Consider the following 112,054-nt stretch of genomic DNA (forward strand, 5'->3'; position numbering starts at 1 on the left):
TAACAGAAACTGTGTTTATGGTTCCTCCTGAAGGCTATTATGATGCTTCTCAAAGGAAGAGTTCACAGCAAGTTTTTCGGTTGAATAAGGCTCTATATGGGCTCAAGCAAGCTCCTCGAGCTTGGTTTGATAAGCTAAAGTCTGCATTGCTTGAATAGGGTTTTGAAAATTTTGTATTCGATGTGAGCTTATTCTATTATAAAAATGACTCTAAGGTGATGTATTTTCTGGTTTATGTAAATGATATTCTTGTCACAGGTAATGATAATTTGCTTATATCTGAGTTAGTAGCTGATTTAAACAACAGATTTTCGCTTAAGAATCTTGGCGAAGTACAATACTTTCTTGGCTTTGAAGTTCAACGCAATGATATTGGTTTACTACTTACATAGAACAAGTATGCTCAAGATTTACTTATCAAAGCAGGTATGGCAAAGTCAAAACTGTGTACCACTCCTATGGCTACTGGTTTAAAGCTTGGAAAAGAAGAGAGTAAAGTCTTTGATCAACCTACTCTGTACATAGAAGTGTTATAGGTGGTTTACAATATTTAACCTTGTCCAGACCTGATTTGGCTTTTGCAGTTAACAAACTTAGCCAATTCTTGTAGCAGCCTACTGAAGCACACTGGACAGCTTGTAAACGAATTCTCTGATATGTGAATGGCACTCTTCATCATGGCTTGGTCTTTAACAAGCAAAGATCTTTCACCTTAAAAGCCTTTGCGGATGCCGATTGGGCTAGAGATGTAACAGACAGGAAGTCTACTAGCAGCTATGCTGTGTTTCTTGGTGGTAATCTGGTGCAATGGTCTTCTCGAAAATAGAAGGTTGTATCTTTATCATCCATTGAAGCTGAGTATAGATCTCTCAGCCAAACTACTACTGAGTTAGTATGGATTCAGAATTTGTTTAAGGAGCTAGGAATTCACATCAGTAATGTTCCAATTATTTGGTGTGATAATATGAGCGCATGAGCTCTCTCTTCCAATCCTGTCTTTCATGCCAAGAAAAAGCACATCGAAATTGATGTGCATTTTGTCAGAGAATTGGTTACTAAAAAGGTCTTACATGTACAATATATAGCCTCTGAATATCAAATAACAGACTTGCTCACCAACGCTTTGCCTGCTGCTAGATTCGATATGTTGAAGGAAAAACTGAATGTTGCGTCAAAACTGCCAACCAGTAATCATGTCAAAGTAAATGATGTTAGCACATGATGTTAGTGGTCAATGTGTTACTTGGCAATATGCAGTAGTGTAGTTGTGAATTATGTCAAATTTTATACTGCAGATTTTTACACTGTGTGGAAGTGTTACCTGGTCTTATATACAGTGGTGCAATAGTGGATTATGCAGAATTTTAGAATTTTATACTACAGATTTTTACATTGTCTAGAAGTGTTACCTGGTCTTATATATAGTATTGCAGTAGTGGATCATGCAGAATTTTATACTGCAAATTTTTTACACTGTTTGGAAATGTTACCTGGTCTTATATACAGTAGTGCAGCAGTGGATTAAGCAGAATTTTATATTAGTAGATTTTTACATTGTCTGGAAGTGTTACCTGGTCTTATATACAGTAGTGCAACAGTGGATTATGCAAAATTTTACACTGCAGATTTTTTACACTATCTGGAAGTGTTACCTGGTCTTATATATAGTAGTGTAGTAGTTGATTAAGCATAATTTTTTTATGCAGAATTTTTACATTATCTGGAAGTGTTATCTGGTCTTGTATGCAGTAGTGCAGCAATGGAGTATGCAAATTTTTACACAGTCTGGAAGTGTTATCTGGTCTTGTATGCAGTAGTGTAGCAATGGAGTATGTGTTATCTGGTCTTGTATGTAGTAGTGTAGCAATGGAGTATGCATATTTTTACACTATCTGGAAGTGTTATCTGGTCTTGTATATAGTAGTGCAGCAGTGGAGTATGCAGAATTTAGTAATTGGAAATTGTGCAAAAGTAGTTGGTATCAACTTTGGTAATGTTAGGATGTAGTAGTGTCTCTGCAAAAAATGTAACTGATGATTGGTGTGAAATCATGTAGATGTAAAAGTTTAAAGGTGTTGTGGCTTGGTAAGGGTGTCACAATAAAGATGGTGTGGTACTGTAGTACTATGGAAAGTTAGTGATGAAGCAATGTTATGGTATGATGAAAAGTAACTTGAATGAACAATGTTATGGTATGATGAAAAGCAACTTGAATGAACAGTGGTTAATGTAAACTTCAAAGTATGTTCTGCTTAAGGAAGCATATTAGCATAGAGAAGTTGATAGAAAGTACTAAAGTACTGAGAGACTTTAGCTTAAAAGGGAAAATTGAGTACAATAGAGTAAGGGTATATTTGTAAGAATTGGACATGTTTTCCAAGTACTGAGAGACTTTAGCTTAAGGGGGAATATTAAGTATAATAGAGTAAAGGTGTATTTGTAAGAATTGGAAATGTTTTCCAATAGAGTGCGTTTTGAACTATTATATAATAACAATTGTACCGGCTCTTTGTAACTAACTTTTCATTAAAATAAACAGATTCCATTTTCAGTTTTGAGAGCTTTAGCTACTCTCTCGTGTTTTCTATGTTCTTTTCTTGCTTTTCTTTTCTGTTTTTTCTTTAAGAATCTTTACCCCCAGGCGTCTTTGATCGGCTCGGCCTCCAAACCTCTTCCGGTGTTATCAAGAAAAGCTTGACTCCTCACATGGCTCAGCGATACTGTAACAACAAACCCAAACCTCAAATTTCTAATCTCCTACTCGGATCGGCTAACCCAACACCAGGAAAATCCCCTAAATTACAAATGTGACCCTCTTCTTCTCGCTTCAGATCGAAACCAGAAACCACCCTTCTCCTCAAAAACCACCAAAAACCACTTTTCCTTTGAAATCTCAACTCTCAGACTCAACGCAGACCAAAACACTTCTAAAACAACATCTAAGTGTCCAAAACTCGTCGGAGAACACAAATGGAGCAAGAAACAAGTAAAATCGAAGAAGTGAGTATTTACCATGAAGAATGGCTGAAAAAACCCTAAAGCTCTCTGAAGACAAAAAGGTTTTCTGCCTTCTCTTTCTTAAATGCAACAAAAATTGAAATGGGTTCAAAAATGAAAAAATGCCGCATTAAATGGGTTAAGATCCAGAATCACATTCATAATTGTCAATTTACTCTAATAAAGAGGCAGTTGGAGAGGATGATAAGGAGAAAGCTTGTGGTGGTGGGGAAGTTGAAGAGGAAGTTGGTGGAAGTGGTGAAGAAGGGAAGGAGTTAAAGGTCAATTTATTCAAGCCAATAGTCGAGAAAAAAAAAAATCATTTTATGCTTATTATAATGAGGAAGTAATTCACGTATGGATCAAGTGCACGACTAGGGATTATCCTCGAAAATGGTTTGATGAGATGCTAAGAATGAGTTGCTAGGTTCACGACTCAGTAAGTTATTTTTCCCATAATGTATTATGTTATCACTTAAGCGATCTATTTTTTCTAAATAGATCGCTTGTAGAGAACAAGACACTTATCGTCTTGTTTTTATTTGATGCAGCATATTGACGAGGTTTTGACACTTATGATGATGGGACAAACTATTTATGCTGATATTTATGATCAGCAATGTGCCATAACCGACGTGTCTTTCGGCTAGAGCCTAGTAAGCCAATATCGGGCCTTAATAAAAAAGGGAAATGATGGAGTAGCAAAAAGAGAAGCGAAGTAGTAAAGAATTCCCACAAAGGATTTTGAAGGTGTCCTCGCATATTTTCATATTGACGGCAGGATGTTTCAGTATGTGAGGGAAAAGAGGCCCAAATATGACAATAGTTGGGCAAGGGTGAAAAGGGTATTCTGCATCCTGAACGTGAAGCAAATGCATTGGATAACCGTTGTATGGCTACTCAACGAGGGTTTGGTATAGATTCTTGATTACAATTGGAGTTGTTGTAGGGAGAAAGAGTTAGAGACTTCAATGGAGCCACTCTATGTATTGTTCCCATAGCTTTTGAGAGAGAGCGGGATGTTTGACCATTTGGGTGATGATATACTTACCAGAAAGTTTTCGAATAATAAGGCAAGGTAAATTGTGTATAAAACTTGCATACTGCAATTGTTTTATAATTTGATTCTAATATTAACGTGTTCCTCATATTGTAATGCTGATTGTTGGGTATATGCACTCAAACTTCTTGAGTTCTATATGACTAACACCCCAATGGACAACCTGAACGACCATACAATGATCAACTTCCGGGAGCGTTTAGCTATTGAGTGCTATCATGGTGAGATGGATCCCCTAGTTGCTATGGACGCTGCTTAGATATTTTATCCATATTTGTGATTTAATATTTTGTAATTAAATATATAGGCAGGTGGATTGTTTGAGCTATAAATATATGTTATGTTAAGCACATCGTTTAAGAGATTAACTCCTACCGCTTAAACGATCTTGTCTCAGTATCAAAGATTAAAAACGCTCATTTTTTTTATGATAAAAGTCATAATATCAGTGCTAAAATGGGGGTGTGTGTGTGTATATATATATATATGTTATGTTAAGCACATCGTTTAAGAGATTAACTCCTTCCGCTTAAGCGATCTTGTCACAGTATCAAAGATTAAAAATGATAAAAGTCATAATATCAGTGCTAAAATGGGTGTGTGTGTGTGTGTGTGTGTGTGTGTGTGTCTCTCTCTCTCTCTCTCTCTCTCTCTCTATATATATATATATATATATATATCGGCACTAGTAACTCAAATTTACGTGATGGATGAGTACTAGTTGAGCCTAACTCAAGCAGAAACCTTAAATTATAAGGAGGAAGAGAGAAATGTAGAGAAAAACATAAAACTTTTTGTATTAAGTATCTTTACAAGATATGTGGTGAATGATTTATGAGCAAGGTGAATGGCCTTATTTATAGGCTAACTCCCTTTAGTTGGCATGCAAGTTGGCATATTAGTTGGCATGGAAGCTTTATTGCAACTTTCATGGCAAGTTGCATGAGGAGCCTTCGAGTCATACACATACAAGACAAATTAAGAACATAATTCGTGAGAGGGGTATTTTTGTCATTTATAATGAAAGGGTATTTTGGTAATCTCATAGTGTAATTAAATTTACTGAGGTTGTTGCCTAAATTTAATTTCATATGGAAATTAAATTAGTGAGATTATGTATATTTTAAAATATATATATTTGAATTCAAATATAATGGATATTATCTAATATTAATATTTATCATTAATATTGATAATATAAAGTTCAAATTTGGTTTTTAAATTGAATTGAATTGAATTTAAATATAATTGATATTATCTAATGTTAATATTTATTATTAATATTGTTAATATGAAATTCAAATTTTGGTTTTTAAATTTGAATTGAAATCCATGTTTGGGTTGCAAGGGGAGTCTATTCCTTTGTGGAATAAGTTGTTTGCTATTCCAATTAGAATTGATGGCTATTCCCAGTCAGAATAGGATTTTGGTGTGCACTATTTAAGTGTAACTAAAAATTAAATCATTAAGTGATTTTTGAGTTACAAAATTGAAACCCTAGCCACCTCTCTCTCTCCCTCTCTCTCTCTCTCTCAAAAACTCCATTGCCCTTTTGTGAGAAAAGAATTTTTCTCTCAAAGAAAAATTCTGCAAAAAATTGTTCTTAGAGTTGAGCAATCTACCTAGTCTAGAAATCTCTCAACGATGGTTGTCCTTTCTTTGTGTGGTTATCGGGAGTGCACTTCTACTTTGAAGTGATCGCGAATCCAACATCAAATCGAAGGAGCCTCCAACGCTGGTATGATATATTATATTTGGTTTGATGTTTTTATATTAAATAATGTAATCAACGTAAAGATCATGGGTTAGTGTTAGTGGATCTTAACAAATGTTTAATTTTCGCTACCTTTAAGAGATCTGTTAACCTACAGTGGTATAAGAGCCATTTACATTTGATTACATTATTTTTATTATCGATTGATGTATGTCGATGATGTGTATTTGAGATTTTGATTTGCCGATTAAAATCTGAAAATTGCCTAACGTGTTTGGTTGAGATGTTGCATCTGTTTTGATTTGTTTCAGGTTAAAAGAAATCAAATAAAACTTTATTTCAATGCTGGACGGATCTGCCCTTAAAGGGTTGTGGGTGGTTGCCCTTTTAAAAGGGTAGCAGCTACCGTGGAGGAGCAGCAACGCGCAAATGCATGCAAAGCGCGTGACATTTGGGTGTCTTGCAGCGCACATCAATGCTATTGCTGTGTGCTGCTTGGTACGAGGGAGGTGGCTGCATGCCTTGGCTGGTGCTGCAGCTAGCAGCACGATAGTAGCCTTTCAAGGCTACTGTCTCGACCCTTTTTGCCCCACTTGCGGTGGCCCCGTGGTGGCCAATTGCCCACCAGCACTTGGCCTTGACTAGCACTTGGTTTTTCAGCCAAGTGCCTGATCTGATGTGCATGCGAATGCACGCCAAATCTGGAAAAATGGGACAACCCAGGCAAAGATGCAATGGGCCGAATTTGGGGCTTTTTCGCATTTTTTTGCGATGAAGAAAAATCCATAAATTTTTGGATATATGTTGCTGCATGTTGGGAATGTTCTAGAGGCCCATTTGAGTGAGGCCTGAATCAAATGGGTTAAATTACAAATTTTTTTAAAAAATTGTTGGACCTAAAAAATATTGCTAAACATTAAGGGATAATCCGTAATTTACAAAACCAAATCAGAATTTAATTTTGATTGTTTGATGTGTGATTCTTGTATGTGAATATGCATGGTTTATGGTGCATAAGCCTTTGGACCTAGTTTAATTTTTGGATTATGTAATTTTAAATTGGGCTTGTGTGCCCTACCTTTCTCTATTATCTCCGTTGTACTTCTCTCTCTTATCTCACTCCCTTCAAATGTAATTGAGTTTTCTTTTCAAATATGTAAAATTAGATTTGTAATTTTAGTTTGAAAGTTGTGTAATGTTCGAGAAGAAGAAGCGAAGGAAGAGGAAGGCGAATTACTTAAAGAATCCAAAGTTGTAATTAAACCTAGGTTGACCTACCGATTCCTCTAGGCTCAAGGAATCAGTTTTAGTTAAGGTTGTGCATCAACATGTTTATTTTTTTGCGTAGTATGCATGCTAAGCATGTATGTTATGACTATAACATGCTAAACAAGATAAAATTGGTGAGACACACAAAATAAAAACCCTCGATAAAGTATACTAAGTCAAATTAATAAAAGCCTTCCATCAGCATGGGTTTAATCAAATCATTGTTCGTAGGAACCTTGTTCGCCAAAGCGAAGGATATACTTCTACCAGTGGGAGGTTACATTTCATTGGAGTTTTCCTTAATGGTGATAGGTCGACTTAAATGGTGTGTTTTGCTTGTTCGCTAAAACAAAGGTTGATAAACACATCATAGGCATAGTAGAGAAGTACACTTGTTGTGTGTGCATGGTGACATGTAGTGTCCACTCTAATACTGAGAATCACACTTAAGGCTTTGGCCATTGAATTGTGTGATTGGTTTGTTGGCTTATTTCGCATTTGAGGTTGGTAATTGGAGCTATCAACTGGTGCAAATTAAGTTTGTTGGCTTGCCTAATCAACCCATTTTGGCTTGTTTGCCAAAGCGAAGATTAGAAATGGGCTAGATGGGATCTTAGTCCACTAGGAAAGCCAACGGGCTTTCTTAGGTTAATAATGAGGGCTATTAGCTAGAGAAAAATAGTGAAAACAATTATTTAATAAAAGACCTTGTTAAATAATAATAAATATGATAATAATTTTTTTTTTTTTTTTTGCATTTGTAGATTCATTAAAATGAGCAATACCAACTTGCGATCGATAATCGAGAAAGAAAAGAGGCTGGATGGATCCAATTTCTTGAACTGGTATCAAAATCTTTAGATTGTACTAAAGTCCAAAAAGAAATTGTATATCCTTGATAAGCCTTATCTGGCTAAGCCTGAACCTGATGCCACTCAGGAAACTAAGATACTTATCAAAAGTTCCTTAATGGTGCTAATAATGTTCAATGCATTATGCTAGCATCAATGACATCTGAGCTACAAAAGCAGCATGAGAATATGGATGCACAAGCCATAATTCTACAACTCAAGGAGCTTTTTCAAAGTAATGCTCGACATGAGAGGTATGAGGTGTCAAAAGCGTTGTTTAGGAGCCAAATGACTAAGGGAGCCCAAGCTGGTCCCCATGTGCTTAAGATGATTTGGTATATAGAGAGGCTTGAGACTTTGGGTTTTGGTATGGATGCAGACTTGCAAGTGGATATAATTCTACAGTCACTACCCGATTCTTATTCATCATTCATAATGAACTTCAATATGAACACAATGGTGAAGTCCTTGTTAGAGCTATTAAATATGTTGAAGATTATGGAGCAGGACTTGAAGAAGTCCAAACCTGTTTTACTGGTTCTTGCTGCTAAAGCCAAGGGTAAGGGTAAGGGTAAGGCCAAGGCCAAGGTCTATCCCAAGTCCAAACCCAAAGCACATGATGCTTTTAAGCCTATTAGTGGCATTGGAAAAGGTGGAAACATAGTTTGCTTCTACTGTGGCAAGCCTGGCCACTAGAGGAAGCATTGCAAGGCTTTCCTCTCAAGCAAGAAGAAGTCAGATGCTTTGACTTTAGGTATATACATGATTGAGATTAACTTCTCCCCTTCAACATCTTGGGTCATTGACATAGGATGTGGTACTCACATTTGTATTAATGTGTAGGGACTAAGGTAGAGTAGATTGAACACCAAGGGAGAGTTGGACCTACGAGCTGGAAATGGAGCACACGTGGCTGCATTGGCTGTAGGATCTTATTGTTTGTCATTGTCTACAGGCTTACTGTTAAAACTTAATAATTGTTATTTTGTTCCTTCCATTTCAAGAAACATTATATCAGTATTCGCTTTGGATGATATGGGATATCATTTTGAAATTTCTAATGGATTGATGTCCTTTAGTTTGAAGGGTATTCTATATGAAAATGCAAGGTTATATAACGGATTATATGTTCTAGATTTAAATAATAAGGATATTCTCAATGTGGAAACAAAGAAAGCTAAACATAGCGATCAAACCCAAACATACCTCTGGCATTGTAGATTGGGTCATGTTAATCAGACCTATATTCCAAAACTTCAAAGGGATGGAGTTTTGGACCCTTTTGACTTTCATTCATTTGAGGTATTCGAGTCATGCCTTTTAGGCAAGATGACCAAGTCGCCTTTCACAAGACAAAGTCAAAGGGCTATTGAATTATTTGGCATCATCCATAGTGGTGTATGTGGTCTACTAACAATTGAAGCTAGAGGTGGATATTTGTATTTCATCATATTTACTAATAACCTCAGTAGATATGGTTAGGGGTGAGCAAGAAAATAGGTTCGCAAGAAAATAGGTTCTAACCGGAACCAGTGGGTATCCGAGATCCCGATTTCGGGTAAGAACTAAAACCGACCCTCACAGGGTAGGTTCCGATTCTTAAAAATAAGAACTAGGACTTCACAATTCCAGTTTTGGTTCCTTCATTTCTGGAACCAGGAACCGGAATCGAAACCAAAACCTTGAATAGGGTACCCTGCTAGGAATTGGGAATAAGGTACCCTGCTAGGAACCAGGAATGGGGTACTTTGTTAGGACCCTGGAATAAGGTACCCAACTAGGAACCGGGAAAAGAATCGGGTTTTAAAAAGTAGTATACAACATTGGGGGGTTTTAAGTAATTTTACAGTAACTAATTAAAATTATTTGAAATATTTAAATTAATTAATAAGAGAAAAGTTAAAGAATATGTAAGCAAATGTGGGTGTATTTGTAAATTTAAAAGGTGTTTTTGTAATTTTATAAACTAATAGGGACCAATATAATTATTTAGGGTACTTGGAACTGAAACTAAAACCAGAAACTATTTCAAAGGTTCTAGTTCTAGCTATTGAGGAATCGAAACAAGTCGGTTCTAGTTTCGATTCCCAATTTCAGGAATCGACCAGTTTCGGTGCTAGTTCTTCCAAAAATTCCAGGGTACCCGGACCCGATCACCCCCAAATATGGTTATATCTATCTTATGAGACATAAATCTAAAACCTTTGATAAATTCAAAGAATTTAGAAGTGAAGTACAGAATATGTTGGGCAAGAATATTAAAGCTCTTTGGTCAGATCGAGGAGGTGAATACTTGAGCTCCAGGTTTTCTGAATACCTAAAGGAGTGTGGGATAGTTTTACAACTCACCCCTCCGTATACACCTCAACATAATGGTGTGTCTGAAAGGAGGAATATGACCTTACTTGATATGGTTAGGTCCATGATGAGTTTTAGTGATCTACTCGTACATTCTAGGATTATGCCTTAGAGACTGAGAGTCACATACTTAACCGTGTGTCATCAAAGTCTGTGGATAAGACTCCATATGAACTATGGAGTAGGCAAATGCCAAATTTGTCTTATCTGAAGATTTGGGGTTGCGAAGCTTATGTCAAGATATTTACTTCGAACAAGTTGGGCTCGAAATCTAATAAACGTATATTTGTGGGGTATCCTAAGGAGACCAAAGGATATTATTTCTACCACCCAGAAGAGTGCAAAGTTTTTGTTGCTCGTACTAGTGTCTTCTTATAGAATGAATTTCTTCTAAGAGGTACTAGTGAGAGAAAAGTATAACTCAATGAAGTTCTAGTTCCGTAAGATACATTAGACAAAGGACGAGATGATATGCCATAAGAAGTGGTTGAACATCATGAGGAGGTTACTCTACAATCTATGGATCAAAATGAACCACCTCAAGTAGCACAGGAGCTACATAGGTTTGGAAGAGTATTCCATGAGCCCTAGAGATATGGTATTCTTATGACTTAGCATGGCGACATATTGGTCTACTAAGACAATGAACCCAGGACCTATGATGATGATATATTTGATCCAGATTCTGTTAAATAGCTTGAAGCCATGAAATTTGAGATGGACTTCATGTACCAAAACCAAGTATGGTCTTTAGTAAATCAACTTGAAGGGGTAAAACTCATAGAGTGTAAATGAGTCTTCAAGAAGAAGACTGATATAGATGGTAAGGTGCATACCTATAAGGCACGATTGGTTGCCAAAGATTTCAAACAAATTCATGGCATTTACTAGGGAGAAACCTTTTCACTGGTTGCCATGATTAAGTCTATCTGGATTATGCTTGTGATTGTTGCATATCACGACTATAAGATTTAGTAGATGGATGTCAAAACAACTTTCCTGAATGGAAACCTTGAGGAGGATGTGTATATGACACAACCTCATGGTTTCATTCTTGATGGACAAGCTGATAAGACATGCAAGTTACAAAGGTCTATTTATGGACTCGAGCAAGCTTCAAGGAGTTGGAACATTCATTCTGATGAAGCCGTAAAAGAATTTGGTTTCATCAAGAACAAAGATGAGCCTTGTGTTTACAAGAAAGTAAGTGGGAGCGCAATGACATTCTTGGTGTTGTATGCTGATGACATACTTCTTATCAATAATGATATACCGAACTTGTAGTCGGTAAAAACTTGGTTATTCAAGTGCTTCTCCATGAAGGACTTAGGAGAAACAGCCTATATCCTTGGAATAAAGATCTACCATGATAGATCGTGTAGGTTGTTTGGCCTAAGTCAGAGTACATATATACAAGGTCCTAGAGAGATTTAGTATGGAAGAATCCAAGAAGAGATTTCTTCCGATGTCACATAGTGTCTATCTCTCTAAGGACATATGTCCTTAAACACACGATGAGAAAGATAGAATGAAAAGGATCCATATGCATCAACAATTGGATCCATCATGTATGTCATATTGTGTACTCGGATTGATGTCTCATGTTCATTAAGTGTTAGAGTAGGTGCCCTAGAGCCAATCAATTATTGTAGAATTGACTCTTTGTAATAATGTTCATTGATCAATAGAAGGCATTTTATTCTATATCGTGTAAATCATCATTGTATTTATTGATATATGTCTTTAGAATGGTAGAACCATGATGAGGGTATCAAGTGTTTCAAATCTTGATAGTGAGAACCCTAAAAGCACATATGGTGGCCATTCTAGAAATGTTCGTAGCCCTAGTATTATTCTGAAGTAGGGGGACATATAATACGGTAAGGCTATCATAGTGTTGAACGACCCTGTCGAAAGGCAGTGTCTGATCTCACTTGTCAAGGTTGTTTGGTGACAACCTGGTGCAACACATGGGTGCTTGCTGTAGGCAAGTTCACTGGACTGACCCACCAGAGGATTCCATATGGATGGCAACCCCAGTGTCTATGGAACAAATCCTCTAACGAATGGTAGTGCATGTGATCCTTAAACTTGAGATCATTGGAGCACCTTATGCACCGATTGGTGTAGTTTGACACTAGCCTAACGCAGTTCTATTCAGAGCTGTCAATACGGTGGTGATTGGCTGCATCAAGGAGTGTATTAAGACTATGGTGGATAGACAGTGGATTCATCACTCCCGGGTACGAGAGAAGTTATCTCATGACGCAATTCAGTAAATGGCAATGACACTAAAACTATGGCCACAGTGGGATTGAGTTGTTGCTCTATCCAGTTTATAATACAGGTCATTGGTCTAGTAACTAAATACATAATATCGAGAGTAACCGAGGTTGACACTATTTCTATGCCCCGGTCTCGTCGAGATAACGGATGATGAAAGGATTGGATTGTACGGTAACCATATCGTTGACAAGTAGCTGCTTCGCTGAATCTGAATCTATCGGGTGGCCATAATGCCTTGCTAGGGGCCAATCTTGGTCTATGTGTAGCGAGACGATTAATTGGTGTTAATCGCGATACTACACACTACCGGTATGATGAGGAGCCTACGGGTCAGACACATAGAAGATAATTTAAGAGCCAGTTTACAAGAAGGGTGTTTTCATCTTTTTAGGCGAAAGGGTATTTTGGTAATTTTACAGTGCAATTAAATTTGCTGAGGTCGTAGCCTTTATTTAATTTGTTAATAAAATTAAATAAGTGAAATTATATTTAAATATGTGTTTGCATATATTTAAATGAATTATTGTTATTATTAAATGTTAATATATATGAAATATATATATTAATTTAATTTAATTGAAATAACAATAATAATTGTTAAAATATCTAAATGGGGATGTTTGGGTTGGTGCCCAAACCTATTCTATGAGGGAATAGGGCATTATGTGCACTATATAAGTGCAGTTTTTTTTGTGAAATAAAAGATTGAAAATTCATTTCATTCACAAGTAAAATTCTAGCCCCTTTTCTCTTTTCTTCCACGCTAGATTTATTTTTGCTTGAAACAAAATTTCATTGATTTTGTTCTTGGTTCTTGCTAAAGAGGATCTAGCAAATCTCTCTTTAGTTCCTTGGGGTTATCTTCGTGTAGACTACATTGGTTCGATCCTACTCTTGGGTCAGTAGCGAAATACGTTCAGAGACAAGTTGGAGGAGCCTCCAAACGTGCGTATGATTTCTTAAACTCTAAACTGAAATTCTGCAGGTTCTAAAATTATGTATAAACTGTAAATTTGTGCCTTGATCTTGGTTCTAAGGAACGATCTATGATGTAAATAAATTTTTGTTTTCCGCTGCAATGTATGATCGTTTCCTAACAGTGGTATCAGAGCCTAAGGTACCAGATTTTGCAGTTTTTGTGAATGGTTGATTACATGTATTTGATTGATAACATGTTGCCTTAATGAATCTGCACAAAATCTGCCATGAAAGCATGTTTTAAGAAATCAATTGATTGATTAATTTAATTTGTTGATGATCTGCAATTTTAGAATATACAGAGTTATGGATTTTTGTTGAAATCAGTAGTTTAGATTGATTGCAAAATTCGTTTGGCGTATTTTGGTTGTTGGTTGAACTGTTCTGTTACTATAGATCAATGTACGCTCACCGCAGCGATATAAACCATCGCCGCGACATGCGTTGTTGGCGTACACGCTGATTGCAAAATCAGCGCTCGCCGCAGCGATATAACCCATCACCGCGGCGAACACACGTGGAGACTTTAATTAGTGCACACTGTGGCGATCTAACCCATCGCCGCAGAGAGCGCACTTCCGATTGCGTAGGGGCCAGATTAAAAAGTTTCAAATCTTTTGGACCAAATGTAGGTTTGCAAATTGGCAGGGGGTAATTAATAATTCACCCACCCAATTCAAAAATTGATTGTTTTTGAAATGTATGCCATGTACTTGCTTGTATATTGCATGGTGCCCGGTACATGAGCCTTAGACCTATGGTGAATGTTTTAAAATTTTTGGGTATGTATGGTTGTAATTTATAAAATAGGGCATGCGTGTCCTGCCTTTCTCCTCTTCTCGATGTACATTCTCTTCTCATCTCATTCGCCTCGAATGTAAATCAAGGTTTCTAAATTTGTTGATGTAAAATTAGTTCAAAATTAATTTTATTGTAAATTTAGTATGATGTTTTTGTAATGGACTTGAGACGAAGCAAAGGACAAGGCAATCATACTTAAAGACTCAAGATATTTATTACAGGACCCCTAGGTAACCTACCGATTCCTCTAGGCTCGAGGAAATCAGTTTTAGTTGGGCCTGTACCAGCATATTTTAATATTTTGTTTAAAATGCATGCTAAGGTTGAATGTTCAATAAAATGCCAAACAATATTATTCTAACAAAAATAATAATCTGGTGAGACATTAAATAACAAACCCTCAATTAAAGGATATTAAGTCACGTAAGCCTTCCATCACCATGGTTTTAATCAAACCACTGTTCGTCGAAACCTTGTTCGCCAAAGCGAATGGTACACTTCTACCAGTGGGAGGTTAAAATGCATTGGAGTTTTTCTTAATGGTGATGGGTCAACTTAAAAATGACGGTTTTGCTTGTTCGTCAAAGCGAAGGTTGATAAACACATCATAGGCATAGTAAAGAAGTACACATATTGTGTGTACGTGGTGGCATGTAGTGTCCACTTTGCTGATACTAAGAATCACACTTAAGGACGATGGCATGTAGTGTCCATTGGATTGTGTGATTGGCTTATTGGCTTCTTCACATTTGAGGTTGATAGTAGGAGCTATCAATTGGTGTGGATTAAGTTTGTTGGCCTACCTAATCAACTCATTTTGGCTTGTTTGCCAAAGCAAAGGTTTGAAATGGGCAGGATGGGATCTCGGTCTACTAGGAAAGCCAATGGGCTTTCCCGAGTTAATAGTAAGGGCTATTGACTTGAGTAAAATAGTGGGAGCATCATTTAATAAAAGACCATATTAAATAATAATGAACATGGTAATAACGGTTACTTATTCTGCACTTGTAGATTTACTTAAAATTGAGCAAAATGATCCTAACATCATTGCGACAAATCATCGAACTAGGAGAGAAATGGAATGGTGAAAATTTCATTGACTGGTATAGAAGTATAAACAATATACTTCAGTCAAGCGATATATTATACACCATTGAGCAAGCTCTATCACCAGAGCCTACTGATAGTTCTATCCATGAGACCGGTTATGTATATGTGAAGCATACACATGATGCGAAAGCAAAAATGACAAAATACATTGTGCTTGCATCAATGACACCATTATTGCGACAACAGTGCCAAAAAATGGACTTAACTTCTATTTTTCATTTTCTTCAAAGGAATGAGAAACATATGGTATCTCGGTCTCTATTCAGATGCAAGATGGAAGAGGGTACCAAAATTGGTGATCATATACTCAAATTGACCGAGTATATGAACAAGCTTGAGATTTTGGGATGTGGACTTAATAAGGGTTTAGCGATAGACCTCATATTACTGTGACGGCCCATTCTTCACCCTGGGCTGGGCTGAGACCTCCCCCACTTCTCTTTTCACTTCTAGATATCTCCCCCCCCCCCCCCCCCCCCCCCCTTAAGGGATTTCTTTCGCCTTCCCCACCACTCAAACCCAAGACCAAGGGGCTATAGTCATTTGGAAAGCATGGTAAGTACCATCAAGCTAGCTAGCAATGGGCCGTCACATGGACACAGAAATATAATTTCTAGAAATTGAAGAAAGACCATAATAATCCACAAGTTCCAAGAAACAAGCCCATTGGCTAAATCAGACGATAAGAACCTATAGCAAATGCAGTAGCACGTGCTTCATTTCCAACTGGTATGTCCACCTCTCCCTCGGCTAGCAATCTACTCTGCCGTAGTCCCTACACATTAATCAAATGTAAGAACCACATCTTGTGTTAATAACCCAAGATGTTAAGTTGATCTAAAAAACTTACATGACGAAGAAGTAACATTCTTCTTCCCTCTTGCTAGGAAGGCCTTGCAATGTTTCCTCTAGTGGCTGGGATTCCCACAGTGAGGACAAATGCCTTTCCTTTCTGCAATAGTTCTTCCCAATGACTTTTGAGCCCTTGCCTTCTCACTTGAGCTGACTTCAACCAACGTCAACGTTTCTAACATTTTCATGCCTAACTCAGTAGCCTTCAACATATCCAGAAGCTCAGAAAGGGTGTTCTTCTTATCATCTTCAATGAAGTCATAGACAAATTGAGAATAAAAAGCAAAGACTGTAATTGTAACGCCCCACTTGAGGTACGTAGTTAAGACTTGATGAATGGCTTGAATGTTTATTGATTTACCCTCATTTGAGTTTGTATGTTGTTAATTGTTTGGTTTGGTTAAGTGGTTGCCCTGAAAATTATAAAGCCTTGGCGAAATCTTGATGTTACAGTCTTCGCCGAGGCGAAGAAGAAGCTTCGCTGCAGCGAAGAAGTGCTACAACCCACGGTGTAGCTGCTGTAAGTTTTCGCCGGGGCGAAGAAATAGCTTCGCCACGGCGAAGACTCGGCTAAAAATTTCCTTGAGTTTTTAGAGAATTCTTCATTTGGGGCACAATGACCATTTTACCCCTAATTAGCAGAAAAAGTGGGGATTGAAATGCAAAGAAATTACATGGAGAACAGTTTATTTGGGGGTGCATTTGCAAAGAATTAAAGGACAAAGATGGAATTCCTAAGAAAGAGTAAGGGTAAGATGGGAAAGAGGGAAGAAAATATGAGATATTAAAGGTTTAGTTTTAGAAAACCTTCTCATTTCTTTCTTTCCACCACCTCTTTCATCCTTCAATTCTCTCAAATTTTCATTCAACTTTTCAAGGATTTTTGGAGGGCTTTTGACTAGAAGTTGATACAAGTTGATCCTAAGCACTTAAAGGTAAGAATCCTTACTCTAGATGTGAATTTTATTGGTGTAAGAGTAGGATCCTTATTGAGTTTGTGTTTAAGGTTTAAGAGAAAGTATCAAGCCATCAAGAGTGGAGAGCTTAAGTGGATTCTACTTGAGTTTAAGGTAAGTAAATCCACCTAAGTGTGATTTGCATGATTGAATGATGTGTAGAGATTTCTATATGATTTAATTGATTGAATTTTTATGTTTGTCATGTATTGATGGATTTATGAATGAGTTTATTGTTGTTTATGAAGAGAATTCCACCATGAAAATGGTGGATTGTGTTGATAAAAGTTGGTAGAAGTATGGATAGAATTGAAAGAATTTTGAGAGGAATATTTGAAGTGTATTTTCTTTGCAGGATGTGTGATGAATTAAAGGAGTTGAACTCCAATTTTGGATGGTTAAGAAAGAAGTAGAATTATAGTAAGAGTAGAGTTTATGTATGCACACATATTGTTTGATGAAATGCCTAAAAGAAGCATGAGTAGAAGTAGAGAACCTTACTTTATGCAACATAGCATATTTGCATTTCATGAATGCATATAAGAAAGATTCTATGCATGAGCCATCCATATGCATATGTTTATTTGAATAATCACCTAAGAAAGAAATATAAGAAATGAGAAAGAAACACTCTAAGAATAGAGATAAAGAAAAGAACTAATTCTCTTAGAATAAGAGAAAGAAAGAGTTAGCACTAGAGAAGTGCTAAAGAAGAGAAAAGAGAAAAGGTTGTGTGATGGGGAGCTCGTGAGTGTAGAAATTAACCACATGTAACCGCCATGAGAGGGCGGTATCCGCCATGAGAGAGCGGAATGAGAATGAGAAAAAGAATTCGTATAGCCGTGAGAATACATGTGGGTGAGGGCTATACACGAGAGAGAGTACACTCACATGACTAAGGGTTCCGAATCCATGCATCAACCAAGACTGATCGGCGAAGAATAAGAAAGAATAAGAAAACATGAGAAAAGAATAGAAAGAAAAGAAAAGAGAGAAATGCATTGTTATGATTAGTGCATATGCATCCCATCCATTCATGTTATTATGAGATTCTCCATGGGTGATGAGAATAGAAAGAAAGAAAAGAATAGTGAGAGCTAGAAGTAGAGTAAGAAAAGAATTGAAGAGTAATACACGGGGACTATGGAATAAAAGATTTATTTACTGAGCATCTTTGTGCTCACCCCGTTGTTTTTTATGTTTTTACAGGTCATAGGTGAGGACTTGGTTGGATGGACGTCGGCAAGCGGGGAGACTTGGCTGCACTGTCCACTGTTTTGAGAGTCTTCTTGTACAAATGATATTGTACTTTGTAAAGAATGTATATATTAAGTAAAGAAAAATTTTTGGGCCCAACTATTTTGATAAGTATACTTGTCTTTTCATTAATATATTTAATGATTTTGATAGTAGAAAGAAGTTGTTACAGTCCACTTAGGACAAATGAGAGTATTAGTTTACTAATGGATTATTGTCCTTGAGTGTAAATAATATTCTTTATGGAACTATTTCATAATAATATGTTCTTAAGAAAGACAATAAGGATAATCTCAAAATGACAACTATGCCAACTTTGGCAAGTTGAGCTAAACATACCTGAAGGAATGTGGGATAGTATCACAACTCACCTCTCCGTATACACCCCAACACAATGGAGTGTCTGAAAGGAGGAATAGGACCTTACTTGACATGGTTAGGTCCATGATGAGTTTTAGTGATCTACCTGCATCATTCTGGGGTTATGCCATAGAGATTGCGACTCACGTTATGAACCATGTGTCATCAAAGTCTGTAGATAAGACTCTATATGAACTATGGAGTGGGCGAAAGCCCAACTTGTCTTGTCTAAGGATTTGGGGTTGCGAAGCTTATGTTAAGATATTGACCTCGAACAAGTTGGGCCCAAAATCCTGTAAATGTATATTTGTGGGGTATCCAAAAGAGACCAAAGGATACTATTTCTACCACCTAGAAGAGAGCAAAATTTTTGTTGCTCATTCTGGTGTCTTCCTAGAAAATGAAATTTTTTTAAGAAGTACAAGTGGGAGAAAAGTAGAACTCGATGAAGTTCTAGAACCACAAAATATACTAGATGAAAGACAGGATGATGTGCCACAGAAGGTGGTTGAACATCAAGAGAAGGTTACTCCACAAACTATGGATCAAAGTAAACCACCTCAGGTAGCACAGGAGCTACGTAGATATGGGAGAATACGCCATGAGCTCGAGAAATACAGTTATCTCGTGACTTAACATGGTGACATACTGGTCTACCAAGACGAAGAACCCAAAACCTACGAAGATGCTATATTGGATCCAAATTCCATTAAATGGCTTAAAGCCATGAAACCTGAGATGGACTCCATGTACCAGAATGAAGTATGGTCTTTGGTGGAACCACCTGAAGGGGTAAAACCCATAGGGTGTAAATGAGTCTTCAAGAAGAAGACTGACATGGATGGCAGGGTGCATACTTATAAAGCACGACTGGTTGCCAAAGGTTTCAAACAAATTCATGGTATTGACTATGAAGAAACATTTTCACCGGTTGCCATGATTAAATCCATCCGGATAATGCTTGCGATTGCTACATATCATGACTATGAGATTTGGCAAATGGATGTCAAAACAGCTTTCCTGAACGAAAACCTTGAGGAGGATATGTATATGACATAACATGATGGTTTCCTTCTTGATGGGCAAGCTAATAGGGTATGCAAGTTGCAAAGATCCATTTATGGACTCAAGCAAGCTTCAAGGAGCTGGAACACTCGTTTTGATGAAGCCGTAAAAGAATTCAGTTTTATCAAGAACGAAGATGAGCCCTGTGTTTACAAGAAAGTGAGTGGGAGCGCAGTGGCATTCCTTGTGTTGTATGTCGATGACATATTTCTGATCAGGAATGATATACCGAACTTGCAGTCGGTAAAGACTTGGTTATCCAAAGTGCTTCTCCATGAAGGACTTAAGGGAAGTAGCCTATATCCTTGGAATAAAGATCTATCATGATAGATCACGTAGGTTGCTTGGCCTAAGTCAGAGCGCATATATTGACAAAGTACTGAAAATATTCAGTATGGAAGAATCCAAGAAGGGATTTCTTTCGATGTCACATGATGTTTATCTCTCTAAGGAATTGTGTCCTAGAACACAAGATGAGAGAGATATGATGAAGATGATTGCATATGCATCAATAATTGGATCCATCATGTATGTCATGCTATGTACTCGAATTGATGTCTCATGTGCTTTGAGCACTTGTAGTAGATATCAATCGGATCTAGGTGAGCGTCACTGGATGGCTGTCAAGAATATTCTTAAGCACCTGAAGATGACTAAGGATATGTTCTTGGTTTATGGACGAGAAGATGAGCTCACTGTAAGAGGATACAATGATGCTAGTTTCCAAACAAACAAAGATGATTATCGATCGCAATCAGGGATTGAATATTTTGTCTCAATATAGCTGCAGTGAGCTGTAAGAACTCAAATCGGTGTGCTGCAGCAAATTCTACAATTGATGCTAAGAATATCGCATTGTTTAATGCAGCCGTGTAGGCGGTTTAGATTAAGAAGTTCATTACTGAACTTGATGTGGTTCGAAGCATTGCTGATCCAGTATAGTTCTACTGTGATAATAATGGAGCCATTGTTGTGGCTGAGGAATCACGGTCTCACCAGTAATCCAAACACATACTTAGTTGATTCAATCTGATTTAAGAGATCGATCATAAAGGGAATGTGCAGATTTGCAGAATACCTACTAACCCACTATTGAAGTTTCTATTGTAGTAGAAGCATGATGGGCACTTAGGTCATTCAATGTTGAGTGCATGAATGATTGGCTATGGTACAAGTGGGAGATTGTTAGAGTAGGTGCCCTAGAGCCAATCAATTATTGTAGAATTGACTCTTTGTAATAATGTTCATTAATCAATAAAAGGCATTTTATTCTATATCGCGTAAATCATCATTGTATGTATTGATATATGTCCTTAGAATGGTAGAACCGTGACGAAGGTATCAAGTGTTTCAAATCTTGATAGTGAGAACCCTATGAGCACATATGGTGGTCATTCTAGAAATGTTTGTAGCCCTAGTATTTTCTGAAGTAGGGGCACAAATAATACGATAAGGCTATCATAGTGTTGAACGACCCTGTCGAAAGGCAGTGTCTAATCTCACTTGTCAAGGTTGTTTGGTGACAACCTGGTGCAACACATGGGTACTTGTTGTAGGCAAGTTCACTGGACTAACCCACCAGAGGATTCCATATGGATGGTAACCCCAGTGTCTATGGAACAAATCCTCTAACGAATGGTAATGCATGTGATCCTTAGACTTAAGATCACTAGAGCGCCTTGTGCACCAATTGGTGTTGTTTGACACTAGCCTAACGCAGTTCTATTCAGAGCTGTCAATACGGTGGTGATTGGCTGCATCAAGGAGTGTATCAAGACTATGGTGGATAGACAGTGGATTCATCACTCCCGAGTACGGAAGAAGTTATCTCACGGTGCAATTCAGTAAATGGCAATGACACTAAAACTGTGGCCACAGTGGGATTGACTTGTTGCTCTATCCAGTTTATAGTACAGGTCATTGGTCCAGTAATTGAATACATAATATCGAGAGTAACCGAGGTTGACACTATTTCTATGCCCCGGTCTCATCGAGATAACGGATGATGAAAGGATTGGATTGTCCGGTAACCATATCATTGACAGGTAGCTGCTTTACTGAATCCGAATCTATCGGGTAGCCATGATGCCTTGCTAGGGGCCAATATTGTCTATGTGTAGTGAGATGATTAATTGGTGTTAATCGCGATACTACATACTACTGGTATGATGAGAAGCCTACGGGTCACACACATAGAAGATAATTTAAGAGCCAGTTTACAAGAATGGCGTTTTCATCTTTTTAGGCAAAAGGGTATTTTGGTAATTTCATAGTGCAATTAAATTTGCTGAGGTCGTAGCCTTTATTTAATTTGTTAATAAAATTAAATAAGTGAAATTATATTTAAATATGTGTTCGCATATATTTAAATGAATTATTGTTATTATTAAATGTTAATATATATAAAATATATATATTAATTGAATTTAATTGAAATAACAATAATAATTATTAAAATATCTAAATGGGGCTGTTTGGACATAAGGGGTTGTTTGGGTTGGTGCCCAAGCCTATTTCATGAGGGAATAGGGCATTATGTGCATTATATAAGTGCAGTTTTTTTTTTTTGTGAAATAAAAGGTTGAAAATTCATTTCATTCACAAGTAAAATTCCAGCCCCTTTTCTCTTCTCTCCCACGCCAAATTTATTTTTGCTTGAAACAAAATTTCATTGATTTTGTTCTTGGTTCTTGAAGACTAAAGAGGATCTAGCAAATCCCTCTTTAGTTCCTTGGGGTTATCTTCGTGTGGACTACATTGGTTCGATCTTACTCTTGGGTCAGTAACGAAATACGTTCAGAGACAAGTTGGAGGAGCCTCCAAACGTGCGTATGATTTCTTAAACTCTAAACTGAAATTCTTTAGGTTCTAAAATTATGTATAAACTTTAAATTTGTGCCCTGATCTTGTTTCTAAGGAACGATTATGATGTAAATATTTTTTTGTTTTCCGCTGCCATGTATGATCGTTTCCTAACATTAAGCACTTGTAATAGATATCAATCAGATCCAAGTGAGTGACATTGGATAGTTGTCAAAAACATTCTTAAGTACTTGAAAATGACTAAGGATATGTTCTTGGTTTATAGAGGGGAAGATGAGCTTAATGTAAGAGGATACAATGATGCTAGTTTCCAAATGGATAAAGATTATTATCGCTCGCAATATGGGTTTGTATTTTGTCTCAATAGAGCTGCAGTGAGCTGGAAGAGCTCTAAGCAAAACATTGTGGCAAACTATACAATGGAGGCTGAGTATATCGCATTATCCGATGCGGCTAAAAAGGTAGTTTGGATTAAGAAGTTCATCACCGAACTTGGTATGGTTTCCACAATTGTTGATCGAATAGATGTCTATTGCGATAACAATGGAGCAATAGCTCAAGCAAAGGAACCACGGTCTCACCAAAAGTCCAGACACATACTCAGGCGATTTCATCTCATCAGAGAAATGGTTGAGAGGAAAGATGTGCAGATTAGCAAAGTACATATGATGACAATCTTGTCGATCCACTGACGAAGCCTTTGTCGCAGTAGAAGCATGAAAAGCACTTCAGGTCATTTGGTATTAAATACATGAATGATTGGCTATAGTGCAAGTGGGAGATTGTTAGAGTATGTGCCCTAGAGCCAATCAATTATTGTAGTATTGACTATTTGTAATCATATTTTATTATCAATAAAGGCATTTATCTATATCATGTGATCTGATTATATTCATATAAGAAACTGATATATGTCCCTAGGATGGTTGAACCATGATCAGGGTATCAAGTGTTTTAAATCTTGATAGTGAGAACCCTATGAACACATATGGTGGCCACTTTGGAAATATCTGTAGCCCTAGTATTATTATGACCAAGGACACATATAATACGGTAAGGCTATCATAGTGTTGAACAACTCTGTCATAAGGCCATGAATAATCTCACTTGTCAAGGTTGTTTGCCAACAACCTAGTACAACACATGGGTGATTGCCATAGGCGAGTTCACCAGACAGACCCACCAGAGGATTCCACATAGATGGTAACTCCAGTGTCTATGGAATAAATCCTTTAATGGATCGCAATGCATGCGATCCTTAAACTTGAGGTCATCGGAGCGCCTCATGCACTAATTGGTGTGGTTTGACACTAGTCCAATGTAGTTCTACTGAGAACTATCAGAACGATAGTGATTGGCTACATCGAGAAGTGTATCAAGACTATGGTCGATTGATAGAGGATTCATCACTCCCAGATATTGGAGAAATTATCTCACTGAGTAATTCAGTGGATGGCAATGACATTAAATCTATGGCCACAGTGGGATTGAGTTGTAGCTCAATCCAATCTATTCTAGTCGTTGGTCCAATAACCAAATGCTGAGATATCAAGGATATCTGAAGTTGACACTACTTATGTGCCTCGGCCTTGATGAGATAATAGATGATAAAAGGATTGAATTGCACGGTAACCATATCGTTGATAAGTAGCGGTTTCACTGAATCTGAATCTATCAGGTGGCTATGATGCTTGGCTAGAGGCCAATCTTAGTCTTTGTCAAGTGGGACGATTGATTGATTGATTGTCAATCGTGACACTATTCACTACTGATATGATGAGGAGCCTTGGGGTCGCACACATAGAAGACAAATTAAGAACATAATTCGTGAGAGGGGTATTTTTGTCATTTATGATGAAAGGGCATTTTGGTAATCTCACAGTGCAATTAAATTTGCTGAGGTTGTTGCCTGAATTTAATTTCATATGGAAATTAAATTAGTGAGATTATGTGTGTGTGTGTGTATATATATGTTTCAATTCAAATATAATGGATATTATCAAATATTAATATTGATAATATGAAATTCAAATTTGGTTTTTAAATTTGAATTTAAATATAATGGATATTATCTAATGTTAATATTTATCATTAATATTGATAATATGAAATTCAAATTTTAGTTTTTAAATTTGAATTGAAATGCCATGTTTGGGTTGCAAGGGGAATCTATTCCTTTGTGGAATAAGTTGTTTGCTATTCCAAGTCAGAATAGATGGCCATTCCAAGTCGGAATAGGATTTTAGTGTGCACTATTTAAGTGAAACTAAATATTAAATCATTAAGTGATTTTTGAGTTACAAAATTCAAACCCTAGCCACCTCTCTCTCTCTCTCTCTCTCAAAAACGTCATTTCCCTTTTGTGAGAAAAGAATTTTTCTCTCAAAGAAAATTCTATAGAAAATTGTTCTTAGAGTTGAGTGATCTTCCTAGTCTAGAAATCTCTCAATGACGGTAGTCCTGTCTTCGTGTGGATACCGGGAGTGCACTTTTACTTTGCAGTGGTGCGAATCCAACATCAAATCGAAGGAGCCTCCAACGTTGGTATGATATATTATATTTGGTTTGATGTTTTTATATTAAATAATGTAATCGACGTAAAGATCATGGGTTAGTGTTAGCGGATCTTAACACATTTTTTATTTTCGCTGCCTTCAAGAGATTCGTTAACCTACAGAGGACACAGCACACACATATGATGAAGAATGCTTGCTTTATTGCTTATGTATGAATTAAAGGAATGATTGCTTTAAGTTGTTGAAATTTCATGGGATGAGATACTCCTTATGCTTTTTCTTTCAAAGGTTAAGAAATGAATTGAGTGCTATCTAATTAGATCTGTATGACTTGCTTCCTTAAATCTTGTGAAATCTTGTGAAATTTTGTGATTGATTTCATGATTATTTTTGTCTTATTATTTTTTTTTTTTTTCAAAATTGAATAACTGTTTAAGATATGCTGCCTTTGTGTCAATGTCGCCACCTTGAGAGTCAGTGTTATGACATGCTTGATTCACTATGCTCACATAAGCTCTGACGGTCACCACACACTACTCAATTGGTTCAGATTGTTCAAATGATTCTTGTGTGCTCACTTTGACACTTGTGTCACCACATGATTGCTGAATTTTTTTATTATTTCAAATTTGTGTTCTTTGTGCCCACACCTCAAGTGATGTCTTCACCCTGAACTTGTTTTTGCTGGTGTTCTCACATTGAGTTGCGATGTGCCCATCTTGTCTTTAAGTGACTACTCAAAGTAAAACCCTAATTTTCTCTAGGGTTTTTCTATATAAGGTTGCCACATCATGTTTTTCTTTACCTTGAACCAAAATTGTGCCGCTTAAACACTTTTCTCTCAAATTCCTTTCAATTTTCTTCTTGTTGAATCTAACGAGTGTTGATTTCTTGACCAATGGAACACAATAATCATGCATTGTCGACATACGCCAAACCACAAAATCCAAGAAGAGATCGAGAGAAGGTCAGACCTCTCAAGCAGTTGAAGGTGCGCACTCAATGTCCTCCAGTGAGAACATTCCTACAAACACGCAATCGGTGTCAAGCTCTCCAAGTGGTAGTTCGTCGTCCTCTGATGTGCAACCAACCAAGAGGAAGAGACTCATAAAAAACTCCCCTGCCAAATCCAAAGGGAAAAAGAAGCAATCTGAGGCTTTTAAAGGAAAGAAGAAAATGAAAGCTACTCCTCAATTTGAGGAATGTTGGTAAATGCCAAACTTTTAGCTCTCCTTTATCTGAGTCAACGTTTAAGAAAAAACATTGTTCATAGACCCATTGTGTGTGAATCTAATGTCAAATTGTTTAACTTTCCTGATATTGCGTATATTATGAATGAGAGGCACTGGGGAAGGTCTGTTGAAAATCCCATCTCCCATTGGCAAGCCTTTGTGCAAGAATTTTTGCAAATTTTAGGAAAGATCTTGATCAGGTTAGTTTGCATAAAAATCAAGTCTGTGTTAGAGGTACTTTGATGGAATTCACTCTTGCTATGATTAGGACTCATCTTAGATTACCTGCTATGGAAAACCCTGATGATTTGTCTATTAATCCTAATAGTTTAAATGAGATGGCTAAAGAACTCATTGGTGGGTTTGTGACCACATGGCTATCATGTGGCTACCTTGCTACCAATGTACTTCTCCAAGTGATTGATTTTAGCGTGCTAGCCGCTGCTTCATTTTGTATAGTGATAAAACTTTCTCTTCTCTTTCTTAATGTTCCAACCCCCCTACCATGGATGTCCCATCATCCTCTCATGCTGCTCCTGCCAAATCTAACACTTGGCAATCCAAGATTCTTAATTTTTTATAGGGTATTGAAAATAAGATTTATGATCTTCACCCCACCTTGAATGCTCGGGTGGATTCCTTAGAAGAATTGGTGAAGAATACAAGGGCTGTTGTTCAAGGTGATGGTCATGATGATGTTGCAAATAATGGCCTTACTGATGATCAAAATGCCGATGAGGCTAATAAAGAACAAGAGCAACCATAGATTGATCCTGTTGGTGTCTTTGATGCTACTGCTGTTGATGGTATTGTCCTTGAAAATGAAGAAGAACTTCATCTTAATGCTACTCATATCGTTGATCTTGGGGTTGATCAACATGACATTAAGGAAGAATCTCTAGTTGATGTTCCTGCTACTGACACTCAAATTGAATACATTCCTTCAACAGACATTCATGTTCAAGATGTTCATTCTGGTGAGACAACCCCTGTTGTGCCTGTTCCCTTTATGATCTTGAGCCAACTGAGTCAAATCAATTGCAAGCTTCTGCTTCCTCAAGAAATCGTGGAAAAACAACTGCTGTGAAGAAGCTTCCCACAAGGAGATCAAACAGACATAAGGGTGTTTAAAGGCAAACATTATGAACAAAGTGGGGGAGTAAATTGCTGAGTTTTAGTTGTTCTTGCTCATTCTTGTCTCTGTTGTTGCTGTTTTTGCTTGGATGATGAAATTGATGGTGTGATGACATGCTATTGATGTGATCACCTTGAGAAGAGAACTATTGGAAGGTTTTTTAAATTTCTCTTGCTATTTTCTCCTTTGCTTATTTAGTTGAACTGTGATCTAATCAGTTTATGTTTCTTGCACTTTATTTTTGCTTTTATTAATTGATTTTTTTTATTTTTTTAATTTTTTCATGCATATTTGAATCTTGTTTGGCTCTAATTTTGTGAATTGAACTAACCCATTTACTCCTAATTGTTTATCTCTTGTATGTGATTTAGTGCATTTGTTTAGGGGCAGTTCATATATTGAGAAGGAGTTTTGCAGTCATGATTTTGATTCTTATGAGATTTGATTCTCGTTGGATTTTTAATTTCTTGTCTCCTGTTATTTGATTGAAGTTTTGTTGAGACAGGTATGTTGGTGAAAATATTGTGCTTTGTTCATAAGTTTGATAAAGTGGGAGATTTTAAGTATTTTGTCAACACTAGTATTAGTGTGGGGACTTCATTTTGTTTCATGCATAATCATTTTCAGTTTCATCTCCAGTGTCATGATTCTCTGTTGATGTGACCACGCTCAGTTATTTATGTTTTCATTCATGTTGTGTGGGCACATCAGAGTCTGTGTGATGACACTCATCTGCTAGATATTTTCACAACATTTATTGCGATCTTTTTTCATTGATGTGATTTTATTCTTTACTAAGATATGTGTTTGTGGTCCATGTACACTTGTCATTTATTCATTAGGTGTACTGAAATATTATGTTTGCCTTGACCATGGTCCCCAACAAAGTTTGTGGGAACTTTCCTAAACAGGCAAAACCAAAAAGCAACTTGTTGGCTGCTTTGTCCCCCAGCTTTATATGCCTATTTTCTATATATTCTCTAGGGGTGTACAAAAGAAACACCTGGAACTGGAACTGACGGGTACCCGGGATCTGATTCCGGTTTCGGTTCCTACTCAGAACCGATAGTGACAGGGTAGGTTCTGGTTCCAAAAAACTGGAACCGACACTGTGTGGTTCCGGTTCTGGTTCCACTGGGTAGGAACCGACAGGTACCTAGGAACCGAGACTAAAATGAAATTATATATAAATCTAGGGATTTATGTGATATTTTACACTGAAAATTTAAATTAGGGCAGACTAAAATTCCCAATTCGACTCTTTAACCCTAAACACCAAATTGAAAAAAAAAATCATTCACACTTTTCTTTGGTTTTTCATCACAACAACAACAGAGCCCTAATTGGTTAAGGATTGTTACTTCTCCCTCAGCTAATTGGTTAAGGATTGTTACTTCTCCCTCAGCTCAAGTGGAATTCCTTCAGCTCCAGCACTAGGTATCTTGTTTTCGTTTCTCTTTCTAAGACCCACTTGAACTCTCTTCTTCTAAGACTTTGTTGTGTTGACGCTTGACGATGTGAAGTAAGTTTTTTCACAAACACTTTATAGGCAATCCAATAGGCATCATTCTTGTGTTTAAAAGTTGTGAAATGCAAGACCCATGTGCTCACTGCTTCCCAGTATGTTGACTTACTTCCCCATCCTGTTAAGTGTTAAGTGTTGACGAATCTGTATTATTAAATTAAATTCGAAAAACAAAATAAATAGAGAAGAGAATAATAGAGAAGAGAATAACACAATTGGACCTACAAAATGAGACTTGCAGCCAAATTTGACTTGGTGGTTGCGTAGGAGACAAAAATAGTTGACAGATTCTTGGCTGTGTTGGCCTGTTGAGAGCTTGGGGCACAAAGCCACAAAGTTAAGGCATTACTACATTAGGGCCCCAATGGTCCACCACTTATAATTAAAAAAGATAGCACAGATAGTTTGCAGTGCACCAAGTTTTATGTCATTGATAATGTTCATTGTTGGATAGATTGTATCTGATGGTAATGGTTTAAAAAGTAGAAAATATTTACACAGTAAAAAGGTCAAAAAGCAAATGTAGTGGTGGCAAATGGAAAAGTATAATTAATGAAATTAGGTTGGTGTGATGCTGAATCTGGTACATATATAATGGACTTATGGACACATGCCCACTTGCTTCAGTGATTGTTTTAGGCTTTCAACAGTGACAAATACAATAATGATTTTGCTTGGCCTTGCCTTGGCCTTTAACATGTGGTAACAAGTAAGCTTTCTTTTTAAAAGATGCACCACTTGGCAGCTATGTGTATGTCTACACATATCAAGACAATAGAAAGAGAATGGTTTAGTTAAATTTTTTTGGTGGTCCTTGTCCACTTGTTAATTTAAAGACAAATTTGTCCTATTTATACATGTAATTCCGATTTTGTTATCTCCTTTGGATACTTTATAATTATTTCATTTCTTTCAATATCATATTTTACTTCTTGCATTTATCATTTTATCTCTAGTCCTTCAGTTCAATTTTTCTTTCAAATGTCATCACAGTTCCATAGATGTTGAAGCTTTATTTCAAGGTTTTATTCATTTATTGTATTGCAAATCAAAGAAAAGAAACCATCTTACATTGTGCATTCAGATGTTAATTGTTTAATATGAATTGAATATGTGATTTAATAGTAAAGAATTTGGAATGTACAATAATGTCTTAAAATAAAGTTAATTTTTGGTGCCTTACTATGTACGGCTATGTTGGGAAAGTTCATCCTTTGATGTACACTAAATTAACCATTTGGAATTAGACATAGTGAGTTAATTCATTTGTTGTTATTTATAATATACTGTTGTTAGTTTTAGACATTTCTATGTTGTGAATGTCGCTTTCTTTTTTAAAATAAGATCTTTATAATAAATTTAGCCTTTATAATTTATATCATGATTATTATATTACTTATATGCTGATTGCTTAATTCTTTGTAGGAACAATGTCATCAAAGAATATTGACATTGAAGAGAATATCTCAAATGTGTGTGCGCAGCCCAAGCAATCCAATGTGTGGCAACACTTTGAGAAAATTGTCAATGAGACAACCGGCATAGTAGACCGAACAAAGTGTTTGTATTGTGCAAAGATGTTGGTGTTTAATGTGATGAATGGAACTTCTTCTATGCATAAGCATTTATCCAGTTGTGAGAAACGCCTAAGCAATGTAGATAAAAGCCAAACACTTATCTCAACTTTCAAGACTACAAACAAAGAAAGAGCAGAAAGTAGTACGATTAGCACTTGGAGATTCAATCAAGAAGTGTCTAGGCAGTTGCTTGCTGAAATGATTATTATTATGGAAGAACATTTTCGAATGGTGGAGCAGCCACCATTTAGGAGATTTCTAAGTTCATTGCAACCTTTGTGGTCTGATATTTCTCGCAACACATTGGCTAGGGATGTTGTGAAGCGTTTTGATTCTGAGAAGGTTTTACTGAAAAGTAAGTTGCACTCTCTAAAGTCTAGGATTGCTTTGACTATTGATATATGGACTTCAATTCAGAATATTAGCTACTTATGTCTCACTGGTCACTACATTGATGATAATTGGGTTATACATAAAAGAATTCTCAATTTTGTGCCCATTAGTAGTCACAAGGGAAGGGAGATAGGGAAAGTGGTTGAGAAGTGCATTTTCAATTGGGGTATTGAAGATAAAGTGTCCACTATAACAGTTGATAATGCTATCGCTAATGACGTGGCAATCGCTTACTTAAGGGGCAAATTAGCGCTACTTCTGGATGGCGAGTTCTTCCATATAAGATGTACTGCTCATATTATGAATTTGATTGTAAATGATGGTTTTAGTGAGACAAAGGATTGTATTAGCCGAATTCGTAATTCGATTAAGTATGTGAGGAGTTCCCCTACTAGAGCCGAAACATTTCAAAGATGTGTGAAAGAAGAAAGGATTGCTTATAAAGGTGGTGTGTGTCTTGATGTTGCTACTAGATGGAACTCCACCTATTTGATGTTAGATGTTGCACTAAAATTCAGGAAAGCTTTTTAGAGGTTGGAAGATGATGATCCAAATTATGTTATAGATTTGTCACATGATACACCTTCTGATGAGGATTGGGAAAAAGCAAATGTATTTGCTAAATTCCTCAGAAAATTTTATAAAGCTACAACTAAAATGTCGGGGTCGAACTATGTGACTTCTAACTCTTACTTTCTTGTACTTTGTTTGAATGAATGGGAGAAAGACATAAATCCAGTACTTAACAACATGTCAATGAAAATGAAAGAGAATTTTGATAAGTATTATGGAAGTGTTGATAGATCCAACATGATGGTATTGATTGCAGCAGTTTTAGATCCTCGGTTTAAAATAAAATATGTGGAGTGGGGGTACAAAAAGATTTATGGCAATGATTTTCAAAAGGTTGGGTTGATGTATGGAAAGTTGAGAGATTTGTTACAACGGTTGTATGTTTTTTATGTGGAGGTTGTATCAAGTTTCCAAGAAAGCCAAGTTTCCGCTTCTTCCCAACCTACCGAAATTGGTCAATCTTCAGTTACTGGTGTGAGTTGTGATAATAGTGACTACGACCCCTCCTTAGATGAGTATGAGGAGGAGATGAAGGTAGAGGTTCATGATATGACTAAATCAGAGTTAGAAATGTCTTCCCAGGAAGTCTAACTTGAACATACTAGATTGGTGGAAAGTAAATGCTGTAACGTATAAGGTTCTCTCACATATGGCAAGAGATGCGTTTGCCATTCCAGTATCTACAGTTGCTTCTGAGTCAGCTTTCAGTACATCAGGTCGTGTACTTGATCAATTTCGGAGTTCTTTAAGTACACCTGTTGTGGAAGCATTAGTTTGTACACAAGATTGGTTGAGATATGCATATACCCCAGCTACTTTTGAGGATTACTTGATAAATGCAGAAAGTTACGACTTAGGTAACAATATAATATCAATCTTTTATATTAATATTTAGTTAATTTATTCCCAAATAATTGTATTCAATATTTTGAACTTACTAATTGACTTTCTTGTATTTATTTTGTAGAAATTAATGCTCATGATGCAAGCAATTTGGAGCATGGAGAATGAGATGTTTTCAATTTTTCATATTTGGATTTTGTTAATTGTTATGTTACTTATTTTATATGTTATGTAATTTCATCATTTTAATTTCGGAGTTTGTAATTTGTAATTTCTGATTTTTCTAACGGATTATTGTAATTTGTAATGTGAAATCCTTAGTTTCCGTATAGTTGAATTGGAGGTGGAAGGCTTAAGGCTTTATAATGTATTTGTTATTTTATTTTTTGTTAACAAGTGTCAGGTGGGGGGGTATTTGTAGGTTTTTAAGGTTTTTTGTCATTTTATAAACTTTTGGGGGGTAAAAGTAATTTTATAGGGTACCCGGAACCGGTTTCGGCTCTGGGTACCCAGGAACCAAACACCCCTTATTCTCTATGTCAATGCGCTTTAATTAGAGAGGCTTGAATATACCTTTGTATCATCTCTGAATATATGATGGGGTTTTTTTTGTTTTGAACTAAGTTTCTCTATGCTTTGGTAGGCTTAAATTACCTTCTTAACTCTCTTTTGTTTGAGTTGTTTTCTGGAACATGGTTCCATGATTGCTGCTTAGACGTGTTCAAGCTGCTGAAGCTAAAGTGTTCTTTCGGTGTTGAACATTGAGAGGAGCTCAAGGGTGACCAGGTGATCTTGTGGAGTGAAGCTAGCTATGGTGGCTTAATGTCCAACCCTAAGAGTGAAGATTGAAGTGTTGCCTAAACAGGGGATGTTTTGCAATTGATACTTGTCTTTAGCTTCGTATTTGAACACATAAGTATCTCATAGTGGATTTGCTTCTTCTGGACTTGGTCCTATGGATGTAAGCAAGTTGTGAAACCATGTAAAAATGAGTTGTGTTCTTTATTTTATGTCAGGGATGACTTACTTATATTGATTATCTTTTAAACAACTTAGTAAGCACAAAGTGAACAAGTAAACCCATTCCGCTTAAGTTTTAACAACTTGGTAATATTTTAAAACTTTCAAGGTGCGTTTGGTTTAGGGAATGTTTTATTGCTGAAAATGTAGGATTACCAATAAGATAAATTACCTTGAAGATTATGGGAGAATGTTATATCAATATATTTGGTTAGATTAATGGGTATAAATAATTAAGATGTTTGGTTAGGAAGAATAAAATATTATCGACAGAAGCTTTTACTAAATTGCCCTTTCTTTTTAATATCATTATAATATTATTATTGTATAAATAAATTACTTTTAACCCCTTATATTTGAGAATTAACTAAAACACCCAACAACAAAGTATAAATTTTAACAAAATATCCCAAACCACCCAAGACCATAACCGGCCGCCGGCCACCACTACCGATTGCTGGAGGCAGTCACCGAAACGGCGCACAACCAGTGAGATTTGGCCAATCATGCGCCGTTTTGGCTGTTTCTAGCCAGATCAAAGGCCGAAATCCACACCAATCTAATTGTTTCCAACCAAATTGTTCTAGTCGTTTTTTGCCAGATCCATGGTGATCTAGTCGTTTTTGGCCTTCGATATGGCCAAAAATAGCCAAATTGGCGCACAGTTGGCCACATCCCGCTGATTGTGCATCGATCTGACTACTATTGCCGGTGGCCGACAGTGGTAGCTAACGTCTGGTGGTGATCTTTGGTGGCTGGAGATATTTTGTTAACTTTTATACTTTTTGTGGCTAGGGTGTTTTAGCTAAATTCTCAAATGTTGGGGGTCTAGGTAATTGTTATTTGGTAGACATTTAAGGGCAATTTAGTCCAAAATGGCTTTTATTTAAGGGAAAATTTGGTAAAAAAAATAATAATAAGCCCGGTAAAAAATGATTAACACCCCTGGACTAGGTAATCTGATAACCCCCAAAATGACCAATAGTATTCACTATTGGGAATGAAACATTCCCGTAATTTTATATTACTGTCAAACCAAACAAAGGAATGTCTGGAATCAAAAATAGATAATAGGAGTTATATGCCCACAACCCTCACAAAACACAGCCTTAGGGGTGATGACACCAATGAGGTTGAATTTTTTTTAGCCTTTACGGTTAAATAAGAGGACAGTGATAGTGTGTCCTCAAACAATTCATGTGATGTCTACAAATGGCAACAGAAGGCTTATGACAAGATGTATGAGTCATGGTTTAAAGCTATCAAGAAAATTAAATCTCTTGAATCCGAAAAATCCTCTTTGATAGAAGATAAGATATTTTTTAATGATAAAATGAAAGTCTTATTTTATGATTTGTTCAACAATGAGCTTTTGCTAAGTCAAGCTTTAAATGAACTAATTAAGGCCAATGCCATTTTTGAAAGGTTAAATGCAGGTTCATACAAGCTTGATGAAGTTCTTGGCCAAGGGAAAATTTTTGGTGATAAATTGAGTTTGAGTTTTTCTCCTGGTGCAAGCACATCCAAGCCTGGTGTGACCACATTCGTCAAAGCTTTTAAATCATTTCCAAAATTTGTTGCTACCCCTTGTGATCCATCCTTGAAGGTAAAATAGTTCACTCCATTCTGTCATTTTTGTCAAAAGAAATGTCACATCAGACCTAAATGCTTTAAACTCATTTCCTACTTAAAAAAAAATGTCTTGGAAATTATGATTTTCTTTCTCAATAGTCACCACATCGATCTTTCATGTCACCACACCAAAAGGATGTTTTTAAATCAGAAAAGTGCGGAGACCCAAGTTAAGTGCTAATTGCCTTGTTACTCATAGATGAATGCTTGCATTTTGGGACGACCAATGGTACTTTGACAATGGTTGTTCGAGACACATGATAGGTAACAAAGCATTATTAACTAATCTTGAACTTGTGGAAGTCGGCCATGCTACCTATGGTGATGGCAAAAGAGGTAAGATTTTTAGAAAATGCTCAATAGTCATTCCTAGCTTCCTAATGCTAAATGATGTGTTTTATATATACAATAAAACCTCTTTATAGTGATACTCTATATAGGAATAACCTCTATGTAATCATAAAAAATTATGGTCTCAACTTGAGCCAGTTATAAATAAGAATAAATTTCACATTATAATAAATTATAATTTTTCTAGGTCCCATCTTAAAAAACTTGCATCCACATAGTAATAATTATATGTATATTGCAAAAAATATATGATATGTTACATTAAAAGTTTAAGATGAAATAAAATATTTATCTAAAGTTGTTTGGGACAATGATTTCTGCTTTAAAATTGTTACCATATCTTTTATCTTGTGGGTACGTAATAAGCCGCCAGCATGGACACTTTCTTGTTGAAGCCAAAATAATTCTAGCTCTCAAGCATGTTCAGAGCTTCTTAGCATGAAATTTTTTGTATTTCCATACTATCATCCTCAAGATTATATTCTTCCTCTTCTTGTCTAATTCAAGTAATGATTTCTTCTTCAGTTAAAACATACACGACTTGTTGCTCATTTGGATGATTAAGGAAGACATTGCTACCCATTTGATTAGGGTAGTGAAGTTGTCGAATCTGATCACTCAATTTTACAATGACTCTTTGATATCCATTTCCGTACTATCTTAATACTACTAAAACAATGAATTGAAATCCTAATACTACTAAAACATGAATTATAAAATAAGAAATCAAAACAATAATTCTTGTAACTACACCTCTATTAAATTATAACCTCCTTATAGTAATAAATTTAATTGGTCCCAACATTATGACTATAGAGAGGTTCTACTGTATATTTCACTCATAACTTGAAGCTCCAACTTTAGGCCAAATAAGGATCTGAATCCTCTAACGGTGCCACCGCTTGTCTCCCTTTATTAGAAATCCAATAAACTCTTCATACAAAGGTCTCCTTGTGATATCACATCAATATTAAATTCATTGGACATCTAACACACCTAATGATTAACTTAACTTCATTTTAACAAAACTGTCTCATAATAGAACACTGGTCAATCTCAAATTCTTCATAAAAATTCCACTCACCAAATCAATCTATAATTTTAATAGGGCACTCTAGACATACATATGTTGTTCTAGTAAATTCTTCAAGCGATTCCAAAGTCAAAAACTATTTAAAATGTGATTTTCTTTCAAAATTGTCATTTTCTAGGATTGATGTTGCTAACTTGAAAAATTCATATAAACTTAACCTTTAATTGAAACCTCATGAAGCCTTCAGAATCAAACTAGACACCCAATGGAATCACCTGAATTTAAAATCATTCAATTTGTATAAGTATGGATGCACTAAATCATTTCCTAAAAATACATGTTATGCAGAAAATGTAAATTCCAAAATTTGCAAAGCATATTTCAAAAATCCATAAAAAATACAATACCCAAAATTTTTTAGTGAAATAAAATTTCAAACACTCCTCAAGAAGTCTAAAACAAAATATCCAGATTTTAAGCTTCAATCGAAAACCCAAAGTTTAGGTAAATTTTTCGAAAATCCAAATAGTCAGACTTTCACATTTTAAACTTCTATATCCAAAATCATATCTTTAACAAGTTTTTGTGTAAGAACAACATATATATTCTACCCACATAAAATTATTGAAATCAAACTTCCCATTTCAGTTTGACTTCATGCATTTGGTACTCAAACATAAACAACACAAATCAAAAAGAGTTTTTCAATCAATTGGATCATTAATCACCAAAAAGGGAAATATTAAGCTTTACTCACCGCCCATTTGCTTAATCTTCCTTCACTCTTTTCGATCACTGGAATCTGCTGGCCGACAACCCCTTTTTCAGCCACCACTATCGCTTTCCACTCTTCTCTCTCTCTCTTCTCGGTTTCTTCCTTTCTCTTCTTTTTTTTCTTTTCTTTCCTTCTTCTTCCTTCCTTTCTTCTTCTTTTCTTTTCTCTTCTTCTTTCTTTTCTCTTTTCTTCTTATTTCTTTATTTTCTCCTTCTCTCTCTTCTGCTTCTTCTTGATCTTTCGTCTTTCAATCAATCGCTATCAAACAATTTTTTTTGCTCCCCAAAGTTTTCACACGATCTCATATTAATCCCTATTATCACCTCAACATTTTAATTACAAGATGACCCCTAAATTGTCACCCTTTTCCAGACAATCCAAAAGTTTTAAATCTTTTCAATTAGGACCCAATTTTAATATTCCAAAAACTAACTTTTGCACTCCCGTTCTCAAACGTGGAACGCCTGTTCCTCTCCCCAGACATGTTGTTCTAAGCATGGAACACTCGTTCCTCTCCCCAGACATGTCGTTCCAAGCACGAAGAACACTGTTCCATCAAGTCATTCAATCTTCTAGAATTTTAGAGGTTTCCAGGCAAACTTGGAACGCCTGTTCTACTTCATTAAACGGTCGTTCCTATAACATGTGAACAATATATTGAAATTGTATAAAGCCTTAAAAGCTGGCAAGTGTCTTCTTGGGGCGACATGTCAAGAATTGAGTTTAATAGAAAGAAGTGTACTTGATGAAAACCTTATAAAGTGAAAGAGGTTGTGGGAGTGTTGCAAAACAATATATTGTATTTTAAAGAAGTTTGATGAGATAACTCGAGTATCGGTCCTTCTAGAAAGACATTGGAAGTGAGATTAATGTTAGTTAAATCCATTGGAGGATATTATAGTAAGAACAAAATAAGGTAAGGACAAAGTAATATGGAAATGCAAGACCTATGAGAGGACTCATTATCCACATATTCTTCACGTGAGTAAATTTCGAGGATGAAATTTTCTTTAGGGGGGAGAATTGTAACCCTCGTGTTTTGGCTATGCATGGTATATTGTTCACATGCTATTAGCAAGTCGTTCAATGACAATAAGCATTCCAAGTTTGCCTAGAAATCTCTGAAATTTTAGAAGAGTGAACGATTTGATGGAATGTGTCATTCATGCCTGGATCAGCATGTCTTAGGGGAGGAATGGGTGTTCCATATAAAGGAACAAACGTTCCATATAAAGGAACAAACGTTCCACGTTTGAGAACGAGGGTGCAAATGTCAATTTATCAAATATTAAACCAAAGTCATAATTGAAAATATTCAAAACTTTTGAACTGTCTAGAAACGGACGACAAATTTGGGGGTCGTCTTGTAATGAAAATGTTGAGGTGTCAAGGGGTAATATAAGATCATGTGAAAATTTGGGGGGGGCGGGAGAGCTGTTTGATAGTAGACTAGTAGTTGAGATATTTTTATTAACAGTAATCGACTAAAAGAAGAAGGATTGAGAAGAAGAAGAGAAAGAGGAGGACAAAAGAAAAAAGAAAGAAAGAAGAAGAAGAAAGGGAAAAACAAAAAAGGAAATAAAAGAAAGGAAGGAAGAAACCGAGAAGAGAGAGAGGAGTTGAGAGCGATGGTGGTAGCTGAAAAAGGGGTCGCCGACGAGCAGATTCTAATGATCGGAAAGAGTGAAGGAAGATTAAGCAAACGGGGTGGTGAGTAAAGCTTAATATTTCCCTTTTTGGTGATTAATGATTCAATTGATTGAAAAACTATTTTTGATGTGTTGTTTATGATTGAGTACCAAATGCATAAAATCACACTCAAATTGGAAGATTGATTTCAATAATTTTATGTGAGTAGAACATATATGTTGTTCCTAAACAAAAATTGGTTAAAAGTATGATTTTGGATATGGAAGTTTACATTGTGAAAGTCTGACCATTTGCATTTCCGAAAAATTCACCTAAACTTTGGGTTTTCGATTGAAGCTCCAAAATCTAGATAGTTTTAGAATTCTTGAGGAGTGTTTAAAATTTTATTTCACTTAAAATTCGGGGTATTGGATTTTTGAAATCTGCTCCGTAAATTTTGAAATTTACATTTTTAGCAGAACAGTAATGTTTAGGAAATGATTTAGTGTATCTATATTTATTTAAATTGAATGATTTTAAATTCTGGTGATTCCATTGGGTGTATAGTTTGATTCTGGAAGGTTTCATGAAGTTTCAATTAAAGTATGAATTTTTCAAGTCAGCAACTTCAATCCTAGAAACAGTTTGACAGTTTTGAAGGGGTTAAAAGAAAATCACGTTTTAAATAGTTTCTGACTCTGGAATGGCTTGAACAATTTATTGGAACAACATACGTGTATCTAGAGTGCCCCATTAAAATTATAGATTGATTTGGTGGATGAAATTTTTATGAAAAATTCCAGAGTGACCAGTGTTCTGTTATGAGTCAGTTTTGTTAAAAAGAAGTTAGTCATTTGCTGTGTGAGATGTCCAATGAATTTAATATTGATGTGCTAATCATGTATTTTTGAAGTTGCAAAGCGTATATGTTATGTTTCCAGATTTCAAATGTATGTACATATGTTTTTATTATGAAACTGAAGAGGAAAGTTTTATAAAAGTTTATCCAGAAAAATAGTTTTGCTAGCTTTCCACATGGATGAGACTCGGGGTGATGGGTGCACCGAAACCCTATGGGATAGGGAGGGTCTGGACGGGTCATCTTAGTATTACTCACTAATGTGCTTAGAGAATTTTAACTTCGTTTCTAAACGTTAGTTCCGTTTTATAAGTCAAATTTTCTGACTACTCATTTTTTTAAAGACACTTTCGACCTAATAACTGACAAAATCAGGCCCTTAAATCTTTTCTCTTTCAACTCATTCTCTGACCCATTATCCAAAAATCCATCCTCAATGTTACCTCATTAATTGTGTATAAGCAATAATATAACAACCTTGACGGCTAAGTCGGGTTGAAATATTTACAGAACGTTTTCTACATAACTATGCTTTGTGTATAAACACCGCTGACACAGCCCATCAAATGATTAAAAGATGCCTATGGTTGCCTCTTGTTTCAAATCATAACTTTGTAGGACAGAAAGAAGAAAGCCTTCTTGTCCAGGACTAACTTCTTTATGCATTTCTTATAATACATATATAAATTTATGAGGGGTGACGAAAACCGAGAGTAGAAAAAAAAAAAAAACAATTAGCATTTTCTAGCCCGTTCCTTCAATCTATTTTAGATTGTAAGCATGCAAAGATGCGGTCTATTTTCAACAAGCCAACCAAAATCACTAGAGAACAAGAGCATCAAGGAACCACCGTCATAACGCAAAGTCCCATCATTGTTTGTTTAAAAGAACAAATAAATAGCAAATTCATAAGCAAGAAATAAATCACAAATGAAATAATGATATTAGATGGTTTAAAACACATACCTTAGTTCCCTTTTTCAAATTACAACCTTGTAAATAAACATAATGTAAGTATTTTGTCAACTTATGATTTTAGTGTAGTAACACTAATCGTGGTGTGAGCACTTCATTTTGATTTTTACACAATCATTTTAGTTTCATTTCTGGTGTGACAACTCTCTGTCGATGTGATCACACTCAATTAATTATGTTTTCATTTATGTCATGTGGGCACATCAGAGTCTGTGTGGTCACATGCATCTGACAGATATTTTTCACAACACGTTCTGTATTTTGTTTTCAATTAAACTAATTTTATTCTCTTTTGAGATATTATTTGTGGTCCATTTACACATGTCATTATATAGAAAAATGTGCTGGAAAAGTTGTTTTGCCTTGTCATAGTCTCAAGAATCTTTTCCTAAAAAGGCAAAACAAATTTGCTTTTCATTCGCGTTATTGTCCCCCAACTTTTGGTGCATCAATTCTATATATTCATCTTTATATCTTGTCTCTAAGAGGAAGCCTGAGTATGCCTCTGGAATTCTCTGAATATTTTGTTGAGGTTCTTCTGTTTTAAACTAGGTTTCTCTTATGCTTAGGTAGGCTTAAATTGCCTTGATCCTTTTTCTTTGCTAGAGTTTGTTCTTTGAACGTGGTTCCATTGTTGTTGCTTGGAGGAGTTCAAGCTGCTGAAGTCGGAGTTCATATTTGGCGTTGAACCTTGAGAGGAGCTCAAGGGTGACCAGGTGGTCTTGTGGAGTGAAGTTAACTATGGTGACTTGATGTTCAACCAAAGAAGAGAAGATTGAAGTGTTAACAAAAACAAGGAGTGTTTTGCAACTTGTGCTTATCTTTTGCTTTGTATTTGAACACATAAGTTTTACATAGTGGATTGTTTCTTCTGGACTTGGTCCCATGGATGTAGACAAGTTGTTGAACCATATAAAAATTAGTTGATTTATATACTTTCAATCATGGATGATTTATTTGTTTAGATCATTGTTTAATCAACTCATAAAGCACAAAATGAACAAACGAATCCATTCCGCTTATGTTTTAACAACTTGGCAAGTTTTAAAACTTTCATCTGGTATTAGAGCTTGTTCTAAGAGTTATTTTAGTTAACCCTTGCTTGTTGATTGTGCTTAAATCGCATTTTTGTATCTGTTTCTTCCTGGTTATTTTTGTGTCCTTGAGCAAATCTGCTTGCTACAGACCTTGTGACCACTTTGGTTCTGAGTCGTCACATCAGTGTTGAGCATTTTGACTGTGACCACCTCTATGTGTGTGTCATGACCCCTGCCTTGCGTGCTTGTGTGTGACCACATCAGTTCTTGTGTAACGACACCTACTGTTTTGTTAACCATGAGTTTTTTTAGTGAAGAAAGGTCTACCAATAGACCACCTTTGTTAGAGGGAACTAACTATGCCTTTTGGAGACCTATGATGCATGCCATTTTGAAATCCATTGATGAGAGGGCATGGAGTGCTTGTGTTGTTGGTTGGAAAGAACCTAAAGTTGAAGAAGCAAGTGAGAGTAAAGGAACAACCATTGATCAATGGACCAAAGCTGAGTTAGAAGAGTCTAATTTTAACTTAAAGTATGAACCAAATGAAAAATATTGCTAACTGTGAAACAACAAATGATGCATGGGATAGCCTTCAAGTTAAACAAAAAGGAACATATATTGTGAAAAAGACTAGGCTTAGAAGATTAATAACAGACTATGAAAATCTTGTTATGCATGATGATGAAACTATCATTGATTTTCATGGTCGATTGTGTAATGTTATAATTAATGCTTTGCTTTGGGTAAAATCTTTTCTAACGCTGAACTTGTTAAGAAAGTGTTGTGCTCTTTGCCTAAAAGATTCATGTCCAAGGCAACCTGTATTGAAGAATGTCGCAACCTTAATGAGATGCAGCTGGAGAAACTGATTGGATCTTTACAAACCTTCGAGCTAAACCTAAAAAGATGGGAGAAGAAATCAAGTAAAGGCCTTGCCCTGAAACATGAGGTAATTTTTGAATCTCCAGTTAATGTTGATACTAGTGACATTGAAGATGATGAGTGTGCTTTGCTTACTAAAAACTTTGCAAAATTCTTAAAAAAGAATATGAGAAAGCCAAATGTGGCTAAAAAGGGAAACAACCCTTTGTGAAAACGTTTTCTAACCAATCTAGTCAAGGTGCTTTCTCAAGAAGATTTTTGAAAGAAAGTGCAAAGAAAAGCAAAGGCATCAAATGTTTTAAGTGTGAGGAGTATGGCCATATCCAGTCTGAGTGTGCCAATACTCTAAAGAAAAAGGGTAAAGCCATGGTTGCCACTCTGAGTGAGAATGACGACACTAAAAGCGGGGGTGATGACACTAATGAGGATGAAAAATTTTTTACATGACTCATGTGATGTCTACAAAGAGCAATAAGAGGCTTATGACAAGATGTATGAGTCATGGTTAAAAGTCATCAAGAGGATTAAATCTCTTGAATCTGAAAAATCATCCTTAATAGAATATAAGAAAATTTTGAATGATAAATTGAAAGTCTTATTTTCTGATTTGTCCAACAAGGAACTTTTGTTGAATCAAGCTTTAAATGAACTAATTGAGGCCAAGGCCATTGTTGAAAGATTAAATGCAGGTTCATACAAGCTTGACGAAGTTCTTGGGCAAGGAAAGATTTTCGATGATAAATCAGGTTTAGGTTTCTCTCCTAGTGTGAGCACCTTCAAACCTAGTGTGACCACCTTCGTCAAGGCTTCTAAATCAATTCCAAAAGCTATTGTTGCCACTTGCTTCTTCAACTTTAGTTTTTTTCCAACCAACAATACAAGCACTCCATGCCCTCTCATCAATGGATTTCAAAAAGGCACACATCCTAGGTCTCTAAAAGGCATAGTTGGTTCCTTCCAACAAGGGTGGTCTATTGGTAAAGCCTCCTTCACTAAAAAAACTAATGGTTAACAAAACAGTAAGTGTCATCACATAAGGACTAATGTAGTCACACACAAGCACACAAGACAGGGGTCACGACACACACGCAAAGGTGGTCACAGTTAAAATGCTCAACACAGATGTGGTGACATAGAACCAAAGTGGTCACAAGGTCTATAGTGAGTAGATCTACTCAAGGACGCAAAAATAACTAAGAAGAAGCCAATACAAAAATGCGATTTAAGCACAATCAACAAGCAAGGATCAACTGAAATAACTCTTCAGAACAAGCTCTAATACCAAATGAAAGTTTTAAAACTACCAAGTTGTTAAAACATAAGCGAAATGGAATCACTTGTTCATTTTGTGCTTTATGAGTTGATTAAACAATGATCTAAACCAATAAATCATCCATGATTGAAAGTAAAGAACACAACTCATTTTTACATGGTTCGACAACTTGCCTACATCCATGGGACCAAGTCCAAAAGAAGCAATTCACTATGTAAAACTTATGTGTTCAAATACAACGCAAAAGATAAGCACAAGTTGCAAAACACTCCTTGTTTTTGTCAACACTTCAATCTTCTCTTCTTTGGTTGAACATCAAGTCACCATAGTTAACTTCACTCCACAAGACCACCTGGTCACCCTTGAGCTCCTCTCAAGGTTCAACGCCAAATATGAACTCCAGCTTCAGCAACTTGAACTCCTCCAAGCAGCAACAATGGAACCACGTTCAAGAACAAACTCCAACAAAGAAGAAGGATCAAGGTAATTTAAGCCTACCTAAGCATAAAGGAAACCTAGTCTAAAACAGAAAACCTCAACAAAATATTTAGAGAATTATAGAGGCATACTCAAGCTTCCTCTTAGAGATAAGATAAAAAGATGAATATATAGAATTAATGCACCAAAAGTTAGGGGACAATAAAGTCGATGAAAAGCAAATTTGTTTTGCCTTTTTAGGAAAAGATTCTTGAGACTATGATAAGGCGAAACAACTTTTCCACCATTACTATTTTATATAATGACATATGTACATGGACCACAAATAATATCTCAAAAGAGAATAAAATTAGTTCAATTGAAAACAAAATGCAATACATGTTGAGAAAAATATATGTCAAATGCGTGTGACCACACAGACTCTGATGTGCCCACACGACATAAGTGAAAACAGAATTAACTAAGTGTGATCACATCGACAAAGAGTTGTCACACTAGATATGAAACTAAAATAATTGTGTAAGAATCAAAATGAAGTGCTCACACCACGACTAGTGTTACCACACTAAAATCATAAGTTGACAAAATACTTACAAAAACAATTTTGCTCCATCACATATTTCTGCCCAGAAACAATGTTTGAGATGCTGCTTTGGTTTTCTCAACTTCTTCACATCCTTGAACGTATCAAGTTGAGTAAGAACTCCCATAACCCTTGGCATTCCATGATTTTGCATTAAGTTAAGAAATTCAAAGGTTTCTTGCAACGAAAAGAAATGATATAGAAACTCAAAATTGTTTTCAAGTAAAGATGGACAAAAGAAATGTTGATCAATCCCTACAAGCAGGAAAATAGAAAATGATAGAGAACTACTACATAAAACTTAGTTAAAAAGATCAGGAAAACAAAATAAAAATGATGCAAGCCAAATGAAAGTCTCTATATAAAATAATGAAACCAAACATGCCAATTGACAAATTGATCGGTGTACAACGATTTAATACGCTGATACAAAATCATCAATAATTCAAACTAACAACATTTCCAATTAAATACAAAAAGAATCCTATTATTAAAACTAATTCATACACCGAAAACCAACCAATCAAACCGGTCAGCTCCTAAAGAAAATCAACAGTGAAAACTAAACAACAATAATCTCACCATTTCAAAGTCGTAACTTCCGTCTATGAGAAGCAGTGCAAAGTCAGCATCCTTTGCACAATCAATCATACCATTGATATCATTAGGGCACTCCACAAATAGTAGCCGCCTTTGCTTACCTAACATATTTCATAAATTCCTCATCAGAGATCAAGAATCATGTTGCTTGTATATTGCTTTTTTAAGTTAATAATTCAGTAGGTTAGCGAACATAAACCTGGTACAATAGTAATCGGTCCTCAGACCTCAGGAACATTATGCTTTGTATATTGGTTTATAAGCGACTTGCCACCACCCAAATAAACAATCACATCCAAGGTGAAACATTTCAATTAATCCTACAAAAGAATCATGATGTGAAAAAACCTGGGGCTGCTCCATGGCTCTAGTGGTCGGTCGAGGCTGCTGATCCGTGGTTTAGGGTTTTATTTAAGTATATCTTTACAAACCCTATATTTTTATTCTTTAGATGTTAATATTATTTATGAAGAGGAAATTTAACTGGCCAGACCTCCCAAGTTTGCATTTAAAAAATTAACCCTGAAAATATTTTACAATTTTTTTTAAGTTAGAAAAACTAACATGGCACATTTAGGATTCATTAAACATGTTAAACGGGTTAAACAAAAAAGATTTAAACATATGTGGGTAATATTATAATTAACAAAAGTTTGTTTAAATTTTGAAAAATTAAAAACGACCCCCTCCCTTCAAAATCGCTTAATCCAGCAATATACCCAAAAAAACGATCAACGAAACACCTTCGATTTCTCTGCGATTTTTGGTGATAAAAGTTCCCTATTTCCAGCCAATATTTGATCCTAAAGATTCGTTACACAAAATCATGGCTGATATTCACAAAGAAGAGGAAAACCCAATCCCACTCCAAATCCTAGACTTCGGCTGCAGCGGCTCTTCAAAGGCTGTCAAAGAAGACATTCTGGTGGATCATCCGATGAGTGAAGGTGGTCTAGAGGCAAAGGAGACAACAACGGCACAAGAACAGAGAGAAAAAATCGAAAAATGGTTCTGAACAGGAGAACGCCAGCGAGAATTCAGGCGAGGAGGAGGAGGCCGGTGAAGAAAGGGTACTTTTTTACCAGTGGTTTTGAATTTGATGAAAAATTTGATAGGTTTGTGTGAATTTGGGGAATATGTAATTGGTTTTATTGTTACGGTGGTTGTGGCGTTTTGTCGAGCAGTTGGCGGGCATCAAGGGAGTGGTTTTGTTTGGGTTCCAGAGGATGTGGGAAGGCAAGTGAGGCCGTAGGGATGTTGTTTGTGGGAGGTTGGAGGGCTGGGGATGGTTGGAGATGGCTGGAAGGCTGCCCTGCATATTGTAAGGCTAGCCAAGCTACGTGCGCGCAGCTATCGTCAAAAGGTATAGAAGTTGGATTTAGAATTTTGTAGTTTATGTGAAATGCATTTCTTATTGGGTTGTCTTAAATAATTGGATTTTCTTGAATTGGATCAGCTGGTGTTGTTAGGCGTCAGGCTGTTGATACTTGGATTGTGGTGTTATGTATGTTTTAAGGCCAAGGCCAAGGCTGGATAATGTTGAAAGGGGTGTTGTAGAAGAAGACGAATAGGCTACTGCTCCTGCTGCTGAAGGTGTGCTGAATAATTGTGGAGGATGGGGAAGTGGCTAAAGAGAATGATGAAGAGGGATGATGGAGGCTACCGGTGGTGCTTTTATTTTGGGTATATATATGACATTTATTTGTTGTATATAATGTTGTAATTTAATGTAATTGACATATTGTACAAAAGCAATTCAATATTTCTTTCCCTATTTTGAGTTTGAGTTTATTTAGTATTCTTGTTGAATGGCATGAATGTGTTGATGCAATTAGGTTGTCAAATTCAGGAGAAAATATGGAATTAATATGTGTTGGTGATTTTAGTTTGTCAAAATTCAGGAGAAAAGCTGGAAAAAATAATTGTTGCCCAGGGTTTTCCATACAAAATCACTTAAGCGAGACACTAAATTGCTTAAGCGATCGTGCATCTGGGATGATTTTGATTCTGCCTAGGACTTGATCGCTTGCGCGATCTTTAATCGCTTAAGCGACCAAGGCTAAAAGTAAGGAATTGCTTAAGCGATCATACATCTGGGATGATCTTGAATCTGCCTTAGACTTGATTGCTTAAGCGATACAAAATCGCTTAAGCGACCAAGGCTAAAAATGAAGAATCGCTTAAGCAAGAACATAAATCGCTTAAGCAATCGTCCATCTAAGATGATTTTGATTCTGTCTTGGATGTGATCGCTTAAGCGATCCTAAATCGCTTAAGCAACCAAGTCTAAAAGTGATGAATCGCATAAGCGATACATCAATCACTTAAGCGATCATGCATCTGGGATGATCTTGATTCTGCCTTGGACTTGATCGCTTAAGCGACCAAGGCTAAAAGTGATGAATCACTTAAGTGATCGTCCATCTGGGATGATCTTGATTTTGCCTTGGACTTGATCGCTTAAGCGACCAAGTGTAAAAGCAAAGAATCGCTTAAGCGATAACTTAAATCGCTTATGCAATCGTGCACTTAGGGTAACTTGATTTTGCCTTGGACATGATCGCTTAAGCGATCATGCATCGCTTAGGCGACCAAGGGTAAAAGTGAAGAGTCGCTTAAGAGATCTTGATTCTAACTTGTACGTGATCGCTAAAGTGACTGTGAATCACTTAAGTGACTACGGCTAAATATACTGGCTCGCTTAAGCGATACCTGAAATCGCTTAAGCAATCTTATATATTCGGATGATCTTTATACTGTCTTTGACAAGATCGCTTAAGCGATAACATACATCGCTTAAGCGACCAAGGCTAAATATACAGGATCGCTTAAGTAAAACCATACATCGCTTAAGCGACCAAGGCTAAATATACAGGATCGCTTAAGTGAAACCATACATCGTTTAAGCGATCAAGCCTAATTTACTTTGGTACTTTAAAAACATTAAAATTTGTGTTATATAGAATAATTCTATACTTTAATATTTGTTTTCCATGTTTATCTACACACATAGATAAATTAGTTTAATTAAAATATAATTTAAAAAAAAATTGATTAAATGATATAAATAATCAAATCAATTGACACAAGACAAATAATGGTCCACTGAACTAATCGTACAGTCACAATTCAAGCTTATTTCAATCTATTCCCCCCACATCGTACAAGATTTGACTACATTTTGGTCAGAAAAAAAAGCACAATAATCATTCCGAAATACACCATCCATATTTGTGAAATGAGGTTCGTTTCTACTAACGTGTTACACTAGTGCGCTATGACATTTATCCATATATCATACGGTTGTAACTTTAATATCTGTTGATGGAATTAGGTTACAAATAATCCTTCTTGATTGGTCTTAATATGTGTTAATAACCAATGTCGCTTAAAATTAACGTTATTAATCATGTGATGTTGTGAACGTCCGAAGTTCACATTAACGTCACTTAATATGGGGTTGACAACCTATTCTAGAAAAAAAAAAGATCGCTTAAGCGATTCGTTAATTGCTTAAGTGATACAATGTTTATAAGCCTTCATCGCTTAAGCGATCATACAAATCGCTTAAGCGATCTTGTTAAAGGCATAATAAAAATCATCCGAATATATTGGATTACTTAAGCGATTTTAGATCTCACTTAAGCGATCTAGTATATTTACCCTTGGTCACTTAAGAAATGCACAGTCGTTTAAGCACGTAGAAGCTAAAATCAAGATCACTTGAGCAATTATTCACTTTTATCCTTGGTCGCTTAAGCGATGCATGATCGCTTAAGTGATCAAGTTTAAGGCGAAATCAAGTCACCCCAGGCGCACGATCGCTTAAGTGATTTAAGTTCTCTCTTAAGCGATGTGTAACGCCCACATCGAGGTACGTAACTTTATTTATGCCCTTTTACCCTTAGTTGATTTTTGTTAAAAAAAAGTATGAAGAAAATGCCTTAAAATTTCATTAGGGGTAAAATTATCTTTTCACTCATAATTAGTTGAAAAAGTGGGGAGTGAAAAGAGATAGAATAACATGGAGAAGTTAATAAAAATAAGAGCATTTTGGTAATTGACTAAGGGACATAGATAGAATTTCATAGAAAGTGCAAGGCAAAATGGGAAACTAAAAATGATAATATGTTATATCAAGAATTGAAGAATGAAACCCTAGCCATTCTTCATCCATTTTCATGCCACCTTCACCTTCAAATCCTCTCAATTTCTTCAATTCTTCTTCAAGGGAAATTCATAGATTTTTGGTATTTTTTAGTGGATTTTCAATCCCAAGCATCCTTAGGTAAGATCCTTGCACCAAGAAGTGAGTTTTAATTTTTAAAGTGTTGAATTTTGATGATTTGTGTTCATAGGATTTAAGAGAAAGAGAGTTGGTTTAAAGAAGATTTTTAAAGTGTTGGATTGCTCACATATAAGGTAAGTAAATCATACCCTAAGTATGATTTAAGTAATATTGTGTAGAGAATTCCTTTTATGCATATATATCTATTTATATGAAGAATTGTTGATGGATTTGGTGTTGAATGATGATTAGAACTTATCCATGAGAAGTAGTGTTGGTATATTTGATATTTGATGTGAGTTTGGATGAAATTTGGAAGAATTGGAGTATAAATTTTGGAGTGTACATTTTGGACAGGTTTGGCGTTAAATATGGAGGATGTTATACCAAATTTTTGGTGGCTTAGAAAAAAGATAGAAGTGTAGCCAAATTAGAGTTGCTTTGTGCACATAAGTTGTTTGATGAAATGTCAAAGAGAAGTGCATGTATGAGTATAATTATGTGTTATATTGAGATGAGTTTGTAGATGGTAGAGAATGAAATGTTTGCATTCCATATTGCATAATTGCATTTAAACATGTGAATTTAGGAAGAATTATAAGCATGAAACCATCTACATGCATACATACTCATAAGAGCATGAAAAAACACTAAAGAATGTTAAAGAGTAAATAGAAAGAAATGAGAATATTAAAAAAGTTCAAATCTGAATTTTTATTTAAAGAAGTATAAAAGATAAAAAGAAGAAAAGGTTGTTACGATGGGGAACCCGTGAGTGACAAGAAGAATTTTCCTCGCATGCACGCCGCCTTTTAGTGAGCGGCCTAAGAATAAGAAAGAAGAATTGGTACAGTCCGTAAGAATGCATGTGGATGAGGGCTTGTACCCAAGAAAGAAGAATACACTCAGACAGCCAAGGTCCGAATCCATGCCTCAACCAAGTCCGATCGGCAAAAGAATAAGAAAGAAAAGAAAAGAATAAGAAAGAAAGAAGCATAGAAAAGAAAGAAAGACAGAATAAGAACAGGAAAGAAAATGCATATTTTATGCATTTGTGCATTTGCATCATATATATGCATAATACCATGCTCATTATCTGAATAGTGGGAAATTAGAATAGAGAAAGAATAGAGAAAGAACAGAAGGAAAAACAGAGAAAGAACAGAGAGAGAAACAGAGTAAGAGTAGAGAAAGAATAGAGAAGAATGGGGAAGTGTGAAGTAAGGAAAGAAATTCAAAATTTAAGCAACGGAGAGAGAAGGGTAGTATAGCGGGTTTACTTACTAAGCAATTAGTGCTCACCCCATTGTTTTTAATGTTTTTGCAAGTAACAGGTGAGATGCGGTCACTTGGAACATCACGCAGCGGAAGGGTTGGGCAAAACTGTCGAGTTACTATTTTGAGACTTTATTATATTATGTAAAGATTTGTATATAAAGAAAATTAAATATGGGCCCATAATTTTATACTCGTTTATATGTATATTTTCTTATATATATATTTAGTAAGTTTTACTGTTATTTTACAAGTATACTAGCTATAAAAAGAGTCATTACACGATGCTTCGCTTTTACAAATGGTCGCTTAAGCGATTTAGGATTGCTTAAGTAATCAAGTGCAAGACAAAATCAAAATCATCTCAAAAACACGATTGCTTAAGCGATTTATATTCTTGCTTAACCGATTTTTCACTTTTAGCCTTGGTCGCTTAAGCGATCAAGTGCAAGACAGAATCAAAATCATCTCAGATACACGATCGCTTAAGCGATTTATGTTATCACTTAAGCAATTCTTCACTTTTAGCCTTGATCGATTGTTTAAGCGATCAAGTGCAAGACAAAATCAAAATCATCTCAAATGCACGATTGCTTAAGCGATTCTTCATTTTAGCCTTAGTCGCTTAAGCGATCAAGTTTTTGACAGATTCAAGATCATCCCAGATGCAAGATCGGTTAAGCGATTTATGGTCTCGCTTAAGCGACTCTTGGCTTTTAGCCTTAGTCGCTTATGCGATTAATGATCGCTTAAGCGATCAAGTCCTAGGCAGAATCAAGATCATCCCAGATGCACGATCACTTAAGCGATTTAGTGTCTTACCTGTTTGGAAAACCCTTGATCGCTTAAGCAATATATATAGTCGCCTAAACGATCATGGGCAACACTTATTTTTTCCAGCTATTCTCGTAAATTTTGACAAACTAAAATCACCAACACATATTAATTCAATCTTTTCTCCTGAATTTGACAACCTAATTGCATCAACACATTAATATCATTTAACAAGAATACCAAATAAACTCAAACTCAAAAGAGGGAAAAGAATACTGAATTGGTTTTGTACAAATTTGAAATGTGTTAATTACATTAAATTACAACATTATATACAACAAATAAATGTCCTATATACACCGGGGAACCTCTTGTGGATCTGCATGTCCTACATTAAATTTTCTAGATCTGCATGTGATCGATTCTGGCAACTGCTTCTCTTGTGGTCAGGTTGCTTGCAAATAGAGCACTTATTCATCCTCCGAGGAACCTCACAGGCTGATGAAATACACTTAACTCTTTTTCTCCCATTTTCTGTCTTCTTGAATGGCGGATGGATGATAATGTCAACCAACTCTGGCGGCACCACCTACTACTCTTTTAGATGAACTGGATATATCGTTTCCGAATAAGCCAGCATGTAGTGATTTGCCATATAGAGAGGGAAGCAAAGTTCCATGTAAGTTCTTGAACCAAAATTCGGCTTCCGTTGGTGTTTTAGTGCTGCTAGTGCATGAGGACAAGGTAAACGTTGAATGCCAAGCACTTTATAGCTGCAAGTTTTACTAAGAAGGTTAACTAGGGCATCCGGACCATAGTCATGCACGGTGAACTCTTGAGCATTAAGAGGATAGGCAAACAGTGCATTTGATAGTTCCATACGTTCTCGCAATAATTTTTCAGCTGACGGAACAAGGGTTGTGGTAAAATTATCTGACTCCACACGACACTCATGGAACCACCGTGACAATGTCCTCTGGATTGCATCAAAATGGGCAACTATTGAAAACTCTTTTTCTATTAACAACTTCGAATTTATGGACTCGACTATGTTCATAGTCATGACATCGAACCTTCTTCCAGGAAAGTAAGCCCTACTCCATCGTTCGAAACCAACATCATGCTCAAGATGCTTAGCAATTCTATCATCCTTGATTCAGATTTGTCAAAAGTGCTCCTCAAACTCATCACCTTGATAAGCTTTTGCTGCCATGTAGTATGTTTGAAGAAGGTCATCACACCTGAACTTTTGTTTTATGTTCTCACCAAGGTGCCTCATACAGAATCTGTGATGTGTTTAAGGGTAAATAGTGGCAATCCTCTTCTTTATAGAGTTGTGTCTATCGGATATTATGCACAACTCATCACTGTCAAGCACTATCATTCTTAGAGTCAACCACACGCCATGCAACAGGATATGTGTGATTCTCGTTGTCCTGTGCAGTGGCCACCAACAATGTACCTCCATACTTTCCCGTTAAAAAGCAACCATCAATAGCCAACACCTTTTTCATGTTTACAAAACCCCTTATAGCAGCATCATAAGCAACAACAAAATATTTAAACCTCATATTCTTGTCCCACTTCAAAACCGTCTTGCTACCTTGGTTTGTCAACTCAAGCATATAATAGTACACTTCTAATACTGCGTACCCGTTCTCCGACGTGCCTCTCACAAAATCTTGTGCATGTTGTCTCCCTTTCCAGCATTTCTAGTAACTAACAGCGCATCCTAACTCTGTTTGCACTAGTCTCTAAATGTCCTTAGGAGATGGACATTTCCCTTCAACAAACTGACTTTTGACAAATTGTCCAATAACATTGGCAGAGGCTTGTCAATGCTCACTTGAAATATGTCCCAACCCACATGTGTGCTCATGGGTATATGTGCTAACAATAAATTTTTCGGACTTCGCCAACCTTCTATAATAAACCCGCCACTTGCACTTTTGATCACGACATGCAACCGTAACTATCGATTAATTAGACTTTTTGGTGATAAACTCAAAATTACCTCTCACGGAAACAAATTTTAGCTTCCTCACCACTTCCTCTTTGTTGTCAAATAAATATCCTACGCATAAATCTAATCCATCAGTAAAAACATGAGCTGATTCCCTACTACCTGCAATTGCCGCCTCTGAACTTGCATAAAGGACCATAGTGTTCTCTTCCTCACAAACTACACCTTCTGCATAATCTATATTTAAAGGAATCTCTACATCTACGGGAACATGTACGGGGTCCTCCTCGTCAACATTTTCATTCTGCCGCACATGACTAATCTCCTCTACAGTGTCCTCCTCACCACCCAAATCACTGCATACTCTTGATTTTTCAACTAAGAAATCAATGCCCTTGTAGTTCAAATTAAAACCAGCATTCTCTCTTCCTCGTTATTCCCTTCCTTTGAACCAACTTCCAACGGTTTATCTACAAAAGAAACCCCTGAAATCGGCCTCGAACCATTATCGCCCACATCAATCATATATAACTTCACACCTTCATCCGACTTTAATATAGCAAGAGGTACCTTATAATGTTCAGGAACTCTGCTTAAAAAATATTTCACAACTATATCACTACGTGAGCAACTCAAATCACCTCTTCTAATTATTTCATCAATCAACTCATCAAAACTAACTTTTGTGCGCACATCAATTGGTATAACTTCTTTGCTCTTCCAATCCACTTTCAGCAACTTTCTTCCTCCACCCACTCACCAAAATATTCAACAACCAAAACAACTTATCTCATGTCTAATAATAGCCAAATACCTATAATGCAAGAAAAAAAAATTATTAACTGATGTATTAAGGGTTGAAAGATTTTAACAAGCATCTACAGAGTCGCTTGAGCGATCTGGTGTATCGCTTAAGCAATCTAGTATATCGTTTACTGGATCGCTTAAGCGATCCATTATATCGCTTGAGCGATCTGGTATAAATAAGTCTGATCGCTTAAGCAATCTAGTATAAATAAGCCTGATCGCTTAAACGATCTTCTGTCATTTACCTGATCACTTAAGCGATTTGTTGCCATATAGCAAATCGCTTAAGTAATCTTTTGCCATATACCTGATCGCTTAAGTGATCTGCGATTTTTTGCATTATACCAGACATACCAGATCGCTTAAGTGATCCATCATATCCAGAACACATTTTCAGTCATTTCCACCTACAATTGATGCTACCACCCCCCAGCTACCCACAATGTAAGAAAATATTCAACAAATTTCACTCCTTGCAAACTAAATCAAAATCATAACCCAAACCGAATCCATCATTAAATCTTTGTAAATCGAAACATAAAATGCAAAGAGGAGATACACATACCTAGACAAAATGTCAGAAGGAAGAGGAGGAGGCGGATCTGTGGCGAAGAAGATGTTAATGGCAGAGGAAGAAGAAAATGTTAATGGCGAAGGAAGAAGAAGATGTAAAGGAATGAGGAAGAAGAAGAAGTACAGGAAGAAAAAGATGTAGACGAATAAAAAGATGCAGAATAAGAAGAAGACGTAGACGAAGCTTAGAAGAAACAACAACCAAGGGAGGGATGCGTTAATGGCGGGAGGAAGAAGAAGAATATGTTTGGGTTTGTTTGCAAGAATTTTGGCTCTTTACGGACATATTATAATTTTTAAAAGATTACACAGTACTTCATTAATCCTAATTAACTACTAATCATGTTTAATTAACCTTAATCAATAATAAGGCTATTTACTTAACACTTTTAAACTACATGGCCTTTTAATTAAATTTGAACTTGATTTGGTTGGCCTTTAATAAAATGCCCCTATTTATAAATTTTTTTTATTTTAATTAGTTTTATATTTAATTTTATAATGGAGAATTAGACGGGGATTATTAAACTCATCCCCTCCTTATATTAATATGGAGATTTAATTTGTCCTCTAAATACACATATCCCCAATTCTCCACGTGTATCGAAATCCGTGGTATATTTTCTCCTCCCTAAATTTACAAATAAATGCAATATTCTTTTTTTTCTTCTTTAAACGGGATGTAAAAAAAAAAAATTAAAAAAAATGAAATATTAATATACGCTCGTTCCGTTTATTCTAACACAGCACCGTTAAAAGTAGAGTCGTTGTAGTGGAGGTTGGGGGCATTTTGCCATTTTATAGAAACAACCGAAACGAAACCAAGTCTCCAGTTTCGGCTTGCGGTCGCCGTATCAACAAGAGAAAACAGAACAAACGATTCCGTCGAGTCGAGAGTAAGTAATCTGTATTCTTTGTGGTTTGACTTTTTTCTTTTATGCCAAAATGGGTGAGTCTGATACCCGAAACCTTCGAAACATATGCATATTAGCACATGTAGATCATGGTAAAACAACACTTGCTGACCATCTAATTGCCGCCACTGGTGGTGGTTTACTCCACCCAAAACTAGCCGGTAAGCTTAGGTTTATGGATTATCTTGATGAGGAACAAAGGCGTGCTATTACAATGAAGAGCTCTTCAATTGCTCTTTATTATAAACACTATTCAATTAACTTGATTGACTCCCCTGGTCATATGGACTTCTGTAGTGAAGTCTCGACCGCTGCCCGTTTGAGTGACGGTGCCTTGGTTTTGGTTGATGCTGTTGAGGGTGTTCACATTCAGACTCATGCTGTCTTGCGTCAGTCTTGGATTGAGAAGTTGACGCCATGTTTAGTGCTTAATAAGATTGATAGGTTGATTTGTGAGTTGAGGTTAAGTCCAATGGAAGCTTATAATAGGTTATTGAGAATTGTTCATGAGGTTAATGGGATTATGAGTGCGTATAAGTCAGAAAAATATTTGTCTGATGTGGATTCTATACTCGCGGGGCCTTCCGAGAAGCTGGGTGATGAGAATCTTGAGTTTATAGAGGATGATGAGGAAGATACATTTCAACCCCAGAAGGGGAATGTAGCATTTGTCTGTGCATTGGATGGATGGGGTTTTACAATTAGTGAGTTTGCTGAATTTTATGCTACAAAGCTTGGAGCTAGTGCCGCTGCATTGCAGAAGGCTTTTTGGGGTCCTCGGTATTTCAATCCAAAGACGAAGATGATTGTAGGGAAGAAGGGGATAGGTACAGGGAGTAAAGCACGGCCTATGTTTGTACAGTTTGTGCTTGAGCCATTATGGCAAGTTTACCAGGCTGCTTTAGAGCCAGATGGGGATAAAGCAGTCCTTGAGAAAGTGATTAAATCGTTTAATTTGTCTATACCACCTCGTGAGCTTCAGAACAAGGATCCAAAAGCTGTACTTCAATCGGTTATGAGCCATTGGCTTCCGTTGTCAGATGCAATCTTGTCAATGGTAGTGAAATGTGTGCCAGACCCAGTTTCTGCTCAATCTTTTAGTATTTCACGTTTGCTTCCAAGGAGAGAGATTTTAGATAATAATGTTGATAAAAATGTACTTATGGAGGCAAATCTTGTGAGGAAGTCAGTTGCGGCCTGTGATTCAAGCTCTGAAGCGCCATGTGTTGCTTTTGTTTCCAAGATGTTTGCTGTCCCAATAAAAATGCTGCCTCAACGAGATTCAAATGGGGAGATTTTGGATAATTATTCTGAGAAAGGCGGAAATGGTGGATCAGATGAGTGCTTCCTTGCATTTGCTAGGATCTTTAGTGGAGTTCTTTATTCAGGGCAAAGGGTTTTTGTGCTTTCAGCTTTATATGATCCATTAAAGGGGGAATCAGTGCAGAAGCATATACAAGAAGCGGAGTTGCAGTCCTTATATCTAATGATGGGTCAAGGCTTGAAACCAGTGGCCTCTGCCAAGACAGGGAATGTTGTGGCTATCCGAGGCCTTGGTCAGCATATATTGAAGAGTGCAACTCTTTCGTCTACAAGAAACTGTTGGCCTTTCTCAAGTATGGTATATCAGGTTTCACCCACTTTAAAAGTTGCAATTGAGCCAACTGATCCAGCAGATATGGGTGCTTTGATGAAAGGATTGAGGCTTCTGAATCGTGCAGATCCATTTGTAGAGGTTACTGTTTCATCTAGAGGGGAAAATGTGCTTGCTGCTGCAGGAGAGGTTCATCTAGAAAGATGCATAAAGGATTTGATGGAGAGGTTTGCTAAGGTAAGCTTGGAAGTCTCTCCACCTCTTGTGTCCTATAAAGAGACCATTGAGGGTGAGGGTGAGGGTGAGTCATGTTTTCCATTAGAGAATCTGAAATTATTAAGTGGGAGCTCTGATTATGTTGAGAAGATGACTCCAAATGGCAGATGTGTTGTTAGAGTGCAAGTCATCAAACTTCCTCTTACAGTGACTAAGTTGCTTGATGAATGTGCTGATTTGCTTGGTGGTATTATTGGAGGGCAAAGCATCAAAAGCTTGGAAACCCAGAGATCAAGCATTGATGTGGAAGATAATCCAATTGAAGCTGTCAAACGGCGCATAATGGATGCAGTGGAGAATCATATTTCCTCTGGGAATGAGAATGACAAGGATCGAGTGGAGAAATATAAAGCACAGTGGCAAAAGTTTCTTAGAAGGATTTGGGCACTTGGTCCAAGGCATGTTGGTCCTAACATCCTCTTCACGCCAGATTATAAAAGAAAGAATACTGATTGCTCTGTTCTTATAAGAGGTTCTGCTCATGTGTCTGAGAGATTAGGCTTTCTGGATGATGCTAATGATGGCAATAATGATGCTGATTCATCTGCTGTGACATTGTTGGCAGTTACTCAAGCTTCATCATTGCGCCAAGAAGCAGAGAGTCTTGAGAGCAGCATAGTTTCTGGATTTCAGCTGGCTACTGCAGCTGGCCCCTTATGTGATGAACCAATGTGGGGATTGGCATTTGTTGTTGAGGCTTTCATCTCTCCCTTGGCAGGGCAAGCTGATGAGCCTGAATCTTTACAACAATCTGAGCAGTATGGCATCTTCTCTGGGCAGGTTATGACAGCCGTTAAAGATGCCTGTAGAGCAGCTGTGCTGCAGAAGAAACCCCAGCTTGTTGAGGCCATGTATTTTTGTGAGTTGAACACCCCAACTGAATATTTGGGCCCTATGTATGCTGTGCTTGCTCGAAGGCGAGCCATAGTCTTGAAGGAGGAAATGCAGGAAGGGTCTTCACTTTTTACTGTTCATGCTTATTTGCCGGTCTCCGAAAGTTTTGGTTTCCCTGATGAGCTTAGGAGATGGACTTCGGGAGCTGCAAGTGCCCTTCTTGTCCTTAGTCATTGGGAAGCACTTCCAGAGGATCCTTTCTTTGTCCCCAAAACAGAAGAGGAAATTGAAGAGTTTGGAGATGGTTCTAGTGTGCTTCACAATACAGCAAGAAAGCTCATTGATGCTGTGAGGCGACGGAAGGGCCTCCCTGTGGAAGAAAAAGTAGTGCAGCATGCAACAAAGCAGAGGACCTTAGGTCGTAAAGTTTAGTAATTAAACCCAGTTGAGCTGTATTAGAAATTGTATGACAGAATTAACATCGATTTTGCAGTGAAGAGATTATAGTGTATAAGAAAATTTCTGTTTTGAGTTTGATTGATTTTCAGATTTTTTTTTATTTTTTTTTTTTCCTTTTGCCCTTTTCCAATTCCATTCAATATGCATGCAGCTCTTCAATATTGCTGCTTTTTTTAGATTAAGCTCTGTACTTGTAATATTGTGCTTCTTGTGTAAATGAGTAATTGAGCTTTAATATTGTACTTGTTATACCTATTAAACTTGTTGTGGATTGTAAAAGAGTTTACTTTATACAATGGGACTTCACATACTGAGAAATGAGTGTATAACTTAGTAATTTCCAGTAAATTCATGCTGCACCTAATCTCACAATTGGAAGTTTTGCTTAATTCATTAATTATTGAACACCTTTTATTTGTTTTAGATGCACAGTAACACCGTTTCTGTAAAAAAGCTTTTAACATGTTATTTTAGAGATAAAGAACAGAAAGAGATCGTTTGTTATTGTAGAATCAAACACTTAAATAATAAGCATTTGCGGTAATTCTTGGTGCAAAATAGCTTCTCTTATCATGATTGTTAATATTGTTGTGTGTTAAGAGTGTTCAAGAAGATGATGAATTTAACATTCAAGTACAGTTCATAAAAATTTTATCAAATGGACTGGTAAACAACTTTTATGAAAGATTCAACCCAATCTTCTGTAAGATGAAACTAATACTTCTCCAAAGCTGAGTGACAACTTGTCTCCAAAAATTCTTTAGGTTAAGCAAATGTTAAGTTCACATTCACATAAATACAATTACAACTATGTTTTCAGCAACTATCAATTAATCAGATACATGGGAAGCAATCTCTGTATTGCAGTTTGACAAAAATTATAACAAAATGCTCTTTCACAATCCATAACAAGTTTAAAAGGTATAACCAAACCAAGCACAAAAGATGACAAATCCAAAAAGTCCAGAAACTTGTTATGGATTGACAACTGTAAGCTGTCTGATAACTTTCTGATGGAAGAATAATAATAAAACTTGACACTGCACCTTACGATAACAAAACATCTTCATAAACACCACCTACGAGCATAAAGCCAGGCGGATAAATAAAATGGTCACTCTCACCACCATCAGTCAGTCAGCATCAAAGGTGTTCACCCCTATTATAATAAAACAGCAGTGAACTTTGTTGATGAAGCAAGGTGTGTATGCAAGACAATGGCTACTCTGTCAACATGACCATATACCACTACTTTACAAATGGCACCCCAGAAAGAACTCGCTGGGCATATTCATCATACTTTGGCCCAAAAAACTGTCTCAAGAAATATTCTTCATATGGTATCCGCTCGTGAAAAAATTTCCATACAATAATTGCAAATCCAATTGTGGAGATGGGATTACACAGCATTATCTGGGTGCCAACAGACCAGATGAGGAAACCGCAGTATCCAGGATGGCGTATAAAGCTATAGACTCCATGAGTAACCAGTTGGTGGTGTTCCTCATGGTAGATCTTAATTAGATGTGTGAAGGCTCGACCAGCTGTTATAATAGCCATTTTCCTAATGATTTCCCCAATTATAACCATCGTAAGACCTACATTGCTTATCCACCAGTATTCCTTCAAGCCAGGGAAGAAAAAAATTTCCACCAAGTACTCTACTATTGAGAGCACCATTGCCAAAAGATAGTATTTGCTAATCAAAAGTGATTTAAGAGTAATATTTGAACTACCGTGAAAGGCAATTGCTAAAACATATTCAGAACTATGAAAGAATAAAACTGCGAAGAACATCTGAGATAACTGTCTGCAAGCTGTGTCACTGAAAATCTCTGCCATTCTCGTCTAACAAAGAGTCGAATTTCTTTCACTAGTTTACAATACACACGGGTAGCAACAAAGTTACTGGAATTTTTACTTGAGACTTGACATGTTGAATGCATAGCAATACAACATCAATACTGAAATTTGAGTCTCAATATCACCAAAAATTCTTCATGTACAACAGCCGCTGCATTTGATAGCTTAATGGGTAAATTAGCAAAAACAAGATCACTGAAAACACAGTTTATTTCAATTGCATATCAATAACTGGTATCCCCTAACAGAGAGAAACTTGTTTAAAAGCCCACTTCTTTATAATTTCTAATAACATATAGAGGATCAACTATTATTTCTAGCATACAGTAATTGCTGAAAACATAAGAGAATAAGTATCAGATCATGATGCATTAGAAATTTGAACTTAAACTAATTGCTAATAAATCGACCAAATAGAATATGCGTGTTTGATAAAAGAGCGAGAGTTTCAGACCTTGTGGTTCGCTTCGCTTAATCTTCCACCAAAGACTTCAACAGAGGTTTACTTTGTGATAAAAATTAGTTAAATTAGACTTTATAGAGTTAGGGTTAATAGTATATCATTATGTCCTTTGAATTTGAATTTCATAAGTTTATATTCTTAATCATATATAAAGAGAAGACGAGAGAGAGAAAGAGGGAGTGCTGTTTTCATCTATATCAATATCAAAAACTAAGCTTATATTTATAGGCCATTAAATGAATCAAGTATCTACAGCAATGGGATCCACTTTACTACTATTTAATTGATTAACTTCTGAAATTATATATAATAAGAAAAAAATTAATTTAAGAATGTTGCTGCCCAGGATCGAACTGGGGACCTTCAGTGTGTAAGACTGACGTGATAACCACTACACCACAGCAACGTTTGTTTAATTTATATAACTATTTTTTTTTTTGTTTTTAATTTTTTTTTTTGTTTTATTCTAATTAAACACAGAGAAGAGTTTCCAAGAAATTTCCTTCTAGGTTATATCTGTCCTGGCCGGCCCCCCACCCACATTATTCACAAGATATGGTTTAAGAAATGAATTATGAATATCAAGCTGTAGTAATTATATAACCACCACAAATGTTACCATCTTACTTTGGTCCTTTTAAAGAAAACTCAACCATATACAGATTTTTCATGTATATTCACAATTACCTTCGAAGGAATAATACAACATTTACTAAAACTATGTAAAGTTTGGTCATTATCAAATTTTTCTTACATTTTAAGATTTGCAAAGGAAGAATTAAAAACAAATAAAAAGAAAAGGCCCCTAACTTCTTCTGTATCAGCTAGCTGTGGACTGTTGTTGTAAGAAATGGCAAGAATTGCAAGAACTTGCATCCAGTCGTTCCTGAAAGCTGTGAATTTGGTAATGGGAATGGTTGGTATTGCCATGATCCTTTATGGTTTATGGATGATCAGAGTCTGGCAAAGAGACATGGAAGATTCATCCTTTGAGGATTTCAACTCTACTGCTCCATGGTAATCTTCAGCTAGTTAATTCTCTCCCATATTTACTTGTGTTTTCAGTTAAATTAAGCAAACACTCATTTTTCTGAAGATTCCGATGGTTTGAATATTTGCAGACGACAGGTTTTTCGCTTGAACAGAATAGAAATGGTTCTTTTTTGTGTTGATTTACCAACATTGTATAAAAATTGCAGGTTTATATACACATTTCTTGGGATTGGTGTCTCCTTTTGCCTTATAGCAGGCCTTGGTCATATTGCTGCTGATAGTGCAAATGGATTCTGCCTTTCTTGTGTATCCTTTCTCAATAATTTGAAACAAAAACCCTTAAGTTGATGTTTTGAAATATTTGTTGATCTTGAATGAACAAAGTATATGGTGGTTATCCTTTTGCTTCTGCTTTTGGAGAGTGCTATGGCAGCTGATATTCTGCTAAATTCTGACTGGGAGAAGGTAACTCTTAACTTCATTTCTCAAAAATTCTCTAATCTATAGCAAGATTGTTAATTGATTTCATGTGTTATATAAGCAGGACTTACCTGCTGATCCAACGGGGAGGTTCCATGATTTCAAAGAATTCGTCAAGTCGAACTTCGATATCTTCAAATGGATAGGCTTTTCGATCATCTTAGCACAGGTTATTTATTTATGTTATACCATGAAGAGAAAAATGCAGAAAATTTTCCTTTATTGCATTGAACCATCTGTACTCTTAACAAAATTGCAGTCATTTTTTCACATGATTTATACATAAATGCTTTCGCCCTCTAACTGCTAGGGATCTTCTACACTATTAGCAATGGCTTTAAGAGGTCTGAGATCAAACCGAAGCTCCAACTGTGATAGTGATGATGAGTATCCTCCACCCAGGCTTCCACTCCTAAATCATCAAGTTCAAGCGCCTGCATTTGTCATCGGCGATCCCCACTTTCCTGCGAAGAATGACACTGTTAAACCCCCCACATATCCGTGGAATGTAAAGATCCATCTTTAACTTCCCCAGATTTTTATCTTAACCTTCTTGGATTCATTCTAAGAGCTTAGTACTGAGGTGGTTTTCTGAATCAAGTGCGTGGTTTTTTATTATCACTTGCAGGTAAACAAGTGAAGGGAGTAGCAAACTGGGGATGAGAGATTGTGAGAAATGCAACCATGATTGCAAATTTTGGTTTCAAGGCAAAACTTGACAATGAGATAAATAATAGATATTGCCTGGAGCTACTGGACTATGATTTAAACAAATGCTAACAGTTTTAATATGTGCCTTGTGTTGTGTAATTGTACTTTTAAGTTTCCTTTTGTATTTGCAATTTTGGAGTAATCACATTTACTTGTTAAGATTTTGCTTATTTTAATATGATCCAAATGAAAATTCTCAATTGGGTCACATTACTAGGCATAAGATGAAATTTAGGTTTTTTTCTTTTTTTTTTATAAACCCGACAATTGCTTCTTTTACAACTCGGACACAAGACTACTAAGTATAGCTAATCCAAAAGAGAGGAGAGGTAATTTAGGCCAAATCAGAAGATAACAAATTTGTGTTTTCCCAATTTAAAATGGTTCAAATTTTATTGATAAACTTTGGTTGAATCTTTTGGCAAATTAGAAAAGCACCAAATAACATGGTCCAAATTTTTTAAAAAAATGAACGACAGTGATTTTTTAGATACTTTTTCAAATCTATTGTTTGTACAAAGTAGAAATCAAAAATTTGAATTTGAATTTGAATTTAAGAGAAAGAACACTTATCTTTCACAATGGAATCTAAAAAGTGAGATTTCAAATTAGTGTTTACATAAGTTTCTTCTATCGACACATCTAAGATTGACAAATGTTTATGAGTTTCTCCATTCAATCAATTTTTTTCCCATCTCGTTCAACAGATATTCTCCACTAAGAACATAAAACAAAACCATAAACAAATATTGAAATGAGAACAATAAACTATGCCAATACCAATTGGTTGCAGCATTCCTTTGTTTCAAAAGTTACATCAGTGAAATGTCCTTTTCGTCAAATCCGATAACAAATGTTGTTTGATCCACACGGGAGATCAAGAGCAAAAATGGTAGTATCCCACAATTCTGCTACAAAAATCAGCAAACAGGAAGAATTGTGTAAAACTACATAGGTGACTCGGTTCTTTTCAGTCTAATGCTACATTCCTCAAGAATTATACAAACAATAGCATTAAAAATAAATAATGAAGTAACTCACTTTGACTAAGGGCACAAAAGAATGACTGAAAGGTAAACCTAGGGCACCTATTCACATTTCTTCATTGCTGGTGCCTTTCTCTTCATCCGGCTAAAAGGTCCAACCGTTCTGTCCATAATATACATATAAATAACCTGGCTCCAAGATTTATATGAGGCCAAACCTTCGTAATACTCCGGTGCAATCTCCCTCACCTTGTGAAGCCTGTGTCCCGGAATTCTCGGGAAATCATGGTGCTCATTATGGTACCCCACATGCCATGTTAGTAGATTCATGGGGCCATAGTAAGAATAAGTTTCTTGGTCAGGCTTGAAAATATAGTGTTCTGAGATGAAGTGACCAGCCATTGGGTGCATCCCACCACCAACAAATGTGGAAAGGATCAAATAAGCAAGAGATTTCCAGCCCCAAAAATGAACCATGGCCATGTCAAGAGATATCTGAATAGTGAAGTTAAGAAATTCCCAAAAACCAGGGGGCTTTGGTTTGAGAAACAAAGGTCGGAAAGCATAGAAGAAGAGTTGGAAGATCACCCATATGGATTTTGCAACTACATTTTTCACAAGATGGGTTTCAGTGAGGCTTGGAATGTCCATGTCAATGCCATCCACTCCTTGAAAACGATGGTGCTCAAGGTGATACTTTTGAAATGTGACGGACATGGGCACACCAATAGGAAGGTTGGCAAATATTCCAAGCCAACGGTTGTAGACTGGAGTAGAGAAGGCCAGATTGTGGCTGAGCTCATGGATGGCCAAAAAGAGATTGTGGTTGAGAAAAGAGCCAAAGAAGTAGGATATTGCAAGGATCTTCAACCAGCCTGCATTGCGGAGCAAAGTAGCAGTTCCAAGCTGAAGCAGAACAACAAGAGTAACCTGCAACACCACAACATTAACCGACATTTATATAATCCAAACCACCTATAGCTGATAAAACCATTTAAACTTCCAACCCAACAAGTCCTTTAACAGAGATTAACAACAGACTCATTTATACAAAAAGATTTGCGCAGATCAATGCAGCACTCGCAAATGAAAAAAAAAAAAAATACTCAAAAGTATGTAAGGTTAAGATATCAATAAGCTTACTTGCGTACACTTTATCAAGAATTGGGCAAAAACATTAGGAAACACATAAATCATGTTTAAATAGATAAACTAATAGATCCTAATACTTTATAATTTGAAATGTGAACCGCTGAAGCTACTTCATATAATTTTGCTTCAGCCTAATCCACTTGTCTAGCATTGAAAAGAAAAAGTTAAAATGAAACAGATAATTAGGAAATTAGAACATATAATTGAGTTCAATCTCAATGAGATCAGTTAGGAACAAAATTTAATAATCAGAAATTAAAAAGAGCATTTTTTGTCCAACAAAATATGAAGAAAAGAAAGCAAATGTACATCATATAAATTAGCAAATTGGTGTAGATACAATGGAGAGATACAGAACAGTCGAACAACGAGAGGAAGAACCAAAACAAAAACACTTTGAATTGTATATAGAAATAAAATAGAAACCCAGAGATCCATCGAGTCAAAAACCAACGCAGGGAATTAAAAAAGAAAAATAAAAAACAACCCATCCAATCGACCCACATTATAACTGGAGATCAAAAATATCCAAAGAAGAGAAAAAGAGAGAGACCTTGAGAAGAGCCCAAGGGTCAGGGCCAAAAAGCTCTTTAATCTGAGGGTACTGAGAGAGGATCTGACGTCTCCGAGAAGCATGAGGCTCATCTGTATAAGACCAGAAAAAATCAGTAGCCATTACTCCTTCCTTCTCCTCTCTGTCTTCACCTCTTCCTAATCCCATCTTCTCAGTGTCTCAGAAACCTTTTTTGAAAATATGAGTTGTTATCCTCGTTGTATTGGTTATATATGGAGAAAAGGAAAGAGAGTGAGTGAGTAAAAATAGTAAATGGACCAAGTTGTCCAGTTTACAGCTGGGGTTTGGTTTTGTTTTGTTTCGTTTCGCCAACTGTTTTTCAGACGAACGTGACCATAGACCGCGTTTTCATCTCCCTTCTCTCTACTTTTTATTTTTTATTTTATTTTTAATGGCTAATTAAGTCTAAAAAAATTGTCCTTTCCGGGAAAATTGATATGATTATTTATATATCATTTTTCCTCAAGAAAAACCTGTTGGGTGTAGTGTTGCCAACAGACCATTGTTTTCTTTTCTAAAATCTCCAAATTGTTCTCTATTCTCATTCAACAGGACTCCAGCGATCTCATATTCACAAAGATCACTGCTACAAACTATAAAAAGAGCGGATAAATTGGTAGCAAGAAGTAACTATATGTATTCCCCGTGTAATTACAAGCATTTACTTAAAAAAGCTCTGAGACTGAGATTAACAATTTGTACAAAGTAACAGTAGATGCTCAACACCATAAAAGAAGAAGCAGAGCAAGTTGAAAAGCTTTTCGTAAGAGAACTTCAACCTATACAATCATGTACAAATGCGCTAAATACAATTTTTTTATCAACCACTTTCCTAAATAAACTATCTCAACTTCACCCACCAGCGTTACAATATCTCAGGCTGGGTTCTTCTTAACAGAAGCGGGAAGAAAGTCACTGTTGCTCTTTGTTACCTACATTTTGCCGAATGAATTTCGGTCCTTATGTAACTAAAATGAAATGGGAGGAAATTACTCATTCAAGGGCAAGAGAATGTACTTATCATCATCGGCTATCTTAGGTGGGAATCGTAAGCATCAAAAAGGTGATCAGGAACAATCAGTGGCAACTTGTCAATATACATGAAGAGCCTTCTAAGATTCTCCCTGGTCACCGTTGCCATATCGATTATGTCCCTGCCATCTGTATATACCCAGAGATCACAAGAGTTCACTCGCCTCAGACTGTCACGACAAAAGGGGCATGACTGCGACCTTGTTCGCCTGCAATTTGAGGTAACACATATTTATTCCATTCAAATCAATTAAGATGTTACAAACAGATAGATAAAGGCTGTAATAATTGGGCAACAAAAAAAATCAATTCAGCAATACCAAGTACTATGCCCTAAGCAAATAAATGTTGCATGTGTATTAAACATATGCTTCCAACTATCTCTGAAGTTATTGCAATGGTATAACTCCAAAAGATAAAAAACCAGGGACTAACTAATCTGTCCAGTTCAAATACAGCAATTAATATTTTCAGCCACCTTCCTGTACCTACTATACGCTCACACACATATAGACAATCCAATAATCTACAGAAACAGCAACCAGAATTGCATCCAGAACTCTAATTTGACAACCCACCGGTGATGGTACAAAGAATATTATATACACAAGTTCAACAGAGGCGAAATAAAGTTCAATATTTGAGAGAGCAAGAATACTCGATCACAATACCAACAACAAGAAGTCAGAAAGAAATTCCATAGCTACATGAGAAAACAGGAAAATTTTCTCCATATACCCACAAAATATAAAATAAAAAATAAACACAGATATAACAACACTCAATAAACCTGGAAAATGATAGAACATCTATAGTGTTTTGATTGTGACAGATTCAACCCAATGGATGCTGTCAACAATTAATTTCTATTTGGGGTATTCTGTAGATTATTTCACATCTATATTCACCATACTTAATTGTACAGCTTTTGTCTTCTTAAGAGTAGTTATTTTATTTTTGCAATTAATTTAACATCGTTTTGTCCCGTCCTGTATATATTTTCAGAATGCTCTTCAAAGTCAGAAAACGATTAGTTAAAAAAACCAGGAATTTAGTCTTTAACAGAATGCATAAACAAATTTTATTTTATTTTTTTCAAACAGGCATTATGTGCAGACCTAATTATTGGTTGCCACCAAATTACTGATAAAATTCATGCATCCATCATCCAATGTAAAATTAGAATAAAATGCTGCCACATCTTATTAAATAGGAATTGAAGGTAGAAACTCACCAATAGATATGGCAAATTCATTAAAGGACAAAACCATTGCTTAAACTAATTATCTAGTATCACCTCAAGAAGTTCACACAATGCTGCAAGTTCAGTTTTCAGTTATCACTTGCAACAATGCTTTCTTCACTTTACCCTGATTAAGTAACATTCACATTGACATAGTGCGTGTATATATCAAATTAAACAATTCGGCTTCAATGAGACATCCACAGCACCATCATGTAAATTAATTGTGGTCAACATATTAGATGACCGTAAATCCCATAATCATACAATGCCACAAGGTATTTGCCGAATTTCAAAAACACGGACGAGTGAACAAGACAAAGAAAGAAAGAAAGAAAGAAAGAAGACATACCATTCACGGTAACATTTCAAGCACATGGCATGATTGCAGTTGGGCAACACAATCTTACTATTCATCTCCATGCATATTCCACACTCTTCTTCTCTTTCAATGTCTACATCTGTATGTTGCCTGTAATCCTCCTCATCTCTTCTTCGGTATCTTTCCATGCACACAGCCTTCTGCTTCTTATCTTCGGTATCCGTAACACCTCTTTGAAGTTGCAATATAGAGGGATAAATTACCGCTGATCACAGCAAGAATCTTATTTCAGTAAAATAATACAGCCCCAACGCCACTTAAATCAGTAAGTGAACCACAAAAAAATCAGAACACATAAAAATGTACCATAGAACTCTCTAATGCTTGCTTTTCTTTCATGAGTAGACATGGTGGTTGTTCCATCTACATAAACCTGCAAAACTGCTAAGGTTAGCAAAATATCTGTCATCAAAAAAATAATTAATAATAAAAAATAAAAAAATAAAAGAAAAAAGAAAACCTTGTAAATTAGTATTCTTAACAGTCCAAGGGCTCCAGCTAGGTTGCAGTCTGTCCACTGCACTAAAAACAGGAACAAGTGTGCAGCTGGACTGTATGACATTCTCATCTGAAGGCAGGCACCATCATACTCCCTCGGAAAATCTGATGCCCTGCAAACCACATTGAAGGAGAAGGACAAGAAATCAAAATGAATCAAAATTATCCTGAGTAAGCTACAACATAATGTACATATCAGATAGATAACCTATAGTAACTATGTATATTCAAAGAAGTTCTCATTTGAATCATCCAACTTGAAGACACCACCCCGCCTCTTAAAGCTTAAAATTGCAACATTTCTAGAGAAAATTAGCCAGCCAATATTTGTAGACATTAAACATTAAAGTTTCTAACACTGAATATCAAAATTACAGCTCTACTTGAATTACTGAGAAACATAGTAAAAAAACAGGATAATTTACAAGCTGGGACCAGAAGATGATTATATGACCCTCAACGTCCATCTCCCAATACAATGTAACAACCGCATTATTAAGTGGAACCCATTTGGCCACGTGAAGTCAGCTGAATACAATCTATCAAGATAACGAAAATGACCCACACTAGCACCTACAGACTGATAAAATCTACAATAAATCAAAAGCAGTTCAGCACTGGATTCTCTTTTCTAATTGAAAAATATCAATACCACTCAAAGTAAGAAGCAACTCTAATAAAACAAGAACCAAAGCCCAGTACAATGAAAAAACATATAAAAACATAAACAGTCACTCCTCAAAAAAATTTATTAAAAAAAATAATAATAATCTTTCAACACATGCATAAACAATGCTCAATGAGGAAAAAGTAACTCAAAATCAGCAAAAATACCAGCTTTCTACAGAAAAAAACATTGTTTATGGGGAAAAAATCTAACTTGCAGGAACAAAATTTAAAAGAAGAGAAAAAACTAGACCGGATCACCCTAGGGTGATACACATTTAGAAGGGTAAAAATAGAAAGTCAAATTGAAATCAAAATCATAATCTAAGTATAAAAACAGAAATTTGACAATCTTTGAAGCCAAAAATTAAGCACCAATTACAAGAATAACACAATCCCACAAAGAAAAATCAAAATTACACACCCAGAACACATATTGTCAAAAAAAAAAAGAAAAAAACATACAGAGTATTAGCATGTTGAATATCGGCTTCAAGAACTTTAAGAGAATCCTTAAACGACTTTCGCATGGAACCCACGTACATCTCCAAGTAAAGAAGAGAAATGAAACCCAGAAAAAACCAGAAATAAAAGAATCAGAAGTTTGGAGAATGAATTGGGGTTTAGAAATAAGGGTGTATAAAAAGAGTGAAGTTGAAATGGGATTTTTTGGTTTCGGGCATTTGTTATTGGGATTGTTGGTGTAGGTGATGGTGTTGGTGGAACTTGTATTCGGTTCTTGAAAGCGACGAGAAGATAGAGAGAGAGTGACACGTGGAGTGGTGGGTTGTCTTGTCGTGGAGAGCCTTTGAAAAAACTTAAAAAAGAAGAAGAAGAGTTGAGGTGTGTGACAACAGCCTTATCCACTCCTCTATTTAATGTTGGTTTTGTCTCCCACTTTTACCTTTACTTTCGGTAGCTTTTCTTCCACGCTTTCGTATTTCCTCTTTCTCTTTTTTGCCCCTAATCTTTTCTTTTATTTCCCATTTCCTCCTCTCTTTTATTTCTTACTTTTTGGCCCTTTTTTGAAGTCCTTATTTAAATCATGTAGATGAATGGAGTATTTGGTTACTTAAAAGGAGAGAAATCTGAATTAAATACTAAAGTATTAATTGATTAACCTCAAACGATCAAGACGTTTGTTTTCGGGTTCAAATCTTAGAGTCATTAACTATAATAATATTATGACTTATCTTATTTTTAAGTTTATAGGGATTTAATGGATCTCGACAATTTGACTAGTTCAACACCTCAATAAAAAAATATTATATATATTAATTGATTTGGTTAGGGAGATTAATTGGTAAATTAAATAGAGTTGCTTGGGTATACATCAAAAGAATTAAAAGTGTTGTGCATCAATCAACCCTCTAACCATAAATTAATGTTTTAATTAGTGTATAATTATATCAACTATTAGAGGTCTAATAATCAATCTCTGTATTTTGATACCACATATGAGATGTCATAATTGATGGTTGTTCAAACTATATATTATTATTAGTATATAATTATATAACAAACTATTTTTTTTTTTAAAAAAAAACTTAAAATTTGAAGATTGTTAATTAGTACACAATTTAATTATATATTTAAATTACAAGAAATTATATTATCCATGAAATTTCGTAAATTACCATTTATAAAAAAAAAAAAAAAAAAAAAGTAAAGAATGTGGAAGAAAATGAAAGAAGAGGCCGTATGTTATCTGAAGGCAAGGTAATCAATAAATAACAAATTGATTTAGTTCAATGTTATTATGCAACTTTAACGCTTGTTGATGTTTATAACTTTGAGTTTTTACTCTAACTAATGTGAACTTGTCTTGACAACATAATACTATTTTTTATAACAATTTTACAAATTTTATTATTCTCTTGCTTTCTTTAAATAAACACTACCAAACAAAAATAACGCAACTAACTTTCTCTCACAAACGTGACGTGTCAATTTATAATTGATTAATTCATAATTAGTACAGGTTTGATTAAAAAGATACAGGAATGTGCTGTCCAAATGAATAATATCATGTCTCTAATAGCTTTTTACATAGTAATATTATTTGTACATACTCTTATATAAAGAGAGTTTGTACAAAGTGATGTGATACATCACATATGAGGACATATTTGGCAATTAATACATCTAACTTCAGAAATTATTTTATATATTTTAGGTATTATTACTTCATTTATTAAATAATAGTACGCATAAAGTTTTAGTTAGTTTTGTCAAGTCCGTATCCAGTCCACCACCCATTATGAGAATATTTATATTCCGGGTTCTAAAATATTATTGAATATTCTTCCTACTTCTTTCCAAAAACAAACAATTTTTATTAGAATTTTATATTAAAATATCTCTATTAATTTATTTTTCTCTCTTAGGATTAATTATTTTCAAATTATCATTCAAATATGTAAAACAAGCAATCACAAAAATCAAAACTATGTATTTTTCCTTTTATTCGTTAAGTTTTTTTTTTTTCCTCAAAGATTAATTTCAAAGAGACTTTTGTTATATGATTAAACCTTATGAGTGCGTTTAGTTCAAAGAATGTTGTATTAGTAAGAATATTATATTAATGAAATTATGGAAAGATAAATTATCTTGAAGATTACTAGGAATGTTTAAGAAAATCTGTTTGGTTGGTGAAATAAATTAGTGGATATGTTATATTAATATGTTTGGTTAAAATGAATAAATTTGTGGGTATGTTATATAGATTACTAAATTGCCCTCATTTTAAAATATTAATATATTATTATTTTTTCAACGATTTTTTTAACTCCCTATATTTGAGATTTTGCTAAAACACCCAACCACATAAAAGTTTAATTTTTAACAAAAACACCCCCACCCACTCAAGCCACTACCGGCCGCCTAAACCACAGTCGATTGTCGATCGGAAAGTGCAACAGAGATGTTCTTTGAGGGGTTTTGAAGAGTAGGTGAAGAGGAGTCTATTGGGGTAAGTGGGGGTGATTTCTTGTAGAAAATGCAACCGGAAAAGCACCGAGAAAAAGGGAAATCGCGAAAAAACAGTGGGCTTTGTCAACGATTAAGGGTAGCTATGGTGATGGGGTTTAGTGGGATTTGAAGAGGAAAACAAGAGGAGTAAGATGGTGGTGGTTGGGGCCGATAGTGATGCTGGAATCAACCTAAATCGGGCTTAATATCGGCAGCTAGTCAACCCAAAAAATCCCAAACCCAAGGTACAACCATTGATATAGCCAGAAAAGGCCATATCGGCGTATAACCGACTAGATCTGGTCAATCGTGTGCCATTCCGGCAACGTTGGCCGACAATAGTGGTGTTGGTGGCCGGCTGCAACAATCCTCTTGAGTGGCTTGTAAATTGTTTTAGAAATAAGGGCATTACTGTCCATAATTTTAATTATTTAGGGGTAAAATTGTAATGGTAGAGTTCATGTAAATTAATTTCAAAATAAAGGCATTATTGTCCAAAAATGTTAACAGTGAAGGGTAAAATTGTAACAAAAATAAGATTACCAAATAATCGTACAATACCTAAGAAAATTGAGGTAAGTAGATTACCTCCTATATTACTAAATACTATTGGTATTAGAAAATTATCAGAATCTTATATTACTTGACAACCAAACGTGGTAATAAAGTAAAATAAGATAATATTACCTCAATAATCCTATATAACTTCCAACCAAACACACCTTATAGGTAGAGAAAAACCCCTATAAAATAATTGTATGAACAGTTATTAAGTAATTGCTTATTAGTTAATAACTTAATATAATCGAACACACAGTTAAATTGAGTGACTATGACTTGTTCATCAAGAAAAACACATATACAAACTAATTTCTCTATTATTCTCTCTTCTACAAAACCTCAGCCCAAGCTTGGGCTTAGAAAATAAGGTACTGGCAATACTTGGGTCGTGTTGGGCTTTAGGCTAAGTGTATGATATGAAATTTTGTAAAATTCTTGCAAAATTGCATGCAACCCTCTTTATAAAATATAATAAAGAAAGTTGTTTGAAAAACCAGGGGTGTGCAAAAGAACTAGCCGAAACTGGCAAGTACCTGAGGTTTCGGTTCTGGTTCTTACCCAGAACCGAACCTCACAAGGTAGGTTCCATCTTTAGAAATCAAGAATCGACTGGTTTCGATTCCTAAACTGATTCCACCTTGCAAGAACCGGGAACCAAAANCTTCAGAAATTATTTTATATATTTTAGGTATTATTACTTCATTTATTAAATAATAGTATGCATAAAGTTTTAGTTAGTTTTGTCAAGTCCGTATCCAGTCCACCACCCATTATGAGAATATTTATATTCCGGGTTCTAAAATATTATTGAATATTCTTCCTACTTCTTTCCAAAAACAAACAATTTTTATTAGAATTTTATATTAAAATATCTCTATTAATTTATTTTTCTCTCTTAGGATTAATTATTTTCAAATTATCATTCAAATATGTAAAACAAGCAATCACAAAAATCAAAACTATGTATTTTGCCTTTTATCTGTTAAGTTTTTTTTTTTTTTTTTTTTTCCTCAAAGATTAAATTCAAGGAGACTTTTGTTATATGATTAAACCTTATGGGTGCATTTGGTTCAAAGAATATTGTATTACTAGAAATGTTATATTAATGAAATTATGGAAAGATAAATTACCTTAAAGATTACTAAAAATGTTTAGGAAAATGTGTTTGGTTGATGGAATAAATTAGTGGGTATGTTATATTAATATGTTTGGTTAAAAGGAATAAAGTGGGGGGTATGTTATATTGATTACTAAATTGCCCTCATTTTAAAATATTAATATAATATTATTTTTATTATTATTTTTTCAACGATTTATTTTAACCCCCTACATTTGAGATTTTGCTAAAACACCCAACCACATAAAAGTTTAATTTTTAACAAAAAAACACCCCCACCCACTCAAGCCACTGTCAGCCGCCTAAACCATCATCGATCATCGATCAGGAAGTGCAACAGAGATGTTCTTTGAGGGGTTTTGAAGAGTAGGTGAAGGGGAGTCTATCGATGCAAGTGGGGGTGATTTCTGGTAGAAAACGCAGCCGGAAAAGCACCGAGAAAAAGGGAAATCACAAAAAAACAATGGGCTTTGTTGGCAATTAGGGGTAGCTACGATGATGGGGTTTAGTGGGATTTGAAGAGGAAAATGAGAGGAGTAAGATGGTGGTGGTTGGGGCCAACGATGATGCTGGAATCAGCCCAAATCAGGCTTAATACCGGCAGCTACCCAACCCAAAAAATCCCAAATCCAAGGTACGACTATTGATATGGCCAGAAAATATCATATCGGCGCATAGCCGATCAAATCCGACCAATCGTGTGCCATTCCAACAACGTTGGCCGATGGTGGCCACCGGTGGTGGTGTTGGTGGTTGGCTACAACAATCCTCTTGGGTGGCTTGTAAATTGTTTTAGAGATAAGGGCATTACTGTCCATAATTTTAATTATTTATGGGCAAAATTGTAATGGTAGAGTTCATGTAAATTAATTTCAAAATAAAGGTAGTATTGTCCAAAAATTTTAACAATGAAGGGTAAAATTGTAATAAAAATAAGATTACCAAATAATCTTACAATACCTAAGAAAATTGAGATAATCAGATTACCTCTTATATTACCAACAGTAAATACTATTGGTATTGGAAAATTATCTGAATCTTATATTACTTGACAACTAAACGTGGTAATCAAGTAATATAAGATGATATTATCTCAATAATCCTATATAATTCCCAACCAAACACACCTTATAGGTAGAGAAAAACCCCTATAAAATAATTGTATGAACTATTATTAAGTAATTGCTTATTAGTTAATAACTTAATATAATCGAACATAGTTAAATTGAGTGACTATGACTTGTTCATCGAGAAAAACACATATACAAACTAATTTCTCTATTATTCTCTGTTCTACAAAACCTCAGCCCAAGCTTGGGCTTAGAAAATAAGGTACTGGCAATACTNAAGGTGTCATAATTGATGGTTGTTCAAACTTACTTATTATTATTATTATTATTAGTATATAATTTATATAATAAACTTTATTTTTTTTTTAAAAAAACTTAAAATTTGAAGATTGTTAATTAATACACAATTTAATTATATATTTAAAATTACAAGAAAATTAATGAAATTTCGTAAATTACCATTTATAAAAAAAAATAATAATAATATGGCTATTGAGGTATAACTTAAAAAACAAAGTAAAGAATGTGGAAGAAAATGAAAGAAGAGGCCGTATTGTTATCTGAAGTCTAAAAGTGCTGCAATGAAAGCCAAGCCAAGGTAATCAATAAATTATTATGCAACTTTAAAGCTTGTTGATGTTTATAACTTTGAGTTGTTAGTCTAACTAATGTGAACTTGTGTAGGGCTTGCTACTATTTTTTAGAACAAGTATAAAAATTTATTATCTCTTGCTTTCTTTAAATAAACTGAAAAAGTATACCCACTAGCAAACAAAACGCTAAGAAAAGTAACAAAACTTTGTTTATATATATATATATATATACACAGAGAGACTGACAAATCATTTTTTCAAACTTTTTTTTACAAACACGATGTGTTAATTTATAATTAATTAACTCATAATTGATTAGATAAGATCTATTAAAAACTAACCAATTATGAGTTAACGTATTACGTTTATAACAAAAAATTAGTGAGAATGATTTGTCAGTTTAGTATTACTCTTTTGTTTTTATGACCGAGGGTGTCCAGACATCAAAGCTCCCAAATCGTATAGGTTTGATTAAAAAGATACAAGTATGTGCTATCCAAATGAATAATACCATGTCTCCAGTATTTTTCAACATAGTAATGTTATTTATACATACTATTATATAAAAAAAGTTTGTACAAACTGATGTGATACATCACATATATGACGTGGTAGCATTGGGATCACTTATTTGGAAATTAATAAATCTAACTGCAGAAATTATTTTATATATTTTAGGTATTATTACTTCATTTATTAAATAATAGTATGCATAAAGTTTTAGTTAGTTTTGTCAAGTCCATATCCACCACCCATTATGAGAATATTTATATTCCGGGTTCTAAAATATTATTGAATATTCTTCCTACTTCTTTCCAAAAACAAACAATTTTTATTAGAATTTTATATTAAAATATCTCTATTAATTTATTTTTCTCTCTTAGGATTAATTATTTTCAAATTATCATTCAAATATGTAAAACAAGCAATCACAAAAATCAAAACTATGTATTTTTCCTTTTATTCGTTAAGTTTTTTTTTTTGTTTTTTTTCCTCAAAGATTAAATTCAAGGAGACTTTGTTATATGATTAAACCTATGGGTGCATTTGGTTCAAAGAATATTGTATTACTAGAAATGTTATATTAATGAAATTATGGAAAGAAAATTACCTTAAAGATTACTAAAAATGTTTAGGAAAATGTGTTTGGTTGATTGGAATAAATTAGTGGGTATGTTATATTAATATGTTTGGTTAAAAGGAATAAAGTGGGGGGTATGTTATATTGATTACTAAATTGCCCTCATTTTAAAATATTAATATAATATTATTTTTATTATTATTTTTTCAACGATTTATTTTAACCCCCTACATTTGAGATTTTGCTAAAACACCCAACCACATAAAAGTTTAATTTTTAACAAAAAAACACCCCCACCCACTCAAGCCACTGTCAGCCGCCTAAACCATCATCGATCATCGATCAGGAAGTGCAACAGAGATGTTCTTTGAGGGGTTTTGAAGAGTAGGTGAAGGGGAGTCTATCGATGCAAGTGGGGGTGATTTCTGGTAGAAAACGCAGCCGGAAAAGCACCGAGAAAAAGGGAAATCACAAAAAAACAATGGGCTTTGTTGGCAATTAGGGGTAGCTACGATGATGGGGTTTAGTGGGATTTGAAGAGGAAAATGAGAGGAGTAAGATGGTGGTGGTTGGGGCCAACGATGATGCTGGAATCAGCCCAAATCAGGCTTAATACCGGCAGCTACCCAACCCAAAAAATCCCAAATCCAAGGTACGACTATTGATATGGCCAGAAAATATCATATCGGCGCATAGCCGATCAAATCCGACCAATCGTGTGCCATTCCAACAACGTTGGCCGATGGTGGCCACCGGTGGTGGTGTTGGTGGTTGGCTACAACAATCCTCTTGGGTGGCTTGTAAATTGTTTTAGAGATAAGGGCATTACTGTCCATAATTTTAATTATTTATGGGCAAAATTGTAATGGTAGAGTTCATGTAAATTAATTTCAAAATAAAGGTAGTATTGTCCAAAAATTTTAACAATGAAGGGTAAAATTGTAATAAAAATAAGATTACCAAATAATCTTACAATACCTAAGAAAATTGAGATAATCAGATTACCTCTTATATTACCAACAGTAAATACTATTGGTATTGGAAAATTATCTGAATCTTATATTACTTGACAACTAAACGTGGTAATCAAGTAATATAAGATGATATTATCTCAATAATCCTATATAATTCCCAACCAAACACACCTTATAGGTAGAGAAAAACCCCTATAAAATAATTGTATGAACTATTATTAAGTAATTGCTTATTAGTTAATAACTTAATATAATCGAACATAGTTAAATTGAGTGACTATGACTTGTTCATCGAGAAAAACACATATACAAACTAATTTCTCTATTATTCTCTGTTCTACAAAACCTCAGCCCAAGCTTGGGCTTAGAAAATAAGGTATTGGCAATACTCGGGTCATGTTGGGCTTTAGGTTAAGTGTATGATATGAAATTTTGTAAAATTCTTGCAAAACTACATACAACCATCTTTATAAAGTATAATAAAGAAAGCCGTTTGAAAAACTAGGGGTATGCAAAAGAACCAGTCGGAACTGGCAAGTACCTGAGGTTCCGGTTCTGGTTCTTACTCAGAACCGAACCTCACAAGGTAGGTTACAGCTTTAGAAATCAAGAATCATTTGGTTCCGATTCCACCCTGCAAGAATCGAGAACCAAAACCAAATCAATTAGGTACCCGGGTAGGAACTAGAATTGATTTGTAATTTTTAGAGGGTTTAATTCTTACTTTTTAAAAGTTGGAGGTAATTGAAATTAATTCAGGTACCTAGAATCAGAACCTATGTTTCAGATTGCGGTTTCAAATCCAAGGAATCGGACAATTCCGATTCCTTTGAATTTGGGCTGGCCCTAGGACCGCCCACCCCCATGAAAAACTAGTCAAACCAACTACCATCAATTAAAAGACCAAATAGCTCTCCATAAACTTAGTCCATCTACTGTATATCTAAGCCCATTCTTTTTTAAACCAAACCCCAGTTTGGGTAAGACAGGCTTCACTATTAAGAAATTTGGGCATTCACCCGGGCCTAGATTATTTACGCCCTACATGTGGGCCTACAAATGTAAATGATCTCCCGGGCTCCATATATAACATTTGAATTGACGAAAATAACCTTCTCAGTTCTAAGTCACCGATTCAAACTAAAGAATCTGAGAACCTGTTTTTCGGTTATTCATACGTAACAGAACAATAAATCCTCCGTACAATCATTTCCTCCCCCAATGAAAACATTAATTTTTGTAAACTCCATTAATGATTACTCTAACCCTTTACTTAATTCATCTCCAAATTTTCCCTTCCGTTTTCCTTCCCTTTCCCGGGAATATAAAATATTCCAAACAAAATGGCTTCACTATCCCAAAACCCTGTATTTCTCTCCAATCAGAGCTTCATCATTACCTGAATTACCGAGTTATGGCGGGTGGGATGATTTGGGACTGGTTGGTGACTCAGTCAGTTCGGGTGAGTCAACTCCGTTGCGTAATTTTTTGGTTTCAATCGGAGTTAATGATAAAAAACACATTTTTTTGTTTCTTTCGGGACTTGTGTGTGCGTTAGCTATTTCTAGGGTTAGGGTTTCTACAATAATTGTGTTTCCGGCTTCGGTTTTGGTTTTTGCTATTGGGTTTTCAGTTGGGTTTGTTCGTGGTGGGAGTTTAAGTGAAGTTAGTGGTAGTAAGAGGAGGTCAAAAGAGGAAAATTTCAGGGTTTATAGTGAGAAATTCAAGAGTTTATTGGATATTTTTGATGGGTTAAATGGGAATATTAATAACTTGAAGAAGGACATACAAAGAGCTATTGATTGTAATAAGATTACAATTAGTGATTTGGAAAATTATTTCAATGCAGTGGAATCCATGAATTTATCAGCTTCAAATGCTAGAAATGCCACTGAGGCTTATATTATAAATCCAGGGAATTCTAATGATGTGTTAGTTGAGAACCAAAAATCAAGTAAAAAGAAGAAAGAGATTGGTAAAGTTGGGTTTGACTGGTTGCAGTTTATCGAGGGTATATTTGGAGAAAAAGCGGTTAATTCAAAGCCTAACAAAGTAAAAGATAAGGGAAAGCAAGGGACTCCGGAGGGTGTGATGAATGATCAAAATCAAGGAAATAATTTAAGTCCTGGAGATGAAATAAGGTTTCATGATTCTATTAACAATAATAAAGGAATAAGTAATTCAAGTTTTTTTCGAGATTCTTTAAATAAGTATGCTTTAGATCAAGATTGGGATAGAAGAAAAAAGGTGGATGTGCAAGATGAAAAAGTGAGTTCGGGGGAGGTGAATACAAATGCCAACAGAGTTTTTGAGAGTGAGGATTTTAGTTACCAGAATAACAGATTGCTGTTCAATAATCATCGTGTTTCCTTAAATATGGGTAGTACTAATGAAACTAAAGCTTGGGAATCAGGTGATAATTTGCTTGACTCAGTGGATTTTAGAGTGAGTTGGAAACATATGGAAAGTGAAGCTTCCTTTGTACAAGAGCGAATACTCAGGAAATCTAGTGGAGCTTATAGGTCTTCTGATGACACAGAGAAGTATGAGAATGTTATTTATAGACCCCGGTTAATAGAAGAGGGGGTGAATCCCAGAGATGATTCCCATCTTGCTGATCACCTGTCTGCTCATCGGAGTGTGGTTAATTCCTCTTCGTCTTCTGTGTTTACAGATGATGTTGCATTCAATAGGTATCTTACGGAAGCTAATGGTCTTTTGAAACAAGCCAAAGAGTGTATAAGGAGCAGTCTGGATGACGAGCATGTGGAGATGATATTATGCAAGTCTGCCAAGTTACTCTCAAAAGCCATAGTTTTGAAGCCCATGAGTCTATTGGCTGTGGGCCAGTTGGGCAACACTTATCTCCTTCATGGAGAATTAAAACTATGGATCAGTCGTGAGCTGAGAAGTCTCCTTTCAAGAAGTAATGTCGTATCTGTTGAGAAACAGAAAAGAGTACTCAAGGGGCTAGATTATCAGTTAGCTGGTAAAGACAGAATTGCCTCTCTTCTTGTTGATGCGTGTGAAGAGTGTGAAGAACTCCTTGTGAAGGCTGGCAAAAAATATAGGTTGGCATTGTCAATTGATGGTAATGATGTGAAAGCCTTATATAATTGGGGCCTTGCTCTCTCCTTCCGTGCGCAGCTAGTTGCCGATATTGGACCGGTAAGCATATGAACTGACAAAATTAGCTTGTTTATGGTTTTTTTCTATATATTTCTTATAAACAAGGCACAGGTTGAACAATGTAGTTTACCGTTGCTTGTGGTAGCCAGTTGAGTGAGCCTCACTAATCTTTAGCTGCTTTGAGCTTACTGGTGTAAAGATTAGAGAATGGAATATTTTAATATAATTAATAATTAGTAAAATAGCTATCTCACAATTTGGTTGATATTAAGTTGCTTTGACTGGATTGAAAATTTAGGTAAAATATCTGCTCATAAAGTTAATAACTCAACTCTGTCTTCCAAATTTCAGGAAGCAGCTTTTGATGCTGACAAAATATTCTTGGCTGCAATTGAGAAATTTGATGCTATGATGTCGAAAGGCAATGTTTATGCGTCTGATGGTATATTTAATTTCCCATTTACATCTTTGAATGAATACACTGCTGAGGAAGTATAAAATTCCACTTGACTCTAAAATTGTGTAAATTACAGCTCTGTTCAGATGGGCTGTGGTGTTGCAACAAAGATCTCGCTTACGGCCAAGAAATAGTAAAGAGAAGGTGAAATTGCTGCAGCAAGCTAAGAGACTATACGAAGATGCGCTACATATGGACTGCGACAATCTTCAAGCAAGAGATGCCTTGTTATCATGTATGTCTGAGCTTAACTATAGTGACTTTTAGAGGTCTCTAACAATAGAGTATCTGATCTCATGGTTCAGTTTTCCATTACTCCTCAGCTTGTATTTCACTTACTGGCCTTATTTTGCTTTTCATTCTCAATGGTTTTTGTGTCCATTCTACCTTAGAAAATGCAGCAGTAAAACACTAAAACTTTGTGTAATAATGAATAACAGTATAATAAAAGATGATGGGAGGAATCTTTCTCTTTTGTTACCATCAATTAATATGAAAAGTTTCTATTTGTTCCAAACTCTTGAGCCGATTTGATCCATGTATTATATCACTAATGAATTCAGTTTTGTTCTTGCTGATTGTAGAATAACTGTAGACAGAAACAACTTCACTGATCTACCCTCATCCTTTATTTTAGAAGAATAAGGTGAATCCCGAATCTCGAGTCTCTACATCAAGTTTGTGTTCAAAGCATTGTTTTAAAACCCGGACCGGAGGGCAAACCGTTTTGCTGTCCGGGTCGCGGTTCAATCGGTCCAACCGGTTGAACCGGTCGGTTGGACTGATGATGTCAGCAATATTTTATTTTTAAAAAATTATATATTAACCCCTTAAATCTCAATATATTACAAAAATTCTCCTAAAAAGTTCAAATTGGTCCCTAAAATTTTTATTTACTCCAAAAATGTCCCAATAAAATTACCAATTAGTCCTTAAACTTTTGATATATCTTCAAAATACCCCTATAAAATTACATGTAACCCTCATAATTTTAAAATATTTCAAAAACCCCCCTGAGACCTAAACCGGACCGGAGAAGCTACCGGCTCCCGGTCCGACCGGTTGGTCCGGTCCGGTTTTTAAAACAGAGGTTCAAAGTGATCTGATATCAATATCTAATTGTTGTTGATGAGGAAATAATGTGATGAACAATTATTGATTAGTGTCCATGTCACAATAGTTGAGATACAAACTTGAGAAATATATAGTATTACTCATTAATTTGTCACGATAGTTGAGATACAAACTTGAGAAATATATAGTATTACTCATTAATTTATCAATGTACGCCTTATTTGCTAAGATGTTGAATCCACTAGTGTGTAGTTAATCAACAAACTCAAGAAATCTGAAAACATTCTAGTGCCACATGATCTGTTTGAAAGGAATACGGGCACTCGCATAATTTCTAAGAACTCAAATCCACTTACAAAGTGTAAATTTTATATATATATATATACACATATATTCATTTAATTATGCAAACTTAAATGGCATATAATGTACAATTTTAGGAGGAAAAACCTGTATCCAATGTTTGACATGGTCCAAGGTTGCCATCCCAAAACATAACAAAGAAAGCAAGCAAAACAGAGCACCATTTCCAACTTTTAATGGCTTGAAACGCAGCTACTAAAAGGGACTTTTTTCTTTTCTTCTTTTCTTCTTCTTTTTTTTTTTTTTTTTTTTTTTTTTTTTTTTTTTTTGGTGTGGGGGGACCATTACTCTTGCAGGTTTAGTTTTTATTTTAAGGTTTTCCATATGCCTGAATTCTAATTATGTATTACTTAGAAAACATTATTGCCTTGAGCTGAAGCCAGTATGTTGAAGCTCGGATTCTCGGCTTCTGTCATGCTCCTCAAACGTTCCTGAAAAACTTTCAATATTCTGGCAAAGGTAACAATTCCGGCCAAGGTGCCATCCTCATCAACAACCCACACATAACTCACACGGCGAGCAAGTGCCTGAATAATCACAGCCATCAATGAGCTCCAAGGATAACAAACAATTGCCTCTGACCTGCTCACCACTCTTGCATAGTACCCTCCAGACCTCCCACTTCTTCCTGAACTTACACTGTCCTCATCGTCGGATGAACATGAAGATGAAATTCCCCAATCATCCTCCATCAACTCCACAAAAGCCCCCATGTTTCTCTCTTCCAGCCTCTTCTTCACCACCTGTACTAGGTCCTTCGGAGGTTTACCACAGTCCACATAAGCCATCAGATCATCAACTGAAAGCGTTGCTATCGCAGCAACAACCGTCTCATCACAAGAATTCAGTGCAAAAGGTGAAATGTCTCCAACCAACTTGCCATAATCATCAACAACGGCAACAGAGGTTTGTGTGATGTGGGATTGAGCAATAAAGGGTAATGCCAGAGTGGCAGGTTCATCATAATGGATGGCTAGAATATCAGAATTATCAATAATGTTGAGAGAATTAATGGGGTGATTTGAAGTTGAGCCAATTACTCCAATTGAATTGAGAAAGTAACGAATTATGTCTTCTTGAGTGAGCCAGCAGTATTCACGATCGTTATGGAGGGTGGATTCTAAGGACGGTTTCTGCACAAATTTTTTTCTTCTGGGAAGTGGAATAACAATGTTCTGTGCACCTTCCAGCATCAAATTTATGGCATCCAACAAGCTGTAAAATCAATAAAAACCAATTAGATTTACAAGAAATCATACAAAAAAACTATGAATTCATACACCGTAATCAAAGAACCAAACTTTTTACAAAAGATAGATGCAACAGTCAAGATATTGTACTCTGATCTGTCTTTTACATATAACAAATAACGGGGCTTAGAGGGCGTCCCCTTGATTTGAACAGGTGACTTCATCATTCGAAAGGCAAAAGGGATGTGCTCTGAGCTCCACCCCACTATTGAGGTGGGTAAGAGACAAATCCGAAAACAATATTTTGATGGTAAAATATGAATAGAGCCATTAAAATTAAAATTTCACAAACACCTTCATAAAAAGCCAGGAAATTTACAATCAAACTAAAATACAAACCTTGCATTGGGTTCCAAATGTCTAACGATCCCAGAGGCCTTAGGCAAGAGAACCGAAACAGGGGCCTCAAGGGCAGAGGCCAGGTTCAACAAATTCTCTTCTTTACACAAGAAGCAAACGATATCCACCATGCAAATTTTGCTAATACATTTACATGGGTCCTCACCGTTCGTTATGGCTTTCCTTCTGCGTTGTGAATGATCACAGCTCCATACACTAATATAAGTCTCTCCAAATCTTTTCAGCGCCGACAGAGCGTCCCCAACGGTAGCGGAAACGACCGAGATTCCCCTCAGCGCAGGCTTTCCAATGCATAAATCTGATACTTCATTCGATAATAGACTCACTGCCATGCACAACACACAAAAAAAAAAAAATCTTGTTTTTTATGGGATTAAATGGATTGGCGACTTGGAATGGAGGCGAAGAGCGAAATGAAGGAGAGGGAGTGGGATTTGAGCCGTGGCTATGAAGTGTTAATGGGCGAGGAGGAGGAGGTTCTAGAGAGACAGGTGGAGGTATTTTTAGTTTTAAACGATTAATACAATTAAATCGCGCTATTTATAGAGAATTTGTTAGGTGGAATACCCGGTCAACCCCACGCACGTGACTGAGATTTTAATCGTTATTGTAGAGGGATATATTAAAAAGATTTTATTTTTTATATAATATTTGACAATAATTTAGCTTAAAGAGAGAAAAACTCTCTCTGTCTTACAAATATTTCAATTACAAGAAGATTACTAATTATTAAAAAGAAAAATGAGCTAAATTTGAATTTATAAATGAATATGGTGGTGGGCAACTTGGTGACGTTGATGTTATGTGGTATCTAAATATGACTATGATCTTCTTTCCCCTACTTTTACATCTGTTTCAAAATTGTCCTCTGCTTTCTCTTCAAATGCATTTTTGGTCTTGTAATATTAATATTTGATGTATGGTTATTTGTACGTAGGTACAGTTCCATTTTTTTGTTAAATTGAACCCATTCGATTTCATTACTTTCTGGTTCGCCCCTACTTATGGCGACAATCTTTTTAATATATTCTTAAATTAATTTTTTATTACTTAGGATTAAGAGATAAAGTGGTGCATAATTTAAAATTAGAAATTAGTTAAGTCCTGATTGGTAGGGTATTTGAAAATGTTAATCTGAATAACTATTTTAAATTGAGTTGAGTTGAATTAAATCAAATAGGATATGATTCTGACAATGTGTTTGGTATAATATCTGAAAATTATATCAAAGTTTGATAAAATGCTGAATAGTTGTTTGAAATATTTTTTGAAAACATTTTCTAAAAATATTTAGATTATTTTTAATCCCCTAGATTTGTTAATTTAGCTAAACAATAAGAGTTTATAAATTAACAAAAACACTCTCACCCACCCAAGCCATTACCGGATGATGCACGACCGGATAGATCTGGCCAATAGTGTGCGGCTCGGCCAAATCTACAGTCAGAATCTCGCCATCGTTGATAGTCAGATCTCAGGCCGTTGTTAATGGCCAAAATATGGCCTATGGCCGAAAACAGTCAAATCGACGCACAATCGGCCAAATCCGGTCGATCGTGCTTCGTTCCAACCTGACAGACAATGGTGGTCTTGGGTAATTTTTAGACTGAAATGAGTGAAAGGTAATTGTTTTCAGTTGATCAGTTGAATAGAGTTGGAAAAATGTTTTGAGTTTAATAGAATAGAATAATAGAAAACAAGTCCCACCCACTTTTTATTTTTAGACAAAAAATCATATTTGAGTTGAATTAATTTTTTGAATGAATTAGCCTAATAATTAAACAAATACATATTCTGTTTTTTAATCCACATAAGATAACAGAAAAATGATTTGAAAAAGTGAAACAAATAGGGCTAAAACATTAATTGTGTTGGATAATACTAAACAAACAGGGGCTAAGATATTAATTGTGTTGGATTATAATAATAATAATAATAATTCAGGTCAGGGATTAATTGTAGGTTTATGGATCTATTAACGCATCGGTAATTAAAAAAAAATAAAGATATGCAAACCCTAACCCATGACCTTTATGCCCATTTCACATTATTAAATATACAATCAAATCAAAGAGTTGTAAAAACTATACCAGTGTTGAAGGCTCTTTCGATGAGATTGAAATCGCTACCACTCCAAGGTAGGAGTGCACTAACGGTATCCACATGAAGACAGGACGGGTGATCACCTTACAGTCTCAAGTGCTAGCAAGACACGCAAGGATCAAGGATCCAAAATTTTTCTTTTCGAAAAATTCTCTTCTCCACCTAAGAGAGAGAAGGGAGGCTAAGGTTTTTGATTTTTGTAAAAAAGTTATCACATTTTAATTTTAGTTGCACTTAAATAGTGCACACTAAAATCTTAATCTAATATGGAATAGCTAATATTCCATATTTAGATTAGCTTTATTCCATTACAAACAAGACATTTTAATTCAAATTTAAATTTGAATTCCATATTATCTAAATTAATATTAATATTAAATAATATATATTATGTTTAAATAAACAAATATATGCAGTAAATATATATAAAAACAAAATATTTAAATATACAATCTCACTAATTTAATTTCCATATGAAATTAAATATAGGCAACAATCTCAACAAATTTAGTTTCACTGTGAGATTACAAAAATGTCATTTCATCTTAAAAGACGAAAATACCTGTTCATCATAAATAATGAAAATGCCCCTCTCACTTATCCATCCTTAATTTGTCTTCTATGTGTGTGACCCGAAAGCTCCTTATCATATTCGCAGTGAGTAGTCTCGCAATTGACACCAATCAATCATCTCATTAAACATAGACCAAGATTGGCCTCTAGCAAGGCATCATGGCCACCCGATAGATTCAGATTCAGCGAAACAGCTTGCCTATCAACGATATTGTTACCGTGTAATCTAATCCTTTCATCATCCATTATCTCATCAAGGCCGAGGCATAGAAGTAGTGTCAACCTCGAATATCCTTGATATCTCGGTCTTCGGTTTTTTGACCAACGACCAGAATAAATTGGATTGAGTTATAACCCAATCCCACTATGACCATAGATTTAATGTCGTTGCATCTACCGAATTACTCAGCGAGATAATTTATCCCGTACTTGGGAGTGATGAATCCTTTGTTAATCCACCATAGTCTTGATACACTTTTCGATGTAGCCAATCATTATTGTTCTGATAGCTCTGAATAAAATTACGTTGGACTAGTGTCAAACTACACCAATTGATGCACAAGGCGCTTCGGTGATCTTAAGTCTAAGGATCACATGTACCACCATTCGTTAGAGGATTTATTCCACAGAAATTAGGGTTACAAACTACACCGATTGGGCCGGGGATGAAACTGACAGGAGATCAACCAGTGGCTATAGTGTTTTCCTAGGTGGTAATCTGGTTCAATGGTCCTCTCGGAAACAAAAAGTAGTTGCATTGTCATCCACAGAGGCTGAATATAGGTCAATTAGTCAGGCAGCTACGGAGCTGGTCTGGATTCAACATTTATTCTCAGAGTTGGGAATTCATATTAGTCACACTCCAATCATTTGGTGTGACAACATGAGTGCTGGAGCACTCTCTTCCAACCCTGTCTTTCATGCCCGCACAAAGCACATAGAAATAGATGTTCATTTTGTTAGAGATTTGGTGACTAGGAAGCTGTTAAATGTTCAGTACATTGCCTCTGAATATCAAATTGCTAATCTGTTAACAAAAGCTCTTCCTAACACTAGGTTTATCATGCTGCGAGACAAGCTTACTGTAACATCTGGACTTCCTGCTAATGAAACTGTTAAGTGTGCTAGTAATAGTCAACATGAGTAATGGATGAATGTGTCCTCGTTCTGATTGGTGGAAAATTCATATGTTGAAATGTTGGTAGACTAAAATGTGATGAGTTGTTGGTCTAAAATGTGTTGAATTGTTGGTGTTTTTGGTGCTGGAAAATTTTTCTGCTGGAGAATGTGTAGAAAATGTTGGTAGTCTGAAATGTGATGAGTTGTTGGTTTGGAATGTGATGATTTGGTGATTTAATTCTGCTGGAAAATGAGTTGAGATGTTGGTAATCTGAAGTATGATAAGTTGGTTTGCAATGTGTTGAGTTGGTGATTTAATTCTGCTGGAAAATGAGTTGAGATGTTGGTAATCTGAAGTATGATAAGTTGGTTTGCAATGTGTTGAGTTGGTGGTTTAATTATGCTCGAAAATGAGTTGAGATGTTGGTAGTCTAAAGTATGATAAGTTGGGATTTGAAATGTGTTAAGTAGTTAGTTAGATTTTGCTGGAAAATGAGTTGAGATGTTGGTAGTCTGAAGTATGATGAGTTGGGATTTGAAGTGTGTTGAGTAGTTGGCCTGACTGTGCTTGAAAAATTCATGCAAATATGTAGAATAAAAAGCAAACATGTAGATTTGAAGTGTGTTGAGTAGTTGGCCTAACTGTGCTGGAAAAATTCATGCAAATATGCAGAATAAGAAGCAAATATGCAGATTTGAAGAAATTGCAAGAAATTGTAAATATGCAGAGTAAAAGTAGAAGTAATTGACTGTTGAGCAGAGCCGTATTTTGACTCTCAATTCTGATGGTTAAAGTTCAGTTTGAAAGTTTATTTTACTGTTAAATTACCAAACTGGTGAAAATGTAGAATAAACAAAATAGGTGACTATTAAAGGCTGCTGCAAAGTAAGGCTGAACTTGGTAGTAGAATAATGCTAAAGAATGTCTAGTTTACGGGGGAATGTTGATATAAGGGAGAATGATGGTGTCAGATAGTGTTGTTCAAGTACTGTATCAATATCAAGTATTTTGGTTTAAGGGAGAATATTGAGTATAGAAGTGACTGAGAAGGGTGTTTATGTAAAAGATCAAAGCTCAAGGACTGTTTTGTAAAAGTTTAATACTTGACTGTCATACGGTGACGTTTTTGGTTCGTCTTGTAGCTGTTATATAAGTGCAGCATTCTTTTATCTGAACAGTTAGTCAATTAATAAATAGTTTTCTGGTTTCTTAATTCTTTAGCTCTGTATTTCGTTTCTCCCAAATACTTTTCTGTTTTATATTTTTCATTCAAGTCGGTCCTAGAATCTTCAAGGTTGATGCGTGATTTTGACACCAATTATTCGCACGTGAGAAATGCTGAGTGGACTCAGAAGTCACACGTGGTAAAGGGGGTGCTTGACTGAGTAAGGGATGAAGAACAATGTTTAAAATGGTTTGGATGCTCAAACAAGCGAATCCTACGTCTACTGATATTGTATTAATGAGTGAAGTCAGATCGCGTTCAGCGAACTGATTTATAGCTTAAGAAATACAATAGGGAGAGAGAGAGANCATATGGCAAATAATACCTCCAAAGCAGATGATAACTAAAGACATCCTTTAGTAAAAAATATTTAACTTTTCAATCACATTACCATAGCATATAAATACCAGTAACATTAAATAAGATTTAAATTATTGATTATTATAAGATTCTCCCCTATATATTATTATACTAATTGCAGTCGCTAGCTTTGATTGCGGATCAAATTAAATGAGTCAAATGTTATGAATCATTCCACGAAAGTTGATATTTCACAACTTTGATAAAACTATAAACAGCTTAGTGGGAAAGTATAGTGTATTTACACATAATTTCTCTTCCAAATACTCTAATCTACCATGAATTTCCTTCTTGCGTACCTGAACACCACCATAATCGGAGTCTTTGTCACACTTCTGATCTTTTCCTGTTATTTGCTGAGGAGATCCAACTCCAATTCTACCAAGGGCCCAAAAGCACCGGAAGCTGCTGGCAAATGGCCAGTAATCGGCCATCTTCCCGTCTTAGCAGGATCCCAACTTCCTCACTTTACGTTGGGAGCCTTAGCGGACAAGTATGGACCAGTCTTCTGCATTCGGGTTGGCGTGTACCCAGCTTTGGTGGTCAGTAGCTGGGAGGTAGCTAAGGAATTATTCACCACGTATGATGTGGACGTATCCTCCCGCCCAAAACTCACAACTGGAAAACTCTTGGGCCATAACTATGCAAATTTCGGGTTCAGTCCTTATGGTGCATACTGGCGTGAAATGCGCAAAATAACGGCTGTAGAACTACTATCAAACCGTAGGCTTGATTTACTTAAACATGTTCGAGCCACTGAAGTAGAACATGCATTGAAAGAGATCTACAAGTTTTGGACCAAGGCAAGGAATGAATCAAGCCATGTTTTGGTAGAGACGAAGCAATGGTTTGGGGACCTGAATTTGAATGTTATTCTGAGGATGGTTGCTGGTAAGAGGTATTTTGGTGCTGATGCAGCAACAGATGAGAAAGAAGTGAGGCGTTGCAGGAAGGCGATGAGGGAATTCTTTGATTTGGCTGGCCTTTTTGTGGTGAGAGACGCTTTACCTTTTCTTGGATGGCTTGATATTGGTGGATATGAGAAGGCCATGAAGAAAACCTTCAAAGAACTGGACAGTCTTGTTGAGGAATGGTTAGAGGAGCATCGCAGGAAGAAAGAAGCTGGTGAGGTGGCTGCTAAGGAAGAGCAAGACTTCATAGACATGCTGCTGTCTGTTCTTATTGATATTGACCTTTCCGGATTCGATATTGATACAGTCATCAAAGCCACATGCTTGGTACTTCTCTTCTTCCATCACATCTTTGAATTTTCATTTTTTCATATGTCACGGATAGAGGCCAAGACATTAGCCAGCTTTTGTATCTTTCCTCGACTAAATTTATATTTACTCTTCTATTAGCCTATTTGTGAAAATTAATGTGAGAAGCTGCATCATCAAGTATTATAAACTATTAGGCTTAATATGATATGAAAACTGATAAATGGTAAATTACTGTGTGCCTTAATTAGTTCCTTTATGTGTTATCACAAAGATGTGTACTTTGTAGACTATAATTGTAGGGGCGACTGACACCACTACTGTTAACCTGACATGGGCACTCTCGCTATTGCTGAACAATCACCATGCACTGGATAAAGTTCAGGAAGAATTAGACAGTGTGGTTGGCAAGGAGAGGCTATTGAGTGAATCAGATGTTGATAAGTTGGTCTATCTCCAAGCCGTAGTGAAGGAGACGCTAAGATTATACCCAGCTGGACCGCTTGGAGGAGGACGCGAATTCACTAAAGATTGCACCATAAGCGGCTATTATGTCCCCAAAGGCACCCGGCTACTGCTTAACATTTGGAAGATTCAAACAGACCTACAGGTATGGTCTGATCCATTAGAGTTCAAGCCTGAGAGATTTCTAACTACTCACAAGGATATTGATGTTAACGGTCAACATTTTGAGCTCATCCCATTTGGCGGTGGTAGAAGAGCATGCCCTGGAATATTATTTGGCTTACAAATGACACATTTGGCGCTGGCTAGTTTGCTACATGCATTTGACATTACAACTCCTTCAAGTGCACCTGTCGACATGACTGGAACCCCTGGAATGACGAACATCAGAGCAACACCACTTGAAATTCTTGTAAAACCTCGCTTGTCACATCATCTCTATGGATAAATATTGTCTGATTGAGTATAAAGCACTTCATGAATTGATATGTAAAGTTTTGTATGAATGAGACATGAAATTTGCTATGAAGAGAATAATGGAGTACCCTGTTTCTGTAATTGTTTTGCTCTACGGGAGTTTGCCTCGTGTCGACCTCTTGGACCGCGCCTGTAAAGTTGTATTGCAACATTTACTTTCTCGTTCTTCCAATATATATATGCATTCATAAGAAAAGACCATCTTCTTTTCATCCCATTTCTATCTTCCCGATCCAACTGAAACAGAGTAGTTAAGTTATGAACGGTTTGGCAGGTTTAACTTTTCCTTTTCAAAAGTTCTCTTAACTTCAAAATAAACCCTTGTGGATCCTAAATCGGCATATTGAAACAATCTTTCTTGTTCGTACCCATTACTGACTTTTGGTAGAAATTTGGTGATAAGCATAGACATTAAGAAGTCCTATTCAAAACGAAGGTGCAGCTAGTGGCAGCTACCTTGCATTTTAGTGACGTTAAAAAGTATGGCCTCGAGCCACCGACATAGATTTGATTTGTTGCAACTCCAAATGAAGCTGTCGACATGAGCGAAGAGTTAGGATTGATTATGGATAAAACAGCTCTACTTGAAGTCTTCATTCCATCCCGAGGCCCTAGCTATCTTCTTCCTTATATGGTTAGATTAACTTCCATGATTATTATTATAAATAATTTGACAGAGTGTAAAAATGGATACAACTTTATCTTTTGGTGAGAATAAAATATAACCAGAGTGTTTTAATAAAGTTGCTTGTTAGGGGAGAATCATAGAATCCAATTTAATTAATATAAAATTTCAAGCTTCATTCTAATGGTCAATGTAATAACTAATAACTTCAAATAAACCATTTCCAGCTTGGTGTGTATATTCAACAATGTTGACATTGTTATGACAAATGAAACATTTATGTTAATATGAGGATCGTGGTTGAAACTAATAGATTTGATTAAGTTTGAAAGATAAGCATGAACTTTAATATTAGAATCTTCTTAAAGCTACCAATACCATAATACAAACATCATAATTTTACAAGTTTTAACCATCTCTACATATTACTTGATTTTCACACATATATATGACAAATTTTCTGTCGTTTAATTAATTCGTATTCATTTAAGTTCAACTTGTCTATGAATGGAGATGAAGAGACCCCTTTGTACAAGTTTCTAAATTAGTTTTTTCTTCCTGAATCCTTATGTAAACTTTGGTGCGACTCTCTACTTAAATAGCATGGACTTTCTTCTTTCATAACATATAACAGCTATTGCTGCAATTTTGGCCGTCCTTCTCTACTTTCTGTTATTGATGATAGCAAGAAATGTGCTGAGAAATACAAGCAAGAAGAAAGCAGCGCCAGAAGCAGGTGGGGCATGGCCTTTGATTGGTCATCTACACCTTCTTAGTAGCCCAAAACCGCCTCGTAGAGTTTCGAGCAACATGGCTGGTAAGTATGGGCCTACATTCAACGTCCGCCTCCGTAGTCGATGTGCCTCTGTTGCTAGTAGTTGGTAAGTATTTAAGGAATGCTTCACAACTAATGACAGGGCGGTAGCTTCACGTCCTACAACAGTGGCAGCAAAGGCTATTGGTTACGACTGTGCTGTGTTTGGATTTGCACCTTACAGCCCTTTTTGGCGTGAGATGCGAAAAATTGCAACACCTGAACTTCTTTCAGACCGTCGGTTTGAGATGCTCCAGCATGTTCGGCTTTCTGAAGTTGACATGAGCATAAGGCAGTTATACAGTTTATGGGTTAAGAACAGTTCTTTCCCTGTGTTTGTTGATCTTAAAAAGTGGTTAGAAGACATGACACTTAATGTGGTTGTAAGAATGGTGGCTGGAAAACATTATCTTGGTGCACCTGTTGACATGACTGGAACCCCAGGATTGACGAACATCAAGGCAGCACCACTTAAGTATAAAGCACTCCATGAATTAATATGTAAACGCTTTGTATGAATGAGACACGATATTTGCTATGAAGGGAATAATCCGGTACCCTGTTTTTGTATTGGAATAAGCTTCTATTCCTCCTATTTCTTTCTTCCCGAACCAACTGAAACAGAGTGGTCTAGTTGTGACCGCCTTGGCAGGTGCAAAGAAATCTGATGATAAACATTGGCATTAAGAAGTCCTATTCAAAACGAAGCTGGTCGTGGCAGCTAGCATCCATTTTTTGAGAGGCAAGACCGCTAAGGTTGACTCTTTATCAGGGTAATTATGAAACCGTGTTCAGATCTAAAATAAATTATTTAGGAAGATGAAGTTAACGGGTCCTTCAAACGATAAAATATACAAGAAATATCCATCTTGTTTGACATCGTCTATTTGTTTATCGAAGAAACCATCACTGTTGACTTAATTTACAGAAAGCCAACTCATGGTCCAAACAAGCCACAGCAGACGCCACAGATCTTACGGCCTAGACTGCTATACAATAATAACATGCTTTATATGAAACAGATATAAAACCCACCGTCCCCACAAAAATATTGCAGAGATGGTGATCTTCAATCCAGAGATTTGGATCAGTTAATTTATATATTGGATCTAGATTTCATAAATGCCCAAAATTCCTATCCTGTAAAATCAATTTGATGGGTTGAAGTAATTAAGTCAACCACAAGTCTCTTCCCACTCTGTTATTAGTAAAGAGTTCAATGTGGTCACTGGTATTGATTAGTTGAACTATAATAATATTAAATTGATCAAAAAATATTACTGGAGAGTGTAGAACAATAACAAAATTATATACATTTTTCAATAAAAGTTGTTATATATTATTTAACATTTCAAATCAACTATTTATTATTTAAATTAGATCTTTACACCAATAAAGAATCGATATGAATAGATTCATAACGTGGCACTAAAGCATATTGACATGTTGCAGTTTTGAGACTTGTCTCCCTATTTTCTGTTCCAATTTCAGCACTCTGACAAGATTGGCACGCAATTTAATGAAAGTGGGGATTAGTTGAGATGTATCCGGACACTCCGATTAAAAAAAAAAAAGTAAAGAAAAAAGACTTAAAACAATGTCTAGATGTTACTGTTTATAGGCCTTGATCTAAGCAGAACTCTTTCGCTGCTTCCCAGCGAGTCCTAGGGACTTTTTTCTTTCATTCCAAACAACTTCTACCACCACAATTTTGGGCTTTTCAATCGTTCTCTACTGTTTGTTATGGATATCAAGAAATTTCATAAGAAAAGGAAGCAAGAAGAAAGGAGCACCAGAGGCTGGTGGAGCGTGTCCTGTGCTTGGTTTAGATGCTTTCCGGGCACCAATTTTTGTCTGACTGTCTATTTGTTTATTTCAAAGGAATTCAAGTCTTGACATAAAACTCAATCCACCCATGTCTCTTTTAAAAATTAATCAATTTCCAGTAAATCCATCAATATTTTAAAAATTGATTGCTCAGGATTTTTAAACTAACAAAACAAATAGCAGAAGCAGCTCTTTCAAGAGCACACAAATTTGATTCAGGGTTTCTTTTTCATTGGCTAAAAGACGCACGGCACGGAAAATAAGAAGACGCACCGCATTAGGGTCTATATAGCCCATCCCCGTCCCCATCCCCGTCACTAAAATATCAATAAATCAGATATTCTTGAAACCCGTTAGAAAAATTTAACAAAAAAGGAAATAGCCAACCAGGATGAACGATCTAGAAGATAAGGATGGCAGCCAAACGTGACCAGAATGTAATAATCTTTCTTGCATTTTATTATGCCTGAAAAGTTAAGATTGACGTGACCTCTCATCAGCAACAACTAATTAAGTTTTGTATTACTCAGTTGTTTGTCGCGTCGCGTAGTAGCAGAAAAAATATGGTTATTATCAAATGTTGTAGGTGAATCTCATGTTTAGGAGTGGTCAGAGATCATCCACTTGTTCATAATTCGAGGATATTTCTCTACAGATAATTAATGAGATTTAAGAAAGGATGTATATGACACTTATCGACTTATAAATTTATAATTATGATCTTGAATTCTCCTATTATTTAAGAAAACTCTTCCCTCATCTATCAGATTGATTTATCTTATTCTAAAAATATATACACACTTTTTCTCTTCCTCTTTCTCTGTATTCCCTCTGAATTATAACTCAATTCACCACACTATTTGAATAGATCCATTTATTAATATAATAATAATTGACATAAAATTCACGTTTAATCATCCGAACTATTTTAAAAATTGATTTTTATTTATTTTTTCATTTCATGTTTTATATCATAAATAATTTTTAAGTCCCTTAACACTTCACACGTGAGCCGTCAACCATCAACAGATTTAATAATTTCAGTGGCATGCGCTCAGCGTCTTAAAATAATGTCAAGTTGTTACTATTTATAGGCCTTGTGCTAAGCAGAACTCCTCTTTCACTGCTTTCCAGCGAGTCCTAGCAGCAATGGACTTTTTTCTTTCATTCCAAATAACTTCTACCACCGCAATTTTGGGCTTTTCAATCGTTCTCTACTGTTTGTTATGGATATCAAGAAATTTCATAAGAAAAGGAAGCAAGAAGAAAGGAGCACCAGAGGCTGGTGGAGCGTGGCCTGTGCTTGGCCATCTACATCTCTTAGGAGGTCCACAACCGCCTCACAGAGTGTTAGCCGACATGGCTGATAAGTATGGACCAATCTTCACTATCAAGATGGGCGTGTATCGAGCTTTAGTGGTGAGTAATTGGGAGATTGCTAAAGAATGTCTCACTACCCATGATAAAGTCTTTGCCAATCGTCCAAAAACAATGGCCTCCGAGCTGTTAACTTACAATTTTTCCATGTTTGGTTTCAGCCCATATGGCCCCTATTGGCGCCAGATTCGCAAGATTGCGACACTTGAGCTTCTCTCAACCCACCGGCTTGAGAAACTTAGAAATGTACGAGAATCCGAGGTGAAAACTTCTTTAAAAGAGTTATATGAGGTATGGGTTGAGAAGAAATATGGTAGTGGGAATAAGGTGTTGGTGGATATGAAAAGATGGTTCGGAGACGTAACCCTTAACGTGATTTTGAGAATATTGGTTGGAGAGCGATGCAGTTTGCGAGAGGGTAAAGAGAGTAATAGATGGAAAGAGGAATTAACCAACTTTTTCGCCTTGAGTGGTAAGTTTGTTGTGTCAGATGCGTTACCATATCTGAAGTGGTTGGATATAGGAGGAGACAAGAAGTCAATGAAGAAGACAGCAAAAGAATTAGACATTGTTATTCAAGAATGGCTAGAAGAGCACAAGAGAAAAGTGAAGGGACATCAAGAAGACTTCATGGATGTGATGATGTCCATTCTGGATGATCCAGAGTTGTTTCCAGGTCGTGATGCTGATACTGTCAACAAAGCTACATGTCTGGTACGCCTCTATTAGTTAATTTTGGTTTCTTCTTCTATTTCTGGATCTGCTATTAATAACATCAGACTTTAGTAGTATTAATGTATTATCATACGTATCATATCTTGGTTTTAATGCCAAATATATATATATATATATATATATCATACGTCAAACTTTCTTTTGACAAATGACAAGGCTTGTACATTTGAAAAAGTTCAAAAATTGGCAACGCACAGAACATAAAATTAATTAAGATTAAGGCTAAGAAGAACAAATGATGACACATAGGAGAGAGAGAATTAATAGAGAATTATATAAGTTTTAACATTATCTGCCAATTTTCCCCTCTACCAACTTTGCAGGCTCTCATATTGGCGGCCGCAGACACTTCAACAGTTACATTGACGTGGGCTCTCTCTTTACTTCTCAACAACCCTGATGTCCTAAAGAAAGCCCAGAATGAATTAGACATTCAGATTGGAAAAGAAAGGCAAGTGAGAGAGTCAGACATAAAAAATTTAACTTATCTCCAGGCCATCCTGAAGGAAACCATGCGTCTATACCCTGCTGGTCCACTTGCACTTCCACATGAATCTACGGAAGATTGCACCGTTCTTGAGTACCATGTACCGGCGGGCACACGGCTCTTTATTAATCTTTGGAAGATTCATCGTGATCCTCGTGTTTGGTTGGACCCTTGTAAGTTTCAGCCAGAAAGATTTCTTACGACCCATAAGGATTTTGATGTGAGGGGCCAGAGTTTTGAATACATGCCGTTTAGTAGCGGCAGAAGAATGTGCCCTGGAGTGTCGTTTGGCCTTCAAGTTATGCAACTTACACTTGCTTCTTTGCTGCATGGGTTTGAATTTTCAACCCCGTTTGATGAACCTGTTGACATGAAAGAAGGGATAGGAATGACTCTTGTTAAAATCGCTCCACTTGAACTTCTTCTCACTCCACGACTTTCTCCTTCTTTATATGCTTAAATTGATTTAATTCAGTGATAATTGATGTATACTCTTTTATATTTTTTATTGATCAATGATGTGTTTCTTCAACGATCATGCATATGACACTCACCATAAAGATTATAGTGGATATGGGTTAATTTGAGCCGCAGGAGGAAACCAAACCATAAAACTTAATACTACAAGCAAATTGAAGGATTTCTCTGGGCACATGGGTTGAATTAACTAGAGATAATGACATGTAAGCACTTAATTCAAATATTAAATACTAATATATTCCAGGAATTCAACCCGTCCTCTCTTGTCATTTGCCGTTCCACGTAAGTTTAGATGCTTTCCGGTCACCAATTTTTGTCTGACCGTCTATTTGTTTGTTTCAAAGGAATTCAAGTCTTGACATAAAACTCAATCCACCCATGTCTCTTTTAAAAATTAATCAATTTCCAGTAAATCCATCAATATTTTAAATTGATTAACAGATTGGTATTCCAACATTTTAAAAATTGATTGCTTAGTACTTTTAAACTAACAAAACAAATAGCAGAAGCAGCTCTTTCAAATGCACAAAAATTTGATGAAGGGTTTCTTTTTCATTCGCTAAAAACGCACGGCACAGAGAATAAGAAGACGCACCGCATTAGGGTCCATATAGCCTATCCCTGTTGGCCCGTCCCCATCAACTTCACTAAAATATCAATAAATCAGATATTCTTTAAACCCCGTTTGAAAAATTTAACAAAAAACAAAAAAGGAAATAGCCAACCAGAATGAACGATTTAGAAGATAAGATGGCAGCCAAAATTGACAAGAATGTAATAATCTTTGTTGGACTTAATAATTTCATATATCGAGTGCTCTTAGACTCAAACGTTCCATTTTGCTGAATAGATCATCAACTATTACTGATCCACAAGGCACAAACGGCAAGTTAATTATTACACCTCGGAAAGTGTCTGTACATCAATATGTAAGTACTTGTCCTCATAAAGGAAGTAATTTGCAGCGAAGGTACACCCAGCATCAATGGAATTTTTACCAAAACCCATTGCGGTCGCTGCAATTTTTGCGGTCTTCCTCTACACTTTCTTATTGATATCAAGATTAATCGTACAAAGGAACAGAAGCAAGAAGAGAGCAGCGCCGGAAGCGGATGGAGCGTGGCCTGTTATTGGTCATCTACACCTCTTAGGAGGCCCAAAACCAACTTTCATGGTGTTAGGAAAAATGGCTGACAAGTACGGACCAATCTTCAGTATGATGATGGGGGTTCATCAAATTTTAGTGGTAAGCAGTTGGGAGATTGCTAAAGACTGTCTCACTACCAATGACAAAGTCTTTGCTAATCGTCCAAGAACAATCGCTTTGGAGCTTCTTGGCTACAACTTTTCCATGATAGGCTTTAGCCCATATGGCTCCTACTGGCGTCAAGTACGCAAGATAGCAACACTAGAGCTTCTCTCCAACCATCGGCTTGAGAGGCTAAAACATGTACGACAATCTGAGGTGAAAGCTTCGTTAAAAGAGTTATATGAGCTATGGGTTCAGAAAAGTGGTAGCTCGGATAGGGTTTTGGTGGACATGAAAAGAAGGTTTGGGGACGTACCCTTAAGGTGATTTTAAGGATAATTGTGGGAAAGAGAATTAGTTTGCAAGAGGGTGATGAGAGTAATGACAAATGGAAAGAGGAATTAACGAACTTTTTTGAATTGAGTGGTAAGTTCGTGGTGTCAGATGCTCTACCATTTCTGAGGTGGTTGGACATAGGGGGAATCGAAATATTAATGAAGAAATCGGCAAAAAAGTTAGACATTGTTGTTCAAGGATGGTTGGAAGAGCACAAGAGCAAGAGAGTTTCCAGCGAGATGAAGGAAGAGGAAGACTTCATGGACGTGATGTTATTCCTTTTGGATGATCCAAATGAGTTTCCTGATCGTGATGTTGATACCGTCATTAAAGCTACATGCCTGGTATGCCTCTAGTAACACATCAATAAAAGTTTTCTTTGCAGAGAAATAGTACTTTATCTCGGTTATAAAACTTCATTAAATAAACAACACCTCAATGCTTAATGTTACTATTCCATTGATCTATAAACAACAAGGAGCATATGGTGTCGAATTACGCATTTGGCCATATTTCAAGTCCAGTTTAGGCTTTAACCTAGTACGTATACATAATTGTAAAACCTTATCATTTCATTCAAACTTTAAAAATATATGCTCTATATAATCTGTATCATTTTGCAGGCTCTCATATTAGCAGCCTCGGACACCACAGCAATTACATTGACTTGGGCTCTCTCTTTACTTCTTAACAATCGCCATGTCCTGAAGAAGGCGCAAAATGAATTAGATGTCCAGATTGGTACGGGAAGGCAAGTAAACGAGTCAGACATGAAAAACCTGATTTACCTCCAAACCATCCTCAAGGAAACAATGCGTTTATACCCTGCTGCACCACTCGCCATTCCACACGAGTCTATGGAAGACTGCAAAGTTCAAGACTACCATGTCCCAGCAGGCACGCGTCTTTTTTTAAATCTCTGGAAGATTCATCGTGATCCTCATGTTTGGAAGGACCCCTGCAAGTTTCAGCCAGAAAGATTTCTTACGACCCACAAGGAGGTTGATGTTAGAGGCCAGAATTTTGAACTTCTACCATTCGGTAGTGGCAGAAGAATGTGCCCGGGAGTGTCATTTGCCCAACAAGTTATGCAACTTACACTTGCTGCTTTGCTGCATAGCTTTGATTTTGCAACCCCATTGGATGAAGCCGTTGACATGGGCGAAGGCTTAGCATTGACTCTGGAGAAAGCAGCTCCACTTCAAGTCCTCATTACTCCACGTCTCTCTGCTTCTTTATATGGTTGATTAACTTTGAAGATCAGTTTAATTTGTTCTATATTTTGGATTAACCTATTATGGATTTTTATTTATTTGTTATTAGTTGGGGAGTTATCATTAATTTTGTGATTTATAATTCCAGTTATTATTTGACAATCCAAAAACTAACGGTAATAACCTATTATTTGTTTTTACACTTTCATGAAGTGTAAAAACAAACATTGCGGGTGTAGATCAAAGTGAACAATTTCGGCTAACCTACTAGGCCCAAAGTGAAAGGAATTTAGGATTTTTCTTTAACCGGTAAGGGAAGGAAACGACAAGAGCTTTGTGAAGTAAATCGAGGCCAAACCCATTAGCTAGCGCCAGAGATGAGACTCGATGAACACCGATTACTGCACAATCATAGCACCCAATCGTGAGCATACCGGAATTGCAATCCAGATCCATTGTAATCCCCTTAGTTTCACTATTCTCTTTACACAAATCTTGTATAAAAACCCCCTCAAACAATGAGGAAGGGGTTACGAATTTCAGATAAGAATTGCATTGTAAGCTCTCACAGCAAATAAAAAAACACAGTGGACGTAGGCTGTTAACCTTGCCGAACCACTTTAAAAATCTCTTCACTTTTAATTCATTTCATTCATATTCATTTCTGATTTTCACTAATCATGCACACATCGGTTTCGATCCCGGCAAGGTCGATTAGATCACGCTGATTGGTGTAGAATTCTGTATCAACATTTTGGCACTAGAAGCAAGGCTCGACCAATATTTCAAAAATTCCGACGAACGTTCACTGCAATTTACCTATCCTAAGACCAAAATGGTGTTCACCAGATCGAAAACTAACACTGGAAATCACGAGAACGCGGAAATCACCCATTAGGAGGTGAAACAGGAGAACATTGGATGTCGACCACCTATGCCACCAGCCCAGCACACCGCAAACAACCAGGGGGTAGGGACATCAAATCCCAAGAACAACCAGCTGATGGAGATGATCAGAACAATGGTTACGCAAGTGGTGCAACAGAACGCGGCTGAGCTGAGGAACCAACAACCTATTGTCCAGAACCTTGACCAACTGCGCTTCGCCAATGCCACCCCAACAGGTATGAATTTTGCAGGTTGACAGTTCGCTTCGTCGCCGCCGAGGGGCAATCAACGCCTCCAACCTTGCAGGCAGCACTTCATGCACTAGCGTGAGTCCCGTGGACAAACAAACCCTAGGAGGCGACCAAGGAAGCAGCCGCTGAGGGCAAACGAAGGCGACAAACATAACCAAGAATCTCGGCGGTATCCCCAGCGTTAACTTGCCAGTTTTAACCCACGCCCAAGACAAGATCTTCGTGAGCCATTTGCGTCAATCTGGCAATGACCGATGTTCTGGTTATAACTGAAGTCGCGAACAATGCACTGACGAGCATGATAACACCTACCAACCTAACCATCATGACTAGACCTCACGCATCAACGCGTATGCCGGAGGAGCTTCACAAGCAACAGACTTGCGAACTCATTTGCTGGAGGTATAGCTTAACATACCCAACCAGGGCAACCAAAATGAAGACTTAGATCGCATGCAAAGGATGCTCGACAATCTAAAAGCTCGGTAAAACAATCTGGTGGAGAAGGTAGTAAGTTCCCTCTTTACGGAGGAAGTTCGCCAAGTCCCGCTCCCATAAAGGTTCAAGGCACTAGAGAGAAAGTTCGACGAAAGAGGAGACCCTAGGGATCACCTCGATAACTTTAATGACTTGATGGAGCTACACCAGGTCAGTGACTTAGCAAAATGTCGGTGCTTCGCAGTCACATTAGTTGGAGATGCCAAGAGGTGGTACAAACGGCTTAAGGCGAACTCCATCAACTCTTGGCAACAATTCTCTGTACTGTACTTACAGCAATTTTAGGTGAGGAGACAATTGGCAATGCCGCTCAGCTACTTAAGCAACATCCGCAAAAGTGAGATGAATCATTGACCTCGTATTTAACAAGGTTTCAGAACGAGAAGGCAAAGGTCGTTGATGCCCCGAAGTATCCATCAGGACTTTACTGATCGCCGTGATCAGACATAACACGGAGCTGGCGAAAGAACTCCAGAGTGAAGATCATGTGAGCTTGGCCAAATTCTACCAGATGGCCTCGAAATACCAGTGAGTAGAGAGCTCGTTAGCGGTACTAGCCAGAAGCTCTAGGGGGCCTCGAACAGAAGACAAGATCGCCCTTCTGATAAGCATGGGGGCCAAAACCACAGCGACATGGATTGTAATAGATTTCAAAAGAAACAGAGACTAGATAACCGCGGAGATAGGTAACCTTTTCCGCAGTATGCAAAGTACACCCCCCTCACTCAAGACATCGCCCACATCTATGAAGTGTCTCGAGAGGCAAAGAGGTTGCCTGCTCTAGAAAGGATGAGGGGGGCACCAGACAGAAGAGATCGACAAAAATATTGTCGATATCACAAGGATGTCGGGCACAACACGAATGATTGTTGAGCTTGAAGGATGCCATCGAGGACTTGATAAGAAGAGGTCATTTGAAAGAATTTGTTAAGGCAGAACCAGCTTGAGAGAATCCTGGCGAGCAAAGTTATCAGGTCCCGAGTCAGGTACAGACCCCAGCTCAACATGCTTTGCCAAACCCCAACGAGGTCTTCGTGAATATAATCTACGGAGGATCGAATATAGCGGGAAGCTCGAGATGAGCTCATGAACAATACGCTCAGGAAGCCAGAACGGACTCAGTTCCCGAATAATGAGTTGAGAACAGAAGCTGCCCAAGTGGCCCAAATAGGAAAGCCAGATAGTGGGGTTCACAATTGATGAGTGCAAAACATTCCCTCATCATAATCATGACGCGATTGCAATCGTGGCCAGGATTGACAATGAAAGGGTATTAAGGGTTATGGTCGACTATGGGAGCGCGACAAAAATCATTTTCTTAGGAGCCTTCCGAGGAATGAAATTCATATAAAGGAACCAGAACTGTGATGGCCAAATTCCTAGTGGTGGACTGCCCGACCACGTATAACGTCATCCTTGGAAGTCCAATCCTAGATGATTTAAGCGCGATCACATCGGTGCGTTGCCAAGCAATGAGATTTCCAACTTCCGATAGAGTCGCGACGATCAGAAGCCATATCAAAGAATCTCGAGAATGTTATAATCGGGCTATAAACGCCGCATATAAATGGCCACACCCAAAGACAATGATCATCGTAGAATCCAAGCTGAACCTTGAACTGCTAGAGGACATTATAGATCCTTGCATCCACAAAGAAGAGCCCGTGACGGGACCAACCGAAGAGCTGTTAGAAATAAATGTTAGCAAGGATGATCCAAGTCGCGTGCTAAAGATCGACAGTAGCTTGACTAGAGAGATGGTCGATAATCTGGTTGGGTTCTTAAAGAAGAAACTCGACGTATTTGCATGAGTGCACATGGATATGGTTGGGATCAGCCCCGAGGTGATGTGTCATAGGTTGAACCTTGACCCACAGGCTCAACCCATAAGACAGAAAAGAAGGGCCATGGATGCAGAGCGCTCTCAAGCGCTCAAGGATGAAAGTTGACAAACTCCTGGAAATCAACTTCATCAGGGAAGTCACATACCCGGACTGGCTCGCCAACCCATTCCTAGTCAAAAAGCCGAATGACAAGTAGCGAACTTACGTCGACTTCACGGATCTAAACAAAGCATGTCCGAAAGACAGCTTTCCGCTACCATGGATCAACCAACTAGTAGATGCGATAGCAAGAAATGCACTACTTAGCATTATAGACGCGTACTCGAGATATAACTAGATCCCGATGTACCAACCCAATGAAGAGCATACTTCATTCATTACTGACCGTGGAATTTATTGTTACATTGTTATGCTGTTTGGCCTCAAAAACACAAGGGTGACCTACCAATGCTTGGTGAACAAGATGTTCGCCAACCAAATTGGTCATTCCATGGAAGTATACATCGATGGCATGCTCATCAAATCAAAGGTCGCCGAAAGCTATATTGAGCACTTGAGGGATATGTTCGACATCCTCAGAAAGTGTCAAATGAAGCTTAATCCATTGAAATGTGCTTTCAGGGTGAGCTCCAGGAAATTCCTAGGCTTCCTTGTGAACTAACAGGTATAGAAGCTAACCCAGAGAAGATTCAGGCTCTGCTCGACATGGAAAGCCCGATTGGCATAAAATAGGTATAGTGCCTGACTGGACGTGTGGCCGCGCTCAGCAGGTTCGTTTCCCGAGCCACGGACATATGTTTACCATTCTTTGAGACCTTGAAGGGGAAGAAAGGTTTCAAGTAGATATAGGAGTGTTAAAGAGCCTTCCAGGAGCTGAAGAAACACCTCGGACAGCCTCCCCTATTGTCAAAGCTCATCCAGGGCGAGCCGCTACTATTGTACTTATCGGTATCGAAGTCCGCTGTCAGCGCGGCTTTGGTACATGAAGAGGAAGGAATACAATGGCCAATGTATTATGCGAGCAAGAGAATGCTCGAAGCAGAGACAAGGTATCTTGAGATGGAGAAGCTCGCCTAAGCCCTTGTTGTTGCTGCCAAGAAGCTGTGACCCTATTTTCAAGCACACTCCATCCATGTGATGACGAACTTCCCTTTGAAGAAGATAATACAGAAGCCCGAGGCATCGGGTAGACTGATCCAGTGGACAATGGAGATGAGTCAGCATGACATCAAGTATATTCCGAAAACATTGATCAAAGGCCAGACCGTGGCAGATTTTATATTTAAGTTCTCCTATCAGCCAGAGGCCAAATCAAGCCGCCAGAGGTAGATACCTCGAGAGAGGTCGAGCAACAGAAACCAAATAGTGATGACTTATAGCTATGGACTCTGTACATAAATGGCTCCTCAAATGAAAAGAAAGTAGGAGCGAGCCTCTTGCTTGAAAATCCAGAGGGAGACCCAATCAGAGCTGCAGTAAGGTTCGAGTTCAATGCCTTCAATAACAAAGCTGAGTATGAGGCACTGCTCACAGGTATCTGTCTCGCTAGGAAAATGGGGACAGAGTCCGTCAAGATTTATAGTGACTCATAGCTCGTGGTCTACCAAGTTACCAGGGAATACCCGACAAATGAAGATAGGATGACATCCTACCTCCAGCGAGTAGAGACCGAGCTCGGGCAATTTAGATCCATTCACCAAATCCTAAGGGAGAGAAACTCGCAAGTAGATGCACTAGCTTACCTCTGCAATGAACAAAGATTAAATTCCTCCCAAAACCAAGCATCTTCGCTCTACAAGTTCTAGGTTAACCATAAGTCAAAGGTATAGTTGGATGGATGCAATCATCACCTACTTGAAGGACAACACATTGCCAGGGGACAGAACTGGAGATAGAGCACTCCGCGCAAAGGCATCTCGGTACACGCTCATCAATGATAGACTGTCCAAGCATGGATTCAATGTACCAGTGTTGTGATGTATTGACCACGAAGATGCAAATTATGTCCTAAGGGAGATACAGAGGGAATTTACGGAAACCATGCAGGGGGCAAATCTCTAGCTTACAAGATGCTCCGCGAGGGATATTACAAGCCAACGGTTTATGATGATGCAGTAGACTATGTCCGTAGATGTGACAAATGCTAGAGATTTTCAGATATTTTGCGAGCTCTTCCATAAGAATTGACCACTTTGACAAGCCCTTAGCCATTTGTGATTTGGGGCATCGACCTTATCGGCCCCTTACTCCCGGGAAAAGAGGACGTTAAATTTGCAGTTGTTGTCGTGGATTACTTTACCAAGTGGGCGAAAGTCGAACCATTGGCAACGATAACGTTAAGCAAGTTGAAAGATTTTGTCTATAAGAACATAATTTGTTGGTTTGGAATTCCCCATACAATAATAACTGATAATGGGAAGTAGTTTGACAGCAAAGATTTCAAGACCTTGTGCGAGCGTCTTGGCATCAAAAAGAGTTTCGCAGCCGTCTACTGGCCTCAAGCCAATGAACAAGTAGAGGCTGTAAACAAAGTAATCAAGCACACCATAAAGAAGAAGCTCGACGATCGTAAAGGGAGGTGGGCCGACGAGTTGCCAAAAGCTTTATAGTCTTACAAAACGTCATCCAGGAGCTCGACGGGCAAGACCCTGTTTTCGTTGTCTTATGGATGTGAGGCAATGGTCTTGGTTGAAGTATCAGGCCAAATCTCAATTAAGGCTTGCCTCGTATCAACAGCGAGCCAAACGATACTTTAATACTAGGGTCAAAAACAAAGACTTTGAAGTAGGTGATCTAGTCCTCAGAAAGGTCGTCCAGGATACTCGAAACTCGAACCTAGGGGCACTGGGCCCAAATGAGAGGGTCCCTTCAGGATATCGAAAAAGCTCGCACCAGGATCTTTTCATTTGGAACGCCTCAACGGCAAAGCAATAATGCGAGCTTAGAACTCCGAGCACTTGCGAAGGTATTACCAATAAGCAACTTGGGTTTCACTTGTTCTTATGTTCATAATCAACTGTAAGGCCATTCACGGCCAAAAACTTGATTAATAAACGAGGTACTTGATAAGAGTGTAATTTTTATATTTTTATTCCTTCCATATTATGTTTTTTGTTATGTTTTATGCCTAGTTGAGCTGATTAGAGCTTATTTTGTAAGTTTGGCATATTTGGATAGACTTTAGGAAATAATTGAGAAAAGATTAGGAAATTCCAGATTTTCCAGATTTTTCGTTATTCTGACCAGTGCTATGTTTTTCAGGTTTTTCAGGGAGCTAGATTCCTCAATTGCAAAAGTGTTCTTCAGAGAAATTAAAGTAGACGAATCAAGCTTTTCAGGAAGGTATTATGGGCAAGAATCCGAGTTCGTTTGGGTTCTCAGTAGTTGTTGCAAAACCGGACCTAGAATCCTAGTCGCGGAAGGATTCCTTAGCTGAGTATTGAATCTTTGAACGGGCCTAACTGGAGCGTCAGATATCGAAAACGGGTGATTCAAAATCCCAGATTCATCTACACATCCTGGACTACAATTTTCATGAAGTGATGGAGCCTAGAAAAGATCTTTTACATTGCGATAATCCTGGTGCAAGCTGGAGACGAATTCTGGAATCCATATCTGATAAGATTTTATCAAATCTGGAAGTCTATCTTCTAGGAAACGTCTAGGAAAGAAATTCCATGATTCTTGGGGAAGAATTAAGGAAAACACATGTTATTTAATTAGAAGTTTTTAGGTTAAACGGGGGGAGGACAGTAGAGTTTGAATTTTCAGAGTTTGTGCGTTCTAGATCAAGATGTGCAGCTAATTTCCTTCTTCAGTTCAAGGCAATTTTGAAGTCTAATTTCATGTCATTGGTGTAACTTAACCTCAGTAATGTTGTTCTCAATCTTGTTTTTATTAGAATTGTTTATGCTATTCTGATTTAATTGTCTGCGATTCTTGTTTGAGTGATTTAGTTTTGGCCTGCTAAATTGTTTAATCAGAATTTACCTGTTAGAATTAGGAATTGTGATACGTAATCATCCTTTTTCTATTCAACAGTGACACATGATGATAGTTGATTATGGACAAGTTTTCGGTCTATTGTCTTGAATAACATAACCTAAGTTAAATAATCCGAGCTTGCATGATTGTTGCTTAGATTGATCTATTCTCCTAATTCTTAATGCAACAACTTTTTTCTACTATCATATTCATAAAATAGTTCAATAAAAAGACAAGTGTATTTATCAAAAAGGTTGGGTCCAAAAAATTTCTTTACATAGTACAACATCATTGTACAAAAGACTCTCAAAAAGACAGTGGACAGTGCAGTCAAGTCTCCCCGCTTGCCGACGTCCATCCGACCACGATCTCACCTATGTCCTGAAAAAATAGAGAAAACAATGGGGTGAGCACAAAGATGCTCAGTAAGTAAATCTTCTACTCTATACTCCCCGTACAAATCTGTTCGTACTCTTGTTACCCTCTCTAGTTCAATCTCTGTTGTTCTTTCTCTGCTTCTAACTCTTACCATTCTTTTCTTTCTTTCTATTCTCATCACCCATGGAGAATATCAAAACCATACATGGATGAGATATTAAAGAATAACAATGCACTTTCTTTCTATTCTTTTCTTATTCTTATTCTTTGCCGGTCTCGGTTGATGCATAGATTTGGAACCCTTGGTCATGTGAGTTTACTCTCTCTCATGTATAGCCCTCATTCGCCTGTATTCTCATGGCTATACATATTATGTTTCTCATTCTCATCCCGCTCTCTCATGGCGGAGACCGCTCTCTCTCATGGCGGTTTACATGCAGGTAACTCTACACTCACAGGTTCCCCATCGCACAACCTATTTTCTTTTATTTTCTGTAGCACTTAATAATCATTTTATTCTCTAGTGCTAGTTTCTTTCTTTCTCTTTAATCTAAGAGAATTAGTTCTTTTCTTTATCTCTATTCATAGAGTATTTCTTTCTCATTTCTCATATTTCTTTCTCATGTGATTGCTCAATTAAACATATGTATATGGATGGCTCATGCCTAAAATCTTTCTTATATGCATTCGTGACATGCAAATATGCTATGTTGCATAAAGTAAGGTCCTCTACTTCTACTCATGCTTCTTTTAGGCATTTCATCAAACAATGTGTGTGCATACATAAACTTCATTCTATCTTTAATTATCCTTCTTTCTTAACCATTCAAAATTGGAGTTCAACTCCTTTAAATCATCACACATCCTGCAAGGAAAACACACTTCAAATATTCCCCTCAAATTCTTCTAATTCTACCCATACTTCTACCAAAATTTAACAACACAATCCACCATTCTCATGGTGGAAATTCTTTCATATAACAACATTGAACTCATTCATGAATTCATCAACTCATTTCAAATATAAAATTTCAAGCATGAATCATATATAAAATCTCTACACATCATTCAATCAAGCAAATCACAACTTAGGGGGATTTACTTACCTTAAGCTCAAGGAAAACCCACTTAAGCTTTCTACTCTTGAAGGCTTGATTCTTCCTCTTAAACCTTCAATATAAACTCAATAAGGATCCTACTCTTTCAACAATAAAACTTACATCTAGAGTAAGGATTCTCACCTTTTAGTGCTTAGGATCAACTTGTAATAATTTCTAGTCAAAAGCTTTTCAAAGATCCTTGGAAACTTGAATGAAAATTTGAGAGAAATAAAGGATGAAAGAGGCGGTGGTGAAGAAGCAAATGAAAGGGTTTCTAAAGCTAAACCCTTAATATCTCATATTTTCTCCACTCTTTCCCAATATACCCTTGCTCTTTCTTTGAAATTCCATCTAAGACCTTTCATTCTTTGCAAAAACAACCCCATTGCAACTATTCTCAATGCAATTTTCTTACATTTCACTCCCCACTTTTCCTGCTAAAAAGGGGTAGAATGGTCATTGAGTCTCAAAAGGAAGAATTCTCTAAAACTCAAGGGGAAAAATTTAACCGAGTCTTCGCCGCGGCGAAGCTATTTCTTCGCCCCGGCGAAAACTCACAGTAGCTACACGGGATGTAGCACTTCATCGCCGCGGCGAAGCTTTCTTCTTCGCCCCGACGAAGACTGTAACATCCAGATTTTGCCAAGTCTTACAAATTTTCAGGGCATTCACTCAACCAAACCAAAACACCCTTTCAACTAAGGATAAACCAAGCAATATTAACAACATACAGACTCAAATGAGGATAAATCAACAAACATTCAAGCCATTCATCAAATCTTAACTACGTACCTCAAGTGGGGTGTTACGCTTAAGGCTGCCATTGAATTAAATCTAGAGAGCTTGTTCTAGGTTGTTCAAGGGTTAGTATCTACTCGAAGAGCTTGTTTCAGTAGTGACAAACTAAGGGAGAATTCGGGTAACAGAGCTTGTTGTTTCCTATGGTCATTAGTTCCATAATGATTATATAGAACAGTGTTACTGTTACTTTATGTCCAATGCAT

General features: G+C 36.4%; 12 protein-coding genes, 1 long non-coding RNA gene and 1 other non-coding gene across 21 annotated transcripts; 8 read left to right on the plus strand and 6 right to left on the minus strand.

The window, feature by feature from the left end:
• The first annotated feature begins 30,575 nt into the window (after window positions 1-30,575).
• On the plus strand, window positions 30,576-31,646 carry LOC116126818 (zinc finger BED domain-containing protein RICESLEEPER 2-like). The gene has a single exon (XM_031412491.1). The coding sequence runs from the start codon at window positions 30,576-30,578 to the stop codon at window positions 31,644-31,646; it is 1,071 nt and encodes a 356-aa protein (XP_031268351.1).
• Window positions 31,647-31,772: 126 nt separating this feature from the next.
• Window positions 31,773-32,279, plus strand: LOC116126819 (zinc finger BED domain-containing protein RICESLEEPER 2-like). The gene has a single exon (XM_031412493.1). The coding sequence runs from the start codon at window positions 31,773-31,775 to the stop codon at window positions 32,277-32,279; it is 507 nt and encodes a 168-aa protein (XP_031268353.1).
• A 23,967-nt stretch (window positions 32,280-56,246) lies between these two features.
• LOC116126769 (elongation factor-like GTPase 1) lies at window positions 56,247-59,464 on the plus strand. The gene has a single exon (XM_031412434.1). It carries the CDS (start codon window positions 56,247-56,249, stop codon window positions 59,349-59,351), a length of 3,105 nt encoding a protein of 1,034 aa, XP_031268294.1. The 3' UTR covers window positions 59,352-59,464.
• Window positions 59,465-60,116: 652 nt separating this feature from the next.
• Window positions 60,117-61,764, minus strand: LOC116126840 (protein-S-isoprenylcysteine O-methyltransferase B-like). The gene is made up of 2 exons (XM_031412517.1): window positions 61,696-61,764; window positions 60,117-61,392 (listed from the first exon to the last, which is right to left on the minus strand). The coding sequence occupies exon 2, from the start codon at window positions 61,218-61,220 to the stop codon at window positions 60,627-60,629; it is 594 nt and encodes a 197-aa protein (XP_031268377.1). The 5' UTR covers window positions 61,221-61,392; window positions 61,696-61,764; the 3' UTR covers window positions 60,117-60,626.
• Window positions 61,765-62,037: 273 nt separating this feature from the next.
• TRNAV-UAC lies at window positions 62,038-62,110 on the minus strand. Its single transcript has one exon. It is a non-coding gene; the product is annotated as a tRNA-Val (tRNA).
• Window positions 62,111-62,418: 308 nt separating this feature from the next.
• Window positions 62,419-64,050, plus strand: LOC116126783 (tetraspanin-19-like). Of its 3 annotated transcripts, none has more exons than XM_031412455.1 (6): window positions 62,419-62,721; window positions 62,904-63,003; window positions 63,082-63,162; window positions 63,239-63,346; window positions 63,488-63,685; window positions 63,806-64,050. In XM_031412455.1, the coding sequence occupies exons 1-6, from the start codon at window positions 62,555-62,557 to the stop codon at window positions 63,815-63,817; spliced, it is 666 nt and encodes a 221-aa protein (XP_031268315.1). In that variant the 5' UTR covers window positions 62,419-62,554; the 3' UTR covers window positions 63,818-64,050. The 3 variants fall into 3 exon arrangements, with proteins under 3 accessions (XP_031268315.1, XP_031268317.1, XP_031268318.1); XM_031412457.1 differs by having other exon boundaries at window positions 62,420-62,721; window positions 63,242-63,346; window positions 63,806-64,049; XM_031412458.1 differs by having other exon boundaries at window positions 62,591-62,721; window positions 62,826-63,003.
• Window positions 62,618-64,722, minus strand: LOC116126784. The gene is made up of 3 exons (XR_004127536.1): window positions 64,669-64,722; window positions 63,249-63,641; window positions 62,618-63,152 (listed from the first exon to the last, which is right to left on the minus strand). It is a non-coding gene; the product is annotated as an uncharacterized LOC116126784 (long non-coding RNA).
• A 13-nt stretch (window positions 64,723-64,735) lies between these two features.
• On the minus strand, window positions 64,736-67,676 carry LOC116126785 (sphingolipid delta(4)-desaturase DES1-like). Of its 3 annotated transcripts, none has more exons than XM_031412461.1 (4): window positions 67,618-67,676; window positions 66,580-66,671; window positions 64,930-65,804; window positions 64,736-64,796 (listed from the first exon to the last, which is right to left on the minus strand). In XM_031412461.1, the coding sequence occupies exons 1-3, from the start codon at window positions 67,625-67,627 to the stop codon at window positions 64,977-64,979; spliced, it is 930 nt and encodes a 309-aa protein (XP_031268321.1). In that variant the 5' UTR covers window positions 67,628-67,676; the 3' UTR covers window positions 64,736-64,796; window positions 64,930-64,976. The 3 variants fall into 3 exon arrangements, with proteins under 3 accessions (XP_031268321.1, XP_031268320.1, XP_031268319.1); XM_031412460.1 differs by having other exon boundaries at window positions 64,736-64,799; XM_031412459.1 differs by having other exon boundaries at window positions 64,742-65,804.
• On the minus strand, window positions 67,343-71,225 carry LOC116126787 (E3 ubiquitin-protein ligase AIRP2-like). Of its 2 annotated transcripts, XM_031412463.1 has the most exons (6): window positions 70,887-71,225; window positions 69,718-69,868; window positions 69,564-69,630; window positions 69,228-69,462; window positions 67,618-67,841; window positions 67,343-67,532 (listed from the first exon to the last, which is right to left on the minus strand). In XM_031412463.1, the coding sequence occupies exons 1-5, from the start codon at window positions 70,964-70,966 to the stop codon at window positions 67,631-67,633; spliced, it is 744 nt and encodes a 247-aa protein (XP_031268323.1). In that variant the 5' UTR covers window positions 70,967-71,225; the 3' UTR covers window positions 67,343-67,532; window positions 67,618-67,630. The 2 variants fall into 2 exon arrangements, with proteins under 2 accessions (XP_031268323.1, XP_031268322.1); XM_031412462.1 differs by having other exon boundaries at window positions 67,343-67,841; window positions 70,887-71,223.
• Window positions 71,226-79,962: 8,737 nt separating this feature from the next.
• Window positions 79,963-83,596, plus strand: LOC116126772. Of its 3 annotated transcripts, XR_004127528.1 has the most exons (5): window positions 79,963-81,955; window positions 82,268-82,358; window positions 82,450-82,608; window positions 82,958-83,056; window positions 83,464-83,596. XR_004127528.1 is itself a non-coding variant. In XM_031412441.1 (4 exons), coding segments are annotated over exons 1-4 (2,199 nt in total). In that variant the 5' UTR covers window positions 79,963-80,008; the 3' UTR covers window positions 82,960-83,058. The 3 variants fall into 3 exon arrangements, 2 of the variants coding, with proteins under 2 accessions (XP_031268301.1, XP_031268300.1); XM_031412441.1 differs by lacking the exon at window positions 83,464-83,596 and having other exon boundaries at window positions 82,958-83,058; XM_031412440.1 differs by lacking the exons at window positions 82,958-83,056; window positions 83,464-83,596 and having other exon boundaries at window positions 82,450-82,736.
• Window positions 83,597-83,626: 30 nt separating this feature from the next.
• On the minus strand, window positions 83,627-85,904 carry LOC116126773 (CBS domain-containing protein CBSX5-like). The gene is made up of 3 exons (XM_031412442.1): window positions 85,821-85,904; window positions 85,400-85,766; window positions 83,627-85,025 (listed from the first exon to the last, which is right to left on the minus strand). The coding sequence occupies exons 2-3, from the start codon at window positions 85,750-85,752 to the stop codon at window positions 84,161-84,163; spliced, it is 1,218 nt and encodes a 405-aa protein (XP_031268302.1). The 5' UTR covers window positions 85,753-85,766; window positions 85,821-85,904; the 3' UTR covers window positions 83,627-84,160.
• A 5,040-nt stretch (window positions 85,905-90,944) lies between these two features.
• On the plus strand, window positions 90,945-93,129 carry LOC116126853 (cytochrome P450 CYP82D47-like). The gene is made up of 2 exons (XM_031412532.1): window positions 90,945-92,039; window positions 92,311-93,129. Exons 1-2 carry the CDS (start codon window positions 91,080-91,082, stop codon window positions 92,932-92,934), a joined length of 1,584 nt encoding a protein of 527 aa, XP_031268392.1. The 5' UTR covers window positions 90,945-91,079; the 3' UTR covers window positions 92,935-93,129.
• Window positions 93,130-97,330: 4,201 nt separating this feature from the next.
• Window positions 97,331-99,344, plus strand: LOC116126859 (cytochrome P450 CYP82D47-like). Its single transcript, XM_031412536.1, has 2 exons — window positions 97,331-98,320; window positions 98,665-99,344. The coding sequence occupies exons 1-2, from the start codon at window positions 97,379-97,381 to the stop codon at window positions 99,286-99,288; spliced, it is 1,566 nt and encodes a 521-aa protein (XP_031268396.1). The 5' UTR covers window positions 97,331-97,378; the 3' UTR covers window positions 99,289-99,344.
• Window positions 99,345-100,132: 788 nt separating this feature from the next.
• LOC116126834 (cytochrome P450 CYP82D47-like) lies at window positions 100,133-102,215 on the plus strand. Its single transcript, XM_031412505.1, is given in 3 exon segments — window positions 100,133-100,867; window positions 100,870-101,237; window positions 101,517-102,215. Coding segments are annotated over 3 exon segments (1,566 nt in total). The 5' UTR covers window positions 100,133-100,293; the 3' UTR covers window positions 102,141-102,215.
• Window positions 102,216-112,054: the final 9,839 nt, after the last annotated feature.

Source organism: Pistacia vera, unplaced genomic scaffold (assembly GCF_008641045.1).
Source record: "Pistacia vera cultivar Batoury unplaced genomic scaffold, PisVer_v2 Contig184, whole genome shotgun sequence".
Lineage (NCBI taxonomy): Eukaryota > Viridiplantae > Streptophyta > Magnoliopsida > Sapindales > Anacardiaceae > Pistacia > Pistacia vera.

Excerpts from the sequence above, each read along its gene's own strand:
- LOC116126818 (XM_031412491.1), top strand. The coding sequence starts at position 30,576 with ATGTCATCAAAGAATATTGACATTGAAGAGAATATCTCAAATGTGTGT.
- LOC116126819 (XM_031412493.1), top strand. The coding sequence starts at position 31,773 with ATGTCGGGGTCGAACTATGTGACTTCTAACTCTTACTTTCTTGTACTT.
- LOC116126769 (XM_031412434.1), top strand. The coding sequence starts at position 56,247 with ATGGGTGAGTCTGATACCCGAAACCTTCGAAACATATGCATATTAGCA.
- LOC116126840 (XM_031412517.1), bottom strand. The coding sequence starts at position 61,220 with ATGGCAGAGATTTTCAGTGACACAGCTTGCAGACAGTTATCTCAGATG.
- LOC116126783 (XM_031412455.1), top strand. The coding sequence starts at position 62,555 with ATGGCAAGAATTGCAAGAACTTGCATCCAGTCGTTCCTGAAAGCTGTG. Across the intron at positions 62,722-62,903 it reads TTCAACTCTACTGCTCCATG|GTTTATATACACATTTCTTG; the intron begins GTAATCTTCAGC and ends TAAAAATTGCAG. Across the intron at positions 63,163-63,238 it reads TAAATTCTGACTGGGAGAAG|CAGGACTTACCTGCTGATCC; the intron begins GTAACTCTTAAC and ends GTGTTATATAAG.
- LOC116126785 (XM_031412461.1), bottom strand. Across the intron at positions 65,805-66,579 it reads ACCCTTGGGCTCTTCTCAAG|GTTACTCTTGTTGTTCTGCT; the intron begins GTCTCTCTCTTT and ends GTGGTGTTGCAG.
- LOC116126787 (XM_031412463.1), bottom strand. The coding sequence starts at position 70,966 with ATGTACGTGGGTTCCATGCGAAAGTCGTTTAAGGATTCTCTTAAAGTT. Across the intron at positions 69,463-69,563 it reads AAGCATTAGAGAGTTCTATG|CGGTAATTTATCCCTCTATA; the intron begins GTACATTTTTAT and ends TGCTGTGATCAG. Across the intron at positions 67,842-69,227 it reads TTGAAATGTTACCGTGAATG|GCGAACAAGGTCGCAGTCAT; the intron begins GTATGTCTTCTT and ends CTCAAATTGCAG.
- LOC116126772 (XM_031412440.1), top strand. The coding sequence starts at position 80,009 with ATGAAAACATTAATTTTTGTAAACTCCATTAATGATTACTCTAACCCT. Across the intron at positions 81,956-82,267 it reads TAGTTGCCGATATTGGACCG|GAAGCAGCTTTTGATGCTGA; the intron begins GTAAGCATATGA and ends TCCAAATTTCAG. Across the intron at positions 82,359-82,449 it reads CAATGTTTATGCGTCTGATG|CTCTGTTCAGATGGGCTGTG; the intron begins GTATATTTAATT and ends TGTAAATTACAG.
- LOC116126773 (XM_031412442.1), bottom strand. The coding sequence starts at position 85,752 with ATGGCAGTGAGTCTATTATCGAATGAAGTATCAGATTTATGCATTGGA. Across the intron at positions 85,026-85,399 it reads CATTTGGAACCCAATGCAAG|CTTGTTGGATGCCATAAATT; the intron begins GTTTGTATTTTA and ends TTGATTTTACAG.
- LOC116126853 (XM_031412532.1), top strand. The coding sequence starts at position 91,080 with ATGAATTTCCTTCTTGCGTACCTGAACACCACCATAATCGGAGTCTTT. Across the intron at positions 92,040-92,310 it reads TCATCAAAGCCACATGCTTG|ACTATAATTGTAGGGGCGAC; the intron begins GTACTTCTCTTC and ends TGTACTTTGTAG.
- LOC116126859 (XM_031412536.1), top strand. The coding sequence starts at position 97,379 with ATGGACTTTTTTCTTTCATTCCAAATAACTTCTACCACCGCAATTTTG. Across the intron at positions 98,321-98,664 it reads TCAACAAAGCTACATGTCTG|GCTCTCATATTGGCGGCCGC; the intron begins GTACGCCTCTAT and ends CCAACTTTGCAG.